Source organism: Glandiceps talaboti, chromosome 2 (genome assembly GCF_964340395.1).
Source record: "Glandiceps talaboti chromosome 2, keGlaTala1.1, whole genome shotgun sequence".
Lineage (NCBI taxonomy): Eukaryota > Metazoa > Hemichordata > Enteropneusta > Spengelidae > Glandiceps > Glandiceps talaboti.
Window position 1 is genome coordinate 13,720,971 of NC_135550.1, and position 121,896 is coordinate 13,842,866.

Here is a 121,896-nt window from a genome sequence, read left to right on the forward strand (position 1 = left end):
AAATCATAACTGTGAAAAAAACCCATCATACTGTCAAAAGAGAAAGCTGTAAAAGCACATAATGTTGCTGCATGTAATCAGTGAAATGGCAGGGATTATGAAAAAAATCAATTTCCTTGATGATATTTAAGCTTTTGTGTAAAACTGTCTCTTTTGGTTTGCTCAATATACTACAGCTTTGTCAAAATATACAAATATTTCTATGGATGAAATATTGGAAATAGAATGCGATAGCCTTTGGGGGTTTTAGGAAAATACAAAAAGTGTATTGAATTAAACTTGAAACAAATTTGTTTGCTGGAGTTTTCATGGGGTGGATTTTATGTGTTATGGGGAAAGAAAGCAGGACTTATTAATATTCCAAATGCAAGACAAATCATCCTAGGTGATATTAAACAAAAATGTCATTATTATTAAATGTTGTTATTCTTGTTGCTAAGCGTTATATTCATACTTTAAAGTTTAGAAAACAAAAAAAACAGATTTGATGGCATACAAAAAATATATTGCAAAATATTCAGAGTGTAGAGTTTCATATTACGGTTAGAAAAAGTAAAGTAAATGCACACATTAAGAAATGAGGACAGTTTTTGAAATTGATAACTTAAGAAAATTTTCTGAATACAAAATGTAAAAAAATTTCATCCATGAAAAGTTTTATGTTTGTAATAAAAAGTCCAAGAAGAATGTTATTAAATACAGGAAAAAAAACTTCAAACATGACAATATGGATAGAGCTAAAAGTAAATTTGTCTCTATTTTTCAAACACTCAGATGTTTTTGCCTTGATAGAAGTGCCTATAAGTTCCCATTCACCGTTCAATTTAGAATTTAAATGTATAATCCTGGAGAATTTTCCATATGGTTGCACTTGATTACCTATCTCCCTAAGTCAAAATCGATGCCAAAATGTATTTGTAATGATGTAAACATTCTGAGTTTGTGGACTGATTTAAACTGACGTTTTTTTTCCCCCTAGTTAATATGTAATGTACTATTGTTTCATGATCTTTTCCTTGAGAGTAGTTTCATTGCTGAGTTGATCAAGTGGAGACTGACTATACAGTACGACATGACTGGAATACAAAATTTCTAGATCATGATAGAATACTCAAAAAAAAAAGAAAAAAAAAGTCTTGTCTGTATAAAATATGAATGGAGAGTAAATTAGAGTGTGTTTCTTGCTTATTTCAATGATGTTACTGCTGCAAAGTTGGCATGTTTTTATTCAATTCATGTACTCCACTGATCAGTTTCTAGGTTTGGTAGAGTGGCTATGCTTTTATTCAATCTCATGCACACACAAGTGATCACAGTCTACGTGATTGCTGCCTGGTCAGTTTTAAAGCTATATTGGAGACACAGACTGTCTATGATTGTTGTTTGAATGAAACCATAACTCTACCCACTGATCAACGTCTAATTGAATCATGAAGTGTACATTCTCCGAAGACCTAAGGGGCGTCTATTCCATGTGTAGATTTCAATTTCACTAATCACTCACAATGCCAACATCAATACAAATATCAATGGTGTTGTCATGGATACAGCGTATTCAGACCCTGCGTCTCATTTCAAGTGGAAGGTCATGTGAGTATTTCTCTCTCTAACGAGGTGTGCTTGTTTTGTTGCATGGCAGGAGACAACGGAATTGCAGAAGAAACAGCACTGGTATCAACAGAACCAGGTTTCTATGAACAAAGAGGACGAAGAAGAATATCTGAATTACTGCAGTGAAGCTATGTTTAGGATACACATCTTGGAGTTACGACTAAACAGGTACGTAAAATCTTGTACTATATAAAGGGCAACCAATAAAGATGATTTTGAACTAAATATTTGGTTTCTTGTACGTTCAATGATGTCAAGATGGGAATGCTAATAAATGTCGGAAATTATACACAGAGGAACAAATAAATTTGCAAATTATGAAAACAAAATAGATTTTTTAGTTTAAAATAATTAATCAATTTTTGGTGCCAATTTTGCAAAGGTTTTGGAACCCTGGCAACAGAAATGGAGAAATCTGGCAAAACTTGGCCAGACATAAATTCCCACACTACCATAATTTTGTTTGTTTTAAACCCTGTAAAGTCACTTGGGGAAATCCAGTAGATTTTACCTGCTTAAACCACTTTTAAAGCATTTTGGTTCATATCAGCAGGAAAATTCAATCATGGGAAAGATACATAGCCAGAAAAAATATAAAATATATTCATAAGTCCTAAGTGCCTATACCCAAACAGTGTAAAACATCTCTTATGAATATTCAGTGTGCAACTTGATTGTGATTATTTTTGCTGATACCCATAATGCAACGCCCCACAACAAAGATGCCCTATAAAAATACAGGAACAGCTTGATGCTTCTCTGAAATCGCAAGTACTTGTAGGTGATGTAACATCATGAAATGACTCTCCAGAACCCATTGTTTATGAGAATGCCTTCATTTCCTGGAGTGGTGTTCCCCTTTAAAAAAAATGTTTTCTTGTGTATGAATGTTTTGAGATTTAAAACCAGAAAGATTGTGTACTAAATTTCCCTGTGTATGAATGTATTGTGTAAGTTTTAAAACCAGAGAAAGATTGTGTACTTGCCCTGTGTATGAATGTAGTGAGATATAAAACCAGAAAGGCTGTGTACTTGCCCTGTGTATTAGTGTAGTGAGATATAAAACCAGAAAGATTGTGTACTTGCCCTGTGTATGAATGTAATGAGATTTAAAACCAGAAAGGCTGTGTACTTTCCCTGTGTATTAGTGTAGTGAGATATAAAACCAGAAAGATTGTGTACTTGCCCTGTGTATGAATGTAATGAGATTTAAAACCAGAAAGATTGTATACTTTCCTATGATTAGTATAAATGTGCTATTTAACTTGGTTCATTAATTCAGTATACGTAACTTATATATTTACTGTAAAAAATGATATCAAACAAGTCTCAGTTGAGCCACTCTTGTTCATTTTCAATTTGTATAAAACATATTTTCCACATCTTATCAAATGAACGACTCAGCTCATCACAGAACATATTTATAATAGTTACTTGTCTTCCTTATTGAAAACCTAGAAAGCCGTACAAATAATGTGAGCAGAAAATGAGAAAAATGATTGGAAGGGCAAAATTGTAATCTCCCATGAGTGCTTCTTGTAAAGAGAATGAATTTTTCTTGTGGAAGATAGGGTCTCAGCTGTCTACTCTTGAGATGCCCAAGGGAATGACAGCTCCAAATTACACAGCGTGTGCACCGCTAGACTGTAGCCGCCACGAATTACTGGGATAAAAGAGTCTCAATTTCTGTGTTTCTGTATTGCTACCTTACAGGCATAAAGAGAATGCTCCTCATAAGTATATGGGTCTGGAACAGAAAATACGAACAGATGCACGACTGGCGGAATATTTCTGATAGGAATTATTAGCAGAATTGTAAAGATTATTGCAAGATTGGCGATGTCTTGAAGCATGGTAAAATCAATGGATGAGATATTATGTATAAATTATTGATACGATCTACACCAGACAAGAATCCGTCCTTGATTTCTAAATATTCATGAGACTTTCCTTTGTATTATCTTCTCTGTGAATTGTACCGAAACCAACATTTTGTATAAAGAAGTGAATTTTTGTTATTATTAAACCAGTGGGTTTTTTTATGAACACAGTGACTGTATATTGTTAAATAAAGACACAGAAGTGTTTTTGATTTGATATGGATTTATTGAAGCAAATAATTACACAGATTAAAATCAGTTTGGCTATTACTAGTGATGCCAAGAATATACTACATCCCAATTGTATATTCTATTCATTTCCAAATCTACATATGGAGAGGTATTTTTTTTTTTTTTTGTATATTTGAGATTTTTAGTATCCTTAATGCCTCAAGGAATACTTTGTTTTGAAAATCGTAGTCAAGTCATTCAAAACTTTGCCATATGAAAGCTTGTTCCTGCAGTGGTCCTATTAAAAGTATTACAGAAATTTGGGTCTTCACCATCTTGTTTTTTTCAAATTTCAAGGAAGTCCACCAATCTATTAATAAACCATGCATGAGCCAAGTTGAACAAAAAAATATGGAATATATATTCTTGGTCTTTGGAAGTCACAACTATGTCTGTCACGAGAACGCATGTCTACATCACTGGCTCTCAGTTCTGTGTTCGAAATATGAATCAAAAGGTTCAAAATTGCCATTACTTTCCCCAATTTTTCTTTGATATAACTGGTGCTGGCATAATTATGTTATTCTCCAATATTTTTCTTCATTCAGCCAGAAAATACTCATGACCTAACGGTTGTCACCACTCTTCTCTCGACTCGTAGTGAAAAGGCCCCTTAGGTCACTCATATTTTCCTTGGCTGAACGACGACAAATCTTGGGGAATAACGTCTAATTGTTACATTAGATTTAACATAAATGTTTGGTTGCCATGTTGAAGTATGATGTGAATAGTAATAGTACATTCTTGTACCACACACACAACCAAGGGGTTCTTATTTACTTACAAGAGTAACGTTTCGTTATGATGTGGATAATTTTGAGATCATTTTGTTCTCTGTTCAAAAATTGGATGTGGAAATAGTGACTTGGAATTGGTTAGAGTTTTCATGTACAAAAGCAACAGCAAAAGTTAAATTGGGACTTAAAATCTGAGGAATTAAGTGGAAAGTCCATCTCATATTTTATAGCTCACAATCACAACCATTTTTAGTATTGACATAAAAATGGCTAACATCAGACTTTTTTTTTTTTTTTTTTTTTTCAATTCTTGGCATCATTAGTTTTTAAGACCTGTGTCTGTGTGATATACATTAACAATTCAATAATTATTGTATATATCTTGTGTTCAATAAAATATTTTATGAATAAAGAATCAGCCAACTATAGTCGTTTTATATACGTGGTACAAATACAACAAAAAATATGCATTATTCACATTTTTATTGTAAGAAATTTTCTCTCCCTCTATCTCTCTCTCTGTGATACTCAATTATTCACATACAGCTTTTAATCATCACATAAAAATCTTTCAACAAAAACATTCTGAAATCCTTTGATTAAAAGAGAAAAGAGTTTCAACAGAAATCCATTAACATCCAGAGTTTCTGAAAGTTGAAATCGTACTCTCTTTTTTTCTCCTCATTCAGATGTTGTCATCAGCACTATATTAATAATAATACCGAGGAATTACTGTCACGTACAGTTATGCTCACATGCTGATGAAACGAAGGAAATAAACCAACCTCTAGGCCTTACATTTTTACATACAAACTGAGGTCATGGGATCATGTGAGTTAAGATACTTTTCCCATCCTGCCTAGCGGGTGGAATAATAACTTACTTGGCAACGAGCTAAACAAATACCACTGAAATGTTAAATACAGTCATCGGAGCTAATATTTCACAAAAAATATGTTCATTGCGATGTCACACATTTGAGCTGCACTTAGTTTATGGACTTGTTTCACTACAGCAGAAATATAGAAAAAATCTCTAAATAGATAGCAAACAAATATGTAGTGAATGAGCTGATCTATATCTCTACGTCTGCTGCATGTTGTGGAACAACGTTGCTCGGAGGGCAATTCAGTCAAATCTGTTGTTTAATTCAGAACGCTACAGTTGTAAAACTTTAATACTGGCAGAGATGTGTCATTTGTTCTAATTTGAAGTGACACTTTGATGTTATGATGATCTAATTCTTATCTGATTCATGTATATCTCCACCCACAACACATTCTAATTTGTGAGAATTGATTCACGACCTGATCTGATTAACACCAACATCGCTCACTGACTTGAGATTACCCCCTCGGTGTTCATCGGATACGTTGATTAAACTCGATTGAAGAATGCTGAAAACAGCAGCGATAACAAATTACACCTTGCTTGACTTATCACATAATATGTACTCAACCATAGAAATACTGTTTTGATACACAAACTCGTGTCAAAATGAATGCATGAAGGATTTCAAGATTAATTTAACCATTATATATACCAAATGTTGCTATAATATTCAAAGCTGGAGTAATATTGACTTGTTTTGTGTTTTTTTAGCACCGCAAAACAAATAGTCCAGACTGTTGGTAGGAAAGATTGTATAAATTTGAACTACTTTAGGATATTTTTGTAGTGTTGTCATAGTAGTTATGTCATGTTACCATGGTTTCCTACCACTTCTATACTATCTAGAGCTCTGCTGAATTTAAGAATGGAGTGAAGATCAGGAAAAACTCCATCTGTTTTCAGTGCATTGAAGAAGAAATCCGGTGCCTTAGATGATAACTTTTTCATCTCCAATATCATTTGGCCATCGAAGACAGCAAACCTTTCACAACTTTGATGTAATCCATTTTCACACAACCACTCCTCAACATCTTTACTTGACCAATCAGTGACATCTGATTTTGTTGCCATGGTGACAGCGTTTTGTTTGTCTGTGTTTGTTGCCATGGTGGCAGCTCTTTCCTCATTTATTTTTCTTGCCGTGGTGACTGCTTTTCCATCGAGTTTTGTTGCCTTAGTGACTGCTGTTTTCTTGTCTGTGTTTGTTGCCATGGTGGCAGTTGTTTTCTCTTTTCTTTTCGTTTCCATGGTGACTGCTTTCTTTCCATTTGTCTTGATGGTCATGCCCATGGCTGTCTTAACATCTGTATTCGGTGTGATTTTTTCACACATTTCACAAATAATGTCGTTTTCACTCACTCTTTCAGCTGAGAAAGAGAAATGTCTATTGGGAAATCAGTATGAACTCAAAATAAAATCATTAACAACTAATGATTTCTAGATACGCTTAATCCAATACAAAATCAGCTGGCAGCATCTTATTATGAGAAATATGGCCCTTGGTCTTAGCGACCACTCAAATGTACCAAAAAAAACCCGATACTTGCACTTTAGACATCTGAACTACATTTTGTATTTACATGATTTATAATAAGACAATCATGGCAAAGCCCTGGCACGTTCCTACACTTCGACATTTGAATTTTATATTTTCTCAAATACATGTATTATGTACCAAATAAGTTCTCTTGTACTTATATGTTTTAGCTTTATATTATCAAGTACAAAAAATACATGTCTGTACAAAGTGAAGCCCAAGTTCTTGCAGTTATACACGTTTAAATTCTCATCAAAATTATGTGAACAACATTTTAGTCTTTTTTTTTTTTTACTTTTTCTATTTTGAATCTTTCTTGCACATCGGTCCAAAATCATACATATATAGCTTGTGTGTGTGTGTGTATATATATATATATATATATATATATATATATATATATATATATATATATATATATATATATATATATATATATATATATATATATATATATATATATATATATATATATATATATATATATATATATATATATACATATATATATATATATATATATAGTACAGTTTAGACTTCAAAATGGCAAAAATTTACAAAGATGTTTGAAAGAAATTGTCATCTCAGCATATTTTATTTACTTGAAGGAGAAATGAGACCACTGAGTTCCATTATATCAAATAGATGGAAATACGCAAGACATCGATTCAACTCTTATTATTGGAATTTCATCACGTCGACTCACCTGCATGGCTGTTGTGTGCTAATAATCCCAACTCTTGTAATTTCTCTTCAATCTTTGGCACTATTGTCTCCAGGAAATCATCGCTGTAGAAAGTGAAATTGTAAGTAGTGCCGAGTAAAACACCCAACCATCCATCAGGAATGTAATCTGGCTCCATCATCAGTGGAATTATCGGTGTCTGTACTTTGAAGCAGTAACTGGCCTCTGCAAGCAACAAGACAATCAGAGATAACTTTACGATATTGAATAACACAAGTCATCGTGAATAGCAGTCAGAGTTCCTATGAAAGGCCACTCATCATTTGCAAACCATTGTTGGAATGGAGAGCAATCATCCATCAGTAACCATGGCAATAGAGATACTTCTAAGAGGATGATGAGGAGGAGGACTGAACATAACAAGTGCATATGGAGAAATTTAAACCGCATTTACGTGATCTGTACAGATGTAGATTTTTGGAAAAAGGAGTCAAGATTTGCCAATGTTTTAATTTCAAGGTACATTTGAGTTGGGCTGGCTGCAGTGTTTGTTCTGACAGTAGAGTAGCTTCAGTGGAATGATAGAACCATCATTCTTGATGAGTTTCTCAAAATGCAATCTTGTGTGATATTGAGTCACTCTGACGGGACTATCCAATCAGACAGATTTTACATCGAGGGGATGTTGATGAGTGAAGACAATGCTGCAAGCACAAAGTGAACTCAACTGAAACTTAGATGTATAAGAGAGAGCAGTCTCTCAAGCGACTATTTTGAGCATGAAATATTTAAGGGAGAAAAAAAAAAGCCGTTCGGCAAATAGCAAAATGCTTACAAAGATCACACAGAAAGCACTCAAGCAGCTAGCTCACAGTCGAAAGATTGTTGATTTCAACTTGATGACATCGGTGAAAAAAAAAAACCTCATTACAAAAAAAAAAAACTCATTTCAAATGACGTTGTCTTGCTAGACCTGTAGGCTAATAGTGTCTCTCAAAAAAAATTGAATTGCGTTGAAAGTCAGCTAAACATGAACACTTACACTTGATCAAAAGAAAACGTGTCTTAGTTACAGTTGGCATAATTGCTCAAATATGAATTTTTTTCATCATTTGCAGACAAATGCCCTCATTTCAGTGACTGCTCACTGGTTATAATTTCAATTGTTGCATTTGCATACTTAAAAGTAATTAGCTTAAAGGTGGGGGTGATATTTCAATGCCAACGAATTCTATATCAATTCTTGATATTTTTCTTCTACAGCTCAGCTCACGTTCCTACTTTCTTGTGATATACATGTTTATTTCATACAGTTACACTTGCTTGGGATGGGGCTTGTGGGGGAGGTGAAGGAATCAGTGATAAATCATAGCTTTGTGATTTACACATGTAACAGTGGCCTAATCTCATACAAGGACTACACTAATCTAACTATTCAGGCTAATTATCCTCATAAACGGATCCTACAATTTATCACAACAAAAGGAAAAACAAAACCCCTATCCAAGTTATGTTTCCATGGTAACAAGTAACCGATACAATATAATTGGGCTTGTCTAGAGACTGAAAGGGAGAGAGATTAACGACCCACTCATTAGTGTTAACGAGTTTACTCGTCTGACTTCATTCATTATGGATTGCCAGCCTGTTAATTGTTCAGAATGGACTGATTAGTTTTTATGCCAAGGATATCACAAATCACACTGATAATACAGGTAAAGCTAACACAGTATTCAATAGACTAGGGGAATTAAATATCATTGACAATATACACAGTATCAGTGATATTATATGGCTAGAGATTACTTGCATGAGAGATGCTTCTATGCAAGGTGATATATGGCCAAAAAAATATAGAATAGAAAAATTTGAGACACTCGAAAAAGAAATTGGTGAAAAGTGAGATATGCTTTCATAATTATATATTGGAACATCTCAATATATACATATTTTATTTTGTATGGTGAATGTGAATAGCTTTAAAAAATCACAGATAAAATATGAAATATGTGTAAAAGTTTAACGACATATTGTTGAATTAGGATTCAAATTTGGGTGTGAAAAAGCATTTGTCTAGCAGACAAATACGGTATATTTATTGTATGTATGTATGTATGTATGTATGTATATATGTATGTATATATATATGTATGTATGTATGTATGTAAGTCTGACATATTGGAATTACTGAGCCAGAACTTTGATTCCTCACTTTTCTGCACTTCTATTTCTGCAGTTAATTTTATCCTTTATGGGTTTCAATGGGTGTTCAGATTCAAAAATGATGTATAGAAAACATTGGTCTTCAACAAAAGAATCTATTTAAAGGGGAATGATGATCACTCCCGGAAATGAAGTCAGTTTCGTAAACTATAGGTTCTGGAGAGTCATTTCATGATTTTTACATCACCTACACTATTGCTTACGATTTCAGAGAAACATCAAGCTGATTTTGTGCCTTTATATAGGGTAAAATCGCAAGTAATTGTAGGTGATGTAAAAATCATGAAATGACTCTCCAGAGAAGCCATAGTTTATGGAAATGACTTCATTTTCTGGAGTGGCTTTCTCCCCTTTAATCAATCGCAATGGCTAATGCTGATAAAACATACCGTAGTAATTTAGATTGTGACATTCAAACATTGGGCTTTAACAACTCAAAATAATGAAAGTGGATACACTAGACAAGTTAAAGGTACTCAGGGTATTTAGTATTTACCTGTTCTACACATTGGACTATCTTTGTACCCCTGTGACACACACACAATAACAACACCAGCATTGTCAACTGCATCAGTCATGGTATCAATAGCGTCAACATCTGAAGAAGAGAAAGATGATTATGCCGTGGAATAATTTTTGAAAGGCAAAGGAACGGAGTAATATTCAGGGAAGAAAAGTGTGTAGAATGCACTGAGCTGATCATGATGTCATCAATAATGTACTGTTTCAAATGAAGTCAAATAAATGCACCAGAAACATCCATATTAAAAGTACAGTGATCTAGAAATACACCGATATACAGTAGGTTCTTGTTGTATTATTGGGGGAGGGGGAGGGAGGGAGGGGGTGGGAGTATGTTAAGCTACTTAGTTAGGCTTCATAATATGACATTTCTCCGTAATCTTAAATCCATTACGGGGTCTCAAATATCACAGAAAATACTGGGTTTATTGCTCCTAAAAAGGTGGAAGGCCATTTCATTACAGTAAAGAAGGCCATTAAAATGTATGATATCAGATTCTGTTCATCCCTCTATTCTTCTCTCTGACAGAAAGGCTTAAACTAAGAACTCACCAGACTCTTTACTACATAGAGATTGCAACATCAAAACAAACTACCTGCGTCACAGATCGTACATCATACATAATTCCATACGTTGATTTCATTCATACATGTTTATTACCTGTTACATATTTCAAATTAAGCAATGTGCTAATCTTTGCAAAGCATTTTTATTTTATAATAGATTTGGATGTATTTTTTATTACCACGTCTTTTCATTGTTTAAGATTTTATGACGTCTTCTCTTTTATTTCCTTGATATGTATATTTATGATTTTAAGATTTACTGAGGTTTTCTTTCTTTGTATTGATGTCTCCTCTGACATTTCAAATATTACAACTCCTAATTCTTGATCAAAAATAATAAGCAATATAATAGACATATAACAAATATATATTGTAGATACCTCATTCAGAAAAAAAGACATAAAAATGTCAAACTCTTCATATATCAAATTGATGCATTTGAAATTTTTAGCATACAGCCCATTTCAACTTACCATTCACCGGCTCTGTTTACATGCAATATAACCATGCAGAAACCAATAAGAAACTGCACATTCTCTATACTAACATAACATAACAAGATTGTGATATGTTGCTACAATTTGTTTATTAACAAATAAACCATTTAAATGTACTGCAACTAGATACAGACATGTTGGTGCTAATGTTTTGATGTCTGCCTGCCGATGGCACTTTAGTTAATTTCATTATAGATAAAGTGTTTCAAGAAACTGTAGTCATGTAATCTTGCTATCTTAAATTGTAGCATTATCGCATGTGCAGTATATTGATTTCTGAGTGGCTGTATCAAACAAGAACCTGTATTCATATATATCAAACAGTTGGTGAACAGTAACTTGAAATGGGCTGTATCAAAACAGCCAGTGAACGGTAACTTGAAATGGGCTGTATCAAACAGAGGCAGTGAACTGTAACTTGAAATGGGCTGTATCAAACAGAGGCAGTGAACGGCAACTTGAAATGGGCTGTATGAATCAGAGGTGGGGACGGTAACTTGAAATGGCTGTATCAAACACAGTTGGTGAACAGTAACTTGAAATGGGCTGTATCAAACAGCCAGTGAACAGTGACTTGAAATGGGCTGTATCAAACACAGCTGGTGAACAGAAACTTGAAATGGGCTGTATCAAACAGAGTTGGTGAACAGTAACTTGAAATGGGCTGTATCAAACAGAGTTGGTGAACAGTAACTTGAAATGGGCTGTATCAAATATCTACTAAATTAATTCATGGCACTATCAAAACTCAAACACTTCATCATTTCTGTTCAAGCTAAACTTCCTTGTTATATCATTTCATCTTTCTAGATATTATATATTCATATTCATATTTATTTCATATTTCATACAGCTATTTGCTTTCATGTAACACAAGTATTTCAAATACAATTTATTACAATTATTGATAAATGCCATGATAATACAGTCAGGACAATTCTATCAGGAAACTTTCAATCTTAATTATAATCATGAAATATTTGTTTTGATTGATCTTCTATCCCCAGCTGTATATATATCAGAGCAAAAAACAAGTCAAAAGAGTGAGAAAGTTTGATGGATTCATTTGATCAACTGTAAGTGTGCCCCCGAGGATAAAAGACATTAGCAGTGTCAATAAATATAACTCATACACTAAAATATTGTTATATTTAGTAGCGTTAACAGTTTTTTATATACATTTTGAAATTCGCATCTTCTGTGTTTGTCTCTGTGCATGAAGTGTAAATGTTTTATTATTAAAAATGTAATTTAATAGACAAGCCAAACCATCACTTTGTTCGGTATATATTGCTCCCAAATATTTTATATTTAAATCTAACCTGTGCAGTATGAATCAACAGTTTCTCGTACGTTTTGAAATTCACATCGTCCATCTTTGATTTCATGCACCAAATGGAAACGTTTTTAAACAAAATACGATGACAAGTGAACCATTATTGTGTGTTCAATTAGATCTCCTTGGCTGCGTAGTCAGTCAGCAGTTTTGCTATGATGTAAATATTCCATGATAGTGACATCTCTCAAGTCAGTACAGTACAGGAAGTATTGGCACCAGGCAGTAATAACCACGGAATATTGACAGAGAGTCTTAAACAAGCATACAGGCCATCTGTGATATTTACTTGGCACACATTATCACTTTTTATAAAATTTGATATGAATGATATCGCCATGACAAAAGTTTACACAATGTGAGCCACCACACATTTTGTCTCGCATCACGTTCGTGAAAGAGCATACAAACACAACAACCTACATCTTACAGTGATCAATTTTACTAAGTCGTATCTCACAATATATTAAGACATGGAAGAAAAGAATTACTCTCTAGCTCAGACTATTTTTTAGGAAAACACTTTCCCCTTATTTTTTCCCTAGTTTGAAATTTCATCTATTTTCTAAAAGAAATTATTCAGTTTTAATGATTCATATTTCATACCGAAATCTAAATATTAAGAACAAGGACAAAAGAACTATTTTCCACTTCAGACTATTTTTAGGAAAACACTTTCACCTTTTTTTTTTTAAATTGATCTACGGCATTTCTCTAAAGAATGCAAATAAACGTTTATGGAATCCTCTTTGCTTTGAATTGAATTTCAAATATTTTTGCATTTCTTTTGAGAAAGCCGCTACAAAATTAGGTTACATGACTAAAATTTCATTCACTCCTTAAAGATTGAGTAACTCTAGACTATTGGGTTACCGGTTAATCATTAGATGAAATCTAACAGTTAAAGGACTTGATTGTGAAGAATTCACACACCTGAAGGTTTTGGCTAACAATCTTGCTGTAGCATACATGACACGTTGAATTATTAACAGACCATTTAGACTAAAGAACCTACCCATTTTGTCAGTATCTATCAAGACGTTGTAGCCGGCGTCTTGTAACTTGTCTTTCAATTTAACCACTCTGTGTTGTACATCAGATTGATAGCTGAGGATCAGATGAGATGTACTGCTTTGAGTGGCTGACTTGATGTGTTCGGTTTTGAATTGTTCTAGTTGTTGCAGTTCCCAAAGTGCCCCTGAACAAGCTGTCTTTATGTCGTTATTTCTCGTATTCTGTTGCAGTAACTGCAGAGCTGAAATATCGTAAACATTACTCAATTTGTAACTCATAAAATTTGAATTTTTAAAAAAAAATTTCAAGGGAAACTTATTCTGAAAATAAAATTTGAATTTTTGAAGCTGTAAAGGTAAAATTACTTGAAGAAAATTAGGTTTCTATAATATATCATTTTACTGATTGTTTTAACAAAAAAAATTACCTTTTTATTTTAAAACTGTGATAAATTTAAATGGTAGCTGCATGATGCAATGTAGTGAAATATTTTCTTTTTTGGATATTAAAATCTGAATTCTAATGAAGAGTGAAATATTTAAAATTCAACGATCCTCTTTTTGCTATATAGTGAATATTTTGGTAGTTCATAAATATACATACCTTCTACGAGTCCATTTTCCACCTTGATTTTTTCTCTGTTTTCAGCAACAAATGCCAGGGTCCAGATTCCTTGGGCAGCTAACATTTGTTCTTCCTCAGTACAGTAGTACTGTAGTAGCGTCACATAGAACTGTAGTGCTTCATTCTCAACAATGCTAACCTTGTTATTATCACTAATAACAGCAAACTGGTTCAGTCCATTTATTAGTTCAGATGCCGAGAAACGATAATTTTTAGACACGTGGCTTGGGCTTTTAAGTGCACTTTGCAGTAAACCGACTATAAATTTGATATTTCCTACACTAGCATTTAATTGTTCATTTTCACGTTCATCCAGGATGTACGCTAAACAAAGCAATGCTTTACACTTCACTATCAGGTACGTAGAACTTTGGTACCTCATCAACAGTTCAACTGCATTTGCTTTACGATATAAATTACGATTTTGCGGACATAAACGAACACAGTTATGAAGTATCCCTAATGTTCCTTTGATTAAGTACCTGTTCTCATTGTTTTCAAGCTGTGCAATATCAAGTTTAGGATGGGACAAATCCGTAAGTAACAAACCTAAAGCACCACTTTCACCCATCGCTTTTCCCAGACGGCCAGATTTATCAGAGTAGTTCCATGCGATAACTTTCAATTTCTTCAGACTTTCAATTGCTTGTGACTGTTCTTTGGCAAATAAATCGTACTTGTGAAGAGAGTTCCAAACTTTGACAAAGAGACTGCCAAATCCTAAATCTGCCAGTTCGTCTCCGAGAACATGTCTTCGTTTCTGGTCATAAATGTCGTAGAGACTGGTGGAGATACGTCGTAGCGCCATTGCTGCCACTTCATTGTTGTATTCTTCCAACGAATTCAATATCTTCATCTCCATCTTAAATTTGTCCTTGATTCTTTCAAAGACGACAGCGAACTCCTCCTCTGTCATAGATATCTTAGCCTTCTGGTTTGATTCACTATTCATTTCTTCAAGTTTGCTAGGATCGTCATCACTGCATCCATCTCCTACACCTTTGCCATTGTTCGTTTGTTTGTGATCACCATTCTCCTCCTGAGCTGCATCACCTCCGTGGTCAGATTGTTCCCTGTTGCTGCCACAACCCATGATTTTAGCAACTGCTCTCTCTCTCTCTTTCTCTGTTTGCGTGTGCCCTTTTTCTATCTCTACTCCAACAACAGGCTGTTGTTTGAGCTCTGTAAATCAATAACATAACGCGTGTATTATTGATACAAGGTAAGTGGCAGCCAGTACTTTACCAATGTTGATCACGTCAAACCTAAAATCTTAGATTTGTCCTTCCTTGCTACAATCTCATTGGTACTCGCTATTAATTATATAAATATTATCATTTCTACATACATTCTAATTATCACACGCTTAATCAATTAAGCAAATCTTCCTTGAAAATTATGAATACAAATATGGAAAGCAAAACAGGAGAAGGAAGAGAAGAAACTCTTTTCACACGAACACTTTGCATAATAGTTTGAATGAAAGGAGGTGGTTTTCATTAGAGCTGGAAAAAATGTATCTCTAAATTTCAGTTTAATAAAATTAAAAGTGATATTTTATATTCATCATGCTTACATTATTTTTTGCAAATATTTAAAAAACAAACAAATCCATTTGTTTACCTAAGCATACTAGTGCATGATATTTATTAGATTAAATCTCAATCATACTTTACTTAGCAGCATTCTAAAATACTAAAGTTCATGTCTGGCACTTTCCCGCCAAAACTACTGAACAAAAATTCTTGTTAAGAATGCAATTTTTTGTCATGTTACTATTATTTTTGGTTGGTATCATAAAAAATCATTATTGTTCATGACCTGATTTACAGAAAGATGATTGAAATGTGAAAATAGAGGTGAATTTTTTTAAACATCTGTGAAAATGAAGATCGCCACAAAATGATTTAACTGTTACTAACCATTTACAGTTCAGTTGAAAGTAATCTTCAGAGTCAAATCATGAATTTTGCAGGGCAGACTAAGACTAGTTATTAAAAAAAAAACTATTACCGATGCATAAAGAAAATCACAAATATACAATAAAGTTTAATTGAAGATGTTATTACTAAAAAAGCTTTTATACACATGAACATTAAAAATTATCATGCAGAAATTCATTTATTTTTTTATTGCACACCAAATTTACAATCACTGTTTTAGTGTATCCATGGAAACAATTTCAAACATGAAAGTCTGTAAAGCTATGAAAATTACTCAAGATTGACTGTTTTGATAGTTACTAAAATATACATTTTTTCTAACAGAGTGAACTTATGCATGTAATTCATTCTTATGAAATTATCTCCGCATCTTTGCTCAAATTTAATGATTTTTATAACTTCCAGTGTATAAATTATAATGCTTATCCCTTTCGGTTTGGACATGCCATCGATCGCTGTACAAGGAAACTTAATTTGTACGTTCGGTTGTTTGGTTTTTTTTTTAAAGGTGCCTTATTGATCGACACGTAAGATATGAAAACATATCTATATCCATAATTGAATGAACACGCTAGAGTCTTTTAATTGTGTGATAGGGAGGGATGACAGTAAATGCAAGTTGGGCGACGGAACTTCAATCATTACACTTGGAAAAAACAAACACAGCAAATACTTACCTTTATTATCGCAGAACACAGTCTACAGAATCGATTGTACAGCCAATGAATATTTTTTCCTGAACAGATATTAGGCCTGCTCCAGCTCCGGTATCCGAAAACAAAATGACCAAATTGGTATGTGTGAGTGCGGCGACATTGCGTCTATATCGCCAGAGAACTTAACGTGGACGCGGTTGTGAAGATAGAGTACGCCTTTCTACATCGCGGCTCAGGTCCAACAAGTAGATGACTTGTAATCTTCATCAAGACAATTAATGTTTACAGACCTACTCTGATGTTACAATTCCGTCCTACTTGCGACTTCAAGGTGTAACGAGAAAGCAATTAATATGTTCTGTTCTTGTCTACGTCTGAATATTTCCTTTCAGTTCCACGGGAGTACCAAGACTGATCCTTGCGATGTTTCCTTCGAAAGAATGAATGAACGATACATATGTTGTACTAGTGCCGATGAACAATAACGATGTAACGTTGGTGATGAAGAGTATAGCATAGCACACGGCTAGTTTGCACTATAGTGTCTTGAAACTTGCGCTCCTACAGTCGTGATTAGAGTAGAGAGGACAAACCGAACAAACAGACGTGGCGGGAAATGCGCACGTGGCTATATTCACATATTTACCTCCAAAAATGAATGATGAAAAATATAAGAGGAAATAACATCAGCGTGTAGCTTAAATGCAGTACACTCGGAAATGCAGCATAAGTGCGTGAATTGCTAACCATAGCATGATAAAACTGATACGTACGAGTCTTAGGTTTGTTCATTGGGGAACCGCACGGAGATTTACACTTTATAGAGCCTACATGATTATAATTCATAGGAGTCCCTCCCACCTAGCTCATTTGTAATACTTGTACTATCTTTTTTAATGCGATAGAGTGGTGTTCTTCTTTTGTATACCATAATACTCTCTGACTGTGTGAGTTGAGTGTAACCATAATACTAGTATCAAATATAGTTTGGATGGTGTATATTTTTAAAAAGACCGTATCCCTTTTATTTTCCCCCTCATTTAAATTTGCATTCTCTCTACTAAACCATCGATCGTTGACTCTTTACACATAGTTTCTAAGTTTCGGTATTTCCTTCTCCACACAATCATACATATCGTTGATTTTTTTCTAACAATTTCAGAACTTAGAGTTACAATAATGTCAGTTTTTCGTCATTTTTTTTCTCAAATACCGCTTTGTGGACACATCATTTATGAGAACCAGACAAACAGGAAGACTATTATTATAAGTGTTGAATACAAAGCTAGAGTACTTGCAGCATGTGCACTTCAGTATAATAGCTTTATAAAAACAGAATTCTATTTTGCTAAACGGTTTTGAACGGTTGATTAATTATTTTTCATCAGGTTCTGACATTACGTTACGTTACTTTACATAGTATGTTTATTATTACTATTATTTCTTTATTTCAGGCCATCAAGATGTCCCATAGAAATATTTTTAAAAACATACAAATACAAAAAACAAAAAAGAAGACTGAATGATATTAAACAAGCAACCATCTTACTGTACATAACACACCTGTAATTTCCTCCAAAAGTTTGAAAGAAAGTATGCATCCGGGTCAATGCATGTTATATTGATGTCAATGTATGTTATGTTATGTTGTGTTGTGTTGTGTTGTGTTGTGTTGTGTTGTGTTGTGTTGTGTTGTGTTGTGTTGTGTTGTGTTGTGTTGTGTTCGAAATGTAGTATGTAATGTTGCTGTACGTGTTATACTATGTTACATGTATATTTATACTATAATATATGCTCTGGTAATCGCGATAACTCCCATTGATTTGACATGATATGTTGACAGAGCAATCAGGACCATTGTTCTATTTTCCGCTATTATATAAAACGTTATGGGTTGTCTGGATCTATCATACTATGGTTGGACAGTTATTTTTGAATAGCTCATTTAAAAAAATCAACCTTCCTTGTATTTAGTTTTTCCTGAAAGTGCCGGTATTATGGTCTAGTAATGATTGTATTAGGTGTGGTGTATAACTACCGTCCAAACAATTCATGCACGATTCCCATATCAAATGTGTAGAGAATGACCAGTAAAGTAAGTTATACACTCACTCACCCATACCCGGCATACTCTCTATTCAGGTATGTATTTAATTGATGGTTACCAATGTACATACGTGAATGGATTCCCTGATAGCATTAAGTCGTTATTTGTATTCATTTGCCTATACCATGAACGGCTACCTGGGTTGTTAAGGGTGACTAAAGCCATCATGATGAAACACACGCAGCGATGTAGATGTGGAACTTTTTTTATATGTTGTAGACAAATTATCATACTCGTATAATAACCGATTGCATTCTTTTATTTCCTGATATCTATATTTTCAAACCCTTTATAATTAATAGGCGAATTATAGCACATGTGCACTCACACACACACACACACACACACACACACACACACACACACATATATACACACACATACATACATACATACATACATACATACATATATATACATACATGCATGCATGCATGCACGCACGCACGCACGCACGCACGCACGCACGCACGCACACACACACACACACACACACACACACACACATACATACATACATACATACATACATACATACATACATACATACATACATACATACATACATACAACTTATTGTGCGACACACTTTATGATTGTTCAGTGTGATTTGAAATTCGTTTTCAGAATGATAAATACACAGCTGCCTTCACGAGGCGGGCTTCGTGAATCTTCCCCGAGGAGATACAGGAACTGTAGAGAGACTGCCGCCAGGTCATGTCGTGTCTTCAAGCAAGCACGTTTTTTTTTACATGTAATCATTTCGCTTATGATACACGATACACTGCCAGCGACTTCTTAAAGTTAGGAGTTAATAATGGTGATTATATAAATAGTGTCAAACTCACATGGTCCAGTTACTACATCTAGAAAAAAAAATCCCATGAATTTGGTTGGTTGATGTCTGGTCACAACTTACATGTACTGTTTGATTAGGATAGCTTTTTACAGCTACTTTGCCACACTCGTTAAATCCAGACACAACAACTATAATAAGTTGAATTTTACATCGTGGTCGACTCTTCATGTTGCTTGATAGATTTGTTTACCAGGAGACCTACTCTGTTTTACATGTACGAGAATGATCGTATGTTAGATAGGACTTGCCGAGATTGACCTCGTCTCGTCAAGTCTGTAAACTGACTACTTTATCAGTAAAAACACTCATCATAGACCCTACACGAAACAATTTAGTTCGTAGAATGAGTACCACGACGGCGGCAATATCTTCGAGGTTTCGGCTTTGATACTAAGATAGACACAAACTGAAACTATTAATGTTGTTCGACGGGGTAGATTGCACATGTGGGTGATAGCTGTGCCTCTGTTATGCTGACATAAAAGTAGTGTAAAGATTGGAAGTCCCCAAAATGTACACTGCAAGATTATAGAAGTCATTAGATACGGCAGTATAGTTACATTTTGTAAAACAACTCCCATTCAATAGCTCATATTAACATGTCGTTGTTTGTGGCTATCTTTAATTAGCCGAAACCTCGATTGCCACTGTTGTATGTGTGCTGGTAAACATCTAATGACAACTCGGATAGCCAACCACGGTTTCTGTACGAAATCAATGCGCAATTTTTAGATACACGGTACTAAAGAGGAATCGAGGTGAAACTTGTTTTTTCACCGAATTTTTAGATGAATTATCACGTACTAGAAAAATTGACCCCTTTTTTGTTTCAACGTTATGGCTAGGTTGTCGTGTTTGAAACTCTCTCTCTCTCTCTCTCTCTCTCTCTCTCTCTCTCTCTCTCTCTCTCTCTCTCTCTCTCTCTCTCTCTCTCTCTCTCTCTCTCTCTCTCTCTCTCTCTCTCTCTCTCTCTCTCTCTCTCTCTCTCTCTCATTTGTAATACGTACAAGTTGTCGAGTATACTTTGATCACATCAAAAACGTTCACGTCAAGACCGTAAAAGTAGTATTTTGTTTATATCAAAGAAGAATTGAAAGCGTAATGAGGCTTCTATCATATCCGGGTCTTCTATGAACAGTCGATATATGAAATGTTTCTCTATATCCATCACCAGAGGGCGCTATAACACTTGTTGATACTAGTATATTCTTCGATATTATTTATTTGATGAACACGCACGCACGCACGCAAGCACGCAAGCAACCATGAAAGATAAGACATTGACCCTAATCGTTTTACAAGGGAATGCTACGCCAGGAAAAAAGTATTTTCATAAACTTTGGGTTCTGGAGAGTCATTTCGAATTTCAAGATTTCCCATCACAAAAATTTCGCGCGATTGCCAAGATACACTAAAGTGAATTCTTTTTTCACTTCGGTGTTCTGTCATTGGTAAATTATTGCCTCGTGGGACTTAGGAGACATGCACATGTATTAAGCGAACACTAAATACTATATATCTGAAGGTAATAAGCAGTTAGGAGTCACGGATTTCACTGTTTATGATGTGAGACATACTAGTATTGTATTTCTGCTATTAAAGTCCCATATTAAGCAAGTGTGGATCGACCATTGCTAGAAATCGGTGTTTCTTGGCAATCAAACGAAATTCATGTGATGTGAATTAATGAAATGCCTTTCCAGAACCAAATTCCAAACGTTTATGAAAATACCTGTATTTCCTGGAGTGGCATATTATTATGTACACAAGAAAAATATAGTGCTACGGCACCAAAGGACAGGGTAACCCCAACCTCAAAAATATACAAAATCACAATTCTATTGATAATGTTAGAAGAAAAAACGACAACTTCTGAACTTTTGAATGAATCAACGAACTCTGTGGCCGGCCGGCCGGCACTATTCATCGATTTGTAATCGTCTTGCGAGTAAAGTTTAGAACACCGGTGAATGCTCAGTGGAAGAGTAATACTTCTATCGTTCTCTATAGAAATTTGAATACGCAATCTGATTGCAGAAAACGTCGGGAAGATGTGTTCTTATATTGACTCACGTGTGAACTGACGATATTGTGCGAGACTTTCGGAAATTCGAACATACTAGTAGTTGCCACGCACAACGAAAGTTGTCAATGTAAATAGAACGTGGAAATGGTGACTGTTTATGCCGTGGTAGAAAACTTGTATACTGTGTATATCCACTTATATTACATTGAAAATGATTTTCTCAAGACAAGCTTCTTTGTCAATGTTAACATCATGTACTCGAGGTAAGACAGAAACTCGATCTTTTCTAGTCAAATAAAATATTCAAAGCTACATTTTTTTCGAAACTTAATTCACTTATTTTGTTCTCCAAAGTTGAGTAGTATCGTTTGTATGTGTTCACTTTGGTGCAGATGATTAGAAATGTCATTAAAAATAACACTCTATACGTAGTTCTGGTTGAAAAAGAGAATTACATGTATTATGTTTATTTGCCCATGGATGTTGTTTATTAAATTTAATAATTATTAATGAAGAAACATGTAGAATATTTATACACTTGTAATTATGTAACATAATTTCTTTTGTAGATATTCTGATTCGTGAGAGGTTACTAACGTTTCCATAATGTTCTCGTGAATATAATTTCTGACTACTTTAGTGATCATCACTTGAATGACATGGTCTGATGTTCGACCAATGAATCCGAGAGAGAGAGAGAGAGAGAGAGAGAGAGAGAGAGAGAGAGAGAGAGAGAGAGAGAGAGAGAGAGAGAGAGAGAGAGAGAGAGAGAGAGAGAGAGAGAGAGAGAGAGAGAGAGAGAGAGAGAGAGAGAGAGAGAGAGAGAGAGAGAGAGAGAGAGAGAGAGAGAGAGAGAGAGAGAGAGAGAGAGAGAGATTTCTGTTGCACAATTGAATTACTGTGAACTATCTCACTTCAAGTTACTTCTTCATCAAAACTCCAAAGGTATGACTCTCAAGCAATGAATTATGCGGGCTCTTGACTAAGCAGGGTATAATTGCATACTTAGTAATAACGTATATATAAATTATACATTATTCATGTGTATATTTAGTTAATGAATTCTTTTGAATCGAAAGTAAATTCCTTTCGTTCAACTCCATGGTGCGCTTCAATGATTTCACTGAATTGGGTTATTTCTACCGTAATTACACGGCCATGTGAGAACGTTTTAATATAACCATTTTTTTGTAAGTGTCCTGATGCAAGGTAATAAACCGGTGCATTTTTTAATAACTGAATTTAAAATGGCACATGCTTCAATTTAAATAAAGCTATTCGACCTGTAAGTGAAAATACTTGCATAAAATCATAATGAAACTATACTATACTAGTATTAGATGGAGTACAGGTACTGCAGCCAAACGTATCAGTTCAGCATGTGCCTCATTCATATGTAATGATTACAATTAACTTCTTTTTGAATGCCGAGTCAGTTTGTTTTGAGGAAGAGACAGAATTTGTAAATGATTAGTCATACAGCTGTGACTACAAGCCAATCAGATAAAGACAAAATTGAAATATTATCTGAAACGTATTGACATATATATACATTCAGTAGAAATCGACATTATATTATTGATGTTTGTCACAAACACCCTGTGTGTTACATGTAATGGTGTCTTGCCTTTCAGAGTGTCGTTATTTAACTTAAATAGATGGGATGTTATTGTAAATAAATATTTTCGCTACTATCTATATAATGTGTGTTTGATATTGTTAAGCTTTTAGAGGATGTGACAAGTGTCGAGTTGCGTCAGCAAGACTTGACTTATCCTCGTGCCCGAGATAACTGCCGTTCCCAAAGTTTATATAGCGCCTCCAACGGCCAAAAAACGTCCTCAGAAATGGGTCGAAGTTTAGAACTATGGCGACACACCATGTCTAAAATCTGTCCGAGAACCCATGCTCCTTGGACATATAATAGCTGGACCTTCTGGATGTCCGAAGTAGGGGTTCCAAGTGATGAAAAAATGGCCCCTTTCTGCCTAATGTCAGTGTAATATTAGTAGTAGTATATTTTTGTAGGAAAATCTCACTTCTCAAAAGTTACTTTCATGGGGATCATATCTTGCTCCTTGGCAATAAAATAACATCCACTGTAATGAGAGTGCAACATTGCTTCATGATTTGTCCTTAAATTTAAATGAAATATACAAGAATAAAAGAAAGAGACATGGTGTGAGTAGAATACATGTATTTTTTTTTTAATTTAGGACTTGATACTCTAAAAGTACAATAGTAAATACAAAGACTTTATGTGTTGTGTTGTCTGGTATCATCTCAACAGAAACTTGTATCTTGTTCACCTTGTCAAGTTCTATCATACGGTACACATAGCATAGTGCATACCAGCACCTCTAAAGCTTATTTGCACAATAGTAGCTCAGTAACATTACATATAGTATAACAAATGAAACAGTAAGTTTTTGAACAACTTATTAAAATGTGTACTTGTTACTGAAAATCATTGCTTAGGAGAAATAAGATACAGGGTTATCTGAAAACTCAGTTCTACAAAGCATATATCGTCTTTCCTTAACCTCAAGTATCTAGTAGTAGTGTTGAAACTCACTTCAAAAAGAACTGTCTTATGAAAACTTAAGACAATCAGCCACCTCATATTCTTCACATCTTAAATTTGCACAACCTCAATAAACCTTAGAGAGATAACTATGTCATGTATACCATATGGCAAACTCTTAGAAAACATCTCAAAATTTCCATTCTACATATCACATATACCAGACAGTCACATATTTATTATTTGCATCAGATACATTAAATTTTGAAGAAAAAAAAACAATATAATTTCAGCTTGAACACTAAGTATGTAAATTGACCTGGACGGATTTTGGAAGTTCACTTGAATCACAGAGAGTTGCTTTTACCAGTGAATTCCCCTACCTCATTTCATAAATTTAGTAAAACGTATAAGTAAAAGAGCATTTTTTTTCCCATTCAATTTTAGGGAGTTACTATAGCACATACTAGAATATTGTTAGTCACTTGATTTAGTTTTGTAAGTCAACTTACTGACCACAGTTAAACACAATTTATCTTTACACTCAAATTTCATGATTTGTTTTCATAGAGAAATGAAAATATACCAAACGCCTGATTCATATATCTCAAGTTCCACTAACATGTGTGGGGTAAATATCTCACTCAAAAGTTGGACAGTCTTGTATGTACTACGATGTTTTGATAGACTCAATCAAACATCACATAAAGTACATATCACACCACAGGTTTCACTGGAAAGTATCACAAATACAGACTGACCTGTAAGTACATATGTTATAGTATTTAGTACAGTACATAGTACAACATCTACAAATATAAGTTTTGTTGATGCTTTCAGTACAACTTTTTGATGTCATTCTAATTGTTATACTACTACTACTACTACTACTACTACTCTGGCAATCGAGGTCTCTGTTTTAATACTAAGGTAGACAAAACTTATTGTCACGACATGTTGATATAACCTATTGGTTTATTTGTACTCTCAATAGGGTGGCATTTCTGATGACTTCTATGATCTTAGAGAGTAGATTTTTTGGGGACTTCCAATATATACTATCTTGATCACAGGGTGATTAGACTTTGCACAACAGAAGCACCACTATCACAATCTTGTGTCGTCTACCACATTGAATTACATAAGTGTGTTTGTGTCTATCTTAGTAAACCAAGGCCTTGGTTGCCAGAGTAGTAGTAGTAGTAGTAGTAGTACAAACATTACATAGCAAGATGGTCCAAAAATTCCTCCAGCTTTGACAGGGCTTGCAGAACTTTGCTGTTAATAGTATGAGAAGGATGTGATCATTACAATCCATCTTACGAAGCAGCTGATGAACATCTCTAAATAGTATGTGTCACCCTGTATACATGCAGCAGTACTACAGCCCAATACAAGACAATACTGACCTCAAGAAATCTTTTTGTTTGTTGAATCACCAACAATACCTCATTATACTGAAAAAACAAAGTGACTTCTCTGAAATACATACAATACTCTATTCACAAGAAGAGAATTGCTGAATTCAATACCGCTAATAAAAAGATTAAAGCACATTCATACTGAACAATAGTACTGACAACAATGATTGAACCAAAATATACAAATATAGAGTCGAGAACCAAAACACTGTACAGTGCAGGGTACTTGGATTCCTGAAATAAAGTATGCAGATATTTACATTCTAGTCAAATAATTGTCAACAGCAGAAATATCAATCTCTCTTCTGATATGGCACAATCTTTAAGATGTCTAATTCCTTGCATAAAATAGATTTTTTTTTCCTGTAGATTTTGTACATTTTTGATATCTGTGTTTCTCTATCTCCCATAAATTTCTGATTTTGCGCAAACTTTTTTGTATGCATATACCCCGTGTTATTGAGTTTCTCGGTCCTAATTCTTTTTAGAATCTGATTACTATTAACAATATTAAAAACTTGGTTCAAATACTGAACCCAAATATACTTTCCTCAGAGGATGTTATGACATTTTCTTGTTTCGAGTTTCCTTTATATACAACTAATGACTTATTTTCATCCTAATTATCATAATATGTACATTTCGCCTTCCTGTTAGTTCAACAACTCTTCATATTAGCATTGCATTGTACAGTTTCTGGGTTCCCAACCAACAATACTCAGTTTATAAAATAGTGAATGAGTTCTCTTCTTATTTTTTTTTCAAGTAAAACATATTAATTTAAAATCATTATATTTACAGAAAGAATAACTGTACATAGACAATAAAATGTGGCACACGCCAGAAGTCAAAGTACAATATGAAATTTCACTAAAAAGAAAAGTTTACACCGAAATTTCAGTTACATATAATGAATGCTGTTAATATATCAACTGCATTCAATGTTTTGAGCACAGTGCCATTTGTCCATCGTTATTTATTTTTTAGTGGCAACATAACATCAAAGCAGTAATTCAAAAAGGTTAAATGTATTCCCAGTAAATAGTTAATAAAAACACAGAAACGTGTACCAATACGTTGCAGTGGTCATCTTATAAGCCGTGCATGCCATCAGATTGTATGTAGCCCATGTATTAAGACTTCCATGTGATTCCAGTAGATTGCAGTATTTAGGTGAAACTTAGAGTGTTTACATGTTGCTGAAATTTAGCAGAACTGTCCCAGTCAGCCCCCATTCCTAGTATACCAAAGCATATTACAGTATCCCTTGCATAACTGTAGTCTTTCTTTTTCATACTTTTATAAATGACGCATTAGACTACATCAAATTCTGTACTTATTATTGGTAACGAGTGTCTCTTATAAATGGTATTAGCTCCTATATAGTGTGTGATGGCATGGACATTGCACGGATTTCAATATATCCAACAAAATTATTGATATGTTTCCACCTAATTTTCACATCTCAGTGATAACTCGTGTGATTCCATTGAAACTTCATTCATGATATTTTACAACTTTCATATATCAAGAGAAAAGGCTTTCACTGGAACTGTATTTTTCTTATGAATGCAAAGCAAGATAACATCACCATTATTCTGGTCTTGGTGTTTACATTGATTCCATTGACCCCAAAATTGTCATGAACCAAAGATTGTTTTGAAAAGCAATCCTTACCTGAATATATCTAATATTGGATTACTTGAAGGAGTAGAGAAATCCTGATGTTAAAGCCCCAAGCATTATACATGTAATAATAAGACTGTTATTATTATGTTATTATTAGAACAAACCCAAACTTTGACTTCCTGGAGCGATTTTTTAAGCCTTTGTGGACGTGTGCTTGTTCAAGACACCTTGAAAGTACTAGTATATGTAACACAACACACAAGTTACATATGCTAGTTCTTGGCTACTACTTCCTGTGATAGGCAAGCTGGCAAATAAGAAAACCACTGCTTTATGATGGCCGGATGGATGGATGGATGGATGGATGGATACACATACTTTTTCTTCTTCTAGTAGTAAATGTCTTGTTCACAAATAAAAAATATCACTTAACCTTTAAAAACAATCAATCTCTTTACAAAAATAGAGATACTCCTAAATTCTAGAATTTCAAAGATACATGATCTACACGTGATGAGAGAGTTCATTTTGTGAAATTTCTGCAGCACTGTTATTATGGAATAAGTTCTGCAACTTCTGACGTTACAAGTATCATTTTTTATAAACACAGAGTAAATGTTCTTTCTTGACTGAATGTATGGTGTGTGCTGAGGTTGATTCATTCCAGTAATGGACGTTTTCAGTTATCATCATCTTTGTGTAACCTCACATCCCCATGTTGCCGGGGTAACCATACTATCTTCATCCACCACGAAGCCTTTCCACCTTGTTGGGCGTCATCACAACTCCATTGTACAGTACTTTAGAAGCCACCTTTGCTTTTATCAATGGATGGAAGCTGATAATGTCCATACATATTTTTGGAATGGCTGTCATGATAACTAGCCTGTCAAAAGAAAAAAAAAGAGAGAAATAACTCAATAAAGCAGTCCAAAATAACCCACATCATAGAACTCTGCAAATCCTTAAAATTACACCAGGTTGAAAAAAAAAATAGAAGAAGACTGGTTGAAAATATCATCAGCCTCAGCCTTGAAACACTTCATTTCCAAAAGGAGGCTAACAAAAGTATTACATGTATTAAAATAACTTTGACCTGTGCTGCTATACTCCTGAATAGCACTCCTTGTGGCCAAACTTTACAATCTTTTGTCTTTTTACAACGAATACAGTGGTTTGACTAAGCAATAACTGAGCCTTTTCTTTTTGCTACATGCCAAGTTTATTACATGTTTAGACAAACTGCTTACCTTGCTGTGGTGATGGTGATGTTTAGTATAGTGTGAGTTTGTAATACTTGGTAGCATGTGCTGATGATGCATTTTGGGAAAAGTTGTTGGAAATGAAGCTGTTGGAAACGTTGAATTGTGTAGTGTTGCAGCCTGGGACATCTTAGGAAAGAGAGAACCAGCATGCATATTTTCATAGTCTGACAATTTCTTTGGCCTCCGCTATAAGTAAGAATGAAAATAATAGATTAGTATAAAATTGAGTTATTTTCTCAGTAACAATGACATCACACTGTATACACTGAATAGTGAGTTACATGCAGGTAACCAGGATTTTTGCTAAAGTTGGTAAGTTAAAGTAGATAAACATATCTGAGTTCACTAGATATTTTACCTTATGCAACAAAAATAATAATTGTGCGTTTCCGATAACATGGCCTCAAAAATAGGGTAGATAGGTTGGGATTTTATTTCATTTTATTTTATCTTTTTAATTGGTTTTATTTTGAAAAAATATTGCTTCAACCAAAAAAACAAACAAAATGTCAGTCAGAATACCACCTTCTGTGATAGTTTGATGAAATATGTACAGACATCACTGGGGAAAGAAAACAGACATGCATGAAGGTCAAGAAAACAAAAAATTTTTTTTTAAATGTTTAGGGTAAGTGACTTACACTAGGGTTCTTGGATTATTGGAAACACACATTTTTTTGTATTTTGCCTTTAATAGTTGAAGTACAAGGAATCGAAATTTTTACAAGATTTCTCACCACTGTTATAGGGGTTGCTTACCAAACACTGTCACATTGCGTGATGTCATTGCTCTTGAATCAAATGAACCACAGGATGCTAATCTAGTCATGGTGTGTTGCTATGTTACCATGTTACTGATGGCTATGAGTCGGTCTAATACTAACAATAAAGTGATATTGTAAAGCCTTGTTTATCATCTAATCACTCTATAAAAATTTATCTATGTACTAGTAAGTTATTGTGTCTGTGTACTAGTGTAGGTGTGTGTGTGTGTGTGTGTGTATGTATGTGTGTGTGTGTGTGTGTGTGTTTGTGTGTGTATGTATGTATGTGTGTGTGCTTGTATGTATGTATGTATGTACGTACGTACGTATGTACGTACGTACGTACATACGTACATGCGCATGTGTGTGTGTGTTTGTATGTATGTATGTATGTATGTATGTATGTATGTATGTATGTATGTACATACATACGTGTGTGAGTGTATGTATGTACGTACGTACGTACATGTGCATGCGCGCGTGTGTGTGTGTGTGTGTGTGTGTGTGTGTGTAACACCAGCATGGTGTGGTATTTTTGTATGTGTGTATGTGTACATAATTGTACTTGCGTATGTACATAGATAGGTAGTACATGTACATAAACACTATGTATTTATGTATGCATGGTGTCGTATGTATGAGTGTTAATGTGGTATACATGTGTGTTACTGTACATTCATGATTTACATCATAATTTGAGCAAACAGAGAGAAAACATTTGATAGTGTATCAGTATCTTACCCTTCTCCTGTGTCTATATGTCAGTTCTTTCTGTACATGTGTCTTCGGCATCTCAGTGTTGGCAGAACTTGGTCTGTCTTTGTTGTGGTCATCTACTTTGGTTGGCAGCTTAGCCATAGCTTGCACACGTTTATCAGCATCTCTGCAAAAAAAAACACACATACCGATTTTACTGTACTGAATGTTATGTATGTTACTGTACATATCAGCAACGCTTCCATCAGGTCAAATCACAAATTTCTAGAAATAGAAAATGACAATATGTTGCAATAATTGCCAAATTTATCAAATACTAAAAACCGACATTATAGAAAGTATCTCTATCAAGCAAGTCTGCAAGCTATTCTTAGAAATCCGAAGACTGCCCTCTAGTGGCTGCTATCATACACGTACAAACAAGGCTTGTGATTACTTTACGACTGCCTTACTCTTTAATTTTATGTTTCTCATGGTCTTACCTCATATTTCTTTATTCTGGTGAAATTTAAAAAAAAAATTGACACCCACTACGACAGGATTAGAAAAAATAACGTCACTGGTTATCAGGTGGCAACCCCATGAAAATTATCATTTGGGGCTAAAATTCAGGAAATTTAATAAACATGTGGTTCAAAGTTTCCTTCTGCCTTTAAGTATCATTCCTTAAAAATATCACCAACATGTACTCATAAACTTACTTTTTTTTCAAACCGACCCATCATTTGGTGTTATGATTGGAAACGTTGCATTAATTGATTAAGTATATGCACTGTTACAGACATATTCATATTACAATCTGAATATCATATAAATCATGTAACTAGTCAATATGGCATGTTTACAGTAGCACAACAAATAAAAGTGTCTTGTTGCTCAGCATAAAGGGAATTTTGGCACTTTGTTAGGCAAACGAACCCTGTTTTAACAGGCTAGAATGAATAGAAGTCATTGTGATAGAAGACTACAAACGTAAGTAGGACTCAGTTACAGCGTTTGTCTAAGGCTACAGTGTTTCATCTCATGTGTGTAGGACTTACTGAGTGTGTCTAAGGCTACAGTGTCTCATCTAATGTGTGTGAAGTTTAGGTGGAGAAAACTGAGAAAACTATCAGCCTATAGTGTCTTGTCTAGTGTGTGTATAGTGACAGCTTGGATTGGGAAAAAACTGAACTACACTTAAAAGTTTGACTTAGGTGGAATACCCTGTCTGATGAGAGACTCTACACAACGTTTATGTACCTCAAACACACAGTAGCAACATTGTGATTTCAAACACAGTGATAAATTAAAATACCGTAATCTATATATGTCTGTTTACTATTGCTTTGTTTTTGTTTTTTTAAATTCCAATGTAAATAAACATGATTTTTATGATTTATAAACAAATGAATATATAAAGAAATTAAAAACATTAGAAAACATTACGTTATTTTCATGTTGATGTACGTATAACTTCTTGTAGCTGTATTTTGCAAACATATCTGAAGAAGTATGGTTTTGATCTCACCTTAGCTCTTTGAAATAAGAATGCCTGAGAGCTTGCTTAGCGGATATCCTTCCATCTGGATCATACGTACACAGCTGATAGATTAGATCTATACATTCCTTAGAGGCATGAGGCAATAGCCTTTCAATTCCTGTACCTTTCTTCTCTGGAAAATTGAAATTCATTCCTCTATTTTTACTGCAAGAAAGCAATGCCATAAATATTATCATTATTAACAACATTCATAGTATAAGGCTGTGTTTATACAACAGTTGTTTCAAATCAAAAATGCTAATTTATAAAATGTTAGTATTGTTTTGCATTTTAATGTGCTTTCATATGTTTATACACTAGACCGACAAATATTTTTTACTGTTTACACGGAAACAATATGGAACAATTTGAAAACGATGCTGGGTGCACATGTGGAAACATAACAACATGGTATGTTTAAGCATATGCGTAAGTACATTACTGAGGGAGTCATTCCTGAGGTCAAATATGTCCATTTTTGCATTTCAGTTGTTTACATGACTCCGTTTTTGAGTCTTTCTAATTTTGCACATTTACACCAACTCTGGTTTCGAATAAAAACATACTGTTTTGAGAACAATCCACTATCTGTGGTGTTTGTAAATTGTTGCATTTTCATGTGCATTTTAGTTGTCTCTGTGTAAACAGTAGGTGTAGCCGCAAAAAAAAAGTAATTGCGTTTCCATGACAAAATGTCATCATTTAAACACGGTCTAAATACCTTACAGGAAGGAAATGAAAAACAGAACGATAATTAAATATTTACACTACAATACCTAACACTACAATGTTTACAGACGAATGATCTCAACACTGATTAGGTAATACTGAAAAACAGCTCACATATAAAAACTAATTTTCATTCCAAAGAAAATTCAAATATAATTGGCTGCAAGTGTGTAAATTTCTTCTCCTCAAATTATATTTCATAATTAAAATGGATATGAGAACTGTGAATAATTTATGTGCTGTAATATTACTCTCTAGGACTCAAAGTTTATGAAAATGTCTTCATTTCCAGTAGACATATTGGTAGGACTACACAGCAGTTACACAATATCATGCTATTTAATTAAAAACAACTTTCTGTACTGTGTTATTTGGTAAAATACAAGTATATTATGCCATGCACGAGCCAAGCTGAACAAAAATATGGAATATATACTCTGGTCGTTCTATGTCATGGCAATGCACGTTTATGTCACAACAATGCGTGCCTACGTCACTGGTTATGCTGTGTTTGAAATATTCGTCAAAAATGTTTAAAATTGCCATTACTGTCCCCAACTTTTCTTTGATATTACTCGCATTGGTAAAATTATGTTATTCTCCAATATTTTTCCCCATTCAGCCAGAAAATACTAAGACAAGATTTCCTTGGCTGAATGAAGAAAATTATTGGAGAATAACATCTAATTACTGGTACCCCTTCCTAGTACATTATTGAGTTAAAAAATAAGTAAACTTACTTCCTAAGTTTATTGAGGATAGTATTATCAGGAGTACCCATGACGTCATGAATCTTGGCTATCTGATCCACCTCATTGGAACCAGGAAACAATGGATGCAAACTGAAAGAAGACAATACAACACAATGTCAAAACAGTGCATGTACACGTATGTGTCATTTCATGGAGTCATTCAAGCATTGAAATTGTATAATTGAAGTGGCAGTTTAACACCATAAATCATAAAAATATGCACAACAGACACATATGCATGCATACATACATACATACATACACACATACATACATACATACATACATACATACACACATACATACATACATGCATGCATGCATACACACACACACAGACATACATACATACATACATACATACATACATACGCACGCACGCACGCACGCACGCACGCACGCACACACACACACACACACACATACATACATACATATATATATACATACATACATACATGCATACATACATACATACATACATACATACATGCATACATACATACATACATACATACACACATACACATACACACACACACACACACACACACACATTGCACGCACACACGCACACACACGCACACACACACACACACACACACACACACACACACACACACACACACACACAATCGTTTTAGCCAATATTCATTAGAATCTGTTGTTTACTTATTAAGCCTAAATTATTACCACAACATAATGATTACTAGAAACAGTTACTGTACACAATAAACATAATACACAGAATAATAGCCTACAAATGTCAAAAAAATGACCTTTCTATCTGCTACTTTTCATAACCCTTTCAAGTGAGCCGAGTATAAAAGGAAATTATAGTCTGGTGTACCATATAAAAGATTCAAACTTAATATCTGTTTTACAAGGAAAGAAGATCAGAGATCATGACATTGGACACAGTTCTATTTTACATTCTAGATGTATGTGTAATTAAGAGAACGGTAACAGCTGGTAGTAGGACAGTAAACCACTCTGTAATTTCTTGAAGTTCTCTCTTTTGACCAAACAATGCTTCCATTATTGACTACACTCTATTTTCAATTTGTCTGATATTATGACCAAACAGGATCATTCCCATTTTATTTACTTAGTTTTATTTGATGTTGTTTTTTTCTTCAGTTCATAGTTCTTTTCATACATACAACACACATTATATTCCATGCATAAGCCAAAAATATGGAATATATACTCTGGTCATTCTATGTCATGACAACACGTGTCTATGTCAACGTGTGTCTATGTCACTAGTTCTACTGTGTACAAACGTTCAAAATTACCATTACTTTCCCCCATTATTCTCCAATATTTTTCCAGAAAATACTCATGACCTATGGGTTGTCACACAAAGGCCCCTTACACTCATACTTTCCTTGGCTGAACAAAGAAAAATATTGGGGAATATAAACATCTACAAGTCCTGTTATCTATGACTACCAAAAGACTAATAAATCATCTCTCATTGGTGATATTTTTATCAGTTATGTATCATTAATGACATCATCAACATAGTTTAGTTCATAAAGTAAACAATACTTTTGACAGAAACTGAATCACTAGTTTATTTCCATGCCACTCCAGTTGTCACATTCTACAGAGATATTTCAACATCAAAGTCTCATGACCACATGAAAAATTTGTTTGATATGACTCACCTAAATTGTACTTTTCATGGAATTGCACTTCAACAGTTTGATAAGAAGATAAAACTCACCTCATGACTTCAAATATAACACAGCCCACACTCCAAAGGTCCATTTTATATGAGTAATATCCGTCAGTGAGAAGGCATTCGGGTGCACGGTACCACCTTGTTGATATGTACTCTGTGTACGGTGGTTTAGAAAAAACACTTCTACACGAACCAAAATCTGCTAATTTTAATACTTCATCCTGGTGACATAATGGAAAAGGAAGATCTTAGTCAATATTAAAACATAATGTTTATAGTTTATCTTCGCCCTGATATGTATGTTGTAACAAGTTTAGATGTATGCACTATGTGTTATGTATTGCACCATACCAATAGATGACGCAAGTACTATGGGGGAAACTACAACCTAATCAGTATGCATATGGAATAAATCCTTGCAATACACTGTTGTAAATTTTTTTACACTGACTTTAGAAGTAGAAGCAGTGTTCACCATGAAAATAATATTATTCAGAAACAACAACAACAACAACAACAACAACAACAACAACAACAACAACAACATGTGATAGCATGTGGAAGAAAAGAAAATCAACACAGACATAACTAGTTTGAATTGAAGTGGAATATTTGTCATGAATACTTGCTGATTACTGACTGCACATGAAATAATTATTCTTTTTGGCTTTACATGGATGGCAAATTTATTTATTAAAACTGGGGTGCACGGGTATTGACACACCAACATTTGGTGTTCCCTAGCTCTAAATTATGTGGTGATGCACATGAAAACTCAATATTTTTATCATTTTCACCCACATCTATACAACTGTCTTTCATTTGAGGACACACTGGTAAATGAGGACACACTGGTTGGGAGATTAACTCTTTATGTGTAGATAAAAAAATATGACAATGCTGGTGCACCGCTGGGTAAACATTACTGGAAACAACATCATGAGGATGTGCCCATAATTCTGTGTTTTATAGCTAAAACAACATAACCACTAATCCTGTTACATCCTGTCATACAAATCTCTATACAGAATATAATACAGAAACATCACACCTAAGAACACACATTCAGATATTTAATATCTAGGCCAGGTCATGTAAATTACATCATTCAATTATTGATCACAACGCATACTTCCGTTATTGAATCAAAATATGAATCAATAAAAAATATCAGATACTTACTTTGATTAATATATTTTCAGGCTTTACATCCCTATGAAAAATACCATTCCTGAAAAGAAAGGATTTCACCTGTTATTTAATTTTTTTTTATTCTTTTTTTTTTTTTAGCTGGAGGCATATTCCTGTAATGTTCTACTGTATAGTTCTCTCTATTATGTGCGTCAAACAGGAAATTCCCAATAAAGCCAACAATAGTCAATTTGCATCATACCAAGAAACCTTTGTGTGAGATGCAGTGCAGGTTTCATCAATATTACTTTCCTTGAAAGAATTAAGTACACTACACACGTCACACGGACGTTCTCATGGTAACTCTATAGATATATCTTTTAAGAATCTTTTGTACAATACGCCAGAATTTGAAAAGGGAAAGCTCCTCATCAGTATGAACAGTCTTACACTTGATTTTCTAAAACTATTCATAATTTCATCAATATTACTTTCCTTAAGAATTAACTACACTACACACGTCACACGGACGTTCTCATGGAAACTCTATGGATATATCTTTTAAGAATCTTTTGTACAATACAAGAACTTGAAAAGGGAAAGCTTAAAAAGCAATCTGCATGTACACTCTCTCGTACTTGAGTTTCCTAAAAATATTCAATATGGAGTCCGTAGAATTCAATATCCTGAAGTCGGTGGAGTACAAAGGCTGATGATATTATTCATCCACCTAGCTAATGAAGACATATTTTAAGCCATGACAGAAATTCTACATATGGCCTTGTTACTTCAATATCGAAATGACTAAAACAGAAGCTTAAAAAAATTGTAAAAGTGTCTAAACACATTACAGTAAAAATGACGATGCCTTGTTTCACTTGTGTGACAGGACATTTTTACACACACTCACACAACTGCAAATGAAAAAAATAAACAATTGTAGAGGTGCTGCACACAGTAGGCATGTAGAAACAGACAAGATAACATGTTGGTTATCAGTTGGAAAGAACATCATGTACACAATTGAAGCCATTAAAATCATCATGTCCATCTGCAATTTCACCGCAGAAGCCTATTTTTAATGCACTGTTAAAGAAAGCTCATGTTTTATCGCTTTTCAATGAAATGGGCATGCTGTGTGTGTGTTGTGTCTATGTTATTGTTAGTTTGGACTTGAAATGTGTCTATCTTTGTGTCAAAAACATGTACCATGAGTGAAATACCAAGGCAACACCTTCATTTCTACTGTAATACCAACAACTATACACTGATATACAGATGATACACAACTAGTTAACATTTCTCACTTATCTGTACACATCTTCTACTCTTCAAATTCTTAGGAGAAGGGAAATCTTAGCATGTTGAAATAAATCATTAAAACTTACCTATGCATATGATCAATAGATTTCAATAGTTGATACATAAAATTCTTTATTTTCTGTTCTGGCAAGTAATGTCTTCTCCCTGTCAATAAAAATAACAAATATATTGTAAATGATTTATTCACAATAAATGCTTGAATAACAGAATTTAATGCATGTAAGTGTTCAGGTTTTAAGACTACAAAATGGACTACCAATACATTTTGTAAGACCTTTGTTACATAGAATGGGATTTAGATGTGGTATCACCCAGTGTCTTGGAAGTTGCATTCTCAGGGCTTGAAATGAACATTTTTTCTAAGGTAGTCCCAGTGGCAGTAGGCTATCGATTTCAGAAATTGGTAGCCCATACATAGTGTATTCCTGAACTGAAAACAGAGTTCCTCTAATTTGTACCTTAGAAAGTCACAACCCATGGCCTGTTTACAGTGTGAAGGTCTACACAATATTGCGCATATTCCAATATTTGTCAACAATGTCCAAAGTTTAATATCACAATATATAAATATTCCAAGCATTGACCAATGCATTTGTCTATCATTATCAACCAACTCGTATATTATGTCATTTTACCTAATTCTGATGTGAAAGGTAAATGACTAGACAACCTGTATCGTATCCTGTATCGTGTTTTCGTAAATAAGCAAGATGACATCACTGAGAACTCTACAACTACACTATGTCACTAGTCTGTGATCCCTTGCATCTCCAAACCCCAAAATACACACACTTGATATAATCTGGGATACAGTGAATACCAGTTGAAAGGTTAATCTTATATAACAATATATAGTATCGTACCATGGGATGGATTGAGACTAGTTTGAAAGATTTCAACAATCTATGCTAACATATCAAAATGATTTATTAACAACAAATGCTTGATTAACAGTATCTAATGTGCTAGAACAAGACCTGTATCATGGAAAAACAGTTATGTTTCTATGAGAAGTGTCTCCTCAATCATGTGCTTCTTTAATAGCTTAACAGACATATAGGTAAAGTGTCAAATCAATCCTGGGATCTGTAAATTTCATAATATCCCTTTATACACACTGTCATGCTACCCAGTTGCTACTACTCTCTGTACATGCATGCATTCACGCATGCACACAGACTCACAGACACACAGATAGACAGACAGACAGACAGACAGACAGACAGACAGACAGACACACACACACACACAATAGTGTCAGTGTTATGTTCAAATGTATTCATTTAGCAATTTGACACCATTGCTGCTTCTTTCCTGTTTTTCTGTCAATTTAATTTATACAGAAAACTTTATAAATAACTCACTTCAAAAGCATATTTTACTTCCCATACAATTTTTCAGCAAAAAATATACAACTTTCTTGTTAGTTTGTTTGTGGTTGTTGTGGGTTTTTTGGGGGAGGTGTGTTTTTTATTTGTTTTTACTTGGTTATTTTCTTGTTTTTTTAAACTTACGATTGACATAATGAAAAAGACAAAATGGGCTACAAGGACTTCTGGTAACAACTATGAAAACTGACCCCCTTTGGTTAATTTCAAACAAACAAAGTCTAAGCATCATATATGCATCATGTATTTATATTTTTTAAAAGTTCAACTGTTACAATTGTCAAGAATCGACCTTTAATACAGCTACTACACACAGTGAATACAAAGTGAAGGTAATTCAATCTTTCTCTCCCATTCCCACTAACATAATATTGGTCTTCTTAATTTGATAATGCTCACAACAGCTCTTCCAATTTGGAGCATTTAGGCTTTACCTAGGCTACATTGATATTGATGCACTGCTTTCATAAAATCAATGAAATACCACAACAGTCTATAGTATAAATATACTGTTATAACATAGTACTCAGTAGAGTTATATTTCCAAAAAAATTCTGATGACGCCAGAGTTGTCCATATTACATGTTATTCAATATGATCAGTCTTAGCAAACATTACATAAATGAGGAATCAAAGGCTAGGTGTAACCTTTGTGGTACAATGGTGGAGGCATGACTACCCTACTTAATAATCAAACCAAGTGCTATAAATAATAAAAGAGTACAACTATCCTTTCAATAATTGAACAACATCGCTTACAAGGCAACCATCTATTGTGTGCATAACTTTTAACAATGCCCTAAATACAATGTCAGCCACACAGAATGAGAACAGGTGAGATATCAGATGATGACAAATCATGCTGTACTCTGTACAACCACTGTACCACCATGGACAGTCAGTCCACAGTCTCAAGTACCCTGACTAAAATTCCAAAATGTCATTCAAAGTTAGAAAAGATGACAGAGCTGAAGGAGCTTGGTTTCCTACATTCTTTTTTGGTCAACATAGCTACTGTGTATACACAGCTTGCAGTGAATTTATTGTACACCTGCCTCATAGATATCAACACTGATCTTTTGGGAGAGTCAAATGATTTTGATAAGTTTCGAGAAAATTTTAGACTTCACTAAAATAGAACTGTTATTGACACAGTCCATTCCTATGACCATGGAGTGTTTTTTCATTAAGGTTTGGGGAACCCAGTAACAAAGGTGAAAATTCAGTAAAAACCTCTTTTGATTTCCATCTGTACCATGTGCTACACTTTTGGTGGAGAACCCTAGTAATATATCTGGAAAACTCTGGTTGATTTAAAACAAATTTTGTACAATTCTACCATACATGATATATTGGAGAAAAAGAATCATGACATTTTACAACACAAATGTAAACTACTATTTGTGTGACTATAGACCCATACACAAGAATCATGAAATAGTTTTACAATGTGTCCACCATATTAAACCCCCAAAACTCTTATTACATCGGCTGATACTATTATTGATGGATGTGGTCTAAACATTAAGCATTTCGTTATGTTGATGTTGAATCAACATAACAAAATGCTAAAAGTATAACGAATTGAAATATGAGAGTTGTAACACAAACTGTAGAGTAAGTAACCAATACCTGACAACATACTTGGAGACAGTGTGTTTGTTGTAGTTATAGACTTCAGTGCAAAGCTATACTAGAATATTTGACTTCAGTACAAAACTATACTACTAGTTGCTGTAGTTAGACTTCAGTACAGAGTTATACTAGAGTGTTTGTTGTAGTTAGACTTCAGAACGGAGTAATACTGGAACATCTGTTGTAGTTTTAGACTTCTGTACAAAGTTATACTAGAACATTATAGTTGGCATTATACAGGCATATGATCACAGTCAGTCACAATATCATTTATCTGCAGCTTCCATTTTAGTGAGACTCTGATGTGCATGGCCCGTAAGTAATATTTATTATGTGTCTGGTTGTAAATGTAATTTTGAACAAAACTTTTTTACAAGCTAGCATCAATAATACATTGTCCTACTACATGTTCCTTTCATTATAAGTTAAAACTTGCACAAAATTCTCAAAATATCTGGGTGTCCATCTGATGTATTATACCCGTAGATTGATATTTGTGCAGGTTTTGGAATGACAGTGTTCCTAGCTAGGCATGTGCATATAATTGAACATTAGGCAAGTATTTAAATTGGCAGACTAGACAGACAGATATTAAGGTTGGTGAGCATGGTTTGATTAATATGTGGTATTTAATTCCATGACAAGAGTACCTTGTATTGTTATTTCATGACTGGGCAAACCTAGTGATGCGATACTACTACACCACACAGACACATTTGAGATACAACCATGGATATTCTTCAGAGACGGGCATCAACAATGGACATACCACTGGCAAAAGATTAGATTTGAGAGAAAACCTTCAGTACATACACTGAAGTACTCCATTCTTTACTACCAGCAGCACCCTTCCTTGACAACTTCTATTGTTGTCAATGTTACATGGTTGTGTGCACACAATCATTTGGACAAACTCTACTGTCTACGCTAAAAGCTTCCCTGTGGATACTGGTTGCTATACCTGCGTCAGCCAGCACTACTGACCAAACAAAGTAAACAAAACAACTATTCAGCATACACAGCAATCAAAACAAACACATACAATACATAAGGTGACATACAATCATATTGGGTCACAGCACAGTTATTACTGGGCCAGGAAGACAAATAATAATCCATGAATCTTCAAAAAAAATCAAGTTTATATAATCACCAATTTGTGATTAAAACGTAGACTGTCGACAGTCGCTCGCGCCTTTTTCCCTACGTTTTATCTAAACTCCGGTCCGGCGCAACACTAGTAATAGTATAATCGCAAACTGATTTCGAGGGCCGTATTGGTGCATATTTGGTTTGTTGCTTTCTTTTTTTACACTTTAATTCTGGGATTTTAATAACATGCGAATGCAAAACAAACATTTTTATTTCATTAACAACAACACACCTTTCTTGAGATCATCCGAAATGAACAGAAAATGTTAACCATCAACAAATTAAGACGTAACTTTACTGTAGGATAACAATTAGTGGACTACCTTTACAAAGAAAGTAGGCAGACTAAACACCGATCAGTGTTCTCCAATGGGTTACTGACACTCTTCAAACGATCATATAATGTTTCATTTCAATGAAATGTATGCTACTCTTATATGCAAATTAGAAAACATAGTATCTGGACATGTGATGGGAAAAGAATTTCTTTCTTTGAGTCACAATTCACAACAACATGGTATGTAAAGAACACTGGATATATCGATATATGACCTTTGAACCAGTGGTATTTACACAGAAAGATAATTAATACATTTAATATGATGTAGGTACTGAGGTAATTATTATTAATGTGATCATTTTGGCTTAAAACTAATCAAATTTAATACACATGACAATACACACCAGTATTTTTGTTTAAACATATTCAAGGTTATTTGTCAGATACTACCTACTAAAATTTGTAATTATCTTTTGTCACAACTTTATGATAATACATGATTGTATAACCTGTTCTTCCATTTGAAAGAACAGAAAAATTACCATATACTCAAGAGATATATAAATGTATTGTAAATAGACATTGACTTGCTGGTGACAAGTAAAATGATCTTTAGTCTGTTGTTATGGTCTGCAAGTCTTGCTTTAAAGAATGCATTAAGTCATGGAGATATTTGTGTAATTAATTCATATAGGTTGATTAATAAGTCACAATGATACCATACATACAGGTACATGGCCAGATATCACCTATGCCTCCACCCCAAGTCATCAAATTCTATTGTTTACAGTCCAAACAATAATGACCATACTGCTACCTCACAAGTATCTATAAAACCTAATAAATCACAGTTTGTTCTTGTTGAACAAACTGAAGCTGACATTTTGTTTTTGGGGGATAGTAAATGTCTTCAATGTGTGACAGGTATTAATGGCAGAGTTGCCTAGCAGTAACAGATACCAAATCAAATCTCTATCAACTGATAATATGCCAGGTTTAATTTCAGTGTGGAATTCGTTATCATTTCACAAGGTAAACAACACTATTGGTGACCTGTACAGTTAGTCTTATTAGTTCAACTACTTGAAGTTTTAGCTGCTGGTGGAGGCTTGTCATTCAGATTTGTGTTGATTTATACCAACAGCCTAAAGTAACCACTGATTATCAGATAGAGGTGTAAGACAAAGGTCTACACCACACAGGGACTAGAATGCCACCATAGCAGGGTCACTTCACCTCCTAATTTATGGTCTTAGAATCAATACCAATGGAAACAGGTGTCTATATGGTTTCATAGCACACACCTTTACCATAGTGTCAAGATACCAATATGCTCAGTGACAAACAAAGTGAAAATATTGTGTCCTGGGAACAGCATACATCAACAGTCTACATGGTATAGAAACATCACAAATATATATTGCACCAGACATGAATACATTATTAAAAGTGTTTGTTTACTTGCTAAATTTTATTTACTTTGTACCTTTATTTTCATCAAGATTGTAAATAAAAGATATCAAAGGAAATTAAAAGGCTGAGGTTTTTCTTCTTCAGACTTCCGTACCACCTACATAGTATTATTGATTTCTTTACATCTGTCTCTGCTCCTTGGCTGGCTGTGTATACCTCAAAACTTTCCAATAAATACTGAAAACAGGACTTGCCAGTTCCTTAAACTTATGTGTCTAATTTTTATAACTTTATTATCTCTCTTGTAAGATTTGTAGGGTAACAAGGGAAAGTTATTGGCAATTTGTCAATGGGTGAAGGAACAGCTAGCACCTGATGCTGTTGTTAATTCTATAACTGTGCAATCAATACTGGACTATTTTGTTATATACAGTCAATGTCTTGTTGTGGCTATGCACAATTGCCCTGACATATATTAACATTGTGCGGTCAATGTTGTCGAAATTGGTCCTGTTACTAATGAGTACTATACTTTAGTGAATCGTCAATGTAGCACTGCTATTATCGTTGTATACAATACCATTTTCTCATTTTCTACAATACTGCAATTGTTCATGATATGAATAGTTCTATGAACTCTTTGTTCAAAAAATACCTTCATGTGAAAAGTTTGACCCGTCTACTTGTAGCCATGACATTTCTAAGCCAGTTCAACCTACCAACAGAGAAGTGAAGTGATTCACTTTCTTCAGTAAACAACTAACCAACTAACCAACCAACCAACCAACCAACCAACCAACAGATCAGTCAATCAACAAAGCAATCAATCAATCAAATCTTCTGCATACCTGATTCCTATGCTCATTTCATGTTTACTGATTATGTTGACAAATTCATCTACTAGCATTTCCTGAAAAAAACACTTTCTCGTATCACTGACCTACAGTATAGAACTTTGTTTTTAAAAAATACAATGTACATGTAACTTTGTTGATGTCATATAATTTGAATAAGTATTGGAATTTATTTTGATCAATCAAAATGCAATTAATATCATTTATGATTTTGAAGATAGTAAACTAAAAAAGATTATGTTGGATCTATAAGATCCCTATGAGAAACAATGAGTACAAGCTGTGAATTTAGAAACCAGTAATTACAAGGTTGTATTTTAATACCTGCCTATCAGTATTACAAACCACACCAACATGAAACATTATATTCACTGAATACAAGATATGCTTTTATCAGAGCCATTCTGAACCAATTTATGTCCAATTGTGAGGAAAAACTACAGAACAGAGAAACTTTTTGGTTCCATGCTATTGAATGTCAGTATTGATGTATCTATTATCACTGAGGTGTTTTCCACGGTAGCTATGTACTGAACAAACTTACACCTTTTAAACAAAGTACATTCTGTGTTGTTACTGTCAAAAGAATCACTTGACTGTCCCTCTTATGTGTAGTTTGCTTGAAACCCAGACCTCAACCAGGCTGATGGAAAGTAAACAATGGAGATGGACTGAAAGTAGGTTTTCACCAGATTCTACTTCTAACAGTAACACAAGGCTTATGTGTTCACAAGAGTGTTGTTGTCTATAAATGGCTGAACACAAGATACAACAGTGATGTGTTTCACAGCTACAACTAAGACGCCCATCTGTCGACCTGAACCTACTCTAGTGTGACCAGCAAACATCTTTTTTAGAGAGTTTAATCACTTGAAGTATGGGTATAATTAGTTTGGGAGTTTCAAACACGTGCCTAATGTTAAATTGAGTATTAACCCTATTTTCTCATTTGTAGCTGATGGGGATACATAAATGTTGTACTGTAATATAACCCATAAACATTAAGGTCCTGTCAGACTCAAATTTCTGACATATTTCTGGATTAATTTCAGAGGATTAGTCACAACTTAGCTATTTTCACATTTTCATTCTCATATTTACCTAAATCTTCTTGGGTGGCAAATTATTTTCTTATAGTGGTCACGTATATAAAGAAACAAGTATTTATTTTCATCTGAATATAGACGTTTTGGTAATTTGCAGAGAAGTACCACTCAACAACTGAGGTAATATTTCAACTCTAGGCAGAAGAGGCATTGTGTCTTTTTTATTACCCTACACGGTACATGTATATTTTAACAACATCCATCAGCACGCACTGTATTAAATTTTCACTATCTCCAAATTCTGCCTGTGTTCTTAGAGAAAGTAGTACTTTCTCCTTTTTTTAGGCTCTTTACTTTACATTACGACTTGTCTAATAAAAAGGACAGCAAATATGCGAAGGGGCCACTTACTTTTAAATCAATTTTATGTGTGTAGATAATATATTAAGCCTACACAAGTATGACCACTATATCCATGGTAACTGATTACATACTTACTGGCCTGTGGTCATGGCAACAATACTGGTACATGACCTTTGACTCCAACTTTCCCTGTAGTGTATTACACACAAATTTAAATACATGTTTAGTAAAGATAATTATGAAAACCTATAGGCGGTAGATCGATGATTTTGTTAAAACTCTGTGTGTATGCCTTCAGAAGAAGCCTGTTACCCAACTAAACCTGCTTTGAGACATAAAGTAAACACCCACAATGTGATACCCACTGTTCACTTTACAATCAGTAACATTTCAGTTGCTAAGCCTTGAGGCTACTGTAATCTGTCATGACAACTAAAACAGTTACAGGTAAATACAGAACATGGAGGAAACAAAGCTGTCATATGTCACAAAAATTACACAATCAAAATGTAATATTAATGAAAATAAACATGTACTGTTCAGCACTGCAGGAAATTACAGTAGTTGTTGAAACACCAAGCAAATTACCAATGGTTGATGGTGGTGATTTATTCACTCCAATTTAGGTCACGGATATGTAAATCATTCAAAACAACAACAGTATGTTTGCAGTCAATATGTTTCCAGTATAGAAATAAATTTCCTCTTTCAATTTAGTTGTAGAATTACTTATGAAACTAGCCACTCTACTCTACTGTGTGTCTTTAGCTTTCTGTCTGCAACTGGGTATAAATGTCAAATACATTACAAATAGTGTACGTGTATATGTATATACAGTTAAATTGACTAGTCTAATTTATACAACCTTTTACCAGATAACACTAATAATGGAACGGTGGATCTTGATTTCCCATGATGTCAATTTGTTATCAACTACGTCAGAATTCCAAATCCTAAATTTAGAATCTTATCAGTATTGTTTTTTTAATTGGAAATGATCCATGCATAGACTCCACGTCCTTTGAGAAATAACACGTAAATCTGGAAACAGGAAAAATGGCATTTTCATAAAACTCGATAATGTTTCTTGTTTATATAAATATTGACAGCTATGTCAACATGTGTGGAAATTTGGGGGATAAATGTATATAGACATATTTGTATGATGATTTCCATCACCCTCTCTTCCACCATACCCCCATCCCCATAACCACCACGAACACATTGAATTGTGAACACAACAATACCGACATTTTGACTTTCTTGTCGAGACATAAAGATGTATCAAAACCTGCATGCCATCTAAACCTGGAAACTCTGCCAATTTAAAGTCTTTGCCTCGTAACAATTTATGATGGGATACAATGCAACAATTACTCTCTTTATCCTTTCTGTGGTCTGCTTTTGTCGAACTTTCCAGGTTATTTAGTTTGTTGTATTGTAAGAGCATAGACTTAATTCACACAGAGGAAGATATATTTAATACTAAACATGAATTATTAACTTAGGTGGGTTTAGATAACCTACAATCTGTTGATGCCATAACAGTTGAACAATAACAGCTAAATTATTAGATACCTCTTTCCTACACTGCATTCATGATGCCGATATAATAAAGTATGTGTTTTTATACATCTAGTGTACAGCCAACCTAGTAATCTAAATTTTATGATTCAAATGAACAAATACACACTACTAGGACCTTTGTACACTCCTTAGTATTCAAGATATTCTGCAAGATTTAAGTGATATACAGGGTCATCACCTTGATTTGGAGAGGCAAGGTTATTGTTTTGGTGATTGCAAGGCCAGTCAGTATGGGTTTACAACTGCTTTCAGTAGAGGAACTGATGCATGGAAGGCAGGGTAGGAATTTAATGCATGTAACTGTTCAGGTTTTAAGACTACAAAATGGACTACCAATACATTCTGTAAGACCTTTGTTACATAGAATGGGATTTAGATGTGGTATGTCATATGGTTGACATCAAAGTACTGTACACAAAACATGAAAACATTCATGCTGCTGTGTCACATTATTACAACTTTTTTTACCAGGTTTATGACTCCGTTGTAGGTACTAACGAATAATTCACATCTTAATGTACTGTTGTTAATCAAACTATATTCACTAAAGACTCATTCAGCAACGACAGCGGTACTAACAGATAGTGATAATACATTCCCTGCTTGTCATCAACCTTATCACAATCTAGATTCTCAATGTCTCTGCTTGACTAACAGAATGCTCAGACTGAATTCAAACAAAGTTCAATATATATCTACTACGTCTTCTCACGCCTACATGTCCTAATTACTTACTGTAAAGCTCCACCAATACACATAGTACAGCTGGGATGTGACAACATTCCTTGCTTAAATTAACATGTTCCTGAGACTGAATTCCACAATCTAAATTTCTAATTCTTTTTAAGTGCTTGCAAGTTGCAGTGGTTTCATTGTCTAGACACTCTGTTCTTGTCATGAAAGAATGTTTCCTTTCTTAAACTTTAGAAAAAATTATCCCGAAACTCTACTTCTGTCGAACGCTAGTGGGGCCAGTATTTAAACCTTTTGTACTGAACAAAAATTATGATAATTTTGACCTATGGGATACACAGTGACAGACACTTGGAATTTTTTTTTTTTATATATTTTTGTTCAGTAAATATGGTCTGTATTGCATGATGTGTAGAGTATTGAGGTTGGGTTCCAGGGCATTAATTTGTACTTCAATGGCGAAGACTAGTCAAATGAGTTAGGAATAATTGCACCTGAAAGGACCCCCAAAAAACAATACAGCTAAACCTGGGACAATAAAGTAACATGTTCCACTAGTCCCTACGTCACGCACTGAAAATAAAATATTTTTACAACTAGCTGCAAACAAGGCAACCTGACCATATGTTACTTAGTTATTTTTTTGTCTTCTGCATATTTGTGGTGCTACAATCCCTTTCAGAAGCTATGGCATGTTGTTGACGAAACTTTGGGTAACTATTGACAAATTGGTATTATTTCTGAGAATTCAACCACTGTCCAGTTAACATTTCTATTTTGTAGATTCACACCCTTGCCTTGAAAGCAATGTGTAGAGAAATCAATTATCTCTGATGAACTAAGAACAGGTAATTTTTTTCTATGGACGGACTGGACTGACAACGATAAAACTCAATCTGGTGTCATGTCTTGGTTTATTCTATATCAGTTTGTTACGCATGACAAAATTTAAGCTACTCAGAATCACTTCAGTTGTATGTCCTAAATAGTAATAGCTATATATAAAAGTTCCTTTCAATCAAAACATTTTAAGAGGATTGTACATGTTGCAATCAATATTTTATGTCTCTAAAACAACTTTTGACTGTCAGATTATAAAAAGATCCACAATCAGTCACATTTCAATCACTACTAACTTACAACAAATGAAAAGAAGTAAAAAATAAAATAAAAAGGTCTTACCTCGTATCATCTCGTATATGTTCATATCCATAAGTTCTAATACTAATGCAAGGGTACCTGACTTCTTCTCACTAAAAAAAAAAAAAGAAGAAAAAAACCCAAGTTTTTAAAATTAATACATTAAATTACCATTAAACAAGTTTATAAAATCATTATATAATAATAAATGAGCCAAAACAATCATAAAAGCAAACACACACAATTATTTAAAATAAATTGTCCATACTCACTATATAATTTCTTTCAATTCTATTATATTTGGGTGGGGGCTAAGTCTCTTCATCGCCTGGATTTCCCGTAAATTGTTAACATGTTCAATACTGTAAATAAATGAAATGCATGGATCAGTCTTATTTATTTATCTATTTTGATGGTTTAAGACAAATATGGTAAGAAAAATAATGTCACTGTAATAAAATGAGGCACGTGACGTATCATGCACCGATTTTTGTTTACCTGTCGTAGTGTTGCTTCATCTTTTTGCAGGCGTAGTACTGTCCGTCTTTTATATTTTGGCACTTCAACACCTCAGAAAAGGTACCCTCCCCCTTCTTCCCCAATATCCTGTATTCTGAAGAGAGAAAAACACATGGAAAATAGACGAATTAGTAAAAACAACAACACAGTAAAAAGTATAGCTCTTTCAATTAAATTCTAACATTACAAAATGTAATTACAGCAAACTAACTAACAACTACATAGACGTCAGTGGTGTACATGCTCCAATTCAGACGAACGCTCGATCGAACTCACAACACCAGAAAATTAATGATTATTAAATGGTTTGAAAATTACTTTGCATGACCGGATCTTGGCGAAGCTAAACCATTATTTAATCTTCACAACTGTACGAATATAGACTAGAACACCGAAACATTTCCTGGTTCGCGTATTTCAAATCAGAACTACCAAAGTTGTGTCGTCGCTAACTCTCCCTCTGAGCGGCCATATTGGGTGATCGTAACTTCCTATTTTGTCATGCGTCGGACTATTTCCACATATGAAACTTTTGCACTTTATTTATTTCGATATATCAGTACGCCATGACAAAACGACGTGTAGGCTATCCTTAAACCTCTAAAACAAGTAGTTACATTATTGAATCGAAATTATTTTCATAAAATTGATCAGTCGTGACAAAATGTTTCTCTAGTAACTTCCAAACGGTGGAACCATTTCTCTATTGCGGATGTATAACAGACATAGTTGTACGGTGTGATACGTATGGAAAGAAAGGCTTCGCAGTTGCTACTGGCGACAGCACACTCAATGAATATATATAGGCTGCCTCAGCTTACGCAGACAACAACCTTTCACATCGATTTTACACGATTTGGTTGTCGTTGTTTACTCGTATCGACTCACTCAATGGAAATTAGACCTGATTCATTTCACGTCGTCTGACAGTAATCTCATGCTATATAGTGCCTACTCAGCCTGCTGTACAGTACTGTGTAACACGGTTGAACGTCGAAACTACATGGTAGCTCCATGTCGGCCAACAACTGAAAAAACTTTGCTTTGGTCACCGGGCCGTTTACAATGACCACATACAAAGCCAGATGCAAAATCGTCATGCACGTAAAATCGGCTGAAAAGATTTTCGAGACACCTAAATGAAATGTTACCAATTCAAGTTCCTCACCTAAATTCAATATCGTTCATGTATAAAAGCTAAAAACAAGCAACATGAGAGATCAATGCCATGTCAAAAGTGTGTCTATGCCGCAATGAGGAAAATCGCAATATTTTAACTTCTTTAATGAATAGTGGTACAGGGTAACTCATATATAAAGTAGAAAAATAAGCCTTTAAGAGCTGATATTGAAGTTTCTATGATTACATACGTTGATATTGATATTTAAGCACCTTGTCATTTCTGTTTTATTATGTTTATATATTTTAAGCTTATTTATTTATTTATCTATTTATTTATTTATTCAATCAATTAATTAATTAACTTATTGTTCTTTAAAAATACAAATGAAGAATTTAGCCTGGTTCTCCTGTGATAAAAGGTTCTTCCACTAGCCCCCCCCCCCCCCGGCTCAATCCAGGACCCATACCTCGTCAAAAAGATATTATGAAAATTTGGAAAATGGTGATTTAATGAGGAGGAATCCAGTGTTCTGGTACTATTGTTTAAATCAATAAGAAAGTAGACAAACAAAAGAACTATAGTTAATTGGTAAGCTAAAAATAACGAGACGATCGAGGTAAATGAATACACACGCAACATTTAGGATCACATGCTTACTCAATTTTATACAAGAAGTTTGACAACTGATTCGCCATCATAAACTTCAAAGCAGTTCTTGGTAACCATGGTATTATCGCACCAGGGTTGGTTTGGGTCTATCTTTATCGAACCATGTGTCCTGTAGAGTATGCAAGTGAAATACAAACTGATATGTCTAGAAAAAATGCGAGGAACAGCGGGTAAAATTATTATTCTTGAATTGAAAGCCTGTAGACATGTTGCAAATGAAGCAGCATTGGCTGGAACACAATGTCAAGTAGATTTAATTTGTTGAGAATAAAATACTTTACCAAAAAAAAAAGACTTTGTACTTTAGATGAATCATGATGGACTAAATGTGCTTTTAACTAACTCAATTCCATTAGTGAAGTCAGACTGTGATGGATCGGTAAATATTGCGTTTAAGGCCTTTATTATTCATGAAGACCAAATACTAAATATTTCAGAGAATGATCAAGCGTATAGTGTTCAACAATGATAAAACAAAGAATTCGATTCCACCTGGTTTTAATTAGCGAACTGATCGCTCAAAAGATCATTTTGTTCAATTCTTTTCACTGATAACACTCGTCCTTTTTACGGATATATATATAAAACCTACTTGTCTTTCGACCAAAATTTATTCACAAATCATGTCAAAGACGCAAAACGTATTCTACCTCACAGTTCGTTTTATCAAATGTAATAACGAATATCTTTCACATAATTATGACAATAATCAGATGACTGCTTTTCAATTTCAAAACTTGTTATAAATTGTAATTATTTTTGAAATCTTTTAGCGGTTGACTGATAATTATAGTTGTAGTCAAATTATAATGGTCCTGTTAGAAATTTAGATGTTTGGTCAGCAAATCACAATGTCCCCACAAGCATTCGTCGAATTGCATTCTCACCACATAACAACTAATGACGAGTCTCGCTACCGTAATGAAATCAACCCAGTTTATAGAGTGGTGTGATCAGAATTATTTTCAATTGAATGTTGGTAAAACCAAATAATTTGTTATATATCTTAGGAAGTCATGTCTCTTTACATGTTTTATTTGTCTATCATGAGCGGCCTTGTTAATTTTTAGAGCTGTTTGTTTGGGGCTGAAACGTCTCCAAACAGGACAGAGAAAGAATTGATAAATTAATCAGAAAGGCTGGGAGAGTAGTGAGGCACATAAAAGATTCTTTAAATTTGATTCTGTCTATACGAGAGGTATGACCAATGGAACAAATATATCATTTTGGTAGACTAGAATTAGCATCAATGACGCTTCAAAAATATCACCACAACAAACAAACAAACAAAAACTAAACAATTTAAACAAACACAAAAGGTAAAATGCTCTAGCGTATGATCTATGGAGAAAGTCATTTTCAGTCTCGAAATTTTAATATCAATTCGAACTCAGCTAACAACTAAAATGTTAATACCTATCATTGCGGTATGCTAGATGTGATGGTCTATAAACCAATTGATTTCAATTCGTGAATTAAATTTGAGATACTGTATCGGATGGTAACACTTTTTTTTTATCGTGTTAAAACTTACACCCCATATTATCCTCATTAAACAAAACTGGCGCAATTAATCACAGATACAAATGAGGAATTTGTGGCCAAGCTTGATAAGTAGGAAGGTCATGACTTTCAAACACCTTGGCCTAAGCCTGTCGTTAACGAATTCCTACATTACCAAGGTATAGGTCTATGCAAGTGATGACGTTGACATCCCCTCCATCAGATAACGATATCATTCTAAATATAAACTTCAAATGTTCTTATTTCACTAATTCAGCAGCACACGCAAACGACACTTTCGTTAAAATAAAAGAAGGAAAAACACGCCTAAATGTTCATCTGTAAGCCTAGCAGGCCAACACTTCAATTATGCTAATTATACCGTTATTTGTACTTTTCTCCAGATTGATTAAGCGACGTTGTCTCCTTATGTAAGAAATATAAGCATAATAAGAAAATACATGAACTTCTATGTTCATTGTGAATGCATACACTATCACTTTAGTAAATGACACGTTGGCCGTAAGAGGGCGCACTTCCCAATTAGTAACTCGAGGAACTTGTGAGAGGAATACTGGACTTACTCGTGCTTGTGCATTGTGGTTTTTGCTACTTTGCTCAGACAAGTGAAAATATATATTTCATTGTTTCAATAATCAGGTCCATAATTGCTTAAAAAAGAATTCATGATCGCCTGCCTAAATTTAACGGATTGACATGTCTAATAAACTGATGTGATATGTAAAATGTGTTTAATTACAGCAGTTCACCAAAATCATGTGTAGTAGATAGACAGATGGATGGATGGATGGATGGATGGATGGATGGATGAATGATGAAGAAACATACAGAGAAAGACAATAGCAAAATGTGATATTAATAGTAGTTAAGTGGGAAAACGCTTCATAAAAGTTGTTCCGTCTGGATACCTCTCGATTAAGTGAGAAGTACAATGACGTATAATGTGGCAAAACTGTGCTACATACTCCAACTGCCCATGAATGTAAATTAACTGTTTTGATCCACCATAATTGAAAAGTGTTACACTCCATTGACTACAATATACATGATATAAATTAACTGTTTTGATCTACTATCCTCATCGACTCTAATTGGATTGGACATAAACTGTTAAAAGTAATTGATGTCAATTATAAAAGAAGTCGATAATTGGCCGCTGATTGTCTACGTAATAACTCAATCGTGAAGCTAGTAGTGAGTATACGTTCTGTAAACCATACGTCCCACTGCATCGGTTCCCTGTCATTGGACACTCTGGGTGACACATTATTTGTTCCTAATACTCCGTTGGCTCTCTCTCTCTCTCCAACGTCTATGGTTCTCTATTGTTCGTTGCATTGTACCGTGACGGAATAGATTGCAACACCGGGTAAAGTAAGTGTTCTTTACAACAACAGCTGAGTAGTACAGATTACATTTTTACGATGTTCTTAGTTATCATAGATCTATAAAATGTAATAACTTAAATGTGCGGTTACTAAATTTGCGAATGAAACATGTAAAAAGATTCGCCCAGGCCAGGTACGTGTAGTAACCTATTTGTGTACATTCCCGTCGTGTTGGTGATCGTACTTCGAGTAGTCGGTGGTCACTTTTTGAAATCCATACCACCTACAAGTCAGTAAACAACGACTTAGGTCTAAGTAGGGAGATCTACGTCATCGAAAAGATGCTGAACTTGCAGTGATAATTGAAATCCAGAATCCGGGAGAATTCTTGTAAATGGTTATACTTTATTTTGTTATTTAAAAAAAAAATTATTTAAATATATACAAAAGCCTGAAAAGGCAGTAAATTATTCAAAGAAATGGAGTCAGAATATGTGTGATACTTTTCTGATAGAGATAATGTAGAATTGAGACTAAAGGTACGTTACGTCTAGAGGACCAATTTTCCTCAAAAATCAAAGATGTCAAATCTCTTCAAACTTTGCCAGATGAAAGCTTGCTTTAAAAAAAATGGGATTCGCAGACTTGTTTTCAAGGAAATATACAATAATCTTTTATTTTTACCTAATTGAGTTAATATTGTAACGTTAGTCAGATAGCGTTCATATTTGATTCTAAAATGACGAGATTTTGAAACCATATTAACCTTTCCAGATTCTTTTGATCGGTTTTAACTGAGAATAGGTTTTGAACAAAATTGAACAAAGTAACAGCAAAGGTTTTCAAGAATTTATTTCCAAGGTGCTTTTAAATCAGGAAATAGGGTTATACTTCCAATGTTCAAAGTGAATATGAAACCCTCCTTAACAGGTTTACGCATGTGCAGTTTCTCTATGATCTTGATATAAATGACAATGTTTCGGTGTACTCAAGAATGACGTCATCCAATCATTCATTTCGTTTGCCCTCAGTTCACTAAATGTAGTGCCTAAATGCGATGCCACAGTTTTCATTGACTAAGTTTCTATTAATGATTAATATTTCATTAAAAGTTAAAAAATGATTTTTTGTATGAAACAAAAGTAACGTGGAATAATGTTTGGATCGGGACTATGCCATTTTCAGTTTTGCATTTTCATTTTCAAATCACCCGAGCGATCGCGTTGCGGATTATTCGTTATTTGGGTCTGCTGTCGATATTGAAGGATCGTATTATACGAAGAACGATTTAAAGTATCAACAAATAACTGTTAAACACAGATTAAACAATTGAAGAAACGAATCCAAGAGTCTTTGATTTCGACCCATTGATTTTCTAGTATATTTGTATGCCATTGGTTACCAAGACAATTGGCACATCGCAAACGAAAAATGTAGGCCATTGATAGAATTGTCAACGTTTCTTTCTGTAAAGCACGTTCTTCAAACCCCCCCCCCCTTCTCGATCTCATCGGAAGGACTAGGTAAGACCTTGGAGTGAGAGTCTATAGACCAGGTGATAATTGGTAAATAGCTTGGTCAAAAGTTAGTATTCGTTATTGTGAGTTCAAACACAGACATATCCGTTTTGCCAAGACTTTTAGCTTTTGTTAGTTTACATTTAAACACAATGTATAGTACACGGGCACTCGTCGGGCCGATACGATTATCTTGCCTGTGCCTTTTGACAAAGAATTGTTATTTGAAACTTTAATGATTATACTAATTGATAATTCAGACCTCTAGTGGTCTGAGTTGAAAAGTACTGTATTAATTGTTACTTTTGCAGTGACTCCTGCAATTTACAGGTGCTTGGTATTCGCTATTGAAAAATATGTAGACACTGAAAGTAATGGTGGATTCGTAGCATATATTGTCGAATCTGCTAATTAAACAAAATATAGATGTCGCAAGACACACATCAAATCAATCAAAATCAAAATCTGAATACGTGTTCATTTTTGCAAATTTTGACCTAAGTAAGGTTCCATTAACTAACACTTTTTCTGACTTGTATTGGTTTAGAACATGAACATATATAAAATGAATTGTTGCACCTTGTTTTTACCTTGGTGAAATAAAGCTATCAGCTGTTGGAAGATGTAGATAGCCTTCATGGTAGCTTACATTTACAAAAGTATTTTCTAAATCTCTTTATTGCCCATCCCATCGTATGTTACCTAGGAGATAGTGTGTATATGATAGGAATGGCTGCGTTGATGCACGACTTTGATAGACTGTACACACATCGTGCGTTTAGTGGACGTTAAAATACCGACCACAACAGGTAAAAGATACGAGTTGAGTTATATACGATAAAATTGAGATACCACAGTGTAATTTAAAGCAACTGACGATTTTACGAACACGAACAGACTCGACGAGCTACATGGTGAAACAAACAAAGTATGAAACTTGGTAACAGAGAAGATACTACAGTCGTCTCTCCACACACACACCTGTGTCGGCAAAAATATGGCCAGTCTCTTCAAATTTCAATAAATCAGTCTAGTCGTCTCCTGGTTACACTCGACGCCATCTTGTGATCGATCTAGACTGTTTTCATCCACACTTAATTGTTAAAGTGTAGACGTGTATGCATAACATCAATTTTACTCTTTCGAGAAGACTCTGTATCGAAAAACTAGTTTATAAATTTAAAAACTTAACAATCTGAGAGAATTTCGAGGTTGTCTCGAGCGTCTGTATTCCAGTAGATTGTGAGCTTTTAATAGTTCATATACTTTCATGATTTTGATTTTTCATAAAACAAAGACGTGTAGTTCTTTTGAATATGTAAATATTTCGTTAGGAGACAATAATTGCATGAACTGCTCAGCAGGGATCTAGTCTAGGGCTGACATTACGCGTCTGTGCCCTAATATTCACATTGTAAAAGCCATCATACCTGACAAAATACAGGTAAAAACTATATCAAAACGTTATGTAGTCGCATTTATATAAAACCCCAGCATATTTCATCATCGTTATTAACCAACTTTGAGTAAACACATCTAAACGGTATCACTCGACAATTAGTTCACTGGATTTAAATACATTTAGTTCCCCTTTTTTCTTCAATTTCCTGGTGGATGCAGTTTTAATTTAGAGATACAACGCAATGAGTATATAGCAAAGGTATCAGATTAATTTCAAGCTTATGCTTCTTACAGTTACAAGGAATTGATTCGGCCCATGACGTAACTATTTAGAGTGTTTTAGGGTTGCAGGTTAATTTCAGTTGGTATTAATTTAATACCGATATGGTCTTGTTGTTTGTGAGTTTAGTGAACCAAAGTCAACTAAACCGTAGTCAACTGACATCGTATATGTGCTTGAACTTTACACCACGAAAACTCTTTCACAAAAAAATGTCAATTTCACGTCTGACTTCATGAAATCCACACAACGTATAAATATTTATCTATCGGTCGATGTGTAATAAATACCGCCTTTTTTGTTAACTTCTGAACTTACCGTAAATTCTTAACATTTCGCTCACAGCAAAATATCCACGAATATCTGGTTTTCCTTTAATGTAATCGAGGTTGCTTTTGACTTGATCTTTGGCAGTTGGAGCGTCATTTTGGGTAGAGCTAGCAACCTCACATACCGTTACTTTTTTCTCTGTAGCGTTCTCCATAGTGTCGGAACCTCCCCAATCACACACACCGCCAGCGTTTGGCATAACACAGGGGGAACTCTCGTTGACTAGGAGTATGCCAAGTGTTTCAAATCAATATAAATCGTAGTAATGAGAGCAAATTCGACATCTAAGTTTCCATCAACTTCCAGTAAACCTCTGTGAGCGATTTCATGGGTCGCAGTATTCGTCTTTGTTGCTATTTACTTCCAGGTGGAATGGTGATGAATATTCTCTCTATCTATAACCAGTCAATGAAGTACGAGAACTAACAGGTAGTCCTGAAGAGTAATACTCCAAGTTGGTCACCTGGTGGTGTTGTCGTATTATCTGGACGTTCTAGGTGACAGTGGCAGTAGTAACAGCAACGTTGATAGGTTGGTTGCGATATGTTATTTCCCATGACATGTCAAACAGTACACTGCGTTTCTAGTCTGTGCAGGAATTTATGATAATCATAATCTCTGTAGATCGGTGTCAGTTCACAGGTTTTAGACCTTGCCTCATTACCCTCCGTCTTCTAACCCTCACTATGGCTGAGAGATACTTCCCTTCCTAAATTTGAAACGACAAGACCATTCGTAGTCCCAATTTTTTGAAATATTCTCTAAGCTAATCTTCGCAAATCACACCAAAAGAAAATCGGAAGTGGCTCTTTGAATGTTCAGCTTTTCATGATAAAAAAGTGCATAAAAGAAATCAGTTACGCTCGACCTGGCTTTAAAAAACAGAAAAAAAATCAGTAGGCAATAAAACATACGGATTATTTCAAAATTGCAAGTACAAAAAAATATAAAAGTAGGCTAGCCGATTGTTAGAGTTCCTTCGGGGTTTTCATCCAAGACTGCCAATATCATGCACCAGCTGTACTGCGCTGTACTTGGATAACTCAAGCCTTGAACTCGTACCTCCGATAACAAATGGATTGGTCTGTAAAAACGTTCCTGACTTCACAGCGACATATAATATAGAACGAACCACTCTGTATAGAATATCACCAACGTCGCTCCGTCGATTTGCAAATACGTATATTGCTGTCGACTAGACGAACTAGTCACTGGAAACGGACAGGTGTTGAAAGTGTCGGTATCTTGACAATTCCAGTTTAGGCAAGGCGCTAATGCGGGTCACTAATCGTTTTGTAACTTTGATTACTTGTCCATACATGTGTATAGCAACCTGTTGGCTCAGTGAAGGCACTGCATTCAATCGCGGTAGTATTTATGAACATAATACCTTCGTACTTATATATCAGAATACAATCAGGGTTTGTTTGTACGTGGGCAAGTTCTGCTATGCAGCTATCGAGTGCAGTGCATTGAGGCAGTCAAATATCCAAGCATTCGTTAAACTGCATTTCATTTAAATTCCGATAAATTAATGATGTATTCAATTGGCTCTTCCCCGTTTCCCTGTACCTGGTTACCGTTTTGTCATCAACTAATCATATGTATAATTATTTTGGTAGGGACAGCTAAAACACAATTACATATGAATACCACTGAAAAATGGCGATCAATGTCGAGGATGGGTTTGTAGAATTCCAAAGCAATGACATCAGTGACATTTATAAAGTTAAAAGTGTAGACTAATCCTTTTAGTGGTAATTGTTGGTTTGATATCAAGGGGTCAAGGGGTCAACAATCAGGTCAAATGCCATGTGAACATAAGAATTTCTTTAGAAGATTTACTGATAAACTCTCGGGGTTTTGGATGGGCACTTAGACATGTGGACGCAAGACGTCTTTCGACTTTGGGATATGAACACCTGTTGCAGTTGGTTTGCGCACGACGCACATTGACAACAGCAATAATCTGAGACGGGCTATGAGCTGAGCTGAGCTGAGCTGAGCTGACTATTGATGTGTGTACAGGCCCGAGTTTTAATATAAAATTTGAGACACGCACTGTCAATTAATTATGAATGTCTGAAAACAGTGCTCGTGTCAGACACCTGAATATAAAATGACACCAATGGCAACATTCTAAGCTTTCTGACTCACTTGTTGTAAATGAGAGAATAAACTACCCAAATTTTGCCAGACATTCTTCGACAGAAATGGTAGTCACTGGGGAGACCCTAATTTGTATTGCAATTATTTTGTCACCAACCAACAAACAGACGTGTTGTCAGTTTTGCTTGTTTTATTTCTTTTCAACGACTTCTATTTTAATACAGGCACTAAGCCACCTCGTGACAGGATACATATCAACTTTACAAGCAATCTTTACAGACACATTACATTTGCGTTTAACGAAACCTCCTAGACTAGACGGTCTTTCACGTCTTCTTTTCTCCGTTCGGCCTCTAGTAAACCCCCCCCTCTAGTAAGCCCCTCCTAGCCTGACAGATGCAGTCGTTGTTTCCGCTTATATCTCACCAACGACGTGGGTAGCGAGTGGTTACATAAGCGGACCAACAACTGTAACCCCCTCCGCTCCCCTCCCTTCCCTTCCCTTCCCTTCCCCTACATGTCCACATTCCACGTCATTCTTAATGCTTTAAGGTGTATTCGAAGATTGAAATAATTTTCAAATTCATCAATATTAAAACTGATCAGTATCTGCCCATAGTTTGGAGATTTTACAAGATTTTAGAGTACATAAATAAAAATAAAAACTAGATAGATGAACATGCAATGATCTGCGACATTCTTGGCCGAGGAATTTGAAAATACCTTTATATTGGTCCGAAACATCGCCACTTACACAATACTAAATTGTTGAGATTTTAGACCTAAGAAAGTTTCGGCAAAACAATACTATCTTTGGGCTGAAAGGCGGTTTGTTAAGCATGAAACACGTACTTTTGGCATGAAAGAGGACTTCTGTAACATTGGCGTACACAGACAAGGGAGATATTGTCTGTGATTGGCAGTAGTGAAAGCTTTGCTATAAGGCGATGTACAAGTATGCCATCAATGTCCCCCTGTAGGTGATACATTCTAATTAAGAGACGATGACATCGGTAGCTGTATTAGGTGTCAGTCAAATTTAATCAAAATGACAACTTTGTTCATTTGGTTCATTCACTGTCTTTAAATCGTAGCATAATAGATTACAGTAATACAGATGCCAGGAGAGGACTTCTTGAAATGCTAGGATACCATTTGGTTCAATAGTATCACTAATATAATTCAGTGCCTGTAACGAATATTTTATCTCTCACCACAGGGAGATGAGGCTTAGTTAGTTATGTTTACGAAAATACACAAAACAAGCAAGCAAGCAAACAAACAAACAAACAAACAAACAAACAAATAAACAAACAACAACATATAGACACGGTCGAACGTGAACGACAATAGTGACCATTTCACATATAAGAAAACATATTATATTTCTTGTTGCATAGAAACGTTGTTAATATTGATTTGTTATTACCCTGTCGTTCATGTTTGTGTTTTAAATGTAGTTGTTTGTTTATTTTTGTTTTTTATGACTAAGTCTGAGCCGTGGCATGTACCCTCACTTAACAGCTGAGTATTTCTTTGAGAAATAAAGGGCAAAAGACAGGTTTATTATTATAATTACAAGGCATGTCTTACCATTATTAGAGAGGGTACATTGGTATATAGAGCACTTTTTTGTGTATACATTTTGAATTTCATGACTGCCGCATTTACAAGCTGTAATCTCCAAGAGATATGAAAATCCATTTTTTTTATTCAATTAGTAAAGTTTTTAAAGTCACTCGCATAGATCTCTCAGAAGAGTGTTTTTATTTCATTGTGTCAAGCATTTGTTTATGGATTAAACTTGTCTTTTGCCTTTTATTTTACACTTAGTCCCTTTTTGTGTGCTGTTATTTTCTTTACTTTATTGCAATTTTTTAAACTTCAGTCTGTACAACGCGCTGAGACGCATGTGTAGCGCGTTTTCTTACAAGAAATAAAATAATAATAATAAAATAATATTTGGTACAAAACAACACCTACATTTACAAAATAGCATTTGACTCGAGGTATAACATTTTTCCTACAATTTTAATTAATAATATACTTTCCCACCCACGTAATTTCAATAGTATGAGGATTTAAGCTCTGAAGGCGGGGTTAATCTCGAAATGTCACGTTTGTGTCAAGTATTTTTGGACTGAGGACATTTTATCTTACGAAGTTTTGACTTGAAGTAGTTTAGAAAGGTTGTGCAACAAGACGTGCCATATACTGGGTATTCGTACACAGCACTGCTCACTAGTGTACTTCTGTACAGAGATGTACATAAGAGCCAGTAGCCAGCAAAAATAACCACCTTTTCCGCAATTTCTTGCTGGCTACTTTTTTTCAGTAATCTGTGTTACTTCAATCAGCAAGCTTATTTTACCATTCATGGGTCTCCCTTGTAGATATTGCCACCTACTTTCCTGATTTTCCATGCTACTTTTAATATTAACTACATCCCTGGTGTACCATTTTGACATGCTACTAATGACACATGGCAATTTCTTGTGATTCTGCTATGTACCTAAGTTTGGCATTCCCTTATCCCTTGCCAGGTGGTAACACATTTATTATTATTATAAAAATCAATCAATCAATCAATCAATCAAGTCATTTATAAATTAAAGTGCCAGTATCCAATACCAAGTAGAGTTCAGAGGTGCTGTACAATTATGTGTTGAAAGGCCCACTGAAAATATTTTAAGGTTCTTTTTAAAATAGCAAGCTGTGAGCTTTACACATATTTCTAGAGTTAAAGTGTTCCAGAGATGTGCAGTTCTGCATGCGAAAAGGCACGCCCACCAAATGAAATGAGTTTAGACTAGCAACAAACTTTACTTTTATCAGATGGAACACTGCTATTTACTGATATCAACATGTTGGTAGGAAATGCTGTATAATGTAAAAAAAAGAAGTGTCACACATACTGGACCATGGTCACTACAGGATGTGATACACCATGTCATTTATACACCACTTTGGTTACTCACTATTACTTCAAAAACTCATGATTTGTCGATTTGTCATATTTGTGGAATGTCATTTTTGGGGGGGATAGATTATATATTCACGGTACTCAAACCTGACAATGTAGGAAAAGTTGTGATCATCCTAGGAATACATACAGAATCTCTGGCAGTCAATTAAAAGAAACAACTTTATTACATTACATTGTTTTGGTGTAGTCCCAAACAAATCATACATCTCAAATTAAAAAGCTTTACAATGTAAGGGATACAATCATGTAAATTAGAATACATATTGACAGCCAAGGTCTGGAAACTGATAATAAACTTGAATTCCGAGGGGATTTCACCGGGATGGCAATTTACAGATCAGAAGCTAACTAACTCTGCTGGTAACAATGGATTTCACAAGGAGTGACAAACTTGCAGGATTGGCCATAATTTGTAAAAAAAATCATGTTAATAAATAAATGAACGACATGGATTTCTGAGACAACAGACAAGATTATTATGAATACTGTACATTCATTTGTACATTGAATGAGACTTGTAGCCTTGTATTGTAACAGTTTGGACATGTCCATGTATTTGACTTGAGCTATAATGCCCTAAGTGAATGGGAAAGACTATACATTGTAGAGTAAAACTTAAGCTATCTACCAAATGAAAGATATACAAATACTGGTGCTAGTGACCACTGTACAGTAAAAAAAAACAATTGTTTCTCAGGTAAACATTGGATATAAAATGGCTTGTTATTTTAATAGTAGAATTCATCAGTTTCTCACATAATTACTACAATTAAATGGAACTTATCAGTAATCTATGCATTCAATTTTAAAACTTTGGTACAAATTGTAAAAATGAAATGGTTGGTGCCAAATATGCCGTTAACTGATAATGTGTCATACACTGACACAGTCATGTGAGAAACTGTGATAGTCATGTGATGTGGTTGCAGAATTCAGAGAATTGTGAAAGGTCATGGGAGAACAATTGTAGTTTTGTGTTATGGCTGGATTGAAAACAAGGAATGTATAAGTAGAAGATAAAATGTACAAAACTTGATGCAACAAGTACTGAAAGAATATTTACAAATGATAAAGTAACAAAGATAGAAACATAGAGATAGAAAGAACTGAACGCTGAAAGAAATATTGGAAACCTGGGTTGTTGTGACAGTCACGGTATGGGTGGCACAAAGGCAAAAGATATCAAAATAAAACTTTCAAATTTTGTCGAAGTAAATTCTAATAGTAAAAATTTAACAATGAACTTATGATATACAACTATTTACAAATTTCATGGTAATATTAGTGGTGTATTCACTCAGTTGCTTGTTACAAGGTAGACAATGAATACATCCTAACAGACGTATCAATACCATCTAGACATAGGAAATGGAGAGAAGTGTTTCAAAAACTCTTAGACTATTATTCTGTTTATGATAACCTAAGCAACTTTTCATTGGTCAATTATTTAAATACAGTATTTTTGACTTGTTTTAAAGCTGTATTGGACACATCAGCTGGACTCAATCACTTCCTGGTGGTCATTTCATTATTACACTTCCTGTTCCTGAGGTTCTTCTGCATTGGCTTCAGCTACTAATACTTCTCTGTTTTCATACGTCCAGAAACCGTTTAGGTCAATCAAAATACTTGTCACTGTTTCTCCTTGCCCACTGTTAAAGTTGAAAAAACAAACATCAAAGAGAATAAATGAATAAATAGCTTACTTTAGGTTTCAAATATTACATAGCAAATTGTGAAGTTTCACACTGATTTTAATACAGTGTTCTCCCCAGGGTAGATTATCAGGATGGTGATAAATTTGCATAATAATTTACATATCATTAACATTGTAATTTTTGTAATGATCAGCATATAATATGCATGTGTTCAACATAGAAACATACTCTGACATACACACATGGACATTTGGATCAACCATTTCTCTTCATGTGAAAGTATTAATATTGTAATATTGTCATTCAAAGATTACCAAAGCTCAAGGACTGTAGGACACTTTTGAAGTATGGTAGAAAGCTGCCAAGCATGGCAACCTGGGTGGCAAGGATGGTGTTAACACTGTGCTTTCTCTATAGTGGAGAGAACACTGTAATATTGTTTGTAGTGAAATGTATGTCAACAGGAAATTGTAATATACAAAAGTCTTACACATATCAAAATGTTCTGCTATGGTTTGGGAACACCTGGTAACAGAGGAGTGGGGTGAGGGAGGGGGCTGATAAAATTTTGTACAGAAGTTCATACCTACATGAATAATTTTAGTAGGGAACTTTGGTAAATTAACTTGGGTAAATTATTAAGTAGATTATACCTTTTACTTCTTACTCCCCTTTACAAATAAGTCTGTATTAATAACATAGAGATAATAGCACATACCTGTTAATCAAGTCTTGAAGAGCTATTTTCAAAGGATCATCTGGCTTTACCATGTCAAAAATTTCATCTTTAACATCTGCAAATGATACAGGTTCCTGGCCATGCACCTTCATCTGTTCTTGAATGGCCTGTAGAGATGTGGAATGTCACTATTAGATCTACATGGTCATTAAGAACGTGCAAACGTGCCATCTTGAATGATGCATTATGGGAAGTATATCATTTCATTGATAACATAAATAAAATCATCGTTATTAACAATCTGTCACTAGTTTGTACCTTAGACAGTCACTAGTGACTCTACTGTCTATGTTTGTAACCACAAATAACATAGGTTCGGTTACCCAGACCAGAGGAGTTAGGGATTACCACAAGTACAAATAACCAAAGGTCATTTGTATCTTGGCATGCTGAAGTTTGATGACGATTGTTATTTTTTACCAATTTTTTTGTTTATTTGTTGCATAGGGCATAGATAAGGGTGTGAGCATTTCCTAGGCAAACATTAAAAGGTGTGTTTTTTAAAAGTACCTGTTACATCATTATTGATATCAGCATGTGCTAGTAACCCAAACTATTCCCAAACATTTTCCAATAAGTTTGTTGCTGTAATGACATGTTTGTAATGACAAGTTAAAACAGTACTATCAGATCTGACAGCACAACTTACCCTGAAGAAGTAGTTCAGTGCAAAGACATTGAGGTATCCTCTCCCCTGCACATCCAACAGTTTAAAAATATACTGCAAAGCTTGAGGTTCTTTACGGTTTTCTAAAGCTAGGACAAAATCTAAGTATGTCTTGTAATCCTGTGGAATAAAATCATAAAGGTGAAAAATTTAAAATCGTAATCATTAAAGTGGTACAAACTTAGTAAAGTGGTTTTTTTGACAGGGTGGAAATACTTACATATAACCTGAATTAATTTCTTCTCAATAAACCAGTAATGTTAAAATCCAGTTTTGCTCAACTTGTGGTTATGTATGTATAACCAAATACCACTTGTAGACAGAGGAATTTATGTTAATGCACACCTTTGATGGCAGTAAAATCTTCTTCTGGTATTGTTGGCACAGTAAATGGTATGAGAGAGATTTTCTAGATATTTTAGTATGCACCAAGCTCTTTGTTGGAACTAATTGTTATTAATCATACAGTACACAACACAAGAGAGAGTGCTGGAGTGAGATTGAAGCCTTTTTCTATTAAGGTTCATGGAAAAAATACAATCTTCCAAATTATAAGGTGATAGGGCTTTTACTGTATACACACCAAAACTGTGGAATCATCTTCCATCCGACCTTTGGTTGATAGACAAATTCGAATAATTCAAGGAAAATCTTAAAACATTCATATTTTGTCAATGTTATTGTTGAAGTGGTTGTGTCTTAATTTTTAAGGGTTTCTAATGTGTCCTGTATTGTTTCTTTTGTTGTTTTTAATCAAACTGTTGTAATTTTATGATGTGATGTGCTTGCTTAGCAGTTTCTTTATGTATTTTTTCTCTGTATCATGTTTTTTTTTTTTTTTTTAAATTTTGATTTGTTATGTGCAGACCTTTGACACATGACCAATGGTTCTAATTACTTATGACTAATGTTTCACCAATTCTGGTCGACAGGCTTTCTCAAACTGTTTCTACAACCATGTTATTGCCATTGTGCTGCCAAATGGTAAAGTCAGCTAACGGACAGTTGAGACAAAACCTGTCAACCTGAACAGGTGAAATATTACTAAGAAGTATTTAGAATCCTAGGTCATGTAACAAGAACTAATTTATTACAAAATTTAACTTGACAGTAAACACATTTCTTGGCATTACTCATAAAACTAACTGTATGTTACAATCTATGATAAAAACACAACACTGTCATACATTTTCTAAATTGGTTTATAAACCTACCATTTCACCATCGTAGGTAAGACATTCCTGGAAAACTCTTTCAAGGAACACATCTGTTAATGTACCAGTGCCATATCTGGACAGTTCTTCCTTACTCAGCATACCATTATGGTCTTTATCTAAATTCAAGTACTGACCTAATGACGAAAAGGTAAACAAGAAAAACACTGGTTTAACTATAGATGTCATATACTTCATAAATTTTATCATTCTGTTAACCTTGTGAACTACAGTCAGGAGGTGTGCTAAATTTTCAAAAGATCTGGCTTACTATCTTCACCATAACCATCAGTCAGATTCAATTCTAGAGGTCTAGATGTTATAACTACAGTTTTCATAATTGATACAGTGAACAATTTCTAATTATCTATCTTACAACTTAAGGCCACCATATGTATTTTCAATGGATGATCACAATTTGTAAGCATCTATCTTACCATACACCCTGAGAGCTGACGGAGCTGAAAACCAGTTAGAGTCTTGTGCATCTTTTGGTAAATCTTCATCTCTTAATTCTAGTAAATCGTCTAAGAAACTGCAGGCTAAGATATCCTGGATTTTGATTTTACCTGGTTATGGTTGAATGAAAAAAAGATACTTCAAAGTTCAGTGAACAATCACACACACAAACATACACATATATAATGTATACATGCACATGCACACACATATACTATACTACGACACACACACACACACACACACACACACACACACACACACACACACACACACACACACACATGATGTGAACCAAACAACAAATACATTTTTTGTGGTTAACCATAGGTGACAAGTATGTTACAGAAATGTACAGTGGTACGTTGATTTCTAAAGCCTTTAGTGAGGACATATCATGTAACACTGTTACTCTTTACACATTGTGATTATTTATATAAACTAGTACATGATGTAACAGCACATCAAAGTACTGTTTTATATTTACCTGTACGCATTGGATCCAGAAAAAAGAAGAACTTCCTGACAGCTGTACAGACATAGAATGAATAAAAGGACTTTTCTAAACCATCTAACTGAGGAAGAGTAGGTATCAGTTCAAGAATATAATTCTCCAAGTCCTGCAAGGCAAAAGTTACAAAAAAATATGAATACTACAATACCTCATCACTGGTAAAATACAATGTTTTCTCTACAATCAGGAAACCATAGAAGAGATAACTGGTAAAAAGTGACATAGACTTCTGTATCATGTACCATAATTTGGATCGATGAGTAACATAAGTAAAATGCCTAGGATTCTCACATAGATTTTACCTACTTACAATCCATAACAAATGCACTGAGATACCTTCAGCATTGATATAGTACATGTTAACAAACGGTTTTCAAAACATGTGACAAATCAAATTTATAAGTGATTACTTAGCTCTATATAACCTTTATCCATTCAGGAGACAAATAAAAATAACAACTTACAGATTCTTTGAGATAGCCTTGACCGGCCACATCATACAGACTGAGGCCTATCCTGGTTTGGTGTAGCCATACTTTCCTCATAACATAATTGAAGAATTGCATGATGGAGATCCTACCATAGGGATCTGTTTGTTGTAGCTTGGCAAATACTGTAGCAGTAAAGAAGGGCCTGTAATAAAAAAATGAATAGAGATAATTATGAGATGTACTGACAGTTAGTTTGACAATCATTCAAATGATAATATTGATCATATAAAAATAATGATTGTATATATTGCAGAAATTCAGAACAGCTGATTTAATCTCACCCCAGTCTGTAAGATACAGACATTCATGCCACGCTATCAGCCAACACTCGTGTCTGATAGGGCTGAACAACACGACATATGTCTTACAGTCTAATCTCACCCGAATGAAAATATTTACAAAGATGTTTACAGATTACAGTTTACTAGTATTGATTTCCAAGTTTGTCTCCAAAGTTTAGTTCACTTGTTGAAGTTTTCAAGAAAGTAGATGAAGATTTTATGATATATCGTGTTGGGATACTTATAACAATAACTGTGACTGTCCATCTGCCCTAAATGAATAGACAAGCAGTTTTCTGCTTTTTTTTGTGTGTGTGTAGCTTTTCAGGGATACAGGCACTGCAGCACATCAATTTTGCGTTTGAATGAGTCCATGTAAATACCTGCAAATTTTAACTATGATACAATGCACATATTCAAATTACTAACTATTGTAGTAGTCATATTCCAAAATACATTGGACTTGTATTCCACCAGACAAGGTGACTAATAAGTGTGTGTACCCTTGTGTTTATTGCAGGTATTATCTCAAAGTTTTAGTGTAACATAAAGGCCCACTTTAGCAAAGGATTAAAATTTACGTGTGAAAAACAGTTGCTTGGCAGAGCTTTAGAAAAAGTTGGGCCAGAGCAAATGAAAAATCCTATGTAATCCTTATAGCTCCATTGATAAGATAACACTAATGTGAGAACCTGGGATTGAAACCCTGGCCTTTAAACAATGTCTATCACTGTTACAGCAAGTGTGGAGACAAAGTTGGAAACCAATTCTAGTAATCTATCAACATCTGTGTAAACATTTTATACACAATCAGGTGTAATATTCATAATAGGCCTTTCCAAAATTTACCATGGTGGCACTCTACTTCCTGTCTGTGGGGGGTATACATGATATAGGTTACTTACTTCATCATAAAGCATTTTTGCTTTCTTCGATGTCTGAACAATACAAAAAACATCCCTGATTTACACTTCTACAGAATTATACCAAGGGACAAAGCTCTTACGAAACGGTACTATGAGGTGATGATACCCCCAATTGAGCGAGGGCGCTGTATTCTCAATTTCCTGTTTGTAGTCTGGAATGGCCTATTACCAGGATAGACTATGTCTGATGACCAACCACTTGAGTGTTTAAATCACAGTGATAGTTTGTCCATAATTATGAATTGATTGTCTCATGTAACATATGTATATGATTATATGCATACCTGCATTTAGGACCAGCTTCTTCAGCAACTTTGAGGAAATCTTCATAGTTGATCATTTGATCCTCACCAACTAATGGAGGTGTATGATGTTTGTCAAGTAGGAACCATAAATTCTGAAGAAGAAAAAATAGCAGAATTTTCATTGAAAGACTCCATTCACTTGATATAACACTGAAAGGATTATTCACGACTGAAGTGACTTTTCTCACAAACGGTACTTTCCTAGGTCTTAAATAATGTGCAGTAGCAGTTTGTATTTGTTGAACTTGAAGTCAACTTACTTGTAGTTCATCATTGTCAAGTAACTCACGACTTCGTCTTTGGAGAAACACAGCTCTGTGATAGAGAGGAAACAAGAAGTACAATGGTTATTATGACAGAGCGCCCTCAGTGGCAGGACGTACCAAATTCCAAGTTGAAATCATTGCATGGTTGCAGCTATCAATTTAGTTGGATTAATCACACCAACAACTCTTGTTTTTGTTCTGACACAATGACCTTCAAAGTTCTTTGAACTTTCTATAAGTTATTGGTGTACTGTAAGAGTTTCACATCTGTTAGTCTGTATGGTACGCCGTGATGGGGCGCCCTCACACATCGGTCAAGAGGAGGCTGGTGAAGGTAGAACGACACGACTTATCTTGAAGTCTACACATCTATGTAACATACTATTGTTAATAGGACAATGTCACTGATAGCTCTAGGCTGATAGTGGATATGATAACAAGTGCATGAAGGAAGGACAAATGAAAGATGTTTTTTGGAAAAAATCTGTGGGTACAATCTAAACAGCCATGTCATTATGGAACAATAGTGGAAATATCTCTCATCATAACATGACATGACATGCCATAACAACATACAACACAACATAACATAACATAATGTCACATAACATAAAATAACTTCGCATAACAGAACAACCCACCTCGATTCTTCTCTCAATTTCTGTAAAAGCACTTCATCCTCTGCAGGTAACTGAAAAAAAATCAACATACCTTTCATCAACATTATTAATATAACCTAATATTATGATAAGTTAATGCACTGATGACATCTGAGTGATTCCAACGAAAGCTATGTAGTCGCTTCAAAAAAATAGATTCCAATATGGTAACTTCACTTATTGATAGATGATATTTTTATTTTTTCTTCATAAAATCGCACAACTAAAACATGAAAGATAAAAACTAGTCTGGGGTTCATTAGAAGTCACAACCTAGAGGATATCAAAGATTTACCTTGTAATAAAACCTTGGGATTGATATGTAACTGTCATGATTCTGTTTAGTGGATCCTCTACATTTATTGTATATTTTGTTAAATTCTTCAGTTTCTTCTGCTTTGATTTCACTCTCACTGCGTCTTCCTATTATCACAAACAAATATTACATCAGAAGTCATAGTACCAGATACTGCATATGTAGCTGCAATATTTGTAGCGTTTGCTGTGATTTTGAGGTTTTTTTCTACTGTTTTTGTGCTTTTTGTCATTCTGATGTTTAACTGGAAGCAGATGCTACAATTCCTATAACATAAATACAAATAGGCAGAAGCGATTTAGATCTGAATTGCAAAGTTGGGTGAATTTTTCTGCTAAATTACGACGTACCTGCCAAAGAATTGGACATTTTCTAACTCCAACATTAATTATGGTGCCTTCAAGACCCAAGAAATGTTCAGAGGTACCCCAATCCCGTAAAAAACAGCAAAAGTAGCAACGCATGCAGCATTTTGAAATGGGTAGTACGCTTACATCTTGTTTTCAGTGTGATATCATCTATTTAGTATTTGCGTTTACGTTACAGGAATTGTAGCGTTTGCTTCCAAACATAGGAACAACAAAAAGCCCAAAAAACAACAGAAAAAAACAATAAATCACAACAAACGCCACAATTATTGCAGCTACTGCATTAGCTGCAATAATTGTAGCGTTTTGTTGCGGTTTTGAGGGTGTTTTCATCTGTTTTGGTGACTTTTTAAGTTTTTGTGTTTAACCCGCACCTAACAATTATTGTAGCTACTGCATTAGCTGCAATAATTGTAGCGTTTTGTTGCGGTTTTGAGGGTGTTTTCGTCTGTTTTGGTGACTTTTTAAGTTTTTGTGTTTAACCTGTTAGGTGCGGGTTAAACACAAAAACTTAAAAAGTCACCAAAACAGATGAAAACACCCTCAAAACCGCAACAAAACGCTACAATTATTGCAGCTACTACTGCATATGCTAATATAAATAATTATATACACGTACACACACATACACATAATATATATAATATTATCTACCAAAAAATTAACAATAACAAAAACTCATCAAATGCTACTATTTGAATTGAAAAATCTGAAAAAAGCTCTTTAACTGTATATTTTCCCTTTTTACTTGAACATTTTAGGCTTCATGGAGAGGAGCATGAAAGATCTGCATGGGAAAAAACTGTATGACAGAAGATTTTGAAATTAAATAGACCCGTAACGTTCATTGCAACAATGCAAGTGACAAGTACCAACACGTACGTACGTAGACAGAATGGTCTGAAAATAGCCACTTTGACGATCAATATGTTCTAAACAGTGTACTCTACATAAAATCAAAATCGCTTTCCGTGCCGAAACTGTATTTAATCATTAATTGTCATGATGAGTGGCGAAAGTGTGTAAACGAAATATATCAGAAATGTGTTGTTTGGGACACAAGTCACAACGCAGTGCTAGTGATCGCACACGGTGTAAACATTAGATACGAATCAAGTTCGAGAGTGTAGTTTTCATTACATACCTTTGGCAGTTTCTTTCTTGGCGTTATAATCTTTTAGTTTTTTAACCCATTCCATTATTACCCTGTGTATGCACAACAGTTACATGATATTGGAGGTGACGAAAATGTAGATAGTGACTCAAGTTTTCGAAATGAAATGAATGCCGTTTCCGGAAACGAGAAAGGACGATGGGAATGCTCTGAGATGTTAAACGTTTCTTGATTGGGCCATATGAATTCGATGACCAATCAAAGAAGTCGTCTTACAGGCATTTTATATCCCTAAGTCAGAGGTCAAAGGATGAGGTCCCAGTCATTTTTCACGTGTTGTTAATGTAAGTGTTGCAAACGGAGAACTTCACCTGCTTTAGACTAATTTTATGACGCTGTAGTTGATAACAGAGAAAGGTAAATGAAATAATCTGCTCTTTTATTTTGACACTTGCAAAACATCCTAAAAATGAAAAACTATTGCACATATTTTGTGCCCACGTGTACCATTACTGATACTAGCACTGCTATCATGCTACCTAGCTGGCTGGCCTGGCTTCCTATGGTGTGTGTGTGTGTGTGTGTGTGGGGGGGGGGGGGGGTATGGGGTGTTGGTACTAGTCGTAGATATGTACACAACCAAAATTAAATTATCAATATCTAAAGATTTTGAAAACTTTTCTAAATTATTAAATGTTTTGTACTGTACTATCAACTTTTTTTAGGTGAATCTTATAAATTGTCAATAATTATTGATAAACAAGTGCATTTTGATTATTATTAATATTTTTCGCAAAATGTTCTTTATACTTTAACTGTAACTCTGGATATATACACTACACAGGATCCACCATGTCTTTGTGTAGGATCCCCAAAGCCCAAAGCTTACACGCACATGCACGCACACACACACACACACACACACACACACACACACACACACACACACACACACACAGACATACACACACACACACACGCACACACACACACAGACATGCACACACACATGTAAATGGCTTGAAAATTTTATCATTGGTTGAGCTATTTTTTTGTATATGATCATGATGTATTTTGAAGTTTAACAAATCCATTTTGTAAAAAGAATGACAGAATAATAGAAAAGAATGGAAAACATCAATATGTTTTTTAAAATGATCTTGACCATCACTATATATATTCATAGTGTCACATGTACGAGTTAAAAGTTTTAAATAAATGTAACCATACAAATATCATAATTACCTTCTCCTGGATATTTCATATTGCAGGACTCTAGTAGGAATAGTACCTACTAGTACTAGGAGAAGCACACTTTTAATCTATGAAGTTTTACCAGTAATATTTCTCACTTTCAGTAAAACTGTAGGCATGAAATGTACGTTCTCACAAGACAGAGCACTTATTTCTGCTGAAGCAACAAAATATGTCAGCGGTGTGTCTTGGACGGTGCCGTAAAAAGAGGCTGTGGTTTATGACGATGGAAATATGTTACTTTTTCAGATATTAATTGGACACTTTGTTTCTTTTCTTTTAATTACTTTCAGATTTTTCAACCAAAAGTGATGTCTATCTCCAGTGTGTATCTTCAGCATCTGAGAGAACCAGTCAAACTGTGTCTACAAAGTCTTCTTAAAGAATGGCCATCAACATTTTCACCGCATCAATACAGTTTGGCGTCATCTCATCTGGTGAAAAGTTTTCACACTTCATCATTTGAACTAAATAAAGAATTTGATGGCAATGTTAGAGGAAAAGGTAAACTTTTTCAGCAGAGTTTTAATAAGCCTGAATGGTCTCGCTATAAGAACCGACGTTCCGACAGAAAAATCATTGAAAAGAAAGTATTGAGTAAACCACAAGTGAATGAATCAACGCACCGCATCACATTTTCAGACGAGCCTGACATGTATCTATCCATAGAAGAATGGGAGAAGAGATATAAAAATCATCCACGCTTCTTTATTGGTGTGATGGGTAGACTGTCACAACTTGGACATTTACAGAAAGCTAAATCATTGCTGCCATTCATGGACAAAATAGGTTGTCCCAATGAAGAAGCGGTGTTTCATAATTTTCTATGTCTGTGTGTCAAGCACGGTCACACAGAGGAGATGTTTGACACCTATCAGATTATCAAGAAGATGAACGATAAAATCCCACTATTTACGTTGAGGATTCTCATCGAAGGATTCAGTAAAACTGATTCATGGAAAGACGGTGTGACATTTTTAGAACAGTTGAAGTCATACGATGCAGCCAAAAGCAAAGATTACTGCAAGCTGTTGGCGGGAGCTTTGAACCATGGAGATGTAGTCTTTGGAGAAGAGTTGTTCAATGAAATCATCGACAAACGTTTGTCTATTCATGATGATGCCATGAAGGCTGTAGTACGTACATTTCATTGCAATACTGATGATGACATGTACCGTCAGACCAGTGAGAAAATTATCAATAAATTGCTGTTGTATCTGAGAGAAGAGGGTGTTTATCCTACCAAACAAGTTGCAGATGATTTGATTCACTGGTTTCAAAGGTAAGATGTTGACATTAGAATGATTTATATACAAAAATATGTACATGAACACAATTCATTTCTAAATATCAGTCAATATCTTATCTTATCTTGTTCAGTACCACTAATGAAGTGATAAGGTTCAGTAGTGCTATAGGCATGGGGCTGTGTGTGTGTGTGTGTGTGTGAGTGCATGCGTGCGTGCGTGCGTGCGTGTGTGTGTGTGTGTGTGTGTGTGTGTGTGTATGTGTGTGTATGTGTGTGGTATTTGGTTGGGAGATTATGTTTGGTGTCTAGTTGGGAAATTGTTCAAAGCTAAATGATCTTGCCACCAGTATGTGATTTGGGTAAAAAAATGTACTTTTTTGTAAAAAAAACTTAAACTCAGAAACTACTTGGCAGATTTGTCTGAAATGTGGTGGGAATGTTCTTAGGGGTGTGTAAATTAAGATTTGTTTGTGACATGATTATTCCATCAGTAATATGCAAATTAGGGAAAAAATATGTATTTTGGTCAGAAATCTTTAATTCCAGCAGATTGGGTGAAATTTAATGGGGATGCATCTGGGGGTATATAGATGAAAAAATATAAAGCATATAATGATTTCATCAGTGATATGCAAATTAGGGGTAAAAATGTGAATTTTGGTCAAAAACTTATATCTCAAAAAGTGTTTGGTCAGTGAGACTGAAACTTGGTGAGTTGTTTCTAGAAGTGTTATCCTGCAGATTTTCTTCAAAACATTTTGAGGCAATTGGCCCTAGCAACCATGACTATGCCCATAGCAACAGCCAAACAATGGTGTATTTCACAAAGATAACTGGGATTCTTAGACAAGTGAACAAACATTCAAAAAGTGTATGCAAATATGCCTAGCAACAAGACTACGCCCATAGCAACAGCCAAATGATCACATATATAGCAAAGATAACAGGGATTAATAGGCAAATGAAGAATCATTCAAAAAATGTATGCAAATGTACCTAGCAACAAGACCACCCCCATAGCAACAGCCAAATGATGATGTATCTCACAAATATAACATCAGGGATTCATAGACAAGTGAACGAAGATTCAAAAACAGTATTCAAATATATCTAGCAACATGTCCTCGCTCTTAACAACGGCCAAGTGATCATGTATATTGCAAAGATAACAACAGGGGTGGATAGGCAATTGGATAATCATTCAGCAAATGAATTCCTATACCTAGCGTCAGCATGTGGGTAAACATTTTTAAAACCTGTACAGAAAAAACTCAAAAATAGAAGAAGAAAAATCACCTCAAAAATAAAACAAATGCTACAATTATTGCAGCTAGACTGAATAGTGATAATGCAATATATTCTAGCTATGAGTCTAAAACTTGTAGATATCTTTGAGAGTTGTGACGTTGTTGTTTTTTATGTTTGATTGACAGAAACCAACATCAGCAATGGAGAGCTGAGTACAGTAAAGTGAGTGAAAGTGGTCATTGCCGACGATGTGGTACACAGTTAGAAAGACTGACTGTTACAGATACTGAATTCAAACAAATACATGATGAAGTCATGGAGAAGGTAACAATAAAGACTAGTTATTTTACAAGTTACATGTTATCTTTAGCAAACAGAGAAAAGACATAATAAATGTATATAAAAATGATCAGAAAAGAAAGGCTACCATCATTCCAAAATTTTATTATTTAAATAACAGATAGGCTAAGTTTCGAAAGAGATGGTCACTTTTGGAGAATTTCACTGGCATAGTTTCCGATACATTTTCCATGATATTGGTGGGAACCCTGGTAAAATTACAGGGGAAATTGGGTAGATTTTATCTACTTACCATACTTAACAAAAACACTGAATTAAATAAGAAATAAATTTATAAATTATATAAAATCCATTGAAGGTGGCATTTAAATAAAGAAAAAGAAATTACCTCTTATATAGGTTCTCTATTTGGTGTACATGTACATGGCAGTCAGTCTATGTTTATAATGAAAGTATGGTTCATAACTTACATGTCTTAACCTGTAGGACAGCATTTCGGAGCGAGATACACAGAAAGTGTATTTTTGTATCGATCAGGTTTTCGTATCACTTGTATCAGAACTGTGAATGAATGAATGAACAAACATCATCATCGACGACTGTGTCATCCTAACATAGAATCCGACCACATGCATTTTGAATGAAGGCACCACAGTCATGCTGTGCTGCCTTCTTTTAAGTAGAGTATAAATTTTACTGGCATGAATCCATTCTGTCTTTTCAAATATTTGTAGGTGATAAAGTCTAAAGACATCTTCCTGAATACATCACCTGAAGAGCTGAACATGTACAGACGTTTTATTGATGAAAGTGAACCTTATGATGTAGTTATTGATGGTTTAAATGTAGCACACATTGATCCTTATACTAACAAGTCTGTACAGGTTGGTGTCAAATAAGGCCCCCCCAAAAAAAGACAGTTGTTTCTGGTCAGCACGTGCATCATACCCTCACATTGATCTTTTTTTGTGTGTTTGTCCAACCCATGCAGTCTGCAGATCCGAAGGGAAACACAAAAATAACCTCCCTACTTCAGTGAAGACAACTGCAGAGTCAATCATGAACAAGCAAATGACATCTGCCTCACATACATACTTGCTCTAAAGTACTAAATAAAAAGAAGAGCAACTGCCATCAATAATATATTGAGTGACAAGTTTGTTGACAATAATAATAAATATAAAAAAATTGCATCATCACACCACTTTAGACAAAATGTTCTGACCAGAAACAATTTTTTTTTGGCCTATTAAAGCAATGAAAATGTAACATTGTTCCCTGTCAAACTTGTATTGCTTCTCTTTACCCCAAATATAAAGCCCACTACATGCACTATGGATGGCAGTACTAAGGGGGCTTTAACAATGGGGCCCCTCTGTCCATTCTTCTCTCTGTGTGTACCTATATCCCACCAGTGTGTCCTCTAATGATATCCAAATTTTTGTTGTTGTGAGTCAAAATCACCATGACTTCGTCAGTGTTTTCTGAAGTCACAACACATGCGTGAAGTAGTAGTGGTATTTGTCAAAAAATATCATTGTTATCCCCCCCCCCCCCCCCCCCCCCGCCCCCAAATGGTGCAAAGCTTCATGCAGAATTGAAGCCTTAGGAAAGGTGTGTATACAATTCTCGCTATCTGCAATACAATTCTATGCATCGCTAAGGAGTCGAATGGAACGCAGTCTCGCGACCGCGCTTGCATTTGTCGACACCTACACTTCTGGTCGCCTATGTCAATCAATTCAATCAATCAATCAATCAATCAATAGATCTTTATTATCCCGGTATGGGCAATTCTTTGCACGACAGTTAAACGTATAAAAAACTATACACAAAATATTAAAATGCTGTGACAGAATACATTAAAATAAATACAATAAATACGGTTAAAAATAAGGTACAGTAACATTAAAACATTGAAACAATGGGCTGCTATGCATTCCTGACTTGATTGAGAAAAGATATGGCTGTTGGAATAAATGAATATTTTGTTCTGTTTGTTCTAGTCCTTGGAACCCTAAAGCGCCGTCCTGATGGTAAAATGTCAAACTCTTGGTAAAGGGGGTGCTGACTATTCCTCAGTATGGAATTGGCTTTGTTCAGGACTTGTTTCCTGTACAGTGTGCTAAGGCTAGTTTGTTGAACACCAATAATTTTACTGCAGATATTAACTATTCTACCAAGCTTGTTTTTGTTTTGAACACTCAGATTACCAAACCAACAGATTAGTGAAAAACGTAAAATACTCTCAATAAATGATCTGTAAAAAAGATTTAACATCGTTTTATCAACTTTGAAGAAATTGAGCTTCCTTAAGAAAAATAAACGCTGCTGACCTTTACGTAAAATCATATCAATGTTATTCTCCCATCTCAGTTTGTTGTCTAACATTGAACCCAGGTATTTATATTGCTCTACAACCTCCACTTCTTTTCCCTTTATGATTGTTGCTTCAGGCTGTGGTGCATCTCTCCTAAAATCTATACACATATCCTTGGTCTTATCAACATTCAGTTCAAGAAATGAACTGTCACACCACTTAACAAAATCATCAACTATAGGCCCATGGTCATTTTCATGGTTCTGGAGCAAACTGACAATGGCTGAATCATCTGCAAACTTGACTATGTGTCTATCATCATGTTGACTTCTGCAGTCATCAGTGTACAAGATATACAATAGTGGTGACAGTACACAACCTTGAGGGAGCCTGTAGATGACATACAAATGTCAGACAAAATGCCATTTACTCGAACTTGTTGGGATCTATTAGTTAAAAAATCTCAAATCCATCCAACTACCTTGCAGTTGACATTAAAACGTGACAACAATTTTTGAGTTAAAATATGTGGTTGGATTGTGTTAAAAGCTGAAGAAAAGTCAACAAATAGTACCCGGGCATGTGTTTTGCTACCTTCAATATGCTTATTAATGAAATTTAAAAGGGTCAAAGTGGCATCCTCCACCCCCCTACCCGCTCTGTACGCAAACTGCAATGGGTCCAACATGGCCTGTGTTTTGTCTAGAATATGACTCTTGATAATTTTTTCAAAGGACTTCATCACAAGTGATGTCAGAGCCACATACATGTGAATGTTTCTTCTAAACAGTTTAAGTTGTAACAAATATTATATAAAGATAAACGCAAGTTTTAAGCTCATATAATTATGGAGGTGGGAAATTTAAATATGTACAGTATCTTTCCAGAGCAAAATTACAAGAGATGTCTACAACTGAAAATGGGAAAGAAACATTCCTGTGTATTAGCATAGCCGACCGGAAGTGTAGTTGTCGACATTAGAATGCATTGTCGCGAGACTTCGTTCCATTTGACTCCACAGTTATGTGTAGAATTGTATTGCAGGTAGCGAGAATTAAGAGAGACAAACATTTTCAATTCATTCTAGTCCTGTACAGTATAGCAGCATATAACCTGACAAATTATTTCTTCCACGACACTGCAAAATAACGAGATTGATGGCACTTTTTGGACTGTGCTGTAAAAGATGCTGTGGTTTATGACGATGAAGTTTCCATTCTCATAAGATGCTGTCATTTTTATATGTGAATGAATAAATGATGGTGAAATATATTCTGTTGCGGTACATGAGCTCATTTTGATGTACTACATCATCCAGCGGGTGTATGTTTTTTTTGGAAGAACGATTTAAGATGGACAGCAATGAAGATACTGCCCATACCAACAGTAAAATTATGGTGTATAGGAACATTTTTAAAAATAGCACATAAACTATACAGTTGCCACTGCTATAATGCTAGTTTGCGCAATTTTTTGGAGGAACAATGTAAGATGGACCATCAGGTGAGTCATGTACAAACCTTAATTAAATAAAGTTTGTGGGTCTAGATCTTTTATTTACATCATTATTTTATATTTTGTAAATTTATGATTGTTGTTTTATAGTTATCGAGTGATATTCCTTTCTAATAGTGGACTAAGTAAGTATAGACATCTCCAAATAAGGAACATGGTAGAAATTTACTAGCATGCTCAGTAGCTGGTTTTAGTTAATTAAACAGTGAGGGAAAAAAAGGATATTAAAGAAAGAAAGAGAGAAACATTTTTTTGAGCATGTAGGTGAGGCTATGTATTATATATTAAAGTGGCCATATGGATGAGAATTTGGTATTTATTTTGGATTTTTATTTGATACAACAGCTTCATTATGTTTTTCTACTTGAAAAAATAATGTGAAAGAACATATACCATGTCCATAACTCAATGCATTGCAAAAAAGATGCAAAAAGTGTAAAAAGTTTGTTATTGTACGTACAATAACAAACATTTTACACATTGTTTAATGTTTTGCCGTTTATTGAGATGTGAACATGGACTAGGTATATGTTATTTCACATTATTTTTTCAAGTATGAAAACATAGTGAAGCTGTTTTATCAAATAAAAATCCAAAATAAATACCAAATTCTCATCCATATGGCCACTTTAAAAAAAGGGTACCATCTGCTTGGTTTGAATTTACAACATGCTGTAGAGGAAATGCTAGAGATAAAGAGCGAGGAAAGAGAAAAATCAACATCCGAAGTACCTAGCAGATATTCAAAGCAAGTGAATAATTCAGACAGAACTGTACCTATCTTCGCTTGTCATATATATAAGGTGATTATTTAGTGATGTACAAAAAAAAGACATGCCAGTGAAATTTTGGTTATAACTTATATGGCGCCCTCAAGTGTCAAACAATTGAAAGTGAGATCAATCATTATACATTCATTCATTTGATGATACACATAATGACAATTATTATTGAGTATAAATTCTGATGTTTTGCAGCTAAAACTGACAGCGTTCGCCTGAAGACTTTATGTAACATAAACCTTTATAATCAAAGTTGATCATCGTGCAAGTTTAGGTTGTTGGCTTACTAGATAGGTAACAACATGGTTGTTATAGACCATTCTAGACTGCAAACAGGAAATTGAGAATACAGCGCCCTCACTCAAATTGGGGGTATCATCACCTCATAGTACCGTTTCTTAAGAGCTTTGTCCCTTGGTATTCTGTAGAAGTGTAAATCAGGGATGCTTACATTGTTCAGACATCAAGGAAAGCAGCAGTGCTCTATGATTAACCATGTAACCTATACCATGTATATCTCCAAATTACACACAGACAGGAAGTAGAGCGCCACCATAGCATATTTTAGAAATGCCTATTTAGGGGAGCCTAATGAGCTGGATTTATGTAATCAAAATTCTCTTCACTGACAATCCAGTTGTGTTCAGGAATAAAAGTATCAATGTTGATCATTAAATGTATGTAGCTTCTGACCAACACATCCCCTCTTTTAGCTGTAATTGTAATTGTCACAAGACTTTATCCAATAGTTTCTTATCTTTTGTCTAGTAATGTCAGCCATGGCCCATGATAAAACAAATAATGGGGGAAAGCAGTACTGAATGCAGTGTAAAGCTACTTACAGTCGGTATTTTAACATTACAAGTACTTCTTTTGTAAACACCGTTTTGAATATTGATGACAAAGATGTAATGGTTGTTAGAATTTTCATGTTCATAATGGTTCTCTGTCTCTCTTTAAATCCAGGAATTTCCTACTCATGAGGTATGAGTTTCTATGAAAACTGATACTTAGTGACATCTTGATAAAAAAAACCCATAAAAGAACAAGAAGTTATCAATACTGATTCCATAAAGCATCTAAAGAGCAGTGATGATCAACACAGCAAAGTGTGGTTGGGTCTTACAGGTTACAAGATTGATATCAAGCTGAGAAACAAATCTAGTCTTCTATCCAGAAGTGTTGAAATTTTAATATAAAGGGAAGTCATCAATAAAATATACCAAGCTTTTTTGCAAATTTATGGATATTTCCTATGAAATATTCATCTATGTATTGCTCTACTGAGCCATACATTGATAAGCAAGAAATGGTGGCCTCTTTTAGTGCAAACAGTGAATGGTGATAGAAGACAAAACTCAACCCATGCCACACACCCCTTTCATACAAAGTGATATGAAAGCCAAGAGACTTGGTTTTCATCATCAGGCCGAAAAAAGAATTGTTTGGTTCCAGTAACCCAACCTTAGGTAATTCAATCGGACAAAGTTGTGAGAGAAATATTGAGATTTGAAGATGTCATTGCCATTTGTGATCAAAACAACATGGTGGAATACAGCGTACCACACGATGTCTTCTGCGTGTAATACAGAAAGTGTGATTACGTCTCTGCCGACCTCTGTAAATATGAAGGGAATATTTGAACAGATCCTTGAAAATATTTTTATTTTTTTTTAAATCCTACCTACCTACCTACCTACCTACCTACCTACCCTATTTTGAAATTGGGCGTTATCAGAACTCCAGTTTTTTGTTGTTGTTTTGGTTTGTTTTTTTGTTTTTTTGGGGGGGCCCTGTTTTCAAGTCTTGAAAGCCGAGTATGTGGGGTATAGTGATATAAATTATAAATATCTTATCGTCTGACCTGATGGATATTCATCTGCTTAGATAATATCTTGTTACAAGTATGTATATATGACTTCTATAGTATAAATATTGAATCGGTATGCTTTATAGTTGAAATTCAAAGCACAACTGTTTGATGATGTCATCATGTGTGTGGCATTATCTGATCAGTTTTTTAATATCAATGGTAATACATTCTGAAGATGACAGCTAGTGATTCATTACATAATATCAAAAGTACATACACGTTGAAAGGATATTTTCCAGTTCCTATTACATATTGTATTGTCTGTCTACATAATAAATTGTTTATGGAAAATAAAACATTTAAAAAATGAAATCTGTGTATAATGTCTTTTGTTTTAACATGCCACCCCCTGCATGTAGATCTATTGTATATCCAGCTAAGCAGTACATGTGTTGTTTATACTGGCCTTTATGATGTTTTCAAATACAAAATGATGTAGGTAATTTGTAAGCAAATACCAGTTTTCACAAGAACCTGCCAATGAGTATAAAACCTCTTCCACCTAGTATGTGTCTGTATTTAATCCATACAGTGTTTGTTGCGTGTAAGTTAACCTGTGTGGAATCTTTGTAAGGGTGACCCTATTTTTCTTTTGTTTCTCATTATCCGACCGACCCAGCTCCAATATCAAAATTTTAAAAAATTGTATTTTCACCCTCCCTTTATTATTTTGTGGAACAGCGCCCTCTCTGGCAAGAATAAGCCGGTATCTGGACTGTCCATGTCATCTTCAGTCATGGCAGTGACAACGACACTTGTTTTTTTTGTTTTTTTTATTACGACACTTGTTCATGAACAGAGCATTTCTTTCATGATGGAAGTTTTTCAAGTAGTGGGACTGAGAACATGCCAATATTGTAGAGAAGCTGGGAAACGGCTTCTTACCAGGATTCCAATGAAAAGAAGATAAAGAGGAGGGAAAAGGAGAGGCAGAGAAATATGAAAAAGATGATTTCTTATTTTTGTACTTTTTTTAAAATCAACCGACTGACCCATAGTTGCCATGAAAAAGTAATGAGAAACTTAAAAAAAAATAGGGTCATCCTAATTGTATGGGTATTTATTTTGGATTTTTAATTTTTTAAAACAATTTTACCATGGCTTCCTACTTACAAAAAAATGTGACACAACATAGACCAAGTCCTTGTTTGTAACTTAACAAATTGCAAAAGGTTAATGTGTAAAAGCTTTAATATGGTACAAACAATAACAAACTTTTTCACACATTTTTTGTCTCATTGCAAAATTTTGAGTTAATACAACCACAGACTTTGTCAGTGTTGTTTCACGTTAATTTTTCAAGTAGGAAGCCATGATAAAAATTGTTTCATAAATTAAAAATCCAAAATATAAATAAGTACCCAATCCTCATCCGCATAGCCACTTGAACAGACATCAAGAACAAACCATCATAGTTAGTTAGTGTACATGAAATTGCAAGGTGTCACAGCCAAACAAAAAATACACAGATAATCTATACTATTAGCATATCATTTTTTTTTTCAGTTAAGACAAATTGTTGTGTACTTTGTCGAGGAATTACGTCAACGTGTGTTAGTGATTGGTAGACGTCATATGTTACATGGTAACAAGAGGGATTGGAATCAACAAAACATGAAGTGGATTAGAAACATTGCAGATTGCTTCTACGCTGACAATGTGTAAGTTTCTCTGTGTTTAAAGGGCCACAAGCTGAGTTTATCTGTTTTCAGTGTTTAATTTTTTCCTGCATATTAAAAAGTTACTGACAGTATTCTACTTGGTGATGACTGTTAAACCATCACTTGTAACTGACTGAACTCAAACCTGGTATTAGGATAAAACTTATAGTGATGAAGTAATTTATTATATGTATAAAAAAATGTACAGGAACTCCCTCCTATACAATCAACAGTGCTGACAATGCCAGAACACAAATTGTGATGACATAGAAAGCATGCATCGACATTAACATTACACTTGAATTATTGAATAGTTTAATCAAAGTTTTTTGTAAGTATTTTCACTTGAGTTTAAAAAAAGCTCATAAACTCAGCTTTTTGCCACTTTCACTGTGGAGTCATGATCAAATCGTTGAAATGGTCTACTTAGAATCTACGCATTTACAGTTCAAGCCTGGTCACTGCCATTTGTTTCAGAATGAAGCCCTTGGCCACAATTTTAACTGTGCCAGTCAATTCATGTTGCATAATTCGGGGCATGGTAGGATAGAGGTTGCTATGGGGAGGATAGGATTGAATCCACTGACAGGGCTGTGTGGATTGTATCCTCCCAAGGGAGTTTAGGGTGTAGGGTCATTGCACAGTTAGTTATAGGTCTGTACCCGGGAAAATAATTGTAAAGTGTTTTGAGCAGTGTGGGAAAGCACTATAGGTTGACCCTATTTTTAGGTGACCTTAATATTTCATGGAACAGCACCCTCTCTGGCAAGAGTAAGCAAATGTCTGGACTCTCAATGTCATCTACAGTCATGCCAACAATGATGTCACTTGTTCACGAACAGAGCATTGCTTTCATGACAGAAGTTATTCAAGTTGTGGTGCTGAGAACATGCCAGTTGTGTAGAGAAGCTGGGAAAGGGTTTGTTACCAGGAATCCAATAAAAAGAAGATAGAGAGGAGGAAAAGGGGAGGTAGAGAAACATGAAGATGATTTGTTATTTTTTTACTTTTTAAAAAAAAATTAAACCACCCACCCATATTTGCCATGAAAAGTAATGAGAAACATAAAAATATAGGGTCACCGTAATATGAAAACTACATAATTCTAAATATTACAACATCAGTTTATTTATACAATTTTGAGTCTGCTTTTATTGTGACAATATATATGACTCTGAAGTTTTGAATCTTTGTGAAGTGATATTTTTCATCAAAATGTCATTGTTGTTGCATGGAATCCATGATGTTTATATAATTTATGCATAGCTGAACTTTAACCTTTAACCTACACAGATCCAAAGACGACCCGTTCTTACTCTATGCAACACTGCACAGTGGTGTCAGGGCTATGTATGTAAGCCGAGATATGATGCGGGATCATAGAGCTTTACTCAATCCACAAACTCGATACAGTTTCATGAAATGGCAGAGGAGTCATCAGTACGTTCCATTCCAAATTAGACGCAACCGTTCTCCTGGTATTCAGGTATAGTAATGTCAGTTTCTTTATACAAAGGCACCACAATATTCTGTTCTGAAACTTCTTACTCTGGCCCTAGAGTTGGCTAATTTACAGTTATTATACATACCAGTAGATGTTCATGAGGGGGGTTGGGGGGTTGAGTGTTTGGCAAACAGATGTACTATGCAGAGACCAATGATTGCTAATTAATTGTTGACAATGTGGTGTAGCCATGGCTAGAAGATATTGAAGAACGTGAACTTGTATATTGCTGGTTTCTTACGACTTTGAAAAGAAAAATGCATTGTATCCACCCATGCTTTCCACACTGTATTGACAATTTATAGGCCTACACAGCCGCATAGATGTTCCTGTTTAGTTCATGGCTGTAGAGTAATAGTCTATTGGTATCAATTTGTCATATCCGTTGACCGTGATAACAAGAAATCTACATAGATGAAGTCAAATATCAAAAGTGGTCCATTGCCTATCTCATTGTAATCTGCTTACCTTTCCAGCGTCCCCAGGTATATGACACAATTATTCAAAATGATGGAAGAAGTTGGCATATTCCAGTAGATGATGGATCACTACATGAACAATGGAAGTTACCACATTTATGGCTGTGTAGTACTACTGTGAACTGACTGATTGCTACATGAACAATGGAAGTTACCACACCTATGGCTGTGTAGTACTACTGTGAACTGACTGATTGCTACATGGACAATGGAAGTTACCACATCTATGGCTGTGTAGTACTACTGTGAACTGATCACTACATGAACAATGGAAGTTACCACATCTATGGCTGTGTAGTACTACTGTGAACTGATCACTACATGAACAATGGAAGTTACCACATCTATGGCTGTGTAGTGCTACTGTAAACTGACTGATTGCTACATGGACAATGGAAGTTACCACATCTATGGCTGTGTAGTACTACTGTAAACTGACTGATTGCTACATGAACAATGGAAGTTACCACATCTATGGCTGTGTAGTGTAGTACTACTGTCAAATGACTGATTGCCACATGAACAATGGAAGTTACCACATCTATGGCTGTGTAGTATGCACCCTGTAATCTTTTTTTTATTACATCATTCTCACAAACCAGAGCTGATATTTTTTCTGTGACACTGCCAAATATCAAGATGATCACTACATGAATCACAAAATTCAAACCCTTTCTCAGTTGAGAATCGAGAAACTATATCCCTGGTTAGCTTCCAAGTTTTTCATAATAGGTATCAAAATAATAATTTCAAATGGCAGCAGAATATGGTGTTAACTCTACGAGTGGAAAAGACTGTTGATTTCCTTGAAAACAACATGGTGAACCCCCAAATATCTTTTATCACTGCACAAGGACCAGAAACAAGCTCTCACGAGGCAAAATTTGGAGAAATTTGAAAAACTTTGATTTTCATTTTTGATTCCCAAGGCACAGCTATGAAGTAGTATGGGCAACTAAAACACAACAACCAACATTTCATATTTTAAGCTTCCAATATAATAATATTCAATATTTTTATTGCAATACCAATTTTCATTCCCATGTTGTACAACAATTCAGTACATAAAATCCACCTGCTGAAATATTGCTTCAAGGTATTTCTGCCAGAACTAACCACCCCATTCATGCTAATCAAAAACAAATAAAGCATACTTGACACTTTAGAAATTACAAACATACAAGTCTATAGATATTGCCCGATGATTAATGAAATGCAAGCTAGAAAGAGTTACAAGGCCTACAAAAGTTAGTTATTAAAGAAATTCTATAATGGCGCTTACTGAACAGTGTATGCTTGATTCTAAGAAGGTATGAGGTAATTTAAATACTCAGACCACGAACGTCTTTTTAGTGGTTTAATATCAGGTGCTAATATATGATCAAAATTAACTGAGCATTTTTGAGTCACTTTTAATATGTACATTTGAATATTTTACTTTTAGTTTAGTTTAGTTTCAATGCCCCAAGTCATGCCAACCATTCCCTTTGTACACTCTTGCACCATGCACTATAGGTATGTCCCATCACTTTAAACTAAAATTACGAAAAGTACAGGTACATCATTTTACCTATTTCGACACACATTGAAATTTGAATGCATTTTCATGCTAGAACTGCAAGATCTGAGACGGTGACAGTCCATGTAGATGTGTGTGTAAATTGACCATTGACTGAGTTACTAGTATTACATCACAGAACACTCAAAAACCACGACAACATGAAATGTTACTGATTAATCCTTTTTCTCCCAAGGGGGTGTTATATGTAAAGTAATTACTAGTTGGGAGAAAGAGGATTACATGTGTAAGGTGGGAGTAGAAGACATTGGAGTAATCTATCTGTGGATTGACCTAACCATAGACCCTACACCATGTAGGGTGTAGGGTCTATGACCTAACAAACTGTTCTGTATAAGTTAGTATGACATGTTATGTACAGATTACATTGTTCCTAATAAACTTTCTGTATATTAAACATAATACTACATATGTACAGATTACATCGTGTATCTATATCATGCCAGAAGTTGATTTTCCGGTTCCAAGATGCATTGCATGAGAGGGCGTCACTTATGTTGTTACTTTGTTTTGTCTTTATTACGTTTGAAATAACATTTTCATCAAGAAATGATGGAAAGACATGTTGACCTCTTTGAGTACGAGTGATTTTATAGAACAATGACCAAATGCCATCAATGACAGAGAGGGATTTTACAGGTGAACACTGTGGTGCAGTCAGGTGACAACCATCCCTCTGAGTAGTGCGTGCAAACCCCTCAGCGCGTACACAATACATGGCATTGTATGGAGAGACACACAATGCATCTTGAAACCAGCAACAGGGTCTATACAAATGAATGTAGGACCAGAATATGACGGCCTCTTTCAAACTATAATTGTAATACTTAAGCTAGTTGGAAACCAATTATTATAGAACCACTGTATAGAATGACAATCTTTGAATCACTTGAAAGCTTTACAAGCGAAATTCTGCTTGTAAGAATCATTTAAAATAAATGTTCATGTGGTTGACACAGAGGCCCAGAATTACATGTATAGGCCAAAATAAATCAGTAACCATTAAAAACAAATTACAAAAAAAAAATGATTATAATATAAAGAAATTGATACATTACATTGTAAAAGAAATCGGGTAGTTTCAGCATTTATTTATACTGCCACGTTATTTGAATTTGTTTGAATAATTACAAGCACACAGACAGCATTGTTAAATATCTTATGGATGGTCGCACGATATCACACAAACTCGAAATACAAACTTTGTCCATGTAGGGGTCTGGCATCAATGCGATTGCAGAACTTTATTTTTGCATTTCTAATGAAATGTAGAAAACTTTCACATCTTCAACGACAACAGGTACAGTTTACTGCTAATGTGATATACAGTGCTGGGTAGCCAGTTAATATTTTTAAGTGTTTACTATGTTTTTACAGTGCATCGATCGTAGTGGTGTGACTGCTACAATTTTCATCATGGTTTAATTACAACAGTGGCAATGTCGCATTTGTGAATGTTCCCTTAGGGGAAGGTTTTTTTTGGCCAAAATGAACTTAAGTTCGTTTATTAACATTGCATGAATTTGTGCAACTGTCCTTTCATAAACATCAAAAACAAGGACTTTGGAATTGCCATTGAATCAACGGTACTTGGTACTCTAGCAAAGTATAACATACATGTTGTCCAGCCTACTTAAAACCACTATAGGCTAAAACATCCAACAAATTTCTTCAAGTATACGACTGTTTAACTTAAGTTTTTGATGCGATATAAAATACAAGTAAATAAATAATACCACCAATACAGAAATATATTACATATTATTAAAGGTATGTACTCTACATACATGCGTGTGCACGTCTAGGCTTTGCTGTTTGATTGTTCTGTTTGTGGGGGCAATGTAGGACTCTTTGGTTTGTTCTTTGATTTGTTGTGTGCGTAAATTCTCAAGAAGAGTGCAAAGAAGACGACAAGAACACCCAGTATACCAATAAGTGAGAGGGGATGACCGTAGATGATACAAGAGAGAAGAATGGCTAGTGCTTGTCTGGTTGTCATTATTATAGTAAATATAACGGCACCAAACTCACTTATAGTGTAGAAGATGAACAACTGGCCTGTGGCTGAACATATTGATAACATGGTAACGTGGAATGTAAATAAACTATATTTTGTCATGAACCATATTGCTTCAAAGAAACCACCTTGTTCTAATAACGAACCACTGGTAAAAATACAGGAAAATAAATTGACGCCAAACATCATTTGCATACTGGACACTTTGTAGCGTTTGAATAGTTCAGACTGCCAATTAGATGTGAAGCTATCAAAGGTCATGTACCCTACCAGGATGATAACGCCTGACATGGTTGTAACGCTTGTGCTTGACGTTTCGCTGCCCTGCGACAAGAGAAACATTGCGACACCGAACGAAATGAGAACAGCTGTGAGGTATTCATAATATTCATAGGATTTATGTGAGACAACTTTGCCCATCAACATGACTGGGATGATTTTAGAAGCCTTGGCAATGACTTGAATTGGGAAGCTCACATATTTGAGAGCTTCGTATTGACACCAGCTACTAAGAATGTTGGAAAGCGAGGAATACGAGTACTTATATAACGGTGCTACATGTCTGGGTTGTTTCGTGAACATTATAACAAGTCCAGCTGTGACGAAAGCAAGGATGCGGTTCATGAACACCAAGAATTGCGAGTTCTTGAATCGTGCAGAATCTCCTTCTGAGCCGTAGTCATGGGCCATGATACGTTCCTGTAGAACACCCCAAGTTAAGTAGGATCCCTGTAGGCCTGCTACACATATCATTAGAATCACAGCTCTCCTTGATTTGCTCTGCAATAAATACACAAAATAAGTCAATACCATAAGTCATAAAAAGAAAATCACCTAATATTGAAAATAAGGACATTATTTTATATTTCCCCTACTCTGGTTTCACACCTTGCACCCATTTCTGAATGAAGCATCACATAGAGCTATACAAAATTACACGAAAATGAAGCAGCAAGTTCATGAGATCCAAAGAATTACAACTGCCGACATCAGACCGTAGACGAACAGAACCTGTTACAAACAGGGAAAGTAAACAAATGAATTGGATTAATATTATTTGACACAGCATGTTGGAACAGCAGAGACTTGTATTACATGCCAAGATTTTATAAGAACAGTTTTATGGCCACTTTACATAATAGTTCATGTTTACAACCAAATTTCCAATTCTCTTGGCATTTCATGTACACATACATGTAAAGAAGACATACATTTGTAAAACTTTTTCTATCTATGATGGTGTGTATTATATATATAAACAAAAGTATATGCTGTTCCAACATACTGTGCCAAATGTTATTAATCCAATTCATTTGTTTACTTTCCTTGTTTGTAACAAATTCCGTTTGTCCATGGTCTGATGTCTAAAGTTGTACATCATTGAAAACAGAAAAAAAAGAAAGAACTACATGTGTATCTGAAACAGTTGAAAATGCCTTCATCTCTCTCTCACCCTCGCTCTTTTTTTCTCTACCCACACAAATAGTCCAATGAACAAATTATACCGAAAATGTAGCTATTATAAAATCTGCTGGGGAAAGGGTGACCAGCGCCTGTCAGTAGTACTACATCACATACTGGCAAACGGTTGTAATTGGTTACTTCATTCAGTTTGCTACTAACTCAATGTCTAGTCTTACAGTAAATCACTCGATAACACAATAACATCAAGTTTATATCAACACTCCAATAGCATTAAACTACCGCTGATGGTAAGAACAGAATGTCGTGCTAGAGAAAGCTATATCACTATACGATGGAAAGAAAGTGATCACAGAAAACAATCCACATGTAAAGTTTCTAGATTATTAGTATTACTTCACATTCTGTACAGTACTTTTCTGTATTGACAATGATGTGCCCTTTAAGCCAATTTGCCAGACACCAGAACTTGGTTTTCTCCCATCCCTTGCTATGTGGTAACATGAAAGAAAACATGTTATCATTTGCACCCATAACAAAACATCTTGTCTTTCTATTGACAATTTGACAATTTCATATGCTGCACATGAATTCATCTTACATGCGATTCCACACAACAGAAAACTGTACAGCATCATTTGCATACAATTTCAAGAGTCTAATTTACCTTTTGTGGCTCAATGGAAATTTTAGACGGCCCTTCCTCCACAGAAACTTTTTCTTCATCAGCACCATAGACACATAGTTTTGTAACATCATGTAGAACTCCTTGACCAAGCGCTATAGTGGAAAAAAGAACCAGAATTGTCAAATCATGTCCCTATCCTTCAATGGTATCATTAGGATGGTTTAAAACCACAGATAACTGACAGGATAACAAGAAATAGAAAAAAAGGAAGAAAAGCGAGCTGACTTTTGTACCACTGCTACTTGACACCACCCTTCCTACCCCCAGCAATATCATCAACTATCAACAGACCTCCTGTAAATGGAGGGAGGTAGTGTTGTTTTTGTACGTCTGTCTGTCTCTGTCCATCCATCCGTGTGTATGTGTGTGTGTGTGTGTGTGTGTGTGTGTGTGTGTGTGTGTGTGTGTGTGTGCGTATGTGCACACGCGAGTGTATGGCTGAGTGTGTCTGTGAACATGATATATCAAAAACCGGCTCCAATTCTTATGAAAATTGTGACATGCATATGTTAAGGTAATTACAAGAACTGATTAGATTTTCGTACAAAACATATGCATATCAATGAATCATTTGCATAAATAATGAATTTTGATCAGAACAAGATCTTGAGAATGAAGGCTTGAAATTACATGCAACATTTGATATTTCTGTAATCATGTATTATGTCTGATGTTTAAGATAAATAATCTTTGCATGTTCACTCTATTTTATTCCCTTTGGATGATTCACCTACATCAGTATATAATATCAGTCCTCATACAGTATCTCTGAGTCAAATCAAGCAATCTTCATTTGCAAATCTTATGCAACAAATGAAAACTGTTCCCTTACAGGAGGTAGTCAGTTTACATCTGGTAATACAATAATATCAAAACAGAATGAAATACCAGTGAACTTTTACTTGTAGAAATCTACTACGGAATAATTATTAAGGCTGTACAGACTTGCACAGATATAATGTACCCCTTACAGAGCTGCTTTACTCTCTCCCACCTTGCTAAACTGAATAAGTTGCTAGGAGAATTCTGATCATCTGAAGCTATGGCAACGTTGCCTATGGTCCCATACTCTTAGCTCTGCACACATAATAACTGATATTTTAAATATCATATTGTCAAAGGTTGAACACAATCATCTTACAAACTGTAACGTTATACATTGATTTGACCTTGTGCATTTTCAAGATAATATACATCATTTTTATTACTAGGCAGACTGACTTTGCCGTTATGCTGAAACTGTAAACCCAATATAGCAAAATACACACGTCACCATGAAGTAACCTAGGTAACTCTACACGGCCTTCCTTGCACATATTGATGTCAAATTACCTCCCATAAATAATTTGTTGTAGGAAACAGTTCTGAAATAAGCTTTGATATGTTCACAACAGACAATTATGATAACTACCGGTACGTGCTGGCGACCATGTATGTATATTCAACATACCACCAATGGCATATAGCACAACTATGCAGTTTTTAAAAATGTTTATCCACATGCTGATCCATGCTAGGTATGTGTTCATTTGCTGCATGATTATCCAGTTGCCTGCCTATCCACCTCTGTTGTTATCTTTGCAATGCACATGATCATTTGGCTGTTGCTATGGGCGTGGTCATGTTGCTACACATATCTGCATACATTTTTTGAATGTTTGTTCACTTGCCTATGAATTTTTGATGTTATCTTTATCTTTGCAATATACATCATCATTTGGCTGTTGCTATGGGCATGGTCTTGTTGCTAGGCACATTTACATGCATTTTTTGAATGTTTATTCACTTGTCTATTAATCCCTGTTGTTATCTTTGCAATATATGCGACCATTTGACCGTCGCTATGGGCATGGTTTGTTGCTAGACATATTTACATATACTTGTTGAAAGTCTGTTCACTTGTCTAAGAATCCCTGTTATCTTTGCAGTCATGGTTGCTAGGGCAATTGTGTCAAAATGTTTTGAAAAAAATCAGCAGAATATTACTTCTAGAAACATCTCACCAAATTTCAGTCTCACTGACTTAGTACTTTTTGAGATACAAGTTTTTGACCTAAAATCACATTTTTACACTTACTAATTGCATATCACTGATGGGATCATTATAAATATTTCTTTATCTGATACACCCCAAAATGCATCCCCATTAAATTTCAACCTATAAATCTGCTCATCAGTTTTGGAAGTAAAGATTTTTGACCAAAAAGACACAGTTTTAGCCGTAATTTGCATATTACTGATGGAATCATCATGTTATGAAGAAATCTTAATCTATACACCCCTAAGAATGTTTCAGACCAATCTGCCAAGTAGTCTTTGAGTTTAAGTTTTTTGACCAAAAATGACATTTTTTGACCCAAATCATACACCTGTGATGCTATCATTTTGCTTTGAACAATTTCCCAACTAGACACCAAAAGTAATGTCCCATAAAATACCAAAGCAGTTGGTCTGGCGGTTTTGAGATGAAGTTGTACACAGACAGACCGACAGACAGACACCGCTTGATGGCTATAGCACTACTGCACCTAATCAGTTAAGTTGTTAAGTTGTGCTAAAATGAAATCTAATTGAGGAAAGACAAGGTCACATGTGTAGTAGTTGAATCCAGGTCCCCTGGACAGTGTTTCCTCTGGGTCAAAAACTTTACTAGCAATTTGGCTAATTTGCCTCAAAATTTATAAGCCAAACCAGACTTTCAATTAGCCAAACTTTCGCGATAAAAATGAACCTATACAAATACAGACAATAACGTAAACTTGTATGTTTTTACTCTGTTTATTTACATACATTTTTCATGTCATGTTGGCAAACGTACGGTGCTCATCTTTGCTTCGAAGTTGTAACACAACCATCTAGGCGTTAGTCAGTTCTCATTGTAACTATTTTCTAAATCTCAATGTGCAGTGTGACCTGTGAAATTTGAATATGACCCATCATATGCACAACGTTTCAACAGTTTCATGTGCCCCATGACTATTTCCTGACGTGGAGAGCACATCTTGGGTAGTTTAGAAACTACGCGATATTATCATTACTTATCCACGTGATTGGTTACTTATTAACAGATGTGGTTAGACAGGGTTTACGGCCATTATGCGAAGCATCTTCCCTCACGAGTGATGATCAAATGGTCCACATCGTTGGACAGTCTATGCTGAAAACTTCACTTAGATAAATTCAAACTGCCACGTCACCATTTCATTCTCACTAAAACTGAAACTTTTTCTTTTTGAGCTTCGTTACTAGATCGAACGTATTACATGAATTTACCGTTCACTACACCATGCTCGTCTTCTTCGTCTGAGGTGAATATGGTTCGCACGTTATGTATGATCGTTCAAGAATAAATGAATATCTTCGTGTATTATGAGTAAACAGTTCTCCTGCATAGTGGAAGGGCTCGGTAAAGACGACTCATATTCCATCGCCCCTTGCATGTGACGAACTACTTGATCAAATTTTACAAGGATGGATCGCATGATCAGATGCTAAAAGTTTTACACAACAGAACTTACAAGTTTGTTGGATGGGACGTTTATTTGCATGATGTAACAATTTTAAGATTTGTTTAACTTTTGAGGAACGCACAATGTGTACACTTCCTTCTAAATGTAATACAATGTAGTTTAAATTACGGATATTCCAAGTTGCGACAAAGAAACCACAAGCATTACGCACAGATTTTCTGATGCCCTATTCTAAATTGGCTTCGCAAGTTTGGCTAATTATATCAAAAATATTCTTGCCAAATGCAGATTTTATTCGCATTTTGCAATTTGGCGAGTGGGCAGCAGAAACACTGCCTGAATATGAGCCAGAATGTTCTGACCAGCTCACCTAACATGTCAACTAGTCGATTCTGTGCATCATCCTGATGTGTACCCTTTCTCTTTCTCACTCAGGTGAGAAGATAACTCTTTAACTTCTAGCCTTTTATATAATTTTCAGTGTACAATGGGAACTTGAAATTGAAAAACAAGAGAATCTATCATTATGTAGATCAGTTATAATGCTATGGGGAAATTAGGAAAAAGATGAAAACTAATATATAAATAATAAGTCCTCCATATGTCAGTTGACTGCATGATTTATCTTCACTAGGCCTAACCCAACTCCTATATTTCACCAACCTGTCACTGAAAATAGCAAACGTGTCCAAAACAAAAAATACATGTACCACAAAGAAAACATGACACACATTTACTACTTGAAATTTGCTTTAACTTGTCAACAAAAAGGTACCTGTATAAATGTACTTGGTGATACATCATGGTTAAAACTGACCAAGTCACCAATAACTTCATTTGTACTTCACTAGTAAATTCTAAGTATACAATAACACTGCGTGTCTACATCATACATGCATATCCTGTAGTAAGACAGTATTACAACATTGAAGTGAAAAAGGGACACCTCTTCATTTTTTACGAAAATAGTATTGTAACACTAGTGAAAGGGAAATTTTTGTTGGATGAGATAGAGATACCTTTTCGTTTTGTACGAATATAGTATTGTAACACGGCAGTGAAAGGGAAATTTTTGCTGGGTGAGACACCTCTTCATTTTCATTAAAAATAGTTCAGCCACTTCATTAAATTGTTTGGTTTACAATCAAAGTAACTAAAGTTTTGTAGTATAAAATGACAATATATTGTTCATGGTGTTTAAGTGTCCTTATCTATATACTGACGAGCTAAATTTTGCCTAACAAGGTACATTATACATGTACAGAGGGATCTGAACCCTCTTGGTAGAGAGAATACCACACCTGTAGTTAAATGTCATTCTCATAGAACTTTTCTTTTTTAATGTCATATTTTTATACCTAATTTGCACATCATTTATGGGATCACCTTGTCATAAATGATCCTTCATCTCCCGATACATCAAATTTCAGGCTTATCTGCCGAGCAGTTTTGGTATTGAAGTTTGTTACCAAAAAGTCACAATTTTTAACCTAAATCACACATCTATGGTGCAATCATTAATGCAGTTGTGCAAAAAAAAAGTTTCTTTTTGACCATTTTGATAGTAAATGCTTACAGTAGTCAGTTTAAAACCGAATGAAAATGTGACACCATAAATCTGAACAAAATTGTTCTGTTTCTAATAGGACTATAAATATCCCCTTTGTGTCACCCTGTGTCAACACAGAAAAGTTTGTATTCCCTTGTTAGCTAAGAATGTATTTAACTCTTTTATAAAGTACAGTCTGTCACGACCATGGTGAACTAAAATCTACCAACTGTATTCATCATACTCTACAGCCCGAGTGTCGATGTGGCATCATATTGTCCATTCATAACTTTTATCTAGGACAGCTGACACATGTGCTACTATATTAATCTAAGATTTCAATTCAATCACAGCATTTGAATGGCAATAGAATTCAAATCTGTCTATTTCCCTCTACAAAACATTTCACAGCTTGTCATACTTCTCTACATATCATCATACAGTGACATCATGGGACATCAATCAAAAGACCATAAAGTAGGGGATGCATGTAACAGGTTGGGGTACTATTACATTACATGTAACCACTCTGCAACTTAAACCTCAATATCATATTTTATCAGTTTGGCCCCAATACGTGCGATTATATTTTTTCGCTGCCCCAATATATGTGTTTGTGTCTGGGGATTGCGGCTACTTATCCAACATGTCTTTTGATAATTTAATATTATGTACTGCTGTCAAGATATGGGTGATTGTGTCCATGGACTGGGAGACGCTGACCTTGGCATGAGAAGGGTAGATAACCTTTCAATACCAATGCCACGTTACATGTATCATGTCATATGAATGTAGAAATGATGACAAATGTATAGATACTTAATTCTTTTAACCATGACTTTTCATCCACTTTTTATTGTCAGATTAAGAGGGTATCTTGCAAAAATTGCAATATTTGGTCCAAGGGCAATATAACTCACTTGACAACTATGATGGCAAGATAAAATGAAGGCATGTATTTGTAATGCAACCAGTGATCATTTACAAACATTGGAAGCAAAGAGAGATATATTGTTTTGAGTGACTGCATGAAAATTAATACTAGCGTCAATTTTCTGATACATTTTGTATTTCACAATAAGGATATTTTAATTGGTTTAACACTTTGAAAATCAAGAAATGTCATGGCAAAACAGCATACACATCACCAATTGTTTTGAAGAAATTGAAAATTTCTTACACTGGGTACAATTTACAGGTGTTTACTGTTATAACAGTACAGTCTACATCACAACATGCTTTCTTTTTTTGCTCAATGCAAATAACTTGGTAAACTTCAAATTTTGCATGTCAACATTTTGTAACATAACAAATTTAAAAAATAAATCAGTTACCCAAGTGGTATTAAATTCTAAATTATGAACTCACCTCCTTTCTCCAAGAAGTTTGTTTTCTGAATGTACCTAATGACTAGTGCAGCAGGAATGATGATGGAGGCATATCCAGCTAAATTTAAGAGTAGACGAAACACCCAAAAATCTAAGAGACTACCTTCTTCAGCACTACGTTTACTAATATTATGATCAGCGTTGTCCACTTCTTCAGCTACAACTACACTAGCTGCCAGAACTCCATAAACTATTAACCTGTAAGAGAAACAATACTGTAAGTAAATAAGTGACAGCTGCAATGGTAAGAAGCAGACCTCACAATGCTTGCTATGTTTTCTGCGTTTTACCCTAAATTTTGAGATAAGATTACACAAATGACAAAATTCACTTTTAGTTTATGACACCCACTGAAACAAAAAAACTCCTTTGGGCTGTAAAATGCAATTCTTTGGCAGTGCCAGTCCGTAATATGCAATCACTGCCAAACCACTGCATTTTACTGTCTACACTGTACATTCCCCTGTGTATATGGATAAATGATGTCAAATTAGGAGATTAAAATTTGAATGAGAAAACATCCGAAAAAAGTACAGAAAACATAGGTTATAAACAAAATTTTGCTATCTAATTCTTGTGGCTCTGCAGTGCAGATGTGAGAACACTGGATTTAATCATGACATCGGCCTTTAAGACTTCTCTTTTCCAATCTCATTCTGTTGGGATTTTGTAATGTTTAATATTTCAAAACCATTTACACATGAACATGTACATTGAAATGTACAAGTGTATTACATAACAAGAAAGTATAACAAAACAGAAATTACGACTTAAAACAGCAATGGTTTGCCATGTTTCTGCATGAATGCATGTACTTTCTCCAATGCTGCAACAGTCTTATGGAATGGTCTACCTCTTGACATCAGACAGTGTGATGAACTATCACGTTTAAAAACTAAAAAGTTAAGCCTCACCTTTTCAGAAAGGCATTTTTATCATGTGACTTTTATCATGTGATTTTTATCACAAGTGACTTTTACTGTAAGTGACTCTTTTATTAATATTATGTTTGATTGTTATTACAGGTGATGCTTTATAGTGACTTTTTACCAGTGATTCTTGTTCATCATTAGTGACTTTTATTACATGGGACTCTTTCATTGTCAGTGTGACTCTTTTAGTGTGTTTTCCACTAGCAGTTTTAATCACTGTTGTAGTGTTCAGCTCCTATTAGTGCTATTATTATTTATTATTTGCATGACAAAGGGTATCCTACCTGGTAGTTTAGCGCAAGATTGTACATGCTCTCGTTGACATTTCTGTATAACAGTAACTTCTGTTCTCATAGTCAATGAAACTAATTATCATAATTTGACATGTACTCTGAATGATACAAATGTACATGTGAGGATAGGATCAAATATAAAGATACTTAGTTAAACAGAAAGGTTATATGTGATAGTATAATATATTATAAAGACAAATGCTTGAATTATGTGCCTGTGTCTTTTTTCTTCTTGAACTACTTTACAAATTATCATTTTTACACCTTTGTGCCAGGTTTGAATGAAATCGGATATTGCATGGCAGAGAAATGACATAATATGGACAGTTGCATGCAGGAATGTATGCATAGTTATGTATATGTACATACACAAACATGCACAGACAAAACCCATTGTAATAGCACAACAATACTACAATAAAAACCAAATTGTTGAAAAGTTAATACTGTTGAAGGCCATTAAACTACGTCTGCTACACCATGTTATCGTAAACCCACCTTCACATATACACTGAATACAACAATTTCTTACATTTAAATGACCAAATACAAATGCAAGTGATTTTGTTGATAACAAAACCTGTGCAAATAAATCTAAGACAGTTCACCACAATATCATCATACATCCTTTGGTATAGTCAAGTTGGGACTTGATCCTACCAATACATCCCTTCCACACTGTCCAGCAAAGAGCTATGTAACAAGCTTATTTCAATCCTACAGTAGCACGCCAGCACAGTGAATACCAAATAAAACATCAGGTCCAGCAGTCACATATTAGTGATCGATCGACCACTTGTATCACGTCATCTCTTTAATGACTTTTCCCACATGTGAACATTTCACCAAATTTTGCCCCTGTCACTCGTGTTGTACAAACTTTAATAGTGACAACCCTACGTGCAACAAGGCGTGATGATTGCTAATATCTGATAGCTCTGTATGTAATTCTTTTGTTATTGGAGCAAAAGCATTTTGCTTTGGCACTCGATATAGGCAGGTTACATTGCTTTTCACAGGATGGCGTTGAGCGAAACGCGTACACCATGTACACCGTCTGCAAGCAGGACTACGTAGGTGTCGATCAGACTGAGTGAAGTGTCTGCATTATCATGGTTATTGTACTGACCGTTGCACAAAATACAACTCATTTTTAGTGCAACTCAATTTCTAAAGCTCACTAAATGCATCTTGTGAAATTCAGAACTGACATAAAGTCAGGAAACCAGGACTTCCATGAAATAGTGATGGACATCAACTACATGACGTCCTTGCAATTTACTCTATCCATATTGTGATTTATCAATAAAATTACATGTATTAGTACCATTGAATTATCATACATTCAAATCTTATTTGTATTGAAACTTAAGAGCTTCCATACTTCTCATCCTACAATACATGTTAAATACTAATGCGGTATTAAAACTGTAACTGTCAAAAATAATAGTCTATCATATTCACTGGAATGTTCACGTCATGATTCATGCATGATTGACCTCAACAAATTCTACTAAATCCACAGATGTCATATATAATCTAAAGGTATCCTAGCTGAGCTCCACCCCATCCATGATCCTGCTAACAAATTTTTATCCTAGGTAATAAACAGTGACAGTAATACAAGTAAAATTTGATACTTTTGTGATACTCTTCAATTATAATTAAAATATGTATATTGTGTAAATATAAATTTGAATTGTAATTAATTCAAAAAGATAATTAACTTTAATAGAGATATTGTCTTTGACACAGCTACAGTTTTTAATTAAAATAATTGAAATGAAATGAAAACAGCTCATTTGTCTCCCACTATCTAAACTATCTATTAGTGAAAGATATCATCTTGTGGCACTGATGACTATTTTGCATATTAATTTAGCATTTTAAATATATTAGTTTCACTCGGTCTTTATAATTCAAACATTGACTGAATTAGTAAATACTTCAGTCCTGTGATGTCATAATCATACATTATGCTAGGTACTGTATGAATCCCTGCCCATTCTACACACACCAATATTTCATTAAATTATAACAACTCATACCATTTCATTATTCACAATGAGAAAGCAAGAGAAAGAGAGAGTTTCTGGTCATACCGTTTTAACCCTAACACAGTTGGACTTCTTGTTTTCAATTCATATGTAATAGGTAGCAGTATTATACTGATATACCACTTGTGGTTTTAAATCATCTAATCATAATATTTACATCTCATTAAAAATTTAAAATGCAAACAATTATTAATAGACAGCAAACATGAATGCTTTTTGTCAAATCCACTACATATTATTTTTGTCACGTCACAATGTGTCAGTCTGGTATATTATTTTTGTAACTGCTTTCACTTGTACAAATTACTAGCACGTGTATTAGTACATGTACCAGTACTTTTAACATAAAAGTGAGAGAAAGCCCTTTTGGTTCAATCGTATATATATATAGTAATCCATACATACCATTACAATTGTCCTTTGATAAAGGGGCACAAGCAGAGTTTCGGGTGCAATTTATGCTACATATTCAAAAGTTACTTGTGAATATTCTATTTATTGAAGCCTACTTACAATTCTCTTTCTACCAGTGAACCAGCAGGGTATTTATTTATACATTACATGTACCGGCTCCCTGTAGCGACCCCCCCCCCCCAGCATAGTGGTTAGCACTCAGGATTGGCAGTCGGGAGGTCATGGGTTTGATTCCCACTGGAAACTTGGGATTTTTTTCTGACCAACCCAAAACCCATGAGTAACAGACTTGATTGGTAGGCTGTTTCACTCAGCCGTGTCTCACTCACATGACAAGTGCAAATTTGGGGGACTCTTGGAAAAGTAGGGGACGATTACTCACGGGGCCCGCAGGTGCTATGTTTACCAGGCCTGGGTGACTCCAGGATAGCCTGTGGACTGACTGGGAAAGCCTTGACAGTTCCACAGCAACGTGCGTGATACAGAGCGTGCTACATGTAGCCCTCTCACGTAGTCCCAAACCTGAATGACACTGTAGCATTATGTGTGATTGTGTGTATCTGTCTGCAGAGCAATTCCCAGCACAAAAATTTTATATAAAAAAAAAAGGAACCTATTAGTACATAAAAAACTAGAAGCTGGGAAAAACAGGAATTTGCAGTGCACTACTGAGATATAACTTATAAGCGATCCAATGACATAGTTTTTCAATACATTAAAAAATATCAAGGAAATCCTTACTATGCAATCAACTGTTCTAACAATCCAAGAAGACGTCATTTCATAGAAGGTATGTATCAACATTAAACATTATACTTGAATAGCTTAATTGAGGTTTTATGTTAAGTATTTTCACTTGAGTAAAACTTAAATGGTTTGTTGTAAACTCAACTTCCGATATTCTATATGAAACTTTATTTCACTGAAGAAAAGCGCTTAAAACATACCATAGCTAAAACACACCAAAAAAAATGATAAAAATACACATAAAAATGGAATTACAAAACTATCAGGTCTCAAAAAAGACGAGCTGACAATACTACACATGTAAAAGTTACAAGCACTTAAAAATAGAGAAAATCTCTATACAATTTAAAATTCCTCAAGCAGAGGATTGTATCAGAATTTAGCACTGCTAAAATGAGACCAATACGACTGTTTCTTTAACATTAAAATAAAAAGAGAACACTAGCTTTCCTCTTAGCACCCCAAAAGTGGCGACACAAACATTGAGCTTGCACTACATGCAGGAAAACAACTAAAAGCCACAATTTCAAGAGGTGAGTTGAGGTAGCTGCAACAGTTACAGCTTTGCTTTTTTTCACAATGGTTTTTTAATTTTTTAATGTACTTTTTGCATTTTTTACTTCTTTTTATCCTGTCGAAAAAAATCAAAGTTTTCTGGTATCATAAAAAAGAAAGCCATCGTATCTACTGCAGTAGTGTTGTTCCTTTACCCAAATACACAGGGTGGCCTAGACAAATAGTTGTGGGCCGTCATACCCCCCTCCCCCATAAAAAAAAATCTTTAAAGTCTGAAGAGGACTGGTAAAGAAGCCAACAGACGTCTTCTCTTTCAAAATCAAAAGTTTTTATTTGTTTCAATTGTATTTATTTTCTATTTAGAAAAACGTCAATATTTACATTAGTGCGTAATACAACCGTGACTGGAAGCAAGATAAGATTCTAAAACGTAGTGTTGAGCTTGAGGTAATTATTTCTAATTTTCTCCAATGTAGGTAGATATTAATTTACGATACGTCATTCATATCTGTACTCAGTGCTTCTCTTCGAAGCGTTTTACAAGCACCCATGGTTTTTAATACAATATTATTTCATTGTCAGAAGTACATTGCAATCTTCATGACAACTATTAGCATTACTCACAAATCAAAGAGTGACCCACCCAGCAATGTCGATGTCACGAAGTCAAGATATCATCGAATACAAATAGTGACTGTCTGCAATGCAGAAGATTATTCAGTGACACAAACTTTTGTGTACACCCGTTATGAACGACTGTCATCAACACGGTGTGGCTATTGTACTTTTCATTTATTTATCGCCGTATCAGACACAGTTGTGATTGTTGCCACGTCAGATTGTCAAATTTATTTGTAATAAAACAGACAGCAGAAATACTAACACGCCAAACTAAAAACCTGTGGCCTTCAAAAGTAGATACCCGTTCTTACCTTATTAATATACTACCATTTCTATGATCCATGACTATTGGTGAGTACTCGAGAAACGCTAAAAGAAAAGATACCGCAACGTGAGAGACGTGGAAAGGGCTTCCTGTTCTTGAACATGCGTCTGTGTCTAGATAGTACTAGTAGATGAACGACAGGTTGTTTGGATTAAGTGTAGCCTTTGTACTCGTTACCGGAACTATATAATTACGCAAAAGAAATGAAGTTCTGATGATCTAGCTCTCTGTCAGTATGTGTAAACGAAGGATAGACATCACATTCGTGAAGTTTTGCTATTTTTACTGATTTTATTGGGTTGAAATTACTGATAGTATTAAATCATTTCATTGACAGTTCTGATCAGCTGTGCGAGTAGATTCATCAATATGTAAACCGTCGAAAGTAATTTCAATTTTTGCCAGTGGTGGCGCAATTAAATCGGCTAAAGTTGGTAAATTCTGCCTTGTTTATAGTGTTACAAAAGTTAACTTATTCGGAAATATATCTAAATCATAATATTGTAGACATAAATACTCCTGCATTAAGTAAGAGACTTTGCCAAAACCATATTCAACTCCCATCCTGGGAGTATGACATTTGAGCAATCCACACTTGAGGAAAGTCTCTTCCGGAAATACATACAACCAAACAAAAACTTGCATGCCCTACAGAAGTCGATCCTCTGGGTTATTTTTTGTCGAATTTAACAATGTCCCGTGGAAGTAGCGCGGGATTTGATAGGCATATAACAATATTTTCACCTGAAGGAAGGCTATATCAAGTCGGTAAGTACTGTGCATTAACGTTTCACGCCATGATGAAGTGTAACTTGTCTCTCTTGCCGCTGTGTTGTGAATCCACTTTTGCTGTATCATTCACATGGCCGTCCTGCTGTAATATGTGTATGTATTGTACTTGTCGTCTGTAGACGTCTACTGACGCCAGGCCTGAACAACGAGTTATATACTTTAGGTTACACAGCTTACCATTATGTATGGAAAAGGTGATAACACCATATGCGTTTCTGAGGGCAATTAGACAATAATACCTGTTAAACCATTAGTACAATGAACATAACTGTCGCTGTAACTATTAGTAGTAGTACTACAACATGCAACAATACATGTATGTAATTGTAACAACACTCTGAACTGAAACTTAAGTTTCATACATATGGTGTAACATTAATACACTAGTGGGCTTGCGAGGGTGTGTGTGTTTATTTCAAGATATTGTTGTGTAATTTTTTATTGGATGGAATTTACCATAAATAATACTAACAATACATTTATGTGAACTTTTCTCAGTTTATACTGAATTTATTTATAAGTTTGATTTACCAAGATTTTGTGAAACTTAGTGGTGATGTTATCTCTCATTGCCTCACTATGGAATCAAAGAAATTATTAGAATTATCATGTCATGTCAGTACATCAAATTAGTAAAAAATATTATATTTATCATTCATAAAAATCTTCAGACCCTAGAAGTTCTGCTCCTCAGATGTATATTGCAGATAGTGGATTTTGTACACTTAATTTTCCTGGTTATGTTTTTTTTTAATGCCGTGTTGATACTGTGTTGTTCTTTTCAGAGTATGCCTTCAAAGCCATAAACCAAGGAGGTCTTACCTCAGTTGCTATCAGAGGAATTGACTGTGCAGTAGTAGTAACACAGAAGAAGGTTCCAGTGAGTAAACAGAAATTGAAATAGATGTTGAATATACATAAATTAAGTATACCAAATCTACCACAGTATTTTTTGTTATAAGGGTAAAATGTACCAGATTTCCCGTCATTTCACCAAGGTTCCCCACCAAAATTACGGTACAATGTGTTGGAAACTATGCCAGGTTTACCAGATTTTTTCCATTCAGTTACCGTGGTTCCCAATCTTAGCAAAAACACTGTACCATTAACTGCTTTACAGTAATTATGATTGTGGTAACGATGTATGGAAAAAAAATGCATGCTTACCAAAATGTCCATAAACAGGTTGGTCTATCTACATAGATCACAGTGTGCAATCTGAATGAGTTCAGACACTGACCCTTGACCTGTGTCAGTAAAACAGACTTGCATTGTGTACAGTTTACTGTGATGATAGCAGTTGTTGTTAGAAACACTTTACTGAAACTTAGTCATCATGATTACGTACATTGCAGTGAATTAGACATTGAGATATTCATAGACGAAGGATTTCAGTTGTTGTAATCAAATGTCTGTGTTTGTTACAGGACAAATTAATAGATTCCAATACAGTGACACATCTATACCATGTCACAGAAAAAATAGGATGTGTAATGACAGGACTTGTGGGTAAGTTCATTCAACAATTGTATTCATGATCAAACAATTGGATACTATTCTCCAATATCTCTCTTTGTTTAGCCAAGGAAAATGTGAGTGGCCTAAAGAGCCTTTGTCAGTACAAGTCACTAGACGAGTAGTGACAAACCTTTTTGGGCTGCGAGTATTTTCTGGCTGAATGAAGTAAAATATTCAGGAATAATATAATTATACACCCTCAAGCATAATTTGTGTAAAATCTGGAAAAATAATGGCAGTATGGAGCGTTTTTGACTCATATTTTGAGCACCAATGATGCAGAACAACCAGGGTGGGTAATACTTGTTTTCTGTTCAAAGGCAAGAAACTGGTTTTTGCATGGTATTATTAAAAATGAAAACAGTATCAATCTACATTTTTATTGGATAGTGTTCTTCACAAAAGGAGCAGATTTTTGTGTGAATAAACCTGATACAAATGTATGAACAATTGAAGATGGCAGTCTTTTGCAGTACAGTGCGAACTGTTCGAATAACATGGTGTATGTTTCATTACAGCTGATAGTAAGTCACAAGTTCTGCGTGCCCGGTATGAAGCAGCCAATTGGAAATACAAGTACGGATATGACATTCCTGTAGATATGCTATGCAAGAGAATAGCAGACATTTCACAAGTTTATACTCAGAATGCAGAAATGAGGCCATTAGGATGCAGTAAGTATAAGCATGTAGCAACAGGTTTTACGTGAGTACTGGAAGGGAGTTACAGAATTCTGTATTGTACATTTAGCTTGACCTGTTAACCATGTGGAGGTTTGTACAACTTCCTTCCAGTATATCATACCGTCCTCCATTTCTTTTCACACTGGTTTCCTCTCTGCAAATTTCAGCCGCATCCTTGCTTTTCTCAAAGCATTTCTCCTTTCTGTAAAATTTTCTAACTCCTTCACAATTTATACTATGAAGATACAAGAAACAGGAATCAATTTTATGTGTTCAGAGTTGTTTCAGAAGAAGAAAAGTCTCTTGGGCAAACAGTAAATTTAGCTAGCTATGTCAGTGTAATACCTGTCAGTTTGGTTGAAATAATGACATTATGCAGTCCCAAATTGAGTTCAACATGTCAGAGTACATGCACATAACACACATCAAATTGCAGTGTCCATAAAGGTTTCATGAGCAACAAACTAACAAGTTGCAGCTTTCTTGTAGGGCGCCCTCAATGTTCAGACTCCATAAACTTTTATAGAGTGCCCCCATTGTACAGACTCCATAAACTTTTGTTTGATTAATATGATTTATCTTACAACAGGTATGATACTGCTTTCCATGGATGATGAGTTTGGCCCACAGCTCTACAAGACTGACCCTGCAGGTTACTACTGTGGTTACAAAGCAACCAGTGTAGGAGTCAAACAAACTGAAGCCAATAGCTTCTTAGAAAAGAAGATCAAGAAAAAACAGGAGTGGACATTTGAGCACACGATACAGGTAACTTTTAGGTTTACCATTTAAGTGTTATATTGAGATATATCAGTAAACCTGTCAAAACTGACACACAAAAAAATCTTGTAGCTCCACTCCTCATGTGGGAGTCAGTATAATAGGTAATGAAAAACACGAAATGACCTTAATAACATACTTTTCCAGATTTCCTGAAAACTTTCTGAAATCACCCTAAATCTGTAAATTTCCTCTGAAATCAAAATCTTTAAAGTTTTGTCGTTACGTTGTTCAAGAAAACTCATTCGTCATTAAAATCAAGAAGAATAGTGTCACCGTGTAATAATTTTGAATGACGACCTCACAAATAATCTCAAAAGTTACCCATGTTACTGTGCTAAAATCGTAGATTCACATTTTCATTGAAAGACATGATTGTGAACTGTCAAAATTTCTATAATGATTTGAAAACACTGCACCAGAAACAAGCATTCATATTACAAGTTTGATTTTCAAACAAATTTGTCCTCAATATTCTCTGTTAGTATTTATTGATAGAGAGAGTGCCCAACACTATTGATTATCATGTGTGTAAATACCATGCTGCTAAAGAAGTCAACAAATGTAGCTTGAGAAAATGCAATCTAGGTCTTTTCACCTGTTCATTTTTTTTAAGGTGACTGACTGATTGGTACACTTTCTGTTTCAGACTGCCATTACATGTCTTTCAACTGTATTATCAGCCGACTTCAAACCATCAGAAATTGAAGTTGGCATTGTCACTGCAGAAAATCCCAAATTCAGGTAAGTGTGCTTGCCTTGTTTTCTTTCAAGTCAAATTGTGCAAATTAATCTTTGGTTTCACTACCCGTAGAACATCCATGACTTTAAAGAGACACAATGGCTTAACATGATAAAAATTTTACTTTGTTTGTGAAATACTGTAATTTTGTCATAAAAAGTACATTGCCCAATATCAAATTAAAGTGGTATTTAGCATGTAAGATTTTACCCTCAACAACGACAACAGCAGCAACAACAAAATAATGTCTTTCGTTAGAGAGCATACACCCTATACTAACACTGTACTGAAATGTAGAGATGTGTTTGTCTGAGGTACTGCTCATTGGCCAACAATTGACTACACCTTGGTAATTTATGTCTCATCTTAGTTTTGACTTTGATTAGTTAATTTGGTAGATTTATTGATTAATGTTACTGTGTTTGATTTGATTTGATTTGTACAGGATACTGACAGAGTCTGACATTGATGTCCACCTTGTAGCTATTGCAGAGAAAGATTAACGCAACGTATCAACTCTTAGCTCACCGTGAAATTTAATTTAAATAACTTTCCTAGTGGTTCACAACAAAATACTTATTTGCTTTCTTCTTTCAACCTTACATGTATAATGACCCCCAGTATAAAACTTTTTATCATCCAAATATGAGAAACACAGTGTCAGGACTCATGCATATGTTGATTTTTGTCAACTGTTCTAGTTAAGTCTGCATTCCTCTTTCCATTCTAATAAAGGACACATAAAAGTGGATAATCTCCACATGTATTACTACAGGTATATGATGTCTATGAAGTACTGTTGTTACTTACCAGTAATAATGTAACCAATGTCAAAGAATATTTTAGACAATGTCTGTAGTTTCTTGTGACTTAGCATCCTGATTTGGTAATAAAATATCATTTTGATCACAACCATGTACGTATATTTTGTATACTTTATTACTCAAACTTTGAAAATTGTTGACATGGTTTAACTCTGCTGTAAGTAGTCACTGATGATATAGAACTCCCAACAGAAAACAGATAAGTTGCAGTTTGCTAGATAATACTCAGGTATAAGGAAATGAATCAGAATTCCTAGTTGTGTTACTATTGATCATTAAAAGTGATTACATGGCGAGAGGGCTGCATATTGTGTCTTTGTTAGCATTGCCACTCCTGGACATGAAATGGAAAGTCACTCGTTCCCCCATAATACCTTGAGAAAGCTTTTTAATCCTGAGATGTCAACCAAGAAGTAGGTCTTATTTAGTGTGTATAAATTATTCAGGTTGTATACATCTATCAGTTTTATTATGGTTTTCTGTGACATGGTTTGAAAGTAATCATGATGGTTAAGCAAGCACGGGATGCCTCCTCTGATTACGTCAGCCTCACATTTTGTCTACAATTATTATCTAACTTGACTTCAACTGTAGTAGTTCTATTCATTTCTGTTACTTATTGGTTTTGCATGGTAATAGTTACTAATGTTGGGAGATGCTGAACATGAAAACAACAGTGTGCAAAACTTCACTTTTGGGTAATTTTCTGTGCTCCAAGAAAATACATGAAATTGATATCACAGAATACTCAGTGAATATAAATGGATACTCTCAATAATAGAGTAGAAATGCATGTACCCAATACATGATTGAATTAGCTTTTTATGACCTTTTACTCGCCCTCAACGGTCAAATTTGCTAAACTATGAGCAGCATTGTTTAGAGTTGCATTGGTCTCAGTTCATATTCAACTTGATCTACTGTAATACCTGAACCCATGCCTGATTTAAGTGAAATTTTCGAGAGCTGTCTTGTTTTTCCACGCTATTTTCTTTTTATACATTGTGGGCATCAGATGTGACACAATTTAAACACCAGTTCAATACAGTCATGTTTCAGTTTCTGTAGTTCTTGGCCCCCATCTAGACTGACAGATCAGCCGTTGTGGGCGCTGTCTAATCTCCCGTTCGTCATTACAGTCTAGGCCCCACCAAACTATTATACAGCTTAACCTGTGTGGATGCCAGGGATTCAATCCTAAGTTCTGACAAGTTCTTAAGTTCTCTTAGCATTATCCATGGAGCCATAAAGATTACATGTACATATAATTGGATCAGTCTTTTGTTCCGGATCAACATTTCTTCTGTAGCTCTGCCAGGCAACTGTTTTTCACACCGATATTGCAAGCCTAATGTGAACTTGGCCTTCAAAGTCTGTTTGTAAATATCGATCTACTCTACTAATGGAATCTATTCTTGATTTTTCGCTATACAAAATGTACGTGATACAGAAAAGAATTCAGAAGAGATCGAAATGAAATTTACAAACATATCTCTGTAGGTTGTTCCAATCTCGTGTATTGTTTGATATAAATGACATTCCAGGAAAGTCAAGTCCATTGTAAAGTATGTTCATTGTTATGTGAAGTTTTCTAACACTGTGCTAATAATGTCGCTCTTGAAATAGTATTGGTTGTGATTCACTGGTAGGAAAGTCTATACAGAGATCGAAATGTCTACAACCATTTGTTTGTAGGCTACTAAAACATGTTAAAATGGCCTGTTGGAAATGTGGACTTTTTTACCTGCTGTGCGCCCTCAACGTCAATATATACTGAACTTTTAGCGTCGTTTGCTCTTCGTAGATGTCCAGTTTGGTATTACAGTTGTAAAATGGACAATTACCATTTTTTCATTATTTCAAATTAAAATCTATTGTACTTCTAATCGTGATTTATCAGTGGCTTGGACAAGTTCGGTTTAAAACTAGTTGTCTGATATATTGAGCTATATAAAAAGTTAGTCCTGAATAAGAGAATAATCCCTGCACACGAGCAGTAATCTGAGAATTGAGAATTGAATTCCCAGATAATAGAAGGCGAACGATAATATTGGCCAAAGTTTTAGACAAGTCTTGACCTAGAAACCAACCGTGAACGACGTACTATTTCGAAATTACACAATACACCCTACACAGATTTAGTACACTCACTCTATCATTATCAATCATCTGTCATTGTTGGCAAAAAGACACACCTTCATTGTTCCTGTATAATAACTATGATGTTGAAGATGAAATTGTTGTCACATTAGTAAATGGACTGATATAGAAGGGAACGGATTTAATTGTTTACACCTGAAACCAAGTGACATGAAACACTTACACAACACTGTCAACGAAAACGACGAAATGCAATCCCATGCCAAAAAAGTTATCGACAAATGAGCTTGCAAACACTCGTTGTAAGTTTGTCTGTTCATACTTTTTATTAAATCACGTGCACATAATCATTTGAGCTGTCACTATTGGCAGGGGGGCGGGGTTGATGGCCACGTTCTCAGCCAGGAAGCGATTATGTCAATTTTAGCGATTGATAATGACCAATGGCATGTATATACACTTGGTTTGATTAAAGCAATTTAAGCTTTGAATAACAGATACATTATATTCTTATTGCCATTTGGGTGCAACCATAGCTATGGCAGTACAACTTACATGTTTCACATGGGCGGGCATAATAAATATTTTTTACAGGGGGGGGGGGATATCTCAGTCGTTTTTGTAGGGGTCACCAAAAAGTACACTCTATGATGCAAGTCCACTCCCCCCCCCCCCTGTTAAAAATGTGAGTCCCTAAATACATCCGGCGATCGCGACAGCGGCGATCTAGCAAGTACTAAAAGTCAAAGTCATACCATTTAACACAGGTACATGTAATAAATATAGACAGAAAGAGAGAACATATCGCATAGTTCTGCGGATTAATTCAAATTGTCTAGTCCTTTGGTTTTATGCTTCATTGCCAGTTCTGTCCATCGGTTTTATTGCGCAGAACTTTAACAGTTATTTCGTAAATCCTATTTACTTTGATTCTTAGGTTATTAGTTACTAAATAGAACGTAAACATTCGCGACCTTCTTTACCCACACTTAAATTAGGATGACCTTATAGCATAGACCCTACACGAAATAGTTTAGCACTTCAGAACGTACGGCCATACCTTGTATTCTATAATCAGTGTTACGAGAATAATGGAAGGACCGAAAAAAACCCAGCACGGGGTTGTCCCCAGTGGGTTGTCAGTAATTATCGCTATTGAATTTATCTCTCCTTTTATCTATTCTTATTTTCGATAAGTAAATTCGAAGCGCGAACACTCTTTTCAAATGAACTGAAGATATTACATGTAACTGTGAAAGATATTAATCGACAACCATGTCAATGTCTGAGTGATAACTCATTCTGCATTGTAAATTTTCATTGTAAATATATATATATATATATATATATATATATATATATATATATATATATATATATATATATATATATATACATACTAAGTTTCACGTTGCAGTTCTATCCAGGGATCGTATACAACTTAGCTAAGACTAATGTAGGTAAAGTAATACATGTAATTTCCGACAACATAGTGCAGTCTGGTAACATCTTCAATTATTAAGTTAGAGTCTGTAGATTGTTCAGCACAGAGTACGTAAGACATGTCTACATACGCCAGTCAGGCAGTCAGTCAGTCAGTGTACTGCTAGCGCACTGCCTGTGTCGTGTATACCAACAGCCACTCTATCATTGTCGGCATGATTTACAGATATGTGCATCAAGTATGTTCAAATGTTCAATTTACTGTAAAGTTTGACAGGCGATAGTTTGACTTTAATCGACTTCCTTCTCTTTCAGTTTATTTTTCTTTGGATTCATTCAGCCTTGAACCGACATTAATCAATAGTTCTTGTTTGAACGAGAAAAGGTTTCGCTCTCTGACCTCTTTTACTGCCCTTTTGGTTTGATCGACTCCTCCCAGGTCAGATACGCTGTATAAATGTATCATAATTTCTATACATGCCAAGAGAGTGGTGTACATTGTTTGGTTCGTTCCCGATGACATTCAAGCTTTGAAATGAACCAGACTTGTACACGTACGACGTGTACTTATATTACCTCCCATATCACTACCATGTATAAACACTTTCGGAATGCCATGTTTCAGGTTCGTGTGCGTGCTAACAAAGGAAAAGTCCTTGAAAATAAATCTATCGTATTACAATTTTTGTCAAGCCTTATCGCCGCAGGTTTGTATTTCACACTGGGTGTAGTTTTGTATGTTTCGTGTCACCCATCTTATCTTCATCACGTACGTGGTTATAATACTTCACATTATATCGTGCACCACACCCCCACCGCATAATGGTTTAACCAGATCTTAATGCTTTCTAAACAATACACCTGTCTCGCTGTCGAAACCAAGGTAACCAATGAATGCTATACATATTAATGAGGTCCATTCTACACTGTGGTGGTTTCGGAGACTGAACAGTGGTCGGACAACACCTGTTGCATCGGATCCCCGTCTGGAATCAAGAGACCGTCCGACATGGCTGCACCAGTTTTGGACGAAAGGTAGGACATGACAACGATATTAGCTAGCTACGTTAAGGTGTTGTCGACGACATAAAATGTGTAGTTTAACCAAAAAAACACGAGGCAATTAGTACGTCTTTCAAACACGTTACGTTGTCTGCCGTGTCAGTGAATAGTGAAAACACAAAACAAAAGTACATATACATTGCGAGTCTTGCATTTTAATGGTTTGTTATAATTACACGTTATTACGATACTTTAATGCAAAGGGCTATCAGGAGACGCATAAATTTGATTCATACACAACTAGCCCATTTCGTCTGTTCAGACTGTCTGCGCTTTGAATGCGCCAACATCCAGCTTTATCTGAACAAGATACAACGCAAGACATTGTCGAGTTACCTTGATAGCTAAAACAACTTTTGGTGTGTATTTATCACCCTGTGTTTTAACCTCATCTATTATTTTGTCAAAAAAATAGCGCAATGGCGCATAATCTTTTGCTATGTGTACACATCTTAGAAGTGTAAATAATTTGGCATGACAAACCTACCTTTTCAATAAACTAACAGGTTGTTTCTGTTGCTGTCTTGTATTATATAACGGGATTGATTGTTAGTATTTAACCCACTGAGCTATTGATTTCGCCTGCGCACTGTTTTCTTGTTTGTCGCGTTCTCGACAGTTAGTAACACTTCATACAGCAGAGTTTTCATGATTGAACCTTCATGTCGTCACAAACTTCGGTTGACATGTCAGTTTATAACACTATGTAGATAACTCTGCCTCGCGAGAACATACAAGATATTGCGTACATTTATTGGTACGCTTGGTCATTTCGTGGAATATGAATATGTTCTCTATTCACATGCCATGCGAAGTTAAAATAAACAGACGGTGTATACCCAAAACAACTACATACTAACAGGTGAAAATTTGAACGTAGAAATGTCCATATAACATCATCAATCACAGAGTACACAGACACGGTAATGAAGCATTGGTGTAAAAGGTGTTATGAAAATAGATATACAATCGCAATCATGTATTTGTTTGCAAATTATTCATTTAATCACCTCAGTGTAAATTCCACGGTTGACTTCATGATACGCCTTACCACTGTATATGTACCATGTGATCTGTGGACTCTGTCTCTCTCGGCAACTGTACACAAGCCGTGTTATGTAGACATTTAGCTTCATGCCAAGTCTAAAGCTTTCTTTATGCGTGACAAGAGTTGTCGTCAACTTGAAAAGTGTATATTGACGTATCAAATCAAATCAGTGTTCATCGAATTACCTTGTATGCATTCACATTTTTGATTGCTTGGGGGCCATATCGAGAACTGCAGTGCGTTCTGCATTGTGGAGAACTTGGCCCGCGGATCCCGGGGTACGACCTTTGCTACACAAATACCCCAAATTCTTCACCAACCTCCATAAAACCTACATATACTTTGATGACTCCGGTCTTTGCTTTATTTGCCCGGGGAAAAAGTTGACAACAGAGCATTTGACGCTTGTGTCAAATGTCAGTTTGACCACAGCTTGTCCCATGATACTATGAATTGAATTTGTAATGCGACTACGTAGAAATCTCGGATCACTCATCATCGAACGTACTTATTTTCAAAATCAGATAATGGTACGAAACTGTATTTTGAGGTTTGTAATAATTTCAAAAAAAAATGTGTTTGGTGACCAAAGGGATAGTCATAAATCTCATACATATGTATGAATTCAAGGTACGAATTACATTATACGTAGTCCTATAAATACATAAATCGATCTATACTTCATTCGACGCTGTCCAGTAACAAGTGTCTAGAGATGTTTAGAGATATTTTAGACACTCGACCTATTAAAGTTTACCACACATCCACACCTACCTACATCTGACTCAACTAAAACACCAGTTTCATCTATAAAACGACAGTGTTGACAATCAGTACATTAAATGATCTCGTTCGAAAAGTAAACACATTTCACTGTCGTGGCTCGCAGAACTACGTGTTAAAATCTTTCAAATGTATTATTACATTCTTGTAAAAAGTTGGAGGGGTTTGTTTTGCTGCTGTACTGTATCGGCAGCGATCAGTAGATGTATGGTCTAGGTTGGTGTACATACAACTTACAAGTCACGGAGATATATGCCGACGATATTTCACATTCGGAATGAATGACCACTGGATTAATATAATTTATATAATGTGCTATGCAAGGAGTGTAATTAATCGCCAAAGGTGCACATGTCACTCCAACTGGGGATCTTCAGACATACACAATTATATAAAAAAAACAAGGTAAATAACATTGCGTCATATTCACTGTGTTCACTGTGTCTCGACAGTGCAAACACATTGAACCTACACAGAGCAATTTTCTAACCAGTTTACGCGTTGCTAGGAGAAACGAATAATGCTGAATGGCAACCTTTTGACCTACAGTTAGTCCCTGTTTACAAAGAACCCCACGATTACAGTCTAAAATAGCACTTTTTATGAAATTCTGTCCGTTGATCTTCGTTTATTAATGGACATGTTATTATAGATACATTAATCAAAGGATGTGCGTGTTAGGCTTTTGTGATATACAATTCTATGCACCTTTAGATCAATCAACCACACATTATCAGCTGATGGCCTATGGACCACACGCATGTGAGTTGCTAAAAATGCAGGGTATGAAATCTACAGGAGGCACGTACGTCTTTCAATATTACTGTGAACGTCACTTCCACAAATTAAATTTGTGTTCACTCTTTCTCTGTATAAAAAAAATAATGATAGAGAAATGAAAAAGTCCTAACTAAAATTCACATGATATTCAAAACTAATTAAGTTATTGAAATGAACACCGCAATTCAAAAGAAATTCCAGTTTGTAGATTTTTAGAATAATAAATTTGTATGCATGAATATCGTGTCGCAATGTTTACGCTCTGTAAACACCATGACCCCTTGCCGGCGTTTTAGCATTTCATCAATATTCTACCAATTCGTGTTCTTCATTTATAATACACAATGTTTAATGTCTGTCTTCTTTTTATGTATATCTAGCTGTTCGTGTTTTCGTGCTGTTGTATACTAGTAGTTCACACGTTTGTTTCATGCACGATATATACGATAAAAGGTGGGTTCGTGACATATGAGTTTTTGATGTGACACTTAATGACCCAGACAAAATAACCCTAAATCTTTCAGTCAAATTGATAGACCTGACATGTACTGGCATTATAAATTCTGTGTCTGCTATTTGCTTACTAGGTTAGCCTACGGCAGTCTACCCAATTGGGTAGCTCATGGTTTGCCAGTAAGTGACGTGTGGTTGCCACAGACAACGATGGTTAATGGCGTACCGGCTAAATATACAACACCGGTAAGAACTCGATTTCAGTGGCAGTTTGAATATATGGTTTATATTCTTTTAAATTTATTTCATTTTTTTCCTTCAAATTGTATAAAATATCCCTTTATAACGTATAATACAATGTATTAATAACAAGACAATTTTACACAAAATTATGAAGTGTAAATACCGACGTTGTTTTATGATTTTATAATACCTTAATTTATTTAGTATCATTATTCTCTCCAATGTTTTTTACAACTCGTCATATTTCCAGTGTCAGAACATACACTGTACTGTACTGTGGGCATATTTCATTTCACCCTTCACTGTCACCTATTTCAGATGTTACCCCCTATCTACGCTGGCCGGGCCACCAAAGATACAGCGCCACGATTACTGGAACCAAGAATGAAGGCACATTCGCTGAAAGTACGATCGTTGGATGCAAGTCTTCCTTGGGAGGCGGAACCTAAAATGGAACCCCGTCAGTGGTCTGCATACAGTAAGTGTACAATTCAAGCGTTGCCTAGTATTAATAGCTCCTATTTGCATGCGATATAATAACGTTAAATTGATTGCAGTGTAATGCAGTGTTGTGTAGTGTTGCAACTGTGTTGTGTAATGTGAGACTCTATATTATAGATCGCTGATCATGGGTTATTGTGTAATGCTAGAATGTATTGGTTAATTGTAATGCCATCATGCCATTCAAATCTATCGCTCCATCTGAAGGTATCACCATGGTAACGCCAGAGGTCTGACTGGTATTGACCGAAAACTGTGTACCTCTGTATTGCCCCGTGTTCTGTCCCAATGTTTATAATATAACGGGTACCATTTAATGATTTAGATCAGATGGTTACATGTGTAGGACTTGTATATATATTTCTATAAGAGTGCTGTGACTTGTGTTACAATTCAAAGAAAGAAAGAAAGAAAGAAAGAAAGAAAGAAAGAAAGAAAGAAAGAAAGAAAGAAAGAAAGAAAGAAAGAAAGAAAGAAAGAAAGAAAGAAAGAAAGAAAGAAAGAAAGAAAGAAATGTTCCAATTGTAATTTATTGCATTGTAACTCAAGGTGAAATCTGTGTCAAGTGATGCAATGTCATGTCATGTCATGTCATGTCCTGTCTGTATTATATGTTTTCTACGTTTGTGTGTTCGTTTAATGACATTACAGATCCTCCAACGAAGACGCGAGATCTCGTCAAGTTGCCTCAAATGCTCACTAGTATGGAATACGAAGATGACGCGTGCAACGAAGGTATTGATGACGTACACGTGAAATGTTGTAGCGATTTATAGTAACACCAGGCGTTATGTAGTCACTAGTGCGTTGTCGTACCCCCACCCGCACCCCACCCCACCCCACCCGATACCACTGTGACCCCCTCCCCTTTATCTTATATTTTGTCCGTGGTGATTCAATGAGGCGTACACACAGCTCCCAATTCGCACGTCAACCCATTTTCGTACACACATCCAAGTACACACCTTCTCTTTGTTTGTATGTATGGTACTTAATAGTGTTTGCTATCTATTCTCTGGTGGCGCACCAGTCTTTTTAATTATTTTTTTTACATGACAAGCAGCTTTGGAAATAAGGTATATATTTCTATAAGAGTGCTGTGATAAAGAGTGTCAGCAAGTCCAAACTTTTAATTATTAATATTATGCATGACTACTAATGAATATAGCTTGTTGATTTCCCATACTACTAAAATTTAATAACCCGTTGATAATAAGATATTTGATGAGATTCCTATTGAGGTATAACGGGGTAAACATAATAATAAGCTTAATGGATTAATTCTCAAGGTCAGACCAGCATTATGATAAATTCATTAAAAAAATGGTAATATGATCGGTAGGCAATTAGAATATCATGATTGAAAACAAAGATGCAAAATGAGTATTTTTATATTATGCTATTCTTTATTTTGAAATATATTGAATGTATTTCAGCAGACATTACAGTAATTACAATTATTTGAAGAAAACATTCTCAAACATTATGCGTATGTAACAGTGCGTAGATAGACAGCCATGATGGCCTAGATTACGATATACATCTCTATAAATATTGTTTTTTATTACAGCTACGAATAACAGAGTGATTGAAGGTATCCACAGTGCTAGGTCGTATTCTGGAGGCTGGAGAAGTAACTGTTACAATCAGCACGCTAAGCAAGGCTTTAAATTCTGGCTGGAGGAAAAGAAACCATTCTCAAGTAAGGATATATCTGTACATGCTTCTTTCTCAATTTATCACATCATAATTATATTTTTTTATTATTGTGATTTGGAATATACAATGAACAATAGGCAATGTCATCGCATCATACTTGTTAGTTTACGCCATCTTTCACATTAATTTGTATACGTTACTCTTTATCTCGCTCTGTGGCCATGTAATGGGGAAGTCATTCTACATTTTAGTCGGTGAAAGTTTGTGTGGGATTTCTCCCCATGATATGATGACGTCTCTGCTAACTTATCATTTTTTGTTGTGTCATCCACAGAATCTTCAAAATACACGTTTGGATCCTATCGCACATTCCTGGGACTTGGCAATGCTCCACGTAATTAGATCAATACACAGAATGATGATACGTCATAGCTAGGACTATGGACATTATGATTTGTATTTAATAGACATCTCAGTGTGGTCACACACGTACACACATACAGATAGATGCATACATACATACATACATACATACATACATACATACATACATACATACATACACACATACACACACATAGCCACACACACACACACACACACACACACACACACACACACACACACACACACACACACACACACATACACACACAGTTTTTATACAAAGTTGCTGTATTTTTTTCTTACTGCCATCCCGAATACGTTCTTCTCACAACAACAATCCGACTTGCATACTTTATTTAATACAGTGTGACAAAACACTCCGATAAATATCAGTATTCCGTCCACTTCGTTCGACATATACAACTTTTAGCTATCACTAGAATTGATTACGTACACGTTGTGATACAGTTGTTAAGAGAATTATTAGCGGTACACGAATGGTAATTGTAATATTTTGTTGACACGAGTTTGAATTTACCGGTATTTAACTTATTAAAGTGCTGCAAAAGCTATAAGATCGGATAGTGTAGTCTGTAGACTTGATGGATGTGGTTCGTACTACAGATACAAAGAACGGGTCGCTTACAGTTCAATGTCATTAATTATCAATGATGGACTAAATTTACTAAGTTACGACTTGTTGAAAATTATACATGTATTATTGCAAAATGAGAGTGTAGAATTAATTGGAACACGTGCGTGTGTACACTTTATATAAGCTCGGTTTCTTGTATACATCCAGCATCATTACGACATTTCCGTTTTTTAAAAAGAAAATTCGTCCGGCCACGAACAAAATTGACTGTTTTTGACACAAATATAGCGTTGCCTAGATTGCTGAAACATGTTCGAATTTTGATATCGATAAAAACACTAAAAGCTGTTGTAGCGATTGAAATATGGATGGATATCCTGAGGACACTGCTAGACACTTTTTTAGGGAGAGTGTTATCGCTATTAATCTTTCCAATAAAAGGGTTTGACAATAAATCATATTTTACATTAACTTATTCGTACATTTTTGCCCCTATATTGGGATTTACGATTTTTGTAAAATTGTGATTTTTATGACTATATATAAATATAAAATCTGCAAGTTTTTATCAAT

The 121,896-nt window shown here is 34.9% G+C and overlaps 8 protein-coding genes across 9 annotated transcripts in view; 4 read left to right on the forward strand and 4 right to left on the reverse strand.

The window, feature by feature from the left end:
- Positions 1-4,833, forward strand: part of LOC144448418 (dynein regulatory complex subunit 7-like) — a 26,604-nt gene extending 21,771 nt beyond the window's left edge. Inside the window, exons 13-14 of the mRNA XM_078138663.1 lie at positions 1,640-1,779; positions 3,325-4,833. Of these exons, the coding sequence (XP_077994789.1) occupies positions 1,640-1,779; positions 3,325-3,406 (222 nt within the window). The 3' untranslated portion in view covers positions 3,407-4,833. The remainder of the gene's footprint in view (positions 1-1,639; positions 1,780-3,324) is intronic.
- A 1,872-nt stretch (positions 4,834-6,705) lies between these two features.
- Positions 6,706-12,831, reverse strand: LOC144444496 (uncharacterized). The gene is made up of 4 exons (XM_078133935.1): positions 12,704-12,831; positions 10,292-10,393; positions 7,594-7,797; positions 6,706-6,734 (listed from the first exon to the last, which is right to left on the reverse strand). The coding sequence occupies exons 2-4, from the start codon at positions 10,371-10,373 to the stop codon at positions 6,706-6,708; spliced, it is 315 nt and encodes a 104-aa protein (XP_077990061.1). The 5' UTR covers positions 10,374-10,393; positions 12,704-12,831.
- Positions 12,832-24,146: 11,315 nt separating this feature from the next.
- On the reverse strand, positions 24,147-49,955 carry LOC144450682 (MAPK/MAK/MRK overlapping kinase-like). The gene is made up of 12 exons (XM_078141343.1): positions 49,802-49,955; positions 49,463-49,577; positions 49,237-49,326; positions 49,007-49,077; positions 37,479-37,557; positions 36,142-36,190; positions 35,002-35,180; positions 33,258-33,359; positions 31,777-31,953; positions 30,291-30,432; positions 28,771-28,971; positions 24,147-28,406 (listed from the first exon to the last, which is right to left on the reverse strand). The coding sequence occupies exons 1-12, from the start codon at positions 49,806-49,808 to the stop codon at positions 28,323-28,325; spliced, it is 1,296 nt and encodes a 431-aa protein (XP_077997469.1). The 5' UTR covers positions 49,809-49,955; the 3' UTR covers positions 24,147-28,322.
- A 12,987-nt stretch (positions 49,956-62,942) lies between these two features.
- On the reverse strand, positions 62,943-72,885 carry LOC144450116 (serine/threonine-protein phosphatase 2A regulatory subunit B'' subunit gamma-like). Its single transcript, XM_078140687.1, has 12 exons — positions 72,758-72,885; positions 71,225-71,352; positions 70,912-70,961; positions 70,265-70,319; positions 69,984-70,096; positions 68,466-68,634; positions 67,975-68,107; positions 67,466-67,597; positions 67,029-67,165; positions 65,797-65,934; positions 65,127-65,254; positions 62,943-64,402 (listed from the first exon to the last, which is right to left on the reverse strand). Exons 1-12 carry the CDS (start codon positions 72,810-72,812, stop codon positions 64,282-64,284), a joined length of 1,359 nt encoding a protein of 452 aa, XP_077996813.1. The 5' UTR covers positions 72,813-72,885; the 3' UTR covers positions 62,943-64,281.
- A 200-nt stretch (positions 72,886-73,085) lies between these two features.
- Positions 73,086-88,833, forward strand: LOC144450018 (mitochondrial ribonuclease P catalytic subunit-like). The gene is made up of 7 exons (XM_078140587.1): positions 73,086-73,144; positions 74,275-75,263; positions 76,664-76,802; positions 77,513-77,662; positions 84,775-84,929; positions 86,223-86,415; positions 86,910-88,833. The coding sequence occupies exons 2-7, from the start codon at positions 74,293-74,295 to the stop codon at positions 87,036-87,038; spliced, it is 1,737 nt and encodes a 578-aa protein (XP_077996713.1). The 5' UTR covers positions 73,086-73,144; positions 74,275-74,292; the 3' UTR covers positions 87,039-88,833.
- On the reverse strand, positions 87,841-105,047 carry LOC144450029 (adenosine 3'-phospho 5'-phosphosulfate transporter 1-like). The gene is made up of 4 exons (XM_078140598.1): positions 104,917-105,047; positions 99,006-99,223; positions 92,598-92,710; positions 87,841-91,288 (listed from the first exon to the last, which is right to left on the reverse strand). The coding sequence occupies exons 1-4, from the start codon at positions 104,946-104,948 to the stop codon at positions 90,293-90,295; spliced, it is 1,359 nt and encodes a 452-aa protein (XP_077996724.1). The 5' UTR covers positions 104,949-105,047; the 3' UTR covers positions 87,841-90,292.
- A 522-nt stretch (positions 105,048-105,569) lies between these two features.
- LOC144450156 (proteasome subunit alpha type-6) lies at positions 105,570-110,451 on the forward strand. Its single transcript, XM_078140732.1, has 7 exons — positions 105,570-105,698; positions 106,508-106,602; positions 107,150-107,231; positions 107,759-107,914; positions 108,513-108,691; positions 109,353-109,447; positions 109,891-110,451. Exons 1-7 carry the CDS (start codon positions 105,623-105,625, stop codon positions 109,946-109,948), a joined length of 741 nt encoding a protein of 246 aa, XP_077996858.1. The 5' UTR covers positions 105,570-105,622; the 3' UTR covers positions 109,949-110,451.
- Positions 110,452-114,736: 4,285 nt separating this feature from the next.
- Positions 114,737-120,837, forward strand: LOC144453631 (uncharacterized). 2 transcript variants are annotated; one of them, XM_078144957.1, is made up of 6 exons: positions 114,737-114,847; positions 118,073-118,184; positions 118,500-118,659; positions 119,334-119,417; positions 120,253-120,384; positions 120,676-120,837. In XM_078144957.1, the coding sequence occupies exons 1-6, from the start codon at positions 114,822-114,824 to the stop codon at positions 120,741-120,743; spliced, it is 582 nt and encodes a 193-aa protein (XP_078001083.1). In that variant the 5' UTR covers positions 114,737-114,821; the 3' UTR covers positions 120,744-120,837. The 2 variants fall into 2 exon arrangements, with proteins under 2 accessions (XP_078001083.1, XP_078001084.1); XM_078144958.1 differs by lacking the exon at positions 119,334-119,417.
- Positions 120,838-121,896: the final 1,059 nt, after the last annotated feature.

Coding starts and splice junctions, on each gene's coding strand:
- LOC144450682 (XM_078141343.1), bottom strand. Junction 49,327..49,462: donor ATGAAGCAACACTACGACAG/GTAAACAAAAAT, acceptor ATTTATTTACAG/TATTGAACATGTTAACAATT. Junction 35,181..36,141: donor CTGAAAATATATTAATCAAA/GTAAGTATCTGA, acceptor TTATGTCACCAG/GATGAAGTATTAAAATTAGC.
- LOC144453631 (XM_078144957.1), top strand. CDS start 114,822: ATGGCTGCACCAGTTTTGGACGAAAG. Junction 114,848..118,072: donor GCACCAGTTTTGGACGAAAG/GTAGGACATGAC, acceptor TTTGCTTACTAG/GTTAGCCTACGGCAGTCTAC. Junction 118,185..118,499: donor CGGCTAAATATACAACACCG/GTAAGAACTCGA, acceptor CACCTATTTCAG/ATGTTACCCCCTATCTACGC.
- LOC144444496 (XM_078133935.1), bottom strand. CDS start 10,373: ATGACTGATGCAGTTGACAATGCTGGTGTTGTTATTGTGTGTGTGTCA. Junction 7,798..10,291: donor TAGTCCAATGTGTAGAACAG/GTAAATACTAAA, acceptor TGTTGCTTGCAG/AGGCCAGTTACTGCTTCAAA. Junction 6,735..7,593: donor AGCACACAACAGCCATGCAG/GTGAGTCGACGT, acceptor ATTTCCCAATAG/ACATTTCTCTTTCTCAGCTG.
- LOC144450156 (XM_078140732.1), top strand. CDS start 105,623: ATGTCCCGTGGAAGTAGCGCGGGATTTGATAGGCATATAACAATATTT. Junction 106,603..107,149: donor TAACACAGAAGAAGGTTCCA/GTGAGTAAACAG, acceptor TGTTTGTTACAG/GACAAATTAATAGATTCCAA. Junction 107,232..107,758: donor TGTAATGACAGGACTTGTGG/GTAAGTTCATTC, acceptor GTTTCATTACAG/CTGATAGTAAGTCACAAGTT.
- LOC144450116 (XM_078140687.1), bottom strand. CDS start 72,812: ATGGAATGGGTTAAAAAACTAAAAGATTATAACGCCAAGAAAGAAACT. Junction 70,320..70,911: donor AAATTGAGAGAAGAATCGAG/GTGGGTTGTTCT, acceptor TCTCTATCACAG/AGCTGTGTTTCTCCAAAGAC. Junction 67,598..67,974: donor TCTGGATCCAATGCGTACAG/GTAAATATAAAA, acceptor AACCATAACCAG/GTAAAATCAAAATCCAGGAT.
- LOC144450029 (XM_078140598.1), bottom strand. CDS start 104,948: ATGGATCATAGAAATGGTAGTATATTAATAAG. Junction 99,224..104,916: donor AATGGTAGTATATTAATAAG/GTAAGAACGGGT, acceptor TTTCTCTTACAG/GTTAATAGTTTATGGAGTTC. Junction 92,711..99,005: donor AAACTTCTTGGAGAAAGGAG/GTGAGTTCATAA, acceptor TTTCCACTATAG/CGCTTGGTCAAGGAGTTCTA.
- LOC144450018 (XM_078140587.1), top strand. CDS start 74,293: ATGTCTATCTCCAGTGTGTATCTTCAGCATCTGAGAGAACCAGTCAAA. Junction 77,663..84,774: donor ATACTAACAAGTCTGTACAG/GTTGGTGTCAAA, acceptor TTTTTTTTTCAG/TTAAGACAAATTGTTGTGTA. Junction 86,416..86,909: donor ACCGTTCTCCTGGTATTCAG/GTATAGTAATGT, acceptor TTACCTTTCCAG/CGTCCCCAGGTATATGACAC.